This window comes from Rhineura floridana, chromosome 7 (genome assembly GCF_030035675.1).
Source record: "Rhineura floridana isolate rRhiFlo1 chromosome 7, rRhiFlo1.hap2, whole genome shotgun sequence".
NCBI lineage: Eukaryota > Metazoa > Chordata > Lepidosauria > Squamata > Rhineuridae > Rhineura > Rhineura floridana.
In genome coordinates, this window is record NC_084486.1 from 98699568 (window position 1) to 98833812 (window position 134245).

At 43.0% G+C, this 134245-nt stretch overlaps 2 protein-coding genes and 2 pseudogenes across 13 annotated transcripts; 2 read left to right on the plus strand and 2 right to left on the minus strand.

The window, feature by feature from the left end:
• The first annotated feature begins 548 nt into the window (after nucleotides 1-548).
• On the plus strand, nucleotides 549-14319 carry MTERF4 (mitochondrial transcription termination factor 4). Of its 3 annotated transcripts, none has more exons than XM_061636694.1 (4): nucleotides 549-970; nucleotides 5464-5974; nucleotides 8232-8416; nucleotides 13258-14319. In XM_061636694.1, the coding sequence occupies exons 1-4, from the start codon at nucleotides 935-937 to the stop codon at nucleotides 13264-13266; spliced, it is 741 nt and encodes a 246-aa protein (XP_061492678.1). In that variant the 5' UTR covers nucleotides 549-934; the 3' UTR covers nucleotides 13267-14319. The 3 variants fall into 3 exon arrangements, with proteins under 3 accessions (XP_061492678.1, XP_061492675.1, XP_061492676.1); XM_061636691.1 differs by lacking the exon at nucleotides 13258-14319 and adding an exon at nucleotides 9789-10348; XM_061636692.1 differs by lacking the exon at nucleotides 13258-14319 and adding an exon at nucleotides 9789-10348 and having other exon boundaries at nucleotides 8235-8416.
• On the minus strand, nucleotides 11095-111574 carry SNED1 (sushi, nidogen and EGF like domains 1). 10 transcript variants are annotated; one of them, XM_061636687.1, is made up of 33 exons: nucleotides 111106-111574; nucleotides 69892-70179; nucleotides 69116-69256; nucleotides 67115-67277; nucleotides 63111-63236; nucleotides 61207-61320; nucleotides 59798-59911; nucleotides 59273-59386; nucleotides 58943-59059; nucleotides 58202-58327; nucleotides 55666-55770; nucleotides 53609-53722; nucleotides 52483-52602; nucleotides 50991-51107; nucleotides 50767-50883; nucleotides 48369-48482; nucleotides 47488-47661; nucleotides 43879-43992; nucleotides 39564-39677; nucleotides 36950-37063; nucleotides 36634-36747; nucleotides 31589-31885; nucleotides 28135-28318; nucleotides 27396-27508; nucleotides 25569-25847; nucleotides 24624-24768; nucleotides 24404-24486; nucleotides 24205-24306; nucleotides 22058-22174; nucleotides 18846-18933; nucleotides 15107-15190; nucleotides 14721-14751; nucleotides 11095-13427 (listed from the first exon to the last, which is right to left on the minus strand). In XM_061636687.1, the coding sequence occupies exons 1-32, from the start codon at nucleotides 111313-111315 to the stop codon at nucleotides 14730-14732; spliced, it is 4344 nt and encodes a 1447-aa protein (XP_061492671.1). In that variant the 5' UTR covers nucleotides 111316-111574; the 3' UTR covers nucleotides 11095-13427; nucleotides 14721-14729. The 10 variants fall into 10 exon arrangements, with proteins under 10 accessions (XP_061492671.1, XP_061492665.1, XP_061492666.1 ...); XM_061636681.1 differs by having other exon boundaries at nucleotides 18846-18986; XM_061636682.1 differs by having other exon boundaries at nucleotides 24624-24801.
• Nucleotides 111575-112869: 1295 nt separating this feature from the next.
• Nucleotides 112870-112988, minus strand: LOC133389920 (5S ribosomal RNA; annotated as a pseudogene).
• Nucleotides 112989-118749: 5761 nt separating this feature from the next.
• LOC133389923 (5S ribosomal RNA) lies at nucleotides 118750-118868 on the plus strand (annotated as a pseudogene).
• Nucleotides 118869-134245: the final 15377 nt, after the last annotated feature.

Genomic DNA, 134245 nt, shown 5'->3' on the forward strand with positions numbered 1-134245 from the left:
TTCATCACGTACGTGAATGTATAAAACAAGGGCTCATCACATTAACATATTGCGATACCAATGCCATGTTAGCCGATGTGCTAACAAAGCCTCTGCCAGAGGATAAGCACAAACAGCTCATTACTGCATTAGGAGTATACTGAGGATGATGATGATGAATGGACTAAACAAGATTATGAAATGTGGTTTAAAATGTTGGAAGGGGATAGAGGCTGGATGGAACAGCAGGATGCTCTAGTACTGGTCTAAGAATGTAACAGATAAAATGAAGAAAACAATGTGTGTATCATATGTAACATGTAAGAAAAAAAAAGTATGCAACTATGTATGTACACTGTATACCCTGCATCTCTCAGAAATCAACAAGAAATACAAGGGTGGGGGAATGTTACAGTCAGAATGACTTGCATTTTTTGTGATCCCCAAGGATGGCAGGTATTACAGGGGAGGAAAGGGTTAACAGAAAGAGTAATCAGGGCTCCAGTTGCAACAGCTACACAGCTGCAGGAATTCAGCTCATTTACGAAAGGCCCATAAAAGAAGGAGGGAGGCTGCAGCTGGTGTGGGGGTTTAGGAGTAGTAGGAGAGAAGGTGTTATTGTGTATATCTGTATTTCTGTCTATAACAAGAACTTTATTTGTACGCTGCAAGTAAAGCTTCTTCCTAACAAAAGCTGTGGCATTTAGCTGGCATCTTATTTTGCTTGTCAGGGTTACTGGCTTTCTCACAACTGCTGCCAACACATTGATCGCTCTTTCTCATTAGAAGCGGTCAGCTTTACTGTACTGGGTCATGCCCGTCAAGTCCGAGGCAGTTCAACGGTCCTCAGTTGCACAGCGGAACTCTCATTCAAGATTCCGTTTCAGAGGGGGAAAGTGTTTGCGTGAACACTCTCTTATTCCCTCACGCAGGAAAGGAGAGGAAATTTTGCGAGATGCGGGCCATGAAGTTGGGACTCTTCTGCAGGCAGGTAGGTGGGTGAGTTTCCCAGCGCTGACTGGTCCGCTGCGACGACGGGCTCCAAGCGCCAACTGCCTTTTGGGGTAGCAGCCCGACGCGAAAGGCATGCAGGTTCTTGTGCTTGCAGCAGCCCTGCTCCTTCCTGCTGCTTCCGAGGCATCTGGAAACGGCTTTTATTGGAGTGTGTAGTTCTTTGTCTCTCTTCACTTTCTTGCACCCCTCCTACCCCCGTTTTATTCAGAGCTGCTGCATACAAAAGATCACACACTTATAACCATGTTTGGCATTTATGCGCCGCTTTCAAGTATTCGCATACACCTTTTGTGAGGAACCTATCGCCCTCCAGATAATGTTGGACTACAACTTCCATCAGTCCCAGCCAGCGTGGCCATTGGCCAGAGATGATGGGGGCTGTAGTCCAGTAACATGTAGAGGACCCCGGTTCCCTACCCCTGACGTCAATGATAGTGCAGTAATCCTTGCAAGAATTCTGTACAGTTGGTCAGTATTGTCATACCCATATTGCCGGGTTGAGTGTGTGTATGTATGTGGACAGAGGGAACAGTTTGTCTGAAGATCAGATTCCAGCTATGGGCTTTCGGTTCGTTTTCTGGTTTTGTGTTTTGTTTTTGCTGGTGTTGTTTGAAATATGATAATGTTTATGTTATGAGGTTAAGCTTTCTTGAGTTCTCATGGTGAAAAAAATGGGAGATACAGCTTTTAAATGGATAAGTAATAGATTAATCCTCACCATTTCTTCTTGTGGTATGCTCAGTGTTATGTGAAAGGCAATCCTAAACTTTTTTTTTGGCCAGAAGTAAATTCTGTCTAATAAAATGGGACTGAATCCCAGGTATTGTATATGTTCATAGGACTGCAGCCTTAATCTGAAATAATCACTATTCCTTTAACAATAGTTAATATAATTCAGAATGTCCACTCTATCCATAAGCATGGTTTAAAAAAAAAGATTTTATGTACCTTAATCATAAATACAACTAGGGCACAAAAGTTTCCTATCTCTTCAGTTGCTGTTGTAAATGGTGGAGGACTGGATTAAAATATCCTTTTTAGAGCGCAGCAAATGTTTATACTCCCTACGGACATGTATATAGGAGTTAAAGTTTTCCAAAGAGTCCACTTTCCTTAATTTCCTGATAGCTCTTGATAGGATATGTTTGTGAGCAGCACACTGCCCATCAAACCAACCCTGATTTGGCTGTCTAGTTGAGTGGTAGCTAACCACAATAGGCCTAATTTCTTTCACTATTTTGTTAAAAATTTCCAAGGGATCTGAGAACAAAAGTTGATCCCTTAAAATTAATATCCTAGGGGATGTTAAAAATAGATTTATTCCTTCTTGGACCTTTCCATTCCAGCAGACCCTTTTGTCACCTTGAACTATCAGGTTCTCAGGGAGAGCTGAAGGGATAAATCTGACTGGAAAGGAAAAAAGAGATTGAATTGGCCTATGGTCACTCGCGGGCCTTGCAAGAACTTTAAAGGTGTCAAAGTAAGAAACAAGTGACTGAGAGAGGATCATATAATCTATAACACTCTTTCCCCTTGGTCCAATATATGTATGTAACTCTGATAATGGGCTTCTATCTGTCCCATTACATATATATAGATGGAACTTAAGACAAGAGCAAAAAGAGAATGGCCAGCTGTGTTGATAATTAGGTCTTTTGAGTTCCTAATGGGGAAAGGAGTCAAATCTTCCAGTGTCAGTCCCAATTTCCCCCCTATTTTAAAATGATTTGATCCTATCCTGGCATTCATGTCGCCCGACATTAAAATTAAAGGATCAAGGTTTGACTCATAATCATAAAGGGGAGAGAACCTGATCTAGATCAGTCTAAACTGAGATATCCTCACACTTTGAAAACTGAGGAGAGCAATACACATTTATCAGGAAGATTTTTAAACCTGAAGGCCAGACAATTTGGATAGTTAAGATATTAGTACTAGAGCCCAGGTCCATCTGTGTAATATTTGCATTATGATCAACCGAAATTATAGTTGCCAGACCATCCCGCAGCTGTCCTCTACTGTCTGATGTTATTGCTGGGAGGGTATAAACAGCATACCCAGGAAGGAAGGAGAAGGTTGTTGAAGCAACCCAAGTTTCTTGGATGAAAAGATATATATATTTAATATATTTAATTGCATTGTGATTTTGAGAGCATACTACTTCATGAGATGATGAAAGCCGCTTTAAAGCAGTTGTTTTTAAGTGTTGCCACACAGATGCAGGATCTGAGATGCAGCAGAGCAGTGTCATCTGTATTGGGTGTAGAACAACAAAACCTTTAGAGATGTGTTGTGGAATAGCTCCAGAGTTTCCTGATTATTGGTATCTGATTCCCAACAGTGTAGACAGCATTATGGAAATACATTTTATTTTGTTGTTTAAGATTAAAAGAAACCTCAAAGTAAGAGTTTCTCTTCTTTCTTTCCCTGGGTTTTTTTTTGGGGGGGGGGCTTCTTAACCATCATACTCTTACAACACAGCTTTTGCAAAACTCATTGCTTTTTGTGACTTAGAGCCTGTAGCTGAACTGGTTATGTACATTGTAAGCCATATCCCCTTTTTATGATTAGATCATTAGCTCCTGCTCTTTAGGAATTTTATTTACAGTGCCTTGCAAAAGTAATCAAACCCCTGACCAATGCTCTCATATTACTGAATAACAAATGGTACATTGTAACTTTGTTCTGTTTGATATTTTATTTTGAAGCACTGAAACTCAAAATCAATTATTGTAAGGTGACATTGGTTTTATTTTGGGCAATGTCTGTAAGAAACATAAAAAACTGAAACATGTTGCTTGCATCAACTCCTGTGCTGCGGAAGCTCCCAGTTTTACACAGATGAAAGAAATTGCCCTATCGTGGACACAATTACCTTACCATTGCTCCACCTGTGAACCATTAAAGTTGCTGTCACATTGTCAGAATAAAAACACCACCGTTGAAGGATCATTGGTCAGGCTGCAGATCTGAAGGAAAATGAAGACTAAAGAGCAGTCTACAGAAGTGAGAGATCATGTAATACAAATGCATAGATTAGGAAAAGGGTACAAAATAATATCCAAGTGTTTGGATATCCCAGTGAGCACAGTTAGATCAATAATCAGGAAGTGGAAGCTGCATCACACCACGCAGGCACTGCCAAGAAAAGGCCATCCCTCAAAATTCAGCACTCTAACAAGAAGGAGCCCTGTGGGAGAAGCCACAGAGAGGCCAACAATCACATTGAAGGAGCTACAGAGTTCAGTGGCTGGGAGTGGAGTAATGGTGCACCAGTCAACCGTATTAAGAGCTCTGCATAAGACTGGCCTGTATGGGAGGGTGACAAGAAAGAAGCCATTACTCAAAAGTACCATCTGAAAGCACGTCTGGAGTCTGCCAGAAAGTGCCTCAGTTGAGATATGGGAAAGGGTTTTGTGGTCAGATGAGACGAAGATAGAGCTTTTTGGCTAAAACTCAAAGCTGTATGTGTGGCACAAACTTAACACTGCCCATGCCTCAAGACATCCCTACAGTGAAGTATGGTGGTGGCAGCATCATGCTGTGGGGATGCTTCTTATCAGCAGGGACTGGGCATCTTGTTAAAATTGAAGGAAGAATGGATGGAGCAAAATATAGGGAAATACTGCAAGAGAACCTGCTTCAGTCCACTAAAAAACTGAAGCTTGAGAGGAATTTCACTTTTCAGCAGGACAATGATCCCAAGCACAAGACCAAAGCAACACTGGAGCAGCTCAGGAACAAAAAAGTGAATGACCTACAGTGACCCAGTCAAAGTCCTGATCTCAGTCCCATTGAGAATCTGTGGCACTCTTTGAAAATTGTGGTCCATAAGTGACGTCCAACCAATCTGGAGCGAATCTGCCAGGAAGAATGGGCCAAAATCCCTCAGACACTATGTTCAAAGCTTGTATATACCTACCCCAAAAGCCTTAAAGCTGTTATTGCAGAGAAAGGTGGCTCTACCAAATAATGTGGGGGGAGGGGTTGAACACTTATGCAACCAACATGTTTCAATTTTTTATGCTTCTTAAACATTTCCCAGCATAAAGCCAATGTCACATTACAATTGATTTTGAGTTTCAGTATTTCAAAATAAATATAAAGAACGAAATTACAATGTAGCATTTGTAATTCAGTAATATATGAGCATTGGTCAGGGGTCTGATTACTTTTGCAAGGCACTGTATCTGCATGGTGCTTGTAGGCATCACGGTAAGGCAAATAAAAGTTTGTTTGCTTATTTATTAGATTTATATCCCACCCTTTCTCCTAGTAGGAGCCCAGGGTGGCAGGTTGACTGCATAACTAACCACCATGGAATCATACCAGTCTGAGGGCTTGAAAATAGGGATATGGTTTTATTTTTGAAAATAAAAAGACTCTTTGGTCTCTTAGTTCTTAATGCCTGATCCTCTCTGTACAACATAATTCTTTATAAGTTATGGTTTTTGTTGTCTCTTCCTGCAGGTCTTGCAGAGGCACAGTTTTGTTCCCCTTGTCTGTCACTGTATCCAGTTATCTTCTCTGAAAGCATCACCTGTTGCCTTTATAAGTACTCTTCAGCACCTGGGCTGCAGATTGACTGGTAACAGTTCTCCTGGACTAAGTGAAGCGAACTTCCGCCTTCGAAGCTCTAAAACAGACAGCAGTGAAGGCTCTCAGAAGCTCTTACAGACTCTTGCCATTTCCTCTGTAGAGCCAGAGAGACCAGCTGGTGCAGACCTCTTGAACTTGGGAAAGGTGGCAGATCCATTCTTAGACATGGGGCTCAGCCCGGCTCAAATAACACAATTGTTCAGCTTGCAGCCCAACCTTCCTCCTCAGACAAGGTTGACTGTAGTTTCAGAACTCCTCCTGCTAGGATTAAACACTGACTCCACCCTAAAAGTCCTACAGAAGAGCCCTGAACTGCTGAAAATGTCATTGAAACATCTGAGGGACCGTGCAGATCTGCTGAGGCGGCTCGGGTTTGAGGAAGGTAGTACTCTCTGTGCTAGGCAATTAGTGAAACATCAGTACTGAATTGTGTACCTTAGACCATTCTAGATTTTTGAGATCCAATTTGGATCCTTTGAGTATTGGGCTGGACCTGACACTAGCACACGGGTTCTTGTGCTAGCGGATGAATGAATTTTAATGTTGTGCAGCAGAGGAATCCAACACTACAGCTGATCTAGTGAAACTTGTTGTGCAACAGATCGCACAATCTATTGTACAACAAAGTTACCAGCAGCCTGTTTATGCATTCTCTTGTGTGGTGCAAAACATTTTGCCAGTGGAACAATTATACCATTAAGTGACTGACTTAGAGACACACTGGATACAGCCCATTATCTTTCATTCTTCTGGTGAAATATTTGGAATCAAAGACAGAAAATCTGATACCTGAGAAAGGGTGCAAATTAAGTTGGTGTTGTGCCCGAGATGAAGGGAGAGTTAGATCAGGGTGGGGAGTCAGATGAGGATGAGGCTCCTTGGGGAGCTGGAGGGAAACAAGTGGAGAGGGTTCTGGCAGCCCTCAAATTCCCATGCCCGGCACTTCCACTGAGGCAGCTCCTGCCCTGCCTGTGAGTCCAATGCCGGAGCAGTTGGGAAGTGACTCGCCATGCTATCTACTCCTATACAGGAATCCCCTCCAGACACTTCAAATGCTTCCCAGGCAATCAGCATCCCGCTTCCAGAGACCACACTGCCACCTAGTGAAGCCCCACTGTCGGATCGGTTGTCTGAGACTTGTCCCCCTTCACCCCGTGCGAGGAGGTGCAAGAAGAGAGACTTTCAAAGGGTGAAACACAGGCAGAGCTGCTGCTTATGTGCAAAACCCTTCCCTACTTAAGCAGGTGTCTCCCAAGCAGGGCTGTGGAGTCAGAGTTGTGGAGTCGGAGTCGGAAGCAATTTTGGGTGGAGTCGGAGTCGGCAGGAATGTTCTGACTCCGGCTTCAAAATAAATTCTGACTGACAAATTTTTTAAAATATAAATTCAAAATGTCAAAGAAGCTTCCCATGAAGTCAGCTGTAGTTGAGCATTTCACCATAACTCAAGATGGAAAACATTTTGTGTGTCAGTGTATGACACAGGACCCAGATGAAGACAAATGCTGTGATGCCAAGATCAGCGCATATTCAGGCAGCGATAAAAATGCTCCTATGAGAGCTTCCAATTTAAAAAGACATTTACAGCCCTTTCCAGGGCTGTGGAGTTGGAAGCAATTTTGGGTGGAGTCGGAGTCGGACAGTAGAAAAATAGAGTCGGAGTCGAAGGTTTGGCGTACCAACTCCACAGCCCTGCTCCCAAGGCACAAGTGCTGAGTCAACTCTCCCCAAATGCTGCAGAGACTGTTTAGCTAGGATAGTTAGGGAAAGTAGTGAGTCAGAGTAGACATGTATATGAAGCGCACTGCTTCGGATGTAACTAATAAAAAGGGGAAAAGACATCACCTTGCCTCAGTCTGAATCCTTCGCCTCTGGGCAGGACTGTTGGGCATACAATGACAGGAAGTACAGTTGCTTTACACTGATAGATATAGATGGTCTTTGAAAGGAGGATTAGATGGACCTGTGAAAATGTGGCCCACATTCTTAGGTGGAATGCCAAGGGCATATTTGTTTGCCTTCATAAGTGCTCTCTTGTTGCTACAAATGCATCAGAAAAGGGAAAGGTTGAGTAATTATTAAAATAGTTGAAACTCCTCCTCAGTATTCTCCTTATTCCTAAATTGTGCACTTGTAGTGCTTACACATGTGAGTGCATAAATAAGGGGCCACAAGTACACCACACTGAAGGACCAGGTGGCTGTTTTATGTGTGGGCTTTTAACTGTATGCCACAGATCTTTCTGCATTCACAACTGCAGCAATGAACAGGAATACTGAGGAGAAAATCAAAAAGAACATAAGTGTAGGACAAAGAAGGGGAACCTGTGATTCTCCAGATCTTTTTGGACTATAGGTCCTGTTATCCCTGGTCTTTGGTCTGGGTTTAGAGATGTGATGCCCCAGAGAAAAACTGGGAAAATTAGGAAAAACCCTGGCTTTTCCAATTTTTCAGGGAAAAAACTGGGGAAAAACTGGGAACAAGTGAAAAAATGTTTTCCCCCCAAATTGTTCTTTTTCCCCCCCTACACATCTCTAGCTGGGGCTGATGGGAGCTGGAGTTTGACACCACCTTGAGGGCCAAAGGTTCTTCATCCCTAGCCTAGTGTTTGATTGTTTTACCTCTTTCTCTTATTTTAATAGCAGGCATGAACCATGTAGCGATTCATTTTCCAAGTATTTTCACTTTGCCACAAAAGAAAATTGAGTCCCTAGAACGTCTCCTTAAGGAAAAATGCCTCTTCACAGTGCATCAGATATCAACAATTCTACAAATGTGCCCGAATATTCTGTTAGAGGAGCTAAATGATGTGGAATACAAATTCCAGGTAATGTATACTGTATTATATTTTCAGAAACACCCTTTGCTAATGATTTATAGACAGTTTCCATAGGGTCAGGCACATTCCTAGAGTGGATTCAGTGCCTGAGATTGCAGTGGACCCCACTCAGATCTTGCACAGATCAAAGATATGTTTTAAAAGAGAGTTTCCATATATATATATATCCAATTTTTTTAGAGCTTGATTGTGGTTTTAAATTTTGTTTTTTCTCCTCTTCCAAATACTGATACAGAATAGGAGCTAGAATAAGCTTGGCTTTTCTGCCTCCTTTCTATGTATTTGTTCTTAGAATCTGTCATTTGGACCCTGGTAACTGTACCCTTGGAATTCCTTCTGTCATCTAACGGACTTGCCTTTGAATTTGTTGTAAACACTGTGACTTTGTATCTTTTGGGTGACATTCAGTGATATCTGCCTGCTTGTGCAATGGAATTTCTAGTTTTCCCCTTTCAGTTCTGTGCACTCCCAAATCTGCTCCAGAGGGTCCCCCAGCCCACTCATGAAGTTTGGATGGTGATGCACTAGATAGCAGGGTGAAGAAGTCCTGTTGTGCAAGCAGATACCTCTTCATGTTACACTGGATGTCATCCTTTGTTGAGGATGGAATTTCTCTGGTTGGCTACTTTGTCTTTACCATTATTGCCACAACTGTTTCTCTTTTGTCTTAAGAACTTTAGATGCTTTCCCAGTTTAGGAGGGAAACACTGGCACTGGTGTTATGTGAGCTGGTGAGCTACTTGATTTGATTGTAAGTTTGTAAGGCAGAAAAAGAGGCACAGTAGAGAAGCACAGGTAAACATCTGAAGTTTAACTCAGCCAGATAATATACTCTCTCCAACCCTTGGCTCATAATCCAGTAGAGTGTTGAGGGCACCCATCCTTGGCACAAAACAGTAGTTCCCAAACTCTGTCCCCCTCCCCCCCGCAGATATTTATTTATTACATTTATATACTGTCCCATAGCCACTCTCTGATCAGCTGAAAATGGGCTTGGCAGACCACTTAATGGTTTTTTTGCTGTAGTAATTGTAATGTGCTGTGCTAGGTGCTGTATGATTTTGAATTTTATTTTTATTGCTTTTTCTTATATTGTATTTTATTGTATTACAATTTGCATTCCATTGAATTCAAATGATAATGGATTAAAATACAATATAGAAATAAAAGGCGCAATTAAAATACAGTTCAAAGTCAATATGAGTATTTAATGTGGACATGCTGCAGACCACCTGAATGAAGTTCACTGACCACAGTTTGGGAACCTCTGGCACAGATTATTGATAGTAGCTTATTTAAAGGCTTGATTCCTTCTACTCTACTTGACAGGCTGTATATTCAGAGCCCATCTTTTTCTCAGTTTGCCTATTTCAGGATGGGAGTTAAACACAGAGAAATAGTGCAGTCTGGTTTCTTCCAAGCATCACTGACTGAGATAAAGAACCGTTTGATCTTCTTGGAGCGGCTGGGCCTCTATCAGACTCCTGACAAGAAAGGACAGACTCAGGTTGTTAACCCCAAACTGAAAAGCATAATCAGATTTTCAGAAACTGACTTTGTGACTAAAATGGCCTGCTCCTCAGTGGAGGAGTACAAGATCTTTAAGAAACTGCTAGTCCGTGAAGAACGGAGATTGGAGGAGCAGGAGGCGGCAATGCAAAGTGATCTTTCAGATTTGGAGAGTGATGAGGAAGGGTCCTATACAGAATAAGGCAATAAAATTGAAAATAGTGGAAGTGTGGTACTGGTGTAATCTGTTCAAGTCTAGAATGGGTTTTGGGAGGGAATGAAAGTGTACCATTTCTGTACAGCAGAGACAGTAAATATTAGTTCCAAAGAGAAAACAGTCTGGAGTTCACACCTTGTTCTTCTCAACTCAGTGGCTGTATAAAAGCAATAAACCCCAAAACGTTTACCTGATCTTTTGTCATTACTTTGTCTTTTTCTCTGCTCATTTAGGACATTATGGAATAAACTTGAGGAGGGAGTTCTCATGATGTAATGATTTAAGGTTGTTTTAAAATGGTTGTAACCCGCCCTGGGACCTTTGGGTGAAAGGTGGATGATGATGATGATGATGATAATAATAATTAATAATAAAATACTGAGAAATTGCTCTAAATCAGGGCTGGAGAGCCTGTGGTCCTCTAGTTGCTATTGACTCCCAACGCCCCAACCAATAAGGCTAATGGTCAGGTTACCCATCAGTACTCTAAATGGTAGGACCTAACTTGGTTGTGAGAATTACAACTCTGTTTTTCTCCATGGGTCTTGAAATAATTGGCACTACTAAGGGCCTAGATGGATTGTCCAGGAAGATGAGATGCAGTCTGTGAGGTAAAAAAATAAACAACCTGATGCTGGGAAGCACAAATCAGATGGAGTGAGAAGTAGGTATTATGGATTTTGTGAAGTACAATATAGCTAAGGATATATGGGAGAGAAAATATGGACCTAGGTGCCATTTGTAAGCAGCAATCAATTCCATGATTGGGACACCAAATGGATTTTGAGGGTAAGTGGAGGCTGAGAACAGCTTAAATGTGGGTTAAAAAAAACCAGATTTTTGTAGCCAACTGGAATCCTCACATGGTCTTAAACAAAGCAGACTAGCTTTTAAATAAATTGTATTTTTAATCTAAAATGCAAAACAAAATAACTCTGACAGAATAAAATCTTTTTTAGTTTATTGCTGCATTATATATGCCTCAATCTGGCTATAGAATACTGGCTTGAGACAGACTGTTCTTTAGATTGTGCTGGGGAAAAACCAGTGTTGCTGTGCGACACAGAAGAAACTGGCTCTGAAGATCTCTCACTGTCTTTGTTAGCACATTGGGCTTGCTGATTACACAGTTAACCCTTCCTTCTCCCCATCCTTTTTTTGGTACCTTGTACAGCTTGGAAGCTATATGTGTAACAGTGAGATTGTCTTAACATTCCCCCCCCCAGGAGATTTAAACTTACTAAGCTGGTCTTATTTTCAAGCACTTAAATTCAGCAACAAAATGTTGTAGTGGAGAATGCTACTATTCATTTCATTTCTCCCCTCCCAACAGTCTGTCAGCACTGTATGGCCTCACTGTTGTTTTGGGGCTACCTGCCCCCCCTTTCCCCTAAAGAGTACTTTGTACATTTGCAAAGTTTTGGAGTTCCCCTAAAGCCTGCAGCTACCTTCCTTGTGTGGGTGGTGCTGTTTTGGCTACATAAGCTATTCACAGCCTGAAATAGAAATAGAGGGCACAATAAGCTCTTTCTACTGGCTAATGAGACATGAACATTTCCCCAGTGCCCAGGTTAATTGCAGCAGCAGATGATTGACTGTTCAGACAAATCAGCATTTAAAATGCCAGAAAAGTTTAAAACAAATTTTTAACACTACTCTGTCTAATGTAACCTGTGGCTCTTTGGTGTCATCCCCCCATTTATATAAGATGGTCTTTCTTAGAGCCCTTCTATTCTTATCCTGCTCCTGAGGAAGCTTCGCCTAAATGAGAAATACAGATTTCCATTTCTTTGCATAAACACAGGCCAAATTAAAGAACATCCTGATAAATGCTGTAATTAGTAATGGAGAGAAATAGGAGATCTAGTGTCCACCTTAAGTATATTGTTTCCTCTTATATCACATGAGTATTCTTTCCCAAGGCTTTTTAGAAGGCTTTTTAGCAATGAGAAATGTTGTACGGTTTTTATGAAGGGGGGGGGGAATCTTCAGCTGATACGTCTGCAAAACATATGTAAATAACTAGAATAAACTTTCAACATTCTTTCCAATTATCCCTACTCTTAAAGCCCACCATTTTGTGCTATATCTGGGAAGGGCATGGTGTTGCTCCTTTTCCTGCTAGGAATAGTCAGTGCTCTCACTTTCGGATGAAAGTATATTTACAACTCTCAAAGGCTACCACAATTAACTTTCTAGGGAACAAGGCTGCTTTTTCTGTAATAACCAAATGGGCTGCTAGAGATCTATCACCACTTATGGGAATAATAGGTAAACTATAACCGAACCTCTGGTTGTATTTATAAAATGTACAGTGGATGTATATTAAAGACAATCTTATATTTAGCTAGTCATACAAACTTACAAATCTAGGAACTATTAAGGCTCCTTGAGTAGCTGGCTGTCCTTAGGTATTGTAGCAAATAAACACCTGGGAAGAAGGAAGAAATGTAACACACTACTGTTTTCCTCCATTGGCACCACAATCCTGTCTTATAAAAGGAAACACAACTGCTTTACCCTTTGCAGAAAAAGAAGCAGGTTAGAAGAATTTAAAACATCTTTAGTTGTCAAGATATGGTGTCCTGTAGTCGTTTTATAGAACAGCATGTCCATAGGTAGAACAACTACAAGCCTGTTTGATCTGTTTTGGAAGATTTCCAGTTTCTACAGCCTTTTTTCTGCACTTACTGTTGAAATGGTAGCAATTTGTAAGCAAAAGAAAGGCAGAGCAGATCACTAGCTGTCAAATTTGTTGTTTTTCATTAACTTATCTTGCGAAGGGAGGAACAGGAAAAGAACCTAGAGTGTGTGTGTTTTTAAAGCCACTCTGTTTGCAAATGGGAATATTTTACACTTGTGATTGGCTTTGAACATCAAATTTCATGGCAGGGAAGTTCCCTTTTTGGTTATAATCTAGACCAACATTTGTTTCAGGGCTTGTTTTTCTTCTAAAGTTGTCCACTAACCGCAGATTATATCACCAGTATCTCCATCACTGATGAAAGTTTGAGCCCTGCTCTTGCTGCAAGTGGCCCACGATGGACTTCCGTCCTGAGAGACACTTTCCTAACATGTCATTCATCTTGTATAAAAAATTCAGGTGCTATGAAGAGAAGGCAAGCGGATCCTTATAATCCTGCCAAAGACAGAGGGATATGGCTATTTGGTGAATACCTCCAGAACAAGGCAAAGGAGAGAAGGTCCATAGAACTTGTTGGAGGGATCTCCCTTTTTATCTAATCCAGTTAGCAGAAATGATGGTTTTGGAACCTATGAAAAAAAAATAAAACATGAAGATAAGCATCTGGATTATGGGTGGATGTATAAACAATGGCACAAGGTACTTCTCAATTTTGCTCCTCACTGTTTGAATTTTGATTAAAAAGATACTCCCTATTCATATTTACAATGGAAATTTTTAGCAAACCATTGTAAAAAAAGTGCCAAAGTTTTTCTAGTGAGTAGATCTTTGATACTCTTAAGCAAAGACAATCCTGTTGAGGAATTCTATTGGTGTGGCTTTGGGAGCCTTTAATGGAAAAATTATGGAGAGGAGAGGGAAGCTCTGTCTCAGTGAAGGGGCTTTGACAGCAAAACTGCTTTCCATGAGCAGAATCAAAATACAATAAAGGCTGCTTCTGACATTTCATTTGTGGAAGGAAGCAGGCAGGAAATTGGTTGAAGACCATCTTTGTAATGATAGAAAGGTCAAACATAAGTATAAGATATGTATAAACACTCTGAAAGTATTTTCTCAAATTTTCTGAGATGGTTGTGTGGTCATGTCTAATCCTTCTGGTACTAGAGACCCCCAACATCTGGTTACAGTCAAAGATCAAGGCATTATTTTCTTATCTCACTAATTCCTCTCATAAAATCTGTGGTATTCAATGCATACTGCTACTTTTCTTTTACTAACAACTAGACCAGCTACCAGTATTTTGAAGTTTCCTCACAAGGGAAATGTAGTCGTTTTCTGCCAGGAAAAGACTTGGGCTCACCATGGATTGAGTGAGGTCCAGCCACTCAGGCCTGCTCACCTCAGAGATCCTCAGTGGACCTGAGGGGGTGGGGATCAAGGGGACAAAAAATGCTGCCTAAATAAACCTGGCACCAAGTTATTGGAGCCCAAGTTATTTTTTATTGTATGTGCAAAACTTTTGTAAGCCACATTGAGAGCCTCAGGGTATTTTGAATAAACAACTTATTCTAAATAAATAAATATTTTCTCTCCAATGATGCAGTTAGAAAACACCCACCATATCCTCAACTATGGGGAGTTTTCAAAAGGAACTCTCAACAAGTAGCAGAATATAGGACACTCCCCATCCAGGAAGCTTCTAGATAATGTATTCCTTACAAGGGCCCTAACTCTGTAGCACTGGGGAAGATATAGTACTCCAGATATTGTTAGACTTTGACTTCCTTCAACTCCAACCAGCATGACCTATGGTCAGAGATGATGGGAGTTGTAGCCCAACATCTGAAGAGCAACAGGTCACCCAGCCCTGCTCTGTGGTGTATCCAGTTAATGGAGCTCTACTTTTTTACAAGGATACTTACTGTATGGCTTCAGTGTCTGTTACTTTGTTTTCTGAAACAAGAGAACATTTAATATATGAAACGTATTCAAACATACTCTGCTTTTCCTGAATGTTACTTCACTTCAGCAATATGTTGGGCAACAACTGTAGAATTTAAGCAGTACTTAAAAGTTAGAATTAAAGTGGAATTAAAGAATAATATTCACTGAGGCCCTCAACAGCAGTCTTCAGTGATCACCGGTTCAAGCACCCAAACTGTGCAAACTCCCTAAAAGTTAACATCCACATTGGATGATTCCTGCTAACCTAAGCCACCAGTAACAGGAGAAATCAGGAGTTGATATTACAGTCCCAGGATTTTCCCCACAACCATGACTTCCCAAAAAGCCATCAATATTTCTTTACCTGCTGAGTGCCTTATTTGCAACAGTACTCTCACAGCTCTCCTTGTAGCAGACATCCTGGTGCACCTTGTAGACCCTCTTGTATCTGTCACAACAGCAAATGCATGTTAAGAATAGGCATGGTGGAAGGTCTGCTTGGCCATAGTTGAATTATACAGCCACAAGAGTGGCTGTATACTATAGCAAACATGGATTTTTCACATTCCGCAATGTTAAATTGAAAAGACCCCCCCCCAATGCCATTCTGGTGCTTCCCATAATCTCATTTCAAAACAACACCTTACAAATCGTATAGTCCTGAACTCAGAAAAGCTTGCTTAACAACTCTCTAAATCTTCATGGTGATACACAAAACAGTCAGAGAGAATCAAGAGTTCTAAGTGTAAAATGAGAAAAAAAATCCAGACCCTTGTTGGAATTTTTTGTCAGTGGTCTCATAATCTGTTGAAATTAATTAAAAATCAGCCATGTTCACATAGTACCTGTAATCCTATTACTGACCTTGCCCCATACTCTGACCTTCATCTGCTACAGTTTAAAAGTTTAAAAAATGCCTGGCTGATTTTTAATTAATTTAAGAAATTTAACACTGAAGTCAATGATAAGCACGCGTATGCTCAGTAAGAACCAACTGTCAACGTTCTAAAAGCCAGACTCGCAGAGGTTTGGCTTGGCTAATCATGTGGCCACACCCACGCCAGACCTTTATTTCACTTTAGACAGTCATGGCTTCCCCCAAAGAATCCTGGGAAGTGTAGGTTGTGAAGGGTGCTGAGAGTTGATAGGAGACTTCTATTCCTCTGACAGAGCTCCAGTGGCCAGAGTAGTTTAACAGTCAGGCCCTCTTCTGGGGACTGTAGCTCTGTGAGAGGAACAGGGCATCTACTAGCAGCTCTCAGCACCTTTCACAAACTACACTTCCCAGAATTCTTTGGGAGAAGCCATGACTGTCTAAAGTGAAATAAAGGGCTGGTGTGGATGTGGCCAGTGAAAGCTTTGGTTTAAATCTGGGTGGGAGACTCCCGTTGTAGAATAAAAAGGTGGAGGAAACCCTGAAAAACAGTGATACTGTACACAATGTTTTCCTGTTGGAAAGCAAAGGGGCTTTTCTTTTGTCCAGTGCCCACCCACCAATCTTGTCCCCTTCCTCTCCCCTGCTCATTCCTCCCTATCCCTCCTTCCACTCCTCTCTCCCCCTTCCCCTCCGTCCCCCTCCCTACCTGTTCCCCAGGTCAGTTTCACCTATCCTAAGCATGATTGTACAGGAGTAAATCCACTGAACTCAAAAGGCATGGAAATGATTAAACCTGCCCTCCCCTTCTCTTCCATCCCTTGCCTCCCCCCTCCTATCCCTTCCCCTCCCCCCTCCCCTCTCCCCCCTTCTCCTCCCATATGGTCAATTTTACCCATCCTAAGCATGATTGCATGGGAGTAAAGCCCACTCAACTCAATAAGCTCTACTTCTCCTTTTCATCTTCTTCAGGTGAGGCTGTTAATGTACTAAACCACTGCCTGGCCGCGATAATGGACTGGATGAGAGCTAATAAACTGAGACTCAATCCTGACAAGACTGAGATGCTGTTGGTGGGGGGGCTCTCTGCCCAGATGGTTGATGTCCGACCTGCCCTAGATGGGGTTACACTCCCCCTAAAGGAGCAGGTCCGTAGTTTGGGGGTCTTATTAGATCCGCTCCTGTCACTGGAGGCTCAAGTAGCCTCGGTGGCACGGAATGCGTTCTACCAGCTTCGGCTGGTAGCCCAACTACGACCCTATCTGGATAGGGAGAACCTTGCCACAGTTATCCATGCTCTGGTAACCTCTAGATTGGACTACTGTAATGCACTCTACGTAGGGTTACCTCTGAAGACGGTTCGGAAACTTCAGCTGGTGCAGAATGCTGCGGCCAGAGTTCTTACTGGGACAAAAAAAATTGATCATATAACACCTGTCCTGGCCCAGCTGCACTGGCTACCAATATGTTTCCGGGCCAGATTCAAAGTGTTGGTTCTTACCTATAAAGCCCTTAACGGCATCGGACCGCAATACCTGGCGGAACGTCTCTCCCGCTATGTACCTACCCGGTCGCTGCGCTCGACGTCGAAGGCCCTTCTCCGTGTCCCAACGCATAGGGAGGCACGGAGAACGATAACTAGAGCTAGGGCCTTCGTGGTGGCCCCCGAACTATGGAACGCCCTCCCTGATGAGATACGCCTGGCGCCTTCTTTGTTATCTTTTCGGCGCCAGGTAAAGACCTACCTCTTCGCCCAGGCATTTTAAAAATTTAAAAATTTGAATTTAAAATTGAAAATTTTTAATTATGTTTTATTGTGTATTGTATTTACATTGTATTTAATATATTTACTTGTATTTTAACCTGTTTTATTTTGCTGTACACCGCCCTGGGAGCTTATTGCTATAGGGCGGTCTAAAAATGTAATAAAATAAATAAATAAAATAAATAAATAAATAAGCATTCAAATATCAGACCTGCCTTTCCCCTCCTCCCCTCCCTTCCCCTCTTCCTCCCTTCTTCCTGCTGCCCTGCCTACTCCAGCCTTTCCTCTATGCTTTGCATGATTGCAGAGGAGTAAATCCCATTGAACTCAATAAGTTTGCAAATGATCGATCCATTCTCAGAAAACTTGCACAGGATTGCATTTCTTACCTTCTGGATTTAAAAGCAGAGAATAACTTAGCTGTGTCTTGGTTGTGAACCACTCTTACACAGCTTGAACCCCCCTGATCTCCACTAGCATTCCTACTTTGAAAGAAACGTCCAGCACAAATTGGACATCATATCCTCAAGTTCCTTATTTTCCTAAACACCTGCTCATCCAAAACCACTGACAGCCAAGTCAGAGTTCCTCACCATTCCCTACAAAGCCTTTGCCTCATTCATTACCTGTCACATTTTGGAAACTGCACAGCAATCTCAGTCTGTAACCATTTGTCTATGCTACAAACTTCAATTAGCTTACTAGTTGTAATTGACTTGAAGGCACACAACAACAAACTGTCTGTCTCAATTTCTCCCTGTCCCCTTCTCTTTGGAATCCTGGAAACTTTTTGTGACAGAACAAAGGATATTTAATAACACATATTTACAGATTTCCTTGGAAGAACCTATAACAGACTAGCTGTCTTCTAAGAAATATTATGCTATACAGGGATTGATGTCATATCCTGTAAGAGAGCCAGTGACAGAAGATAATGTATTTTCAGTAGCTCATAATAAAATGAAACCAAGGATGAGTGCTATGCTAGTAAAAGCCATTTTAGCCTCGATTAATGTACAAGCACCCACTTAAAATATCACTACTAGCACAGAGATGATGAGATACTACAAGAGCTCCTACACTTTGAAGAGCAAATTCTGACAGGTGCAAGTTGTTATCCCTTAATGCTGTGGGGTGAGAAAAGATGCCAAAATTCCATCTTCTAAACAGCTGTTAAAGGTACCAGAGCCTTATTCTTGTTTTGCACCTGGTCTCTCTAGATAGACAATGGATTTAAACCTAGAACTAACTCCCTGCGCTTGTTACAGAGTTTCTGAAGAAAAGTTTTGTTACAGCCATAGTCTCTTATTATGTAAAGCAATTCAGTAAGTTTGAATGTGGCTAGATAGGGCAATAGGTCTATTACTGTTAAAGGCCAGCTTGGAATACAAGGCAACTGTCTACCCAGATGGCACTGAAAGCAAGTTTGGTCTCTGTTGAAACGTTCTGCAAGACAGTACTTACAGATAATGGCAGACACCTCCTTCCCAGACTGGGAAGGATTTGGTTTCTGAGTAAAGCCGAGTACAAGGCTGAGGCATCTTCTTGCAGGCTGAAGAGAGAAATTGGGGAGGTAGGGGACGGGGGTGGGAGAGAGAGAGAAGTCTGTAGTAAACAGAGAGAGAGAGAGAGAGATCTTTCAACCTCAGTTTCATAGCATTATTAAATGGTCCTATTATTCAAAGACATATTGACCTCGAGCCAGTGCTTTCTAAATATGCTCCTGCCCCAAGGAACTTAAAATGGCATTTGTGTTGGTGAGTGTGGGTAAAAACAGAGACCACTCAAACCAATGGTTTTGAAGAAGGGAGTACACTGGGCCCAAACAGCAGATTGCACATAACACAATTTATACTGAGTCTGTCCAGCTTGCTCTCAGGCAATAAAACATGATTAGGCCTGAAAGAAAATTGGGTATTAAAATGTCAGGGCTCTTAGGCCCTTTAACAGGCAGCAACACAACTGCAAAGCACCCTAGCATAGCCTGTTTCTCAAGGCTCACCCTCTGAACTTTAGTAATAGTTTTAACTCTTATTTTAAATCTCAGAAATTTATTATTCTATTTTTTTATTTCTATTTTTTATTATTGTATTTTATTGATTTGTTGTAATCTGCCTTGGGAGTTTATACCCTACAAGGCAAGCTAGATAGCCATTAAATAATAACAACAATGAGCCTGGAACACAGTCACTGTTAGTTCAATATGTCATGTAGAATCTTTGTGCTGTTTCCATCATGGCATAGAACCTGTCCTAGGACACAGGAGGAGCAGTTTCAGCCTCTGTTTCCAGTTGTGGCACTGCCCACTGGTATGCAGCAGAGAAATTCTGTAACTGCTTTATTCCTGTCATGCAGGAAGCCTCCCTATTCCCACAAGCACTATTTTTACATAGCTGTTCCTCTCCACCAGTCCTGCAGTCATTCAAAACTTGCTCATGTTTTATCTTTATTTCTATATTACTTTAAATGTGGAAACCAGCAGCCATAAAAGGCTGCCTTTTTTTAGAATAAGGCTTACGTACAGCTCCAAAATGTGAGGAAGAACTTCTTGCTATGAAGTAGAACTAGCCAGAAAAGGCATCAGAAAAAGAACACTTGCATGGCAAACCTTCACATTTTCTTCCCTAATACCTGAGCCTTAATGTCACTGTGGATCATCATTTATGCATATTATACCTCACTATAATATAAAATTAGTCTCCAGATTACTCTTGGGGTAGAACTTGTTGCATAAGCATATGTGGCAGAAACCCAGAGAAAAAAGTAGATGAATAAAATTAGGGAATTCAGTGTGTGTATGTGTTAGCTTCACCTTGTCACCACCTACTGCTTCACCTTTTCAAATCTCCACTCCCCAAGCTAATAGTCCCTCTGCGAGGTCAATAATGTGAATTTGTAGAGGCAAACATGGAACCCCACAGGGGAAATGTGGCTTGAGAAAGGTATGCCATTTGCACTAGAGAAATGGTAGGCATGGAAAGCACACATACCCTTCAGCTTCTCTGCTCCAAATCCACCTTCCAAAGCTGCTTTCTTAAGCCACTGAACTTTTATCACATGCATTTGTCTGTGTGCAATGTTTTCAATTAGGTCCTTAGTGCATGTTCCTGCAGGCAGTTTACCCCAACAAACAGTGGCTCATGAGAAGTTTACTCATGTGAGCAGCATAACATCAGAGAACCAGACTCCTCCAACACTGCAGCTCTTCTTCCATTAACTTACCATTTTTCTGTTCTTGGAAAGAAAGGGGTGATCTCTTATAACTTTGATCTTCCAACATTACACTGCAGTTAGACCACCCATGTGAACAGTAATTTTCAGGGGTTGATCAGGCTGCCTTACCAGATACACTGAATCTGAGACCCAGAAACACATTACTTTTGTCCTGGGGATGTGATCAAAAACAGGCTTTCTTCATGCCAGAAAGGAGGTCTATATAAATCTATTCCTACTTAGCCAGGGACCCAGGCTTCCTAGTTTCCATTATATAGATTTATGAATAAATTTTGAGGGATATTCATATCAGCATGTGGAGAGATTTCTAAGCAGCTCCCATCATGTGCTTCAATGCAGCAGCTGAATTCTATTTCTGCTTGCCCAATCTTTCATCTGTACTAATCTGATCTGTTTGTGTTGTATTCTCTATTTGTTTGATTGGTGTAATTTTATTGTTGATTTTATGTTTTTAATGTTGGCAATATAGATATTTTTGCAAATATATACATAAATGCTACACTGTTTTCTCTCTTAGGCTGCTTCCACAGTGGGCATTTGCTGTGGGATAGTCACACTTTGTTCATTCACTTTTTAAGAGGCATCTGCATGGCATCATGAACAAAACATCCCTTCATGTCTTCCCTGTTCAGCTCCTGTTCCCCACCCCCAAGAGCTCAGGAAACTTAAAAAAAACTCTCAGTGGAACAACTGCACATTTTCCACTGGTGTAAATGGCCTATGGTGCAGCTATTCTGGCTTGAATTATCCATCTATCCATCCAATTGCCACAACCAAAGAAGTCTTCAAGCAACTTGCAAAATATGATACATAGAAAACACATCTATTAATACTACTACACATTAAAATTGTTCATTCACAATCAATTATAAAACAAGAATAGCCTCCCTCACACAACAAGATGAAAACCAAAAACAATCTCCAAACCAGAACCATTACAGTCTGTCTCTCCAGGGATTAACTCTGTCACTTTAACTCTTCACTTTACAAAATGTATTGCCTTTATATTGGTTTACAGTATTTTCTCCCCCCCCCCCCCATTGAATTACAGCTGGGGCAGTAGGGCAGAAATCATTATTGGAGGTGTAGTGAGGGAAGAAGTTTTTAAACCCCTCCCCCCTCTCTCTCTCTCTCACACACAGAGGTCCCAATCAAAATCACTCATCCCAATATTTGGGGGTGGGGAAAAGGGGTCTAACCACTGGACTACATAGTATAAAGCAGAACAGCAGTGACTGGGTGCTATTAATGTTTTTACATGTTTTTAGATGCATTATTTTATCATTTATTTTGTCACCTTGGTGTTTGCCACTCCCGGCTCCTTTGGGAGGAAGGACAGGAAATCAATTTAAGAAATAAACAACATAACATAAATCATCCACATTTGGATAGCATCACACAGTTGGGAGAGTTCAGACAAGCAGGCATGCTTCTTAACTTACCTAGTTCACATTGCCTGCCCTTAAATCCAGGATTACAATCGCAATGGTAAGACTCTGCACTAGCAACACAGGTCCCCCCATTTTTGCAGATGTTTATGGAACAGTTCTGCTTGTCACCTGGTGATGAAAAGGATGAAGAGAGATATCCTGGCCTTTGTACTCACTGCATTTAAAAACATGTATCAAGAGACCTCCTCCGACAAATAGGTAGGATACTGAGGCATACTCATGTTAGAAGGAGAGATGGGAGATAATGTCCACACTTTGAAGTAAGTGAATCAAAGGCAATTTCCTTAGTTTCTTCACAGGTACTTGCAAGTATGTCTGTCTTGTGGATAGGAATGAGCCCATGGGATCCTGCAGTGAACCTCACTTTAAGGCTCATTGCCATGTGAAATTTAGGCAGGGGTGGGGAATTGTCAACTGCATTCGTTTACTGCTCTGACAGCGTAAGCGACTATGTTGCAACCATGAGTTAGTCTACTGAGGCAAAGAACAACCTTATACACAGGTAGTTAAAATGGCAATTTGAAAAAGGCAGGAGACAAGACAATATTTGAGAAAGTTAAAAGTTGTTTGTGCACAGACAACTTCTGTGTTTTTTGTAACAATACAAAAGCTTACACTTACAAAATCTATTTGCCAGGGGTGAAAAGTGCAATGTATTTACACATTACAAGCAGCAATCCCTCTTTCAAATTGCATTCAACTTTTTGGAAAAAATGACTGCCTTGCTCTACCTATACTTTTGGCTTTCTGTGAAGTGCCCCTGACAATTCTCTTGCAGAAAAAACAGTATACAAAAAGTGCACATGCATGTACTTTGTTACATGTGTATCTATTAAAATAGAAGCTTATTACAATGTTAGTGAGCTATGCAGAGAATTCTCTTTCTGGTCCTCTGCATCCTTGTGAACTTCACTACAGATCAGACAGGGCCTGTCAATTTGTTAGGCCTATAACTGGTCTATAGTCCACATCCCATCAGAGTACTACAGAAACCATTAACAATCACTGGTTATCATTCAGGTCTAAACCTAGAGCAGCAAGACATCCTCCTTTAACCTCCTTGGTGTTATGCCTATGAAAACATATTAGGACTATATATATATACTAAGGGTAGGTATCAGTTAAAACCATGGTCCACTGGCCAATTTCTAGTGGACCATCTAGTGCTTGCTCATTGCTGAGATCCTGTCAAACACCACCAGACTAGGCAGGCTGATTTCAAAACAATGTGGTTTAAGTACCAATGAAGTATGACACACACAAAAACTTCAATAAAAAGGAGAGAAGAGATTCCACCATTGTAGCTGTTTTCAGTGAGAGCTCATTCTGCAATTCCTAATTCTCTAGACAAGGGTAACAATGCTAACAATTATGGCAACAAGGCACTTCTTTCTGAAAGCCAAAAGTGTATAGTCCTCGAGGTGCCCCTCTGATCTGATGAAAGGTAGATGGCAACTAAAGAGAGCCTTTTTAGTGGTGGCAACGCATTTGTGGAATTCCCTCCCCTGAGAGGTTTGCCTGGTGCAAACATTCTTCTGGTGCCAGGCAAAGATGTTCTTCCAGGCTTTTTAATATATTTTCATTTTTAGCATGCCATTATATTTTACTTATGCATTTTAACTTGTTTCGCTAAGCCATCCTAGAAGAACTGAGGAAGGATCTATCTATCTATCTATCTATCTATCTATCTATCTATCTATCTATCTATCTATCTATCTATCTATCTATCTATCTATCTATCTATCTATCTATCTATCTATCTATCTATCTATATAAATAAATAAAAATACTCAGCACAAATTAGTGATCCTGTAACTGCTCTTAGAACTAGAGCATGCACTTTTGCTTTGTATACAAGGCTACCAAGACTGGTGCCACCCCACCCTTGGTATACACTGTATAACCAGGGTGGCTAGATTCAACGGAGAAGAGAAAAGCCGCACCTTCTGAAATATTCTCTTCTACAGGCTTGTCGTGTATCTGATTGCTCTTAATGTAGTTGTGAATCCTGTTTTGGATTCTCATGATAATCCACCTCAAAGCAAAGGCTGTTTAAGACTGGAGGGGCCAGGGGTGGTCTTATACCATCTTTGGCTTCTGGATTATCCCACAGATACTCCTCTTCTCTTTAGACTTACTTTCTCTCTTGCTACTCTCAGGGTCTGACAGCTGCAGTGCCAAGTTGACTTGTTTGGTTGATTCCTCCACATTTTCTTCCACTTTCGTGGGAGCCTCAGGTTCTAGAAGAAGCAGCAGCAACCAACAATACCTTAGCCTGAAGATTAATGTTGTGTTAGGAGACAAATGACACAAATGGGGGAGATGAAGACCACATACGTGTTCTCACTGTGACAGATCTACTTGGCAAGCCGCTGAATTTAGTGGTGATCCTCCCTCTGCCATCCACTAGCTCTGTAAACCTTTAAAAAGAAAAATACTAGAACAATCCCATTTGTAATGCATTGTCAGCTGAACTGACATGCTCTGATTTCAGCACTGCATAAACTGTTTTGCAATCTATGTTTATTCTGCATGGTAACTGATCCCCATTCTTTACCTGGGTGCTTGTGAGGGTTCCTCAGGAGTGTTGTGATCAGCAAGCAGACGCAGTTCTGGCAGGAATGCTGGGGGGACCCGGTTTCTCAGCACGTGAGGATGCCCTGTTTGGCTCCAGCGCCTTTCTGGGGTGCCATCCTTCTGCACTGCAGACCGGAGATAATTATGTTTCAATGGAACTGGATGAATGGGAAAAAATCACACCAACTTTATCATAATGACACCAACTCCTGGCCCACTTCCAGGCACAATTTAAAGTGCTTGTATTGACCTATAAAACCCTAGATAGCTTAGGTACCTCAGGGATTGCCTCTTCCCACTTGAACTTGACCATGTAATAAGATCTGCCTTGGAGACCCTTCTCCAGTTGGATCTTCCACTGTCATTTAAAAATAAATCTTTAACAGGGGTGGGGGACTATGATTGGGCTGTGGTGCAGTGGTATTCTATTTCCCAGTGACCCCTCCTGAAATAACAGATTCAGCAGGGATGACAGTGCTGTGGGAATGGCTTAACTCCCCTGAAGGCCACAATTCCAACTGGATTCAGTCCTCTCCCTTGGCTGATTTTGTTGTTGTTGAAAAAACACAGTCGTGTTGCACTCTTAACATCTGCAAGGATTATTTCACCTTAAATACAAAATAATGAGCAAGGTAGCTGGGGGGGGAGTAGAGGGCCTTTCCAGTTTTATAACTGCTTGTTTCTTGCTCATTCACATATCCTGGGCAGCAGGATGCTATTAGGCATTCTCTGGTCTTGCTAAGAAAATTCCTCATCACCGAGAATAGCTATAGGCCAATATTCTCTTTAGATGTAGATAGATTTCTTGCTCTTTCATAATACATTGAATATACAACCTAAGGGGCCCTGCCTCATGTCATGCCAGATTACAAAAGAAACAGGCTTGCAGGAAGCTATGAACAAACAGAATGGGGGCTAGACTTACAGGCTGTAATGTAGAGATGGGCAGGTTCACTAGTTACTTGTCCTTGATCTGTATTTTGAACAGCCATCACTGATAAGTGATATCTTTGACCTGGGTTCAGGTCACGCACTGTGTAAGAAGACAGCTTTCCATTGGGCACATAGCGACTCTTCACATTTTGACTAGTGGTGACATTGATTATGTAACCTTCCCCTGAGCCAACTAGGGGCTGTTCCCAGATCATCTGAACAGAGGTGGCTGTGACTCTGGATGCAGTGAGGTTTCTAGGAGGAAGAGGTCCTGTTCAGGGAGAAGGATAAAATTCAGTGTGGAATTCCTTTCAAACTGCTCTCTACTCCTCTCATCAACTGGATACTTGAAACAGGGGGAAAACCTTAAGGGTGAAACTGTTCTCTCTTCACTATGCTTTCTGAAATGCAGGAGTGGGAAACTTTTTTGGCCTAGCAGCCCAGCTCTTTATCTCCCCGCACCATCATATGCCAACTTTGAAAGGGCCATCCATCTGTCAATCATCTAAAGTAATGACGACTTCAAGTGGCTGATAGATGGGCTGTTAAACCTGTTACAATTGACCTCTGGGGGTAGGGTCTGCTTTGCCAGCACATTCATTGCAGCCCCTAGCAGGATTGGACCCCACCCATCAGCTGATGTCACCCAGTGGCATCAACTGGTGGACACTGGGTGTTAGGGTTGCCAGGTTCAGAACCTGAGACTGCTCCTGTATCTTTAGGAGAAGAGAAAGTCAGCCAAGTGCAGATGTTCTTGCAACACTGTAATGGGAAAAACCACAAGGTGGAATTCTCCCTTCCCCCTGCACAACATTTAAAGATACAGAAGACCTCTTGGAGGCTGGGCCTGGCAACCAAGAGGTCTTGTTGACTGTATTTGTATTATATTGTATTTTATATTGTTGTACGTTGCCCAGAATGTCCGTTAATTCGGACAGATGGGCGACTAATAAATAAAATTTTATTATTATTATAATATTCTGTATCTTTAAAAGTTGTGCAGGGGGAAGGGAGAATTCCACCTTGTGGTTTTTCCCATTACAGTGTTGCAAGAACACCTGTACTTGGCTGACTTTCTCTTCTCCTAAAGATACAGGATCACTCTCAGGCCTTGAACCTGGCAACCCTACTGGGTGTGGTTTGGAAAACATGGGTTCATAGGCCAAGATGGGCCCCAGGGCTGTAGGTTCCCCACTCCTGCTCAAACAGGTAAACAAAGGTACCCTCTTACCTTGCAGCAAACCTCTGGGCTTGCTCAATTGTTATTTGGCTACTAGGATTCTACAGGGAAACCAACACAGCATTCATGGAGAGGAAAGGGTAACTGTTCAGAGACATGGGGACAAAGGGGAAACTGTCACGGGCACTATGAAATGGGTGCCTTTAAAAGCTCTACAAGAAACATATCAACCTCTACCACAGGAGTGCCGGCTGCATGTTTGAGAAGAAGGTTCAGAATTTAGTAGGTACTTCTTAAAGCACCACTTCAACCTGGAAAAAATGTTTACCAGTTGCAATTATGCAATATAAAATGGGCATATACACACAGGAAGAGAGCTTTTCCATGATTCTGAATGTATATTGATGAAAAGTAGTATCGTAGTCCTAAAGAAGTTTGTTGTTATATAGGACTCTAGTACCCGACACCTACAGATGTCTCTCTCTTCAGCATCACAACCTAGTTTGGGGTGCCAACACTGAATCAAATGCTCAGTCCAAGCATTGTATTATATACTGCAGGAAAAATGCTGCCGTTTTTAATTAGTTTATAGGCAATAATGGTGGGGAAGCTAGGAGGAAAATTTTCTGTCAAACTCACGTGTCCACACGTAGAAAGGTGCTGTAGCAAAGCTCTCAGTGGGATGGTCTTCTGCACTGAAGCCACTCAGGGTCCACATGTGAATAAGATACTTCTGCCCCGGCTGAAGGTCCCTGTTGGAAGATTAGATACGCTGAGTAAACCTCAGACAGATGCAATGTTTTGGAGTAAAGAACAAGCTGTTCCTTATTGACTGCTACTGAGTGAGAGACTTGCATAAACTACCCACTCAGAGAGAAATATGAACAAATATCTACTGCACACAGAGAGCTGTTGAATACATGAGGCAAATACCTGAAAGCCATGTCAGCTTCAAATTCCTTTCTGACTCATCTGAGCCTCAGTTTCTTTCTAATTTGAGGAGTCTCATTTTTAATAGAAATTGGGGAAGAAGGATTTAGACATGACAGGGGTGTCTATTTAAAGCTTCTTGAAACTGTTTGCTGCCTAATTTCACTCTCCAGCTTTTCCTTCAGGTGTTGACTCCCCACGCAAGGACTCTGGAGCTCATTTTGGTTTAGTTTTAGATTGTAGTTCCTCAATAGAGGAAGAACAGGTGGGAGAATTGGAAGTACAACTGTCAGGCCTGGTGGGTCTCAACTTGGGCTATTCTCTGCTGCCGACTCAATCTCCCCCCAGCAATGTTGACCAGCTAAGCTACAAGCCACAATCTGTCCTATGTTTATTCACCATCACCTCCCTTCTGTCATTCCCAGCAAGTCTCTTGCTTCTTGCTCACCAGAATGTGTATTTGGTCATAGTATTGTTTAACTCCACAGCACGATCCTCTACATCATCCGGCTGCCGTATGGACACACGCACCTTGCTGACTGTGGCGTGCTTAAGCCTGTGGAGAGCCCATTGCACAGTAATGGTTGTGGCAGTCACATTGGCAATTTCAAATCCCTCCACTGAGTGAGGTCCTGGCAGGATGAGAGAGGGGAAATGCAGGAGGCGGTTATGACTCACCCCACTTGACAGTGACACACTCATTCAATTCTCTTGGGTGAGCACTGCCCCGCTGGAGGCCTCCTTCCCATCTTAGTAGCTTCCTACAGAAGAAAAATGTCAGTCTGGACTTTTGACAGGACTTCTGCAACAGAGTGGTCCCTCTCTCATTGGGAGTACAGGACATGGCATTTTGCATCCTCATGGGAACCTTTTGTAGTGTATTCTACAGTCAAGAGTCACCCATAAGATACTGCACAGCAGAGACACTTAGCAAAGACAGTGTGGTGTAGTGGTTAGAGTGTTGGACCAGAACCTGGAAAACCAGGGTTCAAATCCCCATTGAGCCATGAAGTTCACTAGGTGATTGTGGGCTAGCCATAGTCTCCTCTCAAGGTCACTGTAAGGATAAAATGAGGAACAGGAGAACCATGTATGGCACCTTGAGTTTCTTGGAGGAAAGTTGGGATAGAAGTGTAATAAATATACAGTAAACAAGCTCACTTCCATAGTTCACATGGATGGGGATGGTTAGTGCGTAGGAAGAGAAGAGTTATTCATGCTTCCCATTCAGCCGAGTCCAATACAGCTCTAATAATTCAAGGCTCCATACTAGCCTTTTAACTCCCTATCTAGAGGGCTTTAATGCCAAATCACAGAGAGGATTGGCATAGCTAGAATAAGCCCACAGTTTAAAGAAAGCCCCAGGCTTCAAGGTAGGCTCTCTCAGCAGACACTGCTACCATGCTGCTTCAAATCATGATTACTGCTATTTACTAGTTCCATACAACCTCTTAGCGGTGAGGGGCTGCTATGTATGAAACACGTACAATGTGGGGCATGTTCTTGACAAGTAACAGAAAGATGTTCCTGTGAATATGCAAAGTGATTTGTCAAAATTAGCATTACCAGCTAATCACCCAACAGCATATGCAAAAGCATGATGGATGTAAGCCTGTGAACTAAGCCTCCATCCAGATGGCAGCTTCCTCTGTGGTCAATTTAGTGTTTTAGAACAAAACAAGAAGTGACTGGGGAAGCACCTAAAGTAAAGGGTACTAACCAGCAGGGGACTTTGGTGTGACATAAACATGCAAATATTCCACAAGCTACAGGAATTGAAAGGCAGAGGGAGGCAGATGATAAATCTGCAGCACTGTCTCCTAACAATATCTATGCACCAGGATTTTTCAGTCAGTGCCACTCTGCCAATCCTGCTAGTTCCATCATGTGGATTACTACAATCCCCATCTTGTTAAAGTTGCTGAAGTGGCATAGCCAACACTTGGGGGGGGGATGAAATGCCTGCAATGGATTGATACAGGGTGAATTGATTGTGGATACAATACCTGACATCTCCAGGTACGGCTGGAAGAGCCCCTGCCTGAAATCCTGGAATGACACTGCTTCTTAATACAGATAATGCTGAACTAGATGGACCAATGGTCTGACTTGGTATAAGACAGCTTTCTATGATCCTATTAATTCCCATTGGATTCCAAACCAGTAGAGCTGTTTGTCTGATGGTGAATGATAGACCATGCTGCAGAATGATCATCTGCCTTGACCCTTAGGCTCCCAGCTCCTTCAACAGCTCACAGGATATATACATGCTCCTGCAAGAAGACTTTCAAGCATGACATGTGCTTGTTATTAAGACTTTCAATCTGAGCTGGTAGGCACAAAATACAGCACATCAGAAGATATCAGATCTGTGATCTATCTGGTTCGTTTTTAAATAGTGAACACTGCTAACAATTTCATAGCAAACTAGTAAGAATTATGCAATAAATCAACCATCCTTTCTGGCTTTGAGGAAGGGATAGTTTTCCATTTCTAGGAAAAAGTCTGTTGTTTACAATGTCCCTCAGAGCAGTCTCATTACCTAATACAAAAGCTCTGGTTCACTTCACCTTTTGGTTTTAATCATTATCCTGTTGCAAGTTATAAGAGTATAAAATCCTTTCATCAGGTTTCATCAGGGTCAAAGTGTCTTTAAGTTTTACTGAATGCTCCCTGCAAAGTGTGCTAAAGACTTTTAGGGGTGGGGGTAAGAGACAGCAGATTTATCATTTTGCTTGCATCTAATTTTCCCTATCCACCTAAAAAAGAAATTCAGTCATTATACTCTCCAATTAGACAGAATTTCCCTTGCCCACCAGGACTCCATTTTGAGCAAAAACACATTCCAAATGAACACCACTGTTAAAGGCAAGAATGTGGTTCCACTATATATTTGTATTCCTTTTCTAAGGCATTTAAAAAAAATTTTTTTTAAAAACAGCTGCTACACACAGTCCAGAGACCATTGCCGAGATGTCCACAATGATGCCTTAGGGCTTTTTAGTTAGGTGAAGCTAGGTGAAGCTAATTGAAGTCTGCTGTCAAGGAGCAAGCACTTGCTGGGGGCATTTCAAAACCCAAATACCCATCAACAATTGGTCTGAAAATCTGAATGCCCTTTTGACATTTGCACATATATCTTATAATTGACAATCTCATATGGATACCTATTAATGTATATGTTTAAATTAGGTTTGATGGATTATTATCTTTTTTAATGGACTGATGGGATATTGTTAATGGGAGCTGATGTTGTGCCTTTTCCCCTCCCCTGCCTTTCTTCCTTTCGTTATACTTGCAATATATACATAAGTATACATACACATATACATGTAAAAGCTAAAGGAAAACCCAAATAGATTAGCCTCATCTGGACTCTATTGCATCAATAGAGAATTAACAGATATAGAGAAACAAGATCTTCTCTTGCAAATGTTTCTCCAGTGACCATTCTATGGGATGTGGCAATTATTTTTCTTTTCTTTTAAAGTGGATGCAATTTCCACTACCTATTATTTACAACAACTTTTACTTCTATAGATGGCTGCTGCAAGAGAATGAAGACTGGGAAAACAAGAGGAAATTCATGCAGCCTTTCCCTTTAGGAGACTGTTGTTGTTTTTTGTCCTAATTGCATGGTGCATTTCCCACAGGTTAAAGGCCAAAGTGTTTGTGTTTTGCATATATAAGCTGAATTTGTTGTGTGACAGTAACAGCCTGGAGTGGCATGGAAGAAATTCTTCCTATAAACAAAATATGTGGTACTCCATTTTCTATATTAGCTTGAGAAACCTGCTGTATGCCTCTATGGCTCTGAGAGACACCTGCAAACATGGTGCCCTCATTGGTGCAACCAGGCATTTCTGTACCCACAACTCTATTCCCCTGAATGAGCTACTCACTAGTACGTGTGACAAGCATGACGGGCCTGCTGATATCATTCTTGTTGTTCGATTTGCGTTTGACTGAAAAGACAGAAATATTGTAGGCTTTGCCAGAGGCTAGCGCCCGCAAACGATGAACAGCACGGCTTCGGTCCACATAATCAGTCCAGCGGTAAGAGCCGTCGAAGGATATGTACGTCACGGCATAGCCATCAATCATCTGCTTGGCAGCCGGGTCCTTGGGAGGGCGCCAAGAGATTGAGAGCCCAGTCTCCTCCACCTTGTCCACCTTTAATGACGTTGGTGGCAGCAGCTCTTCAGGGTGTCAATGCAAACAAAAAGAAGGAAGTGTAACACGTTTTAAATGAAAGAATTCTGTCCCTCCCTCATTCCATTATTGTATCTTTCTTGCAAGAGGATGCAGGAAAAGGCAGCCTTCCCTAGTCTCAGGTCCCCGGATGCTACTGGATTACAATCCCCATCATCCCCGCCAATGGTCAGGGGTGTTGAGAATTGAAGTCCAATAAAAGCTGAGGACCCAAGGTTGGGGAACATACAGTTTAAGATGAATATAAAACCGGTGGGATGCTAGCATTAAACATGTCATGTTTCAAATACGAAAGAATGAATTGTATTGTTTTGCAGAGATACTGTGAATATGGAGACCTACAAAGAGCATCCACATCCCATGATGCATTATGAGCACAGTAGCTCATCCACTTCTTCACAATGGGAATAGGTTCGTCAGCTCACACAAGCATTAGTACAGGGACTTAGCTGTGCTACAGCAAGAATCTGTGGGTCCTCAACTCCAATTAATTTACTAATCTAGGCAACATGATAGAAATGAATACAATTATGCATGCTATGGAGAAAAGTGGATAGAGAAAACCTTTTTTTCTTCTCTCATAATACTAGAACTTCTGGACATCCAATAAAGCTGAATGTTGGAAGATTCAAGACAGACAAAATAAAGTACTTCACACGTAGTTGAACTATGGAGTAGAATTCACTAATAGGCAAAAAACCTTGTGGTTTAAGAATGTACCTATAGCTCACAGCTATTTCTATCAAACTTTAAAAAGCAGGGAAATTGGGCAGCTATAGTGAATGCACCAGGGGAGCAGGAGACCTGACCTCCTCTCTGAGATATTGGACTGCCCTATACATTTGTCAAAATGCAAACACAGTTTGTGTTGGTCTTTCACAGTCCAAAGCACTTCCTGTGTAGCTTGGAAGAATTTGGTAACATATACCTCTGAGCACATGGTGAGTGGTGGCAACACCTGCCATATCTAAAGATGGAGAATTACATTTTTGTATGTTTGTTGGTGTCCTTACTTTGCTTCTTTCCTATGTTACTACTGTTTCTATGAGAATCTAACCTAGAAAATTATATTTCTCTCATAATTCATCCTAGAAATCTGTGTCAAATTTATTTTTATTAATTTCAAAGCCTTTTTATTGGTCAGTGTCATATGATGATGAAGACAGCCTTTTGTGTTTCAAATTGGAGGTTATGCTCTATTTCTCTTTTGGGTGCATTAACAGTTGAATCTGAAACTGCAGTTTGATGTAAAATAAGACTGATTATGTTGCTACTTCAGGAGTGACTCTAGGTGTTGGAAAAAACAAATTTGGCCTACCCGAGATGCATGTTTTCAGCCTGCTATGCTTAAACTACTCCACTTAAGGAAAGGTGGGCATGGTCAATTAAAAACATAAAGCACACCTAGAATTTTGCTAGAATATATGTCACCTCCAACTGTTTTATCTTGTGCAAACTGAGACACTCCTCATGTCCATTGGAAATTATTCTGCAGAACAGTCAGTGCCATTATTCCACAATTGGTTTTGGAGCTTTTTTTAAGTGTTGCAAAGTGTTGCTGTAGTTCACATATTCACAGAAACAGAAGCATAAGAGAATGATTTACTATACGAAACAACACTAAGATTGCAAAGTAAATCAAACTTATTTAAGTGACTATATGAACTATATCAACTATTTTAATATTGTTGCTTCCTCCCTGCTAAAACAAGATCAGCACAGCAAATGTCTTGTTGCTGTTATTTGGGCTGATTGAAGGTGTTGCCACCACTCACCATATGCTCAGAGGCACATGTTACCAAATTCTTCCAAACTACACAGCAAGTGGATTGGACTGTGAAAGACCAACAAAAAGTGTGTTTGCATTTTGACAAATTTGTAGGGCAGTACAATATCTCAGAGAAGTCAGGTCTCCTGCTCCCCTGGTGTATTCATTATAGCTGCCCAATTTCCCTGCTTTTTAAAGTTTGATAGAAATATCTGTTGGCTATAGGTACGTTCGTAAACCGCAAGTTTTTTTTGCCTATTAGTGAATTTCTCTGCTTTTTAATCTGGGAGGTAAGAAATGGGATCCTGTGCAAGTTTGCTGAGAATGGATTGATCATTTGCATGCTTATTGAGTTCAGTGGGATTTACTCCTCTGCAATCGTGCTTAGAATAGGTGAAAATGACCAGAGGGGATGGGGAGGGGAGGAGGGGGAGGGATGCAGGCAGGAGGGGGATGAGCAGGGCAGGTTTGATAATTTGCATGTTTATTGAGTTCAGTGGGATTTACTTTTGTGCAATCATGCATAGGATAGGTAAAACTGACCGGGGAGGGAGGCGTGGAGTGGGGAGGGGAGGAGGAAAAAGGAAAAGGGGAGGAGAGGAAGAAGGGAAGAGGAAGGGAGAGGAGAGGGGAAGGAGGGGAAAGGCAGGTCTGATAATTTACATGCTTATTGAGTTCAGTGGGATTTATTCCCGTGCAATCATCGCTAGGATAGGTAAAACTGACCAGGGGGGAGGAGGAGGGGGAGGGAAGAGGAAAGGGAAGGGGGGAGAGGGGAACAGGAGGGGGAGGAGTGAAGCAAGGGGGAGGGAAGGGGCAAAAGGGAGGTGATGGGAGGGAGGAGGAGGGGAGGGCAGGATTGATAATTTGCATGCTTATTGAGTTAAATGGGATTTACTCCCATGCAATCATGCTTAGGATAGGAAAAACTAACCATGAGGGAGGGGGAGGGGGGGAGGAGGAGGAGGAGGGGAAAGGAGTGAATTGGAAGGAGATGGGGAGGGGAAGGGAGGGGTGAAGAAAGGAGGAGGGAAGGGGCAAGAGGGAAGGGATAGGAGGGAGGAGGAGGGGAGGGCAGGTTTGATCATTTGCATGCTTTTTGAGTTCAGTGGGATTTACCCCTGTGCAATCATGCTTAGGATAGGTGAAACTGCCCTGGGGGAGGGGCAGAGAGGGAGGGATGGGAGGGAGAGCAGGGGGAGGGGAGGAGATGTGATGGGTGGGAACTGGGCAGAGGGGAAGCCCCTTTTCTTTCCAAAAGGAAAACACTGTGAACAGTATCATTCATTTTCAGGGTTTCCTCCACCTTTTTATTCTACAGCAGGCACATGCAGCCTCCCACCCAAATTTAAACCAAAGCTGTCCCTGTCCACATCCACACCAGACCTTTATTTCACTTTACACAGTCATTGGCTTCTCCCAAAGAATCTTGGGAAGTGTGGTTAGTGAAGGGTGCTGAGAGTTGCTAGGAGATGCCCTGTTTCCCTCACAGAGCTTCAACCAGAGTGGCTGATTGTTAAACCACTCTGGCCACTGGAGCTCTCTCAGGGGAATAGAATTCTCCTCTCAGCACCCTTCACAAACTGCACTTCCCAGGATCCTTTGGGGGAAGCCATGACTGTCTCAAGTGAAATAAAGGTCTAGCTTGGGAGTGGCCCCCTGATTAGCCAAGCCAAGCAGCTGCAAGTCTGGCTTTCAGAACATTGACAGCTGGTTCTTACTGAGCATGCCCGGCCTTATCATGGAGCTCAATGCTAAATTTCTTAAATTAATTAAAAATCAGTGAGACTTTTTAAACTTTTAAACTGCAGAAGGTGAAGGTCAGAGTAGGTGGAGCAAGGTCAGTAATAGGATTACAGGTACTTGTGAACATGGCTGATTTTTAATGAATTTCAAGATTATGAGAACTCTGACAGAAAAAAGTCCAAAAGGGGTCTGGGTTTTCTCTCTCTCTTTTTACACTTTGAACTCTGGATTCTCTCTGACTGTTTTGTGTATCGCCATGAAAATTTAGGGGGTTGTTAAGTAAGCATTTCTGAGTTCATGACTATAACATTTGTAAAGTTTTGTTTTGAAATGAGCTTATGGGAAGCATCAGAATGGCATGGGGGGTATTCTCAATTTAACAGTGCAGAATGCAAAAAATCCATGCTGACTATAGTATACAGCCACTTTTGTGGCTGTATAATTCACTCTCACAAGAGGCAGTGATGGCCATCAGCTTGGATCCAGCAGGGTTGTTATATGTTCTTATCTGACTCTCAAAGATATAGCAGCCATTCCTTGAATCAGGCCCAGCACCAGCAGATGGCCAGGTTGGGCCCTGGCCAACTGCCCCTGAAGAGCCCCTTCTTAAACTGGGAGAGTGGAGCTCCCACTCTGTGATCTGTGCCATTGTCAGATTGCGCATCCCAGTAACCTGGTGCTGCCTTGAATAATGTTCTCTGCTGGATTCAGTCCAGCTCAACTGGGCAAGTATCACCATGTAACCCAACTTTCAACAAATATAAATACTTAATCTTCAACATACTATTATATAAGAGAGTTAGCTTGTTTTAATCTCTGTGTATGGAGTGAAGCAGATGGAAATCACGAACACATCTAAGACTGGGATAGCCACCTCATGTACAATCATGTCCTATAAAAAGGTGGGCCATTATTACAATAGAATGATCCACCCAATTAGTCAAGAATAATTTCATTAACATTTCCTGAGATTCTTCCTTCCAGCTATATATTCTTAGTTAGACACCTACTCCAGTGCACTGGAACTCATTAACCAGGTTCCATCCAACAACTGCGAGCCTATACTTTATATACTTCATAGCCTGAAAGAGATTTTACTGGTCAATGAGTCCCCTTTCCTAAAAAGTATTTTATTACACATCTACCATTTTCAGTAATTAGCATGGTTAACAGTAACTCTATTTTAGACAATTATGGGAGTGGCTTTTTTGTACTATTTACCTTTCTCACAGTTGTTGCCAGTATAGCCCACTTTGCAGGTGCAGATGTGAGATGTGTTACTGGGCAGACAGTAGCCTCTGCTCCCGCAAGGGTTGGAGAAGCAGGGGTCACTAGCTGGGGAAGAAGTGCACAATGAACAGTTCAGAACAGTGGTTCTTAAAAGCAATGCAGGTCTCTTTAGGTAAGCATATCAGGAGAGGATCAAATTCCTCCATTAAAATAGTGATGTATTTATTTACTGAATCTACCTTTCCTAAAAGGCTATGAAGAACCTTTGAAAGGCTTCTAAATGACTTCCCATTTTATCTCAGCTTACCTATTTCACAGTGGTAGCCAAAGAAGCCCTCTGGGCAGACACACAGGTAGGAACCACTGTAATTTTCACAATCTCCTCCATTCCGACAAGGGTTTGATTCACAGGCATCCACTTCTGGAGGGCATAAATATACTCACTCAGATATCTGTAGGAGGTGTCACATGGAATTAAGAGGATGACTCCCTTGTAAAGATGCCTGCTGTAATGCAGTGCATAAGCTCCAAGTGAACCCCCCCCCGGGGCCATCCACACAGTATATTTATCTCCCCAGTAAACATGAAAACAGTGGACGAAATTCAAGATAGATGGTGGCACACTTCCTTCAGCCTGTCTAATTGATGCTTACATGCTGCTTGCAGCATCCAAACCATTTGCCTCCAGGTTTCAGAATTCATTTTCAAGATTTCGGAGGGAAAAAAGAAAAAAAAGCATCTTCTCAGTCATCCCAGAGTGCAGGACTAATGGGCTCAAGTTGCAGGAAGCCAGATTTCGACTGAACATCAGGAAAAAGTTCCCAACTGTTAAGAGTGGTATGACAATGGAAACAATTACCTAGGGAGGTGGTGGGCTCTCTAGCACTGGAGGCATTCAAGAGGCAGCTGGACAGCCACCTGTTGGGTATGCTTTAATGTGGATTCCTGCACTGAGCAGGGGACTCGATGGCCTTATGGGCCCCTTCCAACTATCCTATGATTTTATGACTATGATTAATCTTTGTGCACTGCTTACTTGCCATATACATTCTTCAGTAATTAATGCATCTGAAATCACTTTTCCCTAATTCTGAAAAAAATGTGTGTAGTGAAATGCCAATGATACGGCTGCTGATGAGCATATTTCAATACCTAAATCATCATGTGTTGTTGCGCAAAGCTCCACAAGGAGTCCCTGCCATATACATTTCACACTAATGAGCATTCTGATGCTACAAAGATGTAAGTTGGTGGCCAGGTTTTTACGAACGTGAGTCAAGAAAAGTAAGCTAACAAACAAGCCATAGGACAGGGTGATGTGGCCATGAAGGAGCTTATCCTTCTGTAGCAGTATAGCTATCTGCAGTTGCTTTGGGGGAAATCTGATAATGTTGATGAATGTGAGGGCTATTTACAGAGGCTTCTGTTCCCTTTTTAGCTCTTCCTTCCATGCAAGACAAGCCTAATGGAAGGGATGATTACTATATGGTCCAAGTTACTCAGCAATTCCAAATTCATGGAAAACAAATCCAAATTCAACAACTGAAACAGATTGTTTAATTTAAACAGTTTTATTTATTTACAGTACAAATACAGTGAGGCTAGTGGTGAGTGAAGTGGTAGATGATCTGTTGGCTCATGGCGGCCAGGGCAGGAGGTGGACTTACCTCCCTTTTCTTTTTTTAAATTTTCTGGTGGGGTAAAACTAAGTATGTCAGCTCCCAGCTGGCAATGGCATAGATGGGGGTGGGGTGATACTGGGGCCTCCTTGCTGAATGAAGGGGCCTCAGATCCAGGAGGTCCAAGGTTGCCTATATCCCAGTGCTGCCTGCTCCTGGGACATGATATTTCAGGACCTAACACTGACTACCACCAGTGAAAAACCCACTAGGGGTATCTCTTCACTCACAGAGATATCCCTGTCCTTAGTGTGTGTGTGTGTGGGGGGGTGCGGCTCTGCAACAGTCCTGCCCTTCTGCTGGAGAAGCTCTTCTCCACCAGCAGATAGACAGCTCTGTTCAATCCTAACATCCTTCACCCAGTGGATCTGGAGGAGAAGTTTGCTCTACCCATCTAGAAACACTTTTGGAGGCATTTTCTACTCACAGACCCAAAAGGGAGGATGACAGAGGGAAGGAAAATGTTAGAATGCATATGTTGCAGGGTGGCTGGAAATGAAAATGAACCGGGGCACTATCAAACCAAAACAGCCATTTATAATCTCATTGTATGATAGATCAGGGGTAGGCAATGTGGTGTCCTCCAAATGTTGTGAACTATAACTTCAGTCAACCCAGCCAGCATGGCCAATGGTAAAGAATGATGGGAATTGTAGTCCACAATATCTTGAAGGCACCATATAGCTTACCCTTGTGATAATCATCCATGTGGGAATCTGACTGTCTGAAATGAATGGCCTCATGGTGTCAGGGCCTTCATTAATGTACATATACCTGGAGGTATTAAGAGTGCATTAAAGTTGGGTCACAGCACAGCCAGTCAGTACAGATGACCTGCTTCCACAGTGAGCTGGCTACTGCATGGCGCCATGTCATCTGAAACCTCCCTATAAAGAAACGTCTTTAAATAGCATTTTCTAGAACAGTGACAAAGTTTCAAACTACCACTGCTATGTCCACATGGGCTGTGAAGTTTATACAACCTATGACAGCTGAATTGGTTAAAGAAAATAAATCCTGCCTTCCAAAGTGACAGAGAATAACCCCATTCTATGGCTGTGCCTTTGACCTGTAATGGTCAGTAATATTCAGTAATTTACGCTAAAAGAAAAAGGGATCACCAGTGCCAGTGAGATGGATGGAATAGCTTAAGGATGTTTAGAAGATTCCAGTGATCTGTAATTGCTAGCAGGAAGTAGTATTGGAAGTCTCAAGAAGGGTCTTTGTCAGTTGGCTGTTTACCTGTTTCACACTGGGTTCCAATGAAGCCCTCCGGACAATGGCAGGTAAAGGATCCTGGTTGGTCTTTGCAGCTCCCACCATTTTTGCATGGATCAGACCGACATTCATCAATCTCTGCAGAGTTGCAAAAAGGGGAGGGGAGCACTACAGTCACTTCATCAGCACAACAACACTATTGTAGGTAGAAAAGCAGTAGTAATCAGGTAGAATATGAAGAACTGTATATTTTTCCTTTCTTGTCAATTAAACTATTATGGCAAAACAGTTTTACTTCTGCAAAAATAGTAGGAGAAAAAAGCAAAAATAGTAGGGGGGAAAAGCTACCTAACGATGCAAGTCAGTGTTGTTTACAATAATTCTTATTTATTTGTGCAAACAAAGGGTCTGCAGGGAGGTATAATGTTAAGCATTGTTATAGCAATTATTTCACTAAACTGCTTTCACTAAACAGTTTACAACTGTAGGTTACCTCATTAACAATTTGATTATATATATTTTCTTGCCCAACAGGAGATCAAAAGGTTCCTAATATCAGGATAAAAGGATACCTTATTGTTACTGGAAGAAACCCTAGGAAGATAGCAGCTCTGCACAAGCAGTTTTGTAGGTGGGGGTGGATAAAGAGGACACCTACAGCTCTTGGCACTCTATCCTAAGGAATGCATAGCCCTATTTAAGTGTACATTTGCACTGAGAAGTAACTGTAGGAACAGGATTTCCAGAGACTTGCATAGGACAAATATGGCCTAACTCGGCTAGAACAGGGTGCCACTTGTGACTGTGAAATAGGCAGTGAGTTGTTATACAGTCATACAATGGCCCAGTTTACATGTCACACTAAACCATAGTTCAAAAACAAACTATGGTTTGATGTGTACAAGCAGTGTACTAGCACTGGGGAACACTACTCATCCGCTCCTGCCATGCTGCGGACAAAACAAACCAGAATCTGGGTTGCATTGTCATCTGAACTTGTGGAGTGTTTCCAGCAAACAAACCATAATCCTAGTTTGGGACAGCACAAGCTAGATCTTTATTTCACCCATAGCATGGTAGGAGTAGAAGAGGAGCATCACAGGAACTTTTGAGCACTCTGTTTTAAACTATGATTTAATATGACATACGAACCAGGCTGATGAAGTAAATGACAGAGCAGGAGTCTCCCACAGCCAAGCTCAAGACTCCATGCACTGTACCATCAAGGTCCAGGCTGAGATATTTTTGCTGCCCTGAGAAGTTATACCACACTGTCCAAGAGGTGTGCCCCAGAATCCACACTGCAATCTGAGGAAACACCTCTCAGACTGCATGCTGCTTCAGTAGCACCTTGAGAGTATACTTGGATTGCTTCTGCAGTCAGGCTGGTTCTCTGCATCACATCACGTCTACTTGCATAATACAGCCAAGAAGAATCTACTGTATACATACGTGGCTGAGGCCATGGTAAAGCTGTCAAGGTAACCCCTACAATAACATGGAAGCAATGATGTAGCGGATAACATTTAGCTTTGATGTGGGAGACCCAAATCTATGCCCAGCTATGTAACTTGTATGGGTGGGTTTTTTTTACATAAATCACAATCTAAAGGAAGTCTGAAGGGAGAAAGTACAGTTTGACTGCTAAACACTAAGCAGGGGTGTCCATGAGCAGTGGGAAATATATTCAAGGTGCTTTGTGCTCTTTAAAGGAAGAAAGGGGTCCAAAGAGTAATAAACCTCTCATCTCACAGCCTGTTGTGAACACAAATGGGTTTGTGAATGTTTCATTTTGTAGTCTGCAAGTTAAAAAGTACTACAGAATAGGAATGTACTATTTTATAAAAATAAAAAATTAATAACTACTACCTTATAAAAGAACAGTCACTTTATTCAGTTAATCAGTTTGCTGCTTTTATACTGCGTCCCGCTCCCCTCATTAACAGACAATGGCATTACTTCAAGTCTGCATTACTCCATTCTTTAACAAGCAGGCAGCAGTGTTCCCTGCCGTTCCCCCCATTCCTCTCAGAAGGCAGGGCTTTCTATGTCAATTGTATTAAGGGCTTGGTTTCGTGTCTTCATTTCTCTTATCTGATAACAGAATTTTTCCTATCTGAAAATATGAATATAATGGGAAGTTACGCAGTCTTCCCCTGTTACTCAGTTCAGCAAGTTTAAAGAAAACACTCCCATGAAAGAAGATCACTGACCATCCAAAGCTTGCTTTTGCCAATTTCCCCTCCCAGTTATAAAGGCCTTCTGCAGAGAAACAAGGTCATGCTATTAAGCAATGCAACTCAAATATTGTTACATAATAAAGTTTACTTTTCATCCCTCCACCAGATTTTAAAGAGCGGTTACTTGGGGGATGGGATACCCCATACCATATCCCAGGAAGGTGATTTGGATATTTCGATGGCATCAATCAATCAATGTGACCTTTTTAAAAGCATCACTTTATTTTATTTTGTCCCTTTCCAATTTATCAGAAGATTGGAGATTGATGTGAAATGAGCTGCCCTCTGGTACTGCTTTGAATGTGTAAGATCAATGGGCACTTTCAGTGGCAGCAAGTGGAAGAATTTCCCCCTAATTCTCATTTTAAAACTGTCAGAAGTTGAGTCTTTGAAGCACTAAGTGAGATTCCTAGTGGGAGCACAGAGAAAACATGCCTGATTGGCACCCAGTTTATTTGAACTGCAGATGCCTGCTAAACCTTAGGTAGTTTCCTGGCACTCCAGACCCTCATGGCCCCCAGCATGACCAAGCCTTCTATAAACTCAGTTGGGCTGCTGCAACTCTTATTGGGGAAGGGCTGTAGCTCAGTGGTAGAACATCTGCTTTGCATGCAGAAAGTCCCTGGTTCAATCTTCGGCTTGTCCAGGTAGGGCTAGGAGAGATTCTGTCTGAAACCCTGGAGAGCAGATGCTAGTCAGTGCAGACAATACTGAGCTAGATGGACCAAGGGTCTGACTCAGTATAAGGCAGCTTCCTATGTTCCTATCATAGCTGCCTCAGCTGGCAACCCCACTTGCACTACCATCAACCCTTCCTCAGTACCTCCTGCATCCCCTCCCCTATACCCTGTCATGCACACCCATTCGTTCACATTACTCACAGAACTATCAAAGTCCCTCTCTCTCTCATGGGATGCTGCAACCAAGATTGTTATCTCTGGAACAGACCTCTATGAACTTACGGGCTCTATGGATACTACCACGTTTAACAGATTTGTTCCTATTTTTTTTCATGTTTCAGGCAACAAAATGGCAAGTGGGGAAGTTGGAACTCATCCTTTGGGATGTGATGTTTTCAGTATGCTGGTGTCACCCAACTCTACTTCTCCTTTTCCTCACATTCAGGTGAAACTGTGGAGTTGCTGAACCAATGCCTAACGCCAGTAATGGACTGGATGAGGGTCAATAAACTCACGTTCAATCCAGACAAGACAGAAGTACTCTAGGTGGGTTGACTTTCAAAATTAAAATTCCTTGGGACATGGAGTTACTTTTTGTATGCCTCATTACTCTGTAACAAAGTCCCAGGCTATGGTCTGAAGGCACATAAGGCCAGCTCCCTGCTGAAGGTAAGCAGGGTCAGGTCTGGTCAGTGCCAGGATGGGAGACCACATGGAAACCATATGTAAGCCGCCTTGGGTTTCTATCATGGAAAGAAAGGCGGGGTATAAATGTAATAAATAGATAAAATAAATAAATAATACATATTTATTTTATTTGTTTAGGAGTATTTATACTTTGCCTACTAACCAAAGCTCCTGAGGTGGCTTACAATGTATTTAAAATACATTAAACAGACAACAGAACAACAGTTACTTGGGTGTGGCTGTATATAAATCTCCCCTCCCCCAGTTCCCCAATGTTTCAACAAGTGTCACTCTGCAGCTGAATCTCCTGGCCTGGGACTGCCTGTTGAAGAAGCCAGATGTTAGTCCCTCATAGGGAACGACATCACCACTGGCCTTCTTCAGCTGCTGCTGCTGCTGCCTACTACAGCTTCTGGTGCTGGCAGCAGATGCAGGAAGTGCTGGGGGAGCAAAGGCATTAGAAGCCTTCCCCCAGTCCTCAGACGTTTCAGCTGCAGCTTTGCTACTGAATCTCTGGGCTACAGCAGGTCTCCTAAGAAATAATCCTAGTCCAGAAGTGGCTGCTGAAGCAGTTGGATGTTAAGTCCCTCACACGTGAGACCAGGGCTTCCTTGCTGGGCTGTCGCTGATTGTACCACCGCTGGTACGCTGACATAGCACTGATGGTGCTATATATTAACAAACAACAACATCATGCAACTTCCTGGCAGGTGTACTTGCACATTCTCTTACCCAACTCACAGTGGTGTCCTGTATAGCCAGCTTTGCACAAGCACAGGAAAGTGGCAATTTGATCTTTACACAAGCCTCCATTCAGACACGGCTGAGATCTACACTCGTCAATTTCTGTAAGAGATGGTAGAGAGACAACCATCTATTTGCAAAGGAAAGTCTGGAGTCTATGAAAGCCCTTAAAGTGTGTTTTCTCCTCACCCACCCACAAATCTTATGTACAGGGGCATGTAGATATATACAACCTATACATTAGAACTGGTGCATTTCAGAAGCAACCCCTCCCACCAGAGCATTCTGAGCAGACAAAAAACAAGAAATACAATTCTAACCCCATACTAGTGTCAGGGCCAAAGCGCACACTTCCTGGGGAAGGGTCGTAGCTCGGTGGTAGAGCACTTTTTTTTGCAAGCAAAAGTTCTGAGGTTCAGTCCTTGGCATCTCCAGATATGGCTGGGACAGACTGTAGTCTGAAACCCTAGAGATCAACTGCCAGCCAGTGTAGACAGTACTGAGCTAGAAGGTCTGCCTGTGTACAAGGAAGCACACTGTGTTTGTCCATGAGAGATCTGCAGTTGGATCTTCTGGTGTTTTCATCTTTCCTAAAGTCAGCTGGAGGGTCTCCAAATTTGATCAGAGCAATTGTGCTGGGGTGAAAGTGATTAACTCTTTCCTCCCTGTGCTTTTCCCCAATCAAAATCCCTCTCCCCAGCCTGCTGTTTTGGGGGAGGGGGAGGGATACAGATACCCACATTCCCTTCTCCAATTAAGCCAACCGCAGATTCATAGGAACTAAGGATCTGTCTTATACTGAATCAGACCAATGGATCATCTAGCTCAGTATTGTCTACACTGACAGGCAGCTGATCTCTAGGACTTCAGACTGGGATCTCTCCCAGCTTGGAGATGCTGGTGATTGAACCTGGGACCTTCTGCATGCAAAGCAGGTGCTCTACCATTGAGCTATGGCCCTTACCAATTCAGGTATGGATAAATGTGCATATATGCCATGGGAGGGCTTAACTCTAAAAAGGCAGACATTAAATCTTTTAAATAATTTTAAACTGGAAAAACAACATGGGGGGAAAGGATTAAACACACCCTCCCCCAGCATCACTACTCTCATCAAACTGGGAGAGCTTTCAGTTGATTTTAAGTGAAATACAAACAACAGGAGACCCAATCAGAGTTTTCCATAGTGTACTTGGGCCCACAGCAACACCATTTAACAGTTGACAGGAGATAAGAAATACTTATGGAAATGTGTTCAGGAACCAGAGGCACCAACGTTAATCTAGTCACACCATAAGTCCCACTAGTCAGGAGGCAACAAATTGCCCATTAGTTGTTGATAGGGATGGAGGGATCTATAAATTTCAGTCCTCTCAGTTTCTCATTTTTCCAGTCTTAAATCCAGTCCTCTGCATTTGTATAGCAATTTGTTTTTTAAAAAATCCTAATGAAAATTCTTCTGCAATTTAGTGCAAATGTCTCCTAACCCATTTTTGTATGCAGTTTTGATTAATATAAAATCTTTTGCAAGCAATTTCTCCTAATATTCATTTTTCTATGATGTTTTCACTCATTTTATGCATATTTCTCCATAATATATACATTGGCTAGAGAACTGCATCACAAAATTCATAGGCACAAATTTTGAAGGATGGCTGTGTTTCAGGGCTCATCTACATGGGAGCATTTCTTCATAGGAAATACACTTCTTTTACCTTCACTTTTCATTTGCAACATCCGCAAATGAAATAAAACGAAATAATTCCTGCTTAAAAGTTAGCTGCCAATGGCTTTTTCCCATTCACACAAGCAGGCATTCCTCTGTGGTGGATTGGTCTCACTTTTTCCTTGTGGTCCTGCCCTCTAATTATACATTTCCACTTCCTCTGGTTGCTAAGGTGACCAAGCATGCTCAGTCTGTTCTACCAGCTGCAGTAGGTTCCTTTAAAAAAAAACCCAGAAGTGTGAATATCTGTGTTTTCCCTGGTAAGATACAGCTGAAATACAAATCTTTGTTTGAGCAGTGTTATGCTTTTGTGCACATGTTGGGGGGGAAAGAAAATAAAGGCACCATTTGCAGCAACATAAAAAAGGCCAGCAGAATGACAGAGAGCAACCGGAAGTTGCTTGTCAGCCTACAGGAAATAAAATGAATGAAGAGAAGAGGAGGGAGTGGGGAACGATTGACACACCCACCTAAAAGCACTGGAGCAAAGTGTCTGCAAGCACTAGAGAAAGGGAGTGAAGATTTTTTTCCTTCCCTTTTCGTATTATCAGTGGATGGGGTTAGTACGGATTTACAGGAGGAAAACTGTATGATAGCTTCTGTTTGCCGGTAACATCATGTGAACCATGCAAATTTAAAGGAGATGTGAGTAGCACCAAACATACAGTAAACAACCATGTAGATGAGCCCTTGGTTCTCATATTGTTTCAGAAAGTGAAAATTTGATAGAAACGGCTTTAAATGCGAACTGAATCAAACTTCTGCCCCATCCATAGTTCCTGATCACAAGGGTTGCTTCTCTTTCACAGTATGGACTATTTCACCTTTTACACATAATGAGAAGACATGATTCACTAGAAAAGACCATAATGCTGGGAAAAACAGAAGGGAATAGAGAAAGAGAAAGGCCAAACAAAAGATGGATTGATTCCACAAAGGAAGCCACAGACCTGAACTTACAAGATCTGAACAGGGTGGTTTATAACAGATGCTATTGGAGGTCACTACTTCATAGGGTCGCCATAAGTTAAAATTGACTTGAAGGCACATAACAACAACAACATGGAGCTAAGTTAGCATTGCCTTGCTTGTACCTCCCATTCTTTTATTAAGGCTTATCTGCACAATCATTTTCTTGAGCTCAAAAAATGCTATGGTTTCCTGGACAAAATGCTGACAATCCAGACTATTAGCATTTTCAGATCTAAATTGCCTAGAACATCCTCTCCACCCAACAATGTGAAGACTGGCCTTCCAAATTTTATGCATACCTACAAAAAGGAGATATAAAATGGAGTGGGGGAGGGTTCCAGAGGCAAGACAAGTTCAAGACAATGGAAAAGTCTCACCTTTCCCTGCATCCATTTAGGGGTGGGGCACTGGCAAGAACACAAATTTCCCCAAGAGGATTTTCCCTTCCCATTTATCAATCACGCATGGCATACTTCCAAGATACACAAGAATGTTAGAACTCCAGAATAAACAAAGGAAGCAAAAGTGGGGTTGACTTGCTTCCACTCTGTCTGCCCCCCAATCATCATCATCATCATACATTTTATTTATTACCTGCCCTTCACCAGCAAGCCCCAAGGCAGGTTACAACAACTTAAAATTCAACATTAAAAACAGTCAAAACAAATTACAATCACTGGAATAGGGTGGGTCCTAAAAACACATAGCTCAGGTGTCAAAGGCCAGGGTAAAGAGGTGCTTCTTCAGCATAGGTTTCAGACATTATAGAGTACTATGGTTCTTCTGAAATCTGAAAGTCAACAGAAATGGTATCTTGAAGTTGAGATGGACCTGATTCCACCCTCTCTCCCTCCTGTGTGTGCACGCACAAACACACACACACAGATTAATCAAGTTACCATTACACTCTGGAGGGTCACTCCAGGAGCCTTGTGCTCTGCACACCCTGGGATTCTTCTGGGGACTCAGACTGTAACCAAGATCACACTGGTATTCTGCCAGAGAGCCCATCTTTGTGGAGTTAAATGCCACCTGAGCATGCTTGACCTCCTTGGGGATACCACAATCCACCTCTAGAAGGAAAAGAGAGAGAGGAGGAGAGGGAGGGAGGGAGGGGGAAGAAGTAGAGTTATAGAGCAAAGAATTCATTATAGAGTCTATGAGCTGCACAATGATGTAATTAAGGGCTCTGCATTGATAAGCCCACTGAGGAGGGTGGAGGCCTAGTTTTCCACATAGCACATGAAAGCACATTCACTTTTGTGCAAGCGACTTAGGGAATTATGTTAGAAACGTTCTCATGTTGCAGCCTGCCTTGATCAGAGAAACAAAAACTGCATTTCCAGTCCATAAAATTAATGTTTTAACTCTCAATGGTTAGCACAGTTTGTTTTAAGGAACATTATTCTTAGCTCTCAAATGCAGTCTGAGGCACTCCAAATCATTAACATGAATAAATTCTCAACTCCGCTGTTCTCTGAAGGAAAAGCAAATCCATTGCAAGGTTCTGAGCTGCAAGTTCCAGCCTGTTTCACACAGACTTTGGCGCAAGTTCCCAAATTACTGGGAAACTGAAATTTTCAGACAGAACTTCTTAGAACATGCTGAAGTAGTCTAGACCATTAGTTAAATTGTTTTGCTTTTCAAAACAAATTAAAAAAATGAAAATGAAGGCATTGCCCTCTGAACTAGGATGAATGACGTCTCACTGTCACTGTTCACCTTTCAGTGATAAGGAGAGCTCTGTTGGTTACGAGATATTTACTTCCATTGTTTTTACCTGACTGGCAGTGCCTTCCCCTGTAACCAGCTGGGCATGTGCAGAAATAGCTGTTGCCAAGATCTTCACAAGTCGCTCCATTTTCACATGGACGCAGAAGGCATGGAGAAGGTGCTGAGAAAACAGAGCCCATCCCACCAATACAAAACTGTTCCATTTACTAACCCAAACAGAGCCAAAGGTACCTTAAAAGCAGTGGCGGGTTTATGGTCTGTGGGGCCCTGCTCCCTTTAGGGGAGGGGCTTATTTGTTCACCTTTACTGTTATATTGTTAAACAGCCGCTACGCTTTAATTGGGGAGTGGGAGAAATGAAGAGTGGAAACAATGTAACAAACCAAAATACTAGAATTCATCAATGGCAATTCATTATTTGTAGTCACATTTCAAGGGTATCCTCTCAATTAACAATGTATATTAAAAACCCATAGGCCTCTCAGCTGCACAGGGCCCTATTTCTGTGCATACCTATAAATCCACCCCTGCTTAAAAGTTATAAAGAACACAGGATTGTAACACAAATGATTTCTAGCCCTAGTAATGCAATCAACTCTGCAGGCTATTTTACTTCACCAACTCTAAAGAGTTAGCTGCAGGTCACATTAATTGTGTGGCTTGCAGCAATGTTGGAATTTTAAAAATTTGATCGTAGTTGTAGGTCCCTCAGATTTCCACCAGCACCGCAGCATGTGGGGAGGGGAACTTTAATTCTTCCCTTTCCAATTGCTATCCCAGTGGAAACCACCCCCCTGCCCTGCTCTAGTTAGCAATAGGAAAAAGAGCTCCTGTTGGTATCCATGGGAGCTTTTCCCTCCCTCCTATCACTCACTGGAGCATGAGGAAGGGGGATTTTCATGGGGAACATAGCTGGGAAAGAAAGGATTAACCCCCCCTCCCCATGCACTGTGGTCTCAGTGGAAGTTTGCAATCTACTGTGTCTAGGATAAAAATTTTACAATTTCCTGACATGGCTGCAAACCATAAGCCCCCCAAGCAGCTATGCTCAGAGCATCCAGCTTTGGTTAAGCCTAGACCATTGATCAGTTCTTCTGGTTTCTGTCCAGAATAAATCCAGTTCTTAACTTCGTATTTCATATCATGCCTTCCATCAAGCTTATTTTTACCTCGGCAATGGAAAGCAACCAAATCTCCAACAGTATACACGATCTTAAGACTTTGCTCAAATCTGCAAAACAATGGATCTACATTTTGGGGGGGGAAATCCAGGTTGATTGTTTCTAAATAGGGATTTCAATAAATTATATCTCCTGAAGATTCAACAACCTGACCCTAATACAAAGCTCTAGTGCTGCAGAACGCTTTATAGAAGAAAATGAGCTGGAGACTAAAACATAATGCTTTTGAACTTCATCGTATATTCAGCAACTTATTGCATGGATACTGATCCATCATGTATGCTGCCATAAAACATACTAGTACACTTTTCCCCAACCTGGTACCCTCTACATGTTGTTGGATTGCAAACTGTATCACCCACGACCATTGGCCATGCCGGCTGGGGCTGATAGGAGTTGTAGTCCAAAACAACCAGAGGGAATCACTTTGGGGATGGCTGTAGCAGGGGCTGGATGCAACAATACATTGCCCAAGTAGCAACTTATTCTACTACCTCCCCACAGCCTCAGCCAATAGCTGAACTGAATATGTTAACAAAGGAATTTATTGCATGCAACAGATGGTAGCCTACTAACACTTTCCCCTGAGATCTGCACCTTTCAACTTTTTAATATATGAGACACAAAAGCTGGGGAGTCCTTTGAAAGTATCAATTTCATCCTCCTTCCAGTGTAAGCGCTAGTGCATTTATAAAGTGTACTATGGGTTAGGATGAAGTTCTTTTCAGATACTTGCTAGCTTTGTTTTTGAAAAAAAATCACAAAAGCAATAAACAGTTTTAAAAAAAACTTTCTGGGGGAATAGGTAGCAACTCCCTTTTGTTGCCAGAATGGAACCCCTCTGATGGCTTCATCCTCTGAGGGGAGAATCCATACCTGCTGCTTAATGACAACAAGTCTCTGGCTCAGTAAGTGCCCAAAGGTCTAGAGGCCAAACCTTTTGATTCATAGATGCTGCTCCAGTAAAAACGAACATTGGACAGAAGACCCCTCTGACTCCATGCCTACTTTGGAACTCCCTTCTATTATATATTAGACAAGCACCCTTCTCTATTTGAATTTATTGTATGCATGTGATGTTGTTGTTGTTTTAAACTGGTGTATATGTGTGTGTGTATGTTTTTTTTTGGAAAAATTATATATGTAACTGTTTTATATATGTTTTTATTATATTGCAAGTAGCTTCAGGATGCCTCTTGGGAAGAGATTCAAAAATGAAATTACTACTGCTAGTATGAAATCACAACAACAACAACAACAATACCTATCTCGCAGTGCCGTCCAGCATACCCTGGGAGGCAGTCACATTTGTACTTGCCAATGTAGTGGAAACAGGTGCCTCCATTCTGGCAAGGCCCTGAGGCACAGGGGTCAGGTTTGCCTATGAAAACAGAAGATGCAGGTTACATAGTAGACAATCCCAAAACTGCTCCTATTTTTTGCTCAGCTATGATTACTACAATGCATGCAGAGTGTGTGTGTGTGTACCTATCTCACAATGTTTTCCCGTGAAGCGGTAGGGGCAGGTGCAGTGGTATTCACCATCCGATTCCTTACACGTCCCTCCATTGCGGCAGGGTCCGGAACTGCACAGCTTTGGCCTTGCTGGGAAGAGAAGAGCATCCATACTTGTTAAAAGCCCTTTTAATAGACAGATGAGTTCCGTTAACCATTACTCTAGTCCTTTCACTGGATTAAACCGATTCACCAACCCTTTGCCAACCAATACAATGGATTGGCAACAAATCCAAGACAGACTGAAAGAAAAGTACTTCCACACAATGCATATTAAATTTATTGAATTTACTGCCAAACGACAGGGAGACTACCGCTAGTTTAGATGGCATTAAAAGGGAATTGGTCTGTGGCTACTATATGGCAGCTATATGGAATCTTCAGATACGAAAGTAGCATGCCACTGAATGCCAGTTGCTGGGGAGCTATAGCAGGAGAGGGCCATTGCATTCATGCCCTGGTTGTAGGCATCTTGGAAGCATCTGGCTAGCCAATGAGGGAAACAGAATGTTAGATTAGATGGACTGCTAATCTGATCCAGCAGAACTCTTCTTATGTAATCCACTTTTCAGCTTCAGCTAGCTATATACATATCCAGAGTTGTTCAGAAACATGTTTTTAGGCCATTTGGCCTGTAGCTCAATACCTACTATTAAATTAGACAAAATGGTCACGAATCCTGCTATAGTATACTGGAACTGCAAGGTTTGCTAACATTTTTACGCTCAGTAGGCCACTTCCTTCGAGTCATATTCCTGCTCTCTTTCTTCACACTGACTATCCCAGGTTTGAGACTGCACAGAGAAACATAAACATATGAAGCGAAAGCTGCAGCACACAGAGACATTCACCAGCAAGTTCAACAATTGCCGCCATATTGTCTGGAGCCACTGTAACTGTCAAAATAACTGATGAGTGTTCCCACGTGCTACTGCTTTACGCAATGCCGCCTTGAAATCTCCAATGAAAGGTGGCATATAAGTGTTGTTAAAACAAATAAACACATTTCCCCATGAAGTCATATCTCTGGCTATGCCTTGAGAATGACAACATAAGAGGAAAGAAGCCAACCCCCATTTTTCTGCCTTACCTGGTGTTTAGAAGCTGTTTTTTCTTAATATTTGGCAACTGGAAATGTTTGCTTGCATCAGGCTATTACGCTTTATTCACTTCTGTTATTATTGTGTTCAGAAGTTGTTTTTTTACATTGCCATTTTTGTGTAGAAGGATATTTTTGAGTAAAACCTGATTATTTTTTTGTCCTGACTTCTCATACTGTCTTTTTGATCAGAGAGGGAACCATGCCCTGGACCAGCCATGGAAGCGAAAAGCAGGGGGAGAACACTCGCTGCAGACAATTCTGTCACCACGCACTAGGGGTGAAAAAAAGAGTTTCTCCCATTTATAGCATTAAAGGGGGATTTGAATGGTAGCTTCTGTTCCTCCACCAAAGGCTGGCAAATACCTTTCTCACAGTGCCTGCCGATGAAGCCTCGGGTGCATTCGCAGATGTAGGAGTCATCTTGAGCTTCACATGATCCACCGTTCAGGCAAGGCTCCGAGTCACAAGGAGAGGGTGGCTCAGCTGCAAAAGCAGACATGGCCTCACATGGGCTGATGCTAAATAAAAACCCCACCTGCCCCATGGAAAGGAGCTCAATTAAATGAGATGGAAAAAAGGACACACATCTTTGAATTAATAAGCCCAGAAGTCCTCTAGCCCACAACTCTTCATTGCTCATATTATTTATTTATGGGAATCTCAATAGTGCATGTTGCAGACTACACAATTTCTGTAATAAAAGCCTTTTTACAGTGCTTTTCAGGATACATACTAAACTTGATGTTAAAGGAGCTTGAGCTTTTTAAAAACATAAATAGCACCAGCAGGGGTGCAGTTTATAATTATCAGGATTGCAAAAGGCATGGAGGGGGACTTTCATCCTGTTGCAGTCCTGAGGAATCTCTCTTCTCTGAAACCAATACTTACATTGGAAAGAAATCTCCAACTGACACTATTGGGGGATTTCTTACCAATGCAGATACCATATTCAAAGAAACAATTTTTCTTGGGACTCTGGCTGGGAGGTGGGGGGCATGGTTAATTCCCCATCCAACCCAGATGTGATACCCATAACTATCAGTCCCTGCACCCAATGAAATGACACATTTAATGTCATGTGTAGCTTGATTCAAACAGACTCCCCAGTCTTATCTCATTTACCAAGGAAAGCCTGATTTGCTCAGTGATTTCAATCTGGATCTTTCAGTGCTGATTTGCAGGTGACACATAAGAAGCAACAGAAGAATGCATGAGTTGCTCATACATGCCCTTCCCTGTCATATGCAATTTCATTGTTGCATTCAAACCTAACGTTCTATCAACTGCATCACACTTCCCCAGTCTGCAGTCCATTCAGTTGCTCCCTTTATACTCCAGGGGCTGGGAAGGGAAATTTGGGGCCCACCTAATCTTTACAAATCAGAGTGGATCTCTGGATTAGTTTTTCTGGTATGTAATATTGGGCACTTTCCCACGACCTCAGATTCAAAGCCCACTCTGATATTTCTGGACTCCCTATCCTACTTACTGTGGTTAGTGCCATAATCTGTATGGCACACACAAAGGTAGCTCCCGCCATACTCCATACAGTAACCTCCATCTGGGCACTGGGTGTTCATATTGCAAGGTGTAGCAGTCACTTCTGTAGGGGGGGGGAGGGAGGAAGCACATGGAAATTCCCTGTCATGCAGCTCAGTGCCATACAGGTGAGCTTTACACAGGTGAGCAAATGTTACCAGCTAGGTTAGCAGGGTCAATTTTCTAGCTGACAGTTTCTACACAGTAAGAAAGTATTAGAATGCATGGTAGAGCGGAAACAGTTACATGGGTTGCATGCTTTTTTGGGGGGGGGGAACAGCCTTCCTCCACTTGTCATATGCCATGATGAACTTTCATAACTGGCCAAAGTTGTATGCTACTTTCAGACAGTGGTGGGCAGTGTGGTGGGGATGCACCGCTCACCTGACCTCCCTCCACTTGAATCGCTGCTGTGTACTGGGATGGAGAGGGGCAGGGAGGCTGGCACAGTGCAAACACGCTGGCAGGAGTGCTGGATTGGCTCTGCTGGCACGTTTGCAGTGTGCTAACCTTGCCCGCGCTATTGCACAGCAGCAATTCAGGCGGAGGGAAGTCAGATGAACAGTGCAGTCCCATCCTTTCAGGATTAATACTTTAGCACGTGGACATATTTTCTGAAGCCGCTCACCAACAAAGTATTCTTCAATTCAGCAATGGGGGCTAATTCAAATATTTGTTAGATGTTTTACCATAGAGATCAGAGATGGAGAATCTGCAGCCCTCCAGATGTTGCTGTACCCCATCATCTCTAACCATTGATTATCTGGCTGGTGCTGATAGGAGTTGTTGTCCAGTAACATCTGGAGTCCTACAGGTTCCCCATCCCTTACTGCATGCACAGTTTAATACCATTATCGGGGCCAGCCAGGGATCTGGGATGTTAGCTTGGCTCCCAGTGCCTTCTATAATTGTATGGTACTGAGAGGTTAAGCAGGAATCACAATACTACAGCAATTGTACATATGCACTTGTCAAAACAAATCTTTCTGCCCAGGCTTTCCCTGATCCATAAGACTGGACCCCCGTATTACTGAATTCCTATTTTTATCTGTTTTCATAACACCATTTTACTGGTTTGTATGTTACATCTCTGTTTTTAGGAAATTGATTTTAATGTTATATTTTTTAATGCGGCTTAGAGATCTTTTACATATTAAACAGTTTAGAAAGGCTTTTAAATAAATTAAGTAAACAAATGGAAGAAAAAGAATATGCTATGTCCCTCCTTATTACAGAGCTATGAAAATTTCCTTTGGGTTAGCAGCTGACAATTTTATTTGGAAGTCTCCTGTAATTAATTAAACATATATCCCACCTTCCTTCCACCAGGGAATTCAAAAGAGGCATGCAAAAAGTTTCTACATGTTCTCCCATCCAGGCATTTGACCCAACTCAGATTTTCTTAACTATAGTGAGGTTACATCAATTGCCTTCAGACCACGCACGCCCTGGGATCAATGCAATTTATCAGGAGTTACAGGCTATTATTTAGAATTATTCTGAATGCTAACCTCCTAGTGCATCACACCATTATTAAGACAAATGCCCCACAAAGTGCAAAGTTTTCAGGGTTCCAGTCTAGGAAGCATATAGAAGCATTATGGCCATGATTCAACACTGCACCTTTGGCACCACCGAAGAGGGCTTGATTATTTGTCATGTTGTTTCAGATTGCTCAGATGCAAAACTCACTGACCATAAGCCAGGGATGGGGAACCTTTGGCCCTCCATATGCTGCTGGACTATAACTCCCATCATTCCTGACCATTGACTATGCTGGCTGGGGCTGATGGGGGATGGAGTCTAACAATGTCTGGACTACATCCCTGCCATAAGTCAAAGTAGGATGCAAACAAACACTACAAGCAGGGCTCTCATTTCAAATGGCCTTTAACTCTCTGAAAAAATGCTCATCTATCTCCCGACAAGAGTTGATCAGTAAAGTGCTTACTAAACTTTAGAAGGCAGACAGAATAGTCCATCAGTAGCTATTAACAACATTCCTACCAAATTCACAGAGGAGACCAAAATATCCTGGTGGGCACTGGCATACAGTGACGTTTCCATCCAGACACTTTCCCCCATTTCGACACTCGCAGTCCTCCGAGAGCTCTGCAAAAAGCCGGGGGGGGGGGAACTAATGAGACTCATCTTGCCAGCAAAAGCTCAGCTAGTGAGGCCTTTACAACCCCCATCAGTAACCAACCGGGTGTTGTTCAGGTTGCTGTGGGGAGGGATCTGGATTAGGTTTGGCTACAAGCATTGTGGTGACAGAACCTTTTACTCCCTTTCTTATGACCTCAGATATTTACCTTAATTAACACCCAAGAGACTTTAAATTACAAACCAGCTGCTGCTCCCCAATGGAGTCATCAAACTCCACCTATCAATGGCTCCCTTGTGGTCATATCTATGCTCTGTTCGGTTGCTCTAATGAGCCTTGTTGCTTCTTGTAACAGACGTACCTCACACTCAACCCATTTTCCCTCTCCTGGAGAATGACATGAGCCAGTGTTTCCCCACACCACTCAACCCTATTAGTCTTTTTGCAATCTTCCATTTGGAGGGTTGAGTGGTGTGGGAACAGAAAGAGTGTGAGATGCAGTGACAGAATGGAGAAAGTTGTACTCCCACAATAATGTATAGGGTAGAAGAACTTTAGCACAGGAGACTCTCCCTTAAACCAAGCACCACCTGGCATACTGGATGTATTAATGTGGCAAGCAGTCACAACAAAGAGAGGGAAGCTGGGATGTCAGTGGGCTAGCATTCTCTCTATAGGCTGAGAAAGGGCTGTTACAGGACCTGAATCATCAAATGATTATTACAGACATACATGTTTAAAAAGTATGAGAACCCTTGACCTAATTTAATACGAATGAAAACCACAGAACTGCCATCTTTTGGAGTACTGGTTGTTTTGGGGATACTGTCAAGATTGCAGGTCTCTTTGCCCCTAGAAAATTGTGAGGGGATAGTTTAAGCCAGGAGGTGGCTCAGTTATGATCCTGGTATACACTGAGGAATCATAGCACTAGTTACCATGCCATTTCTCTCTGGCAGATTGGGTGGGTGGGCACTGTGCAGAGGGAAAGCCCCTTTCCTTTCCAAAAGGAAAACATTGTGAACAGTATCATTGCTTTTCAGCCTTTCCCCCACCTTTTTATTCTACAGCAGGCACGTAGTCTCCCACCCAAATTTAAACCAAAGCTGTCACTGGCCACATCCACACCAGACCTTTATTCCGCTTTAGACAGAGTTGCTAGGAGATGCCCTATTCCCCTCACACTGCTTCAATCAGAGCGGGTGACTGTTAAACCACTCTGGCCACTGGAGCTCTGTCAGGGGAACAGGAGTTTCCTCTCAGCACCCTTCACAAACCACACCTCCCAGGATTCTTTGGGGGAAGCCATGACTGTGTCAAGTGAAATAAAGTTCTGGTATGGGTGTGGGCCCCTGATTAGCCAAGCCAAGCAGCTGTGAGTCTGGCTTTTAGAGCACTGACATTTGGTTCTTACTGAGCATGCCCCAACTTATGATTGACTTCAATGCTAAATTTCTTAAATTAATTAAAAATCAGCTAGACATTTTTAAAACTTTTAAATGGCAGAAGATGAAGGTCAGAGTATGGGGCAAGGTCAGTAATAGGATTACAGGTACTCTGTGAACATGGCTGATTTTTAATTAATTTCAACAGATTATGAGAAAAAAGTCCAAAAGAGGTCTGGTTTTTCTCTCTCTCTTTTTACATTTTGAACTCTCGATTCTCTCTTACTGTTTTGTGTATCAACATGAAAATTTAGAGGGTTGTTATGCAAGCATTTCTGAGTTCAGGACCATAGGTTTTGTAAGGTTTTGTTTTGAAATGAGCTTATGGGAAGCATCAGAATGGCACGGGGGTATTTTCAGTTCAACATTGTGGAATGCAAAAATTCCGTGCTGGCTATAGTATACAGCCACTCTCATGGCTGTATAACCACACATAATGCTCAGTTGTGCCAATATTGTACTTAAGGGTGTGTGTGGTGTGTGTGTTTTGGTCCCTCTCCACAAGCAGTTGTGGGAAGCAGAGTCTGAATTGAATGTTTGCACTGCAAGAAGTGGCACATCTTTTCCATGCAAGCCTTTTTCTTAGCAAACTGCCTCCTTTGGCAAAGCCATACTGGACTCCATCCCTATCTAAATGTAAAGGTATTTTATGAGCCCTCTGTAACTTGGAAGTGAGCAAAATCTATGAACAGTGACCCACTCCTCTCACACTTTCCCCTCCCACCACCATTTTGATTTTAGTGTTTTTTTTGTTATTGGCATGTGTGTGTGTACATATACATATAACAACACCTTCAAGGTACTTTTTGGCAGTGGAAGAAAAGCTGTAAGCAGAGCTAAAAGCAGCTCAGAGGGAACAATATTGGTAAGACAAAAGGCCCACAGAGGGAAACTATGATTCCCCTGCCCCATATGAACTTTCATTCCACACTGTAAAACCACAGAGAATGTGCAGTTCATGTGTAGTTTGACCCTTAGACACAGATGTACTTACTCTCTCTACAGTCAGTGCCTGTGTATCCCTCAGCACACTCACACACATAACCTTGGCTGCTTTCAAGGCAAGTGCCCTCATTCTGGCATGGATTGGAGATGCATGCGCTGGGCATTCTGGGCCCACCTACAAAATATTTGTGAAAGATCACTGACTGGAGGAAAGTGGGGAAATGCCAAGTTTATTTCGTACAAAGAAAGGAGACTGTGTGTGCTAGGTAAACAGTCTTCCAATACATGAAACATTGCTCTGAAGGTGGATGGGGTTCAGTTGTTCTCCATCTCTATTGTGGGCAAGATAATGGGTGCAAACTGCAGCCCAAAGGACTTTGGCTGGAATGAGGAAAAGCTTTCTAACAACATGGTTGCTAGAGTGTTTTGGAATTTTCAGTACTGGAAGCTTGTACAAAGATCTTTGATATATACATATTGGGATTAATGTGGGTAGACTTGATCCAAAAGTAGCGGAATGGTTTCATAAAACAAATCACAACCCTAAACTGAAAGGGACACCTTAACGGAAATGAGGGTGAATAGGTTTTTGCTATAGCTGGGATGGGGAACTTGAAGCCCTTCAGATGTTATTGAACTTCAGTTCCCATCAGCCCCAGCCTGCATGGCCAATGGTCAGAGGTGAGGGGAGTTGTAGTCCAACAATAACTGAAAGCCCACAGGTTCCTCATCCCTGATACAGAACAGACTCATTTATCTCTTTGAGGAGATGTGGGGTTATCCTGCTCACCATATTGACAGTTGTTCCCATAGTAGCCTGGAGAGCATGTACAGATGTAGCGCCCTGGGCGAATATAGTTGCACGTCTGTCGGTTCCTGCAGTTCCTACCCTCACAGGCTGAAAGATCTAGAGCGGAGAAGAGTAGGGAGCCTCAGTACAGCCCAATGCGGCTGAATAACTCAGCACAACAACAAGTACAGGGCTGGGCCTAAGGAGGAAATCTGAAAAGGAGCCTCAGAGCAGAGAAAGAGAGACCCAGAGCAAAGAGTCCGCCACTGGGAGAGCCTGGCTAGGTGGGGAGGAGGAGGGTGCCACCACGCAGTTATGAAATCAGGGCACCTGTTTCACAGCGCGGTCCTGTGAATGGCGCCACACACACACAGGTGTAATTGTCCACCAGGTCCATACATTGCCCACCATTCAGGCATGGGTTGGAATCGCATTCATTTATTTCTGTAAAGGAAACAACAACAACAACAACAACAATCAAAACCTGACTACTGACTGCAGGCCTAGCCATGTTTAAAATAACTATAGGTCTCTGCATATCTACATTTTAAGGGTCATCATTCATGAACACGGAGCTATGTGTTCAGAAGTAGAACTAGGAATCATTGTGGTGAAGCTTCCATGCAGCACGTGCTGATCTTTACCCTACTCAACAGAGAACAAAGAATTCCCTGTGTGGGCAGAAAAAGACACTTGCACTGGAGCCGCTGGATTGTGGGCACAAGTACATAGGCTCTTTGCCATCCAGCCTCCGACAGCAGGATCCCATTGACTGACCTTGGAACACCTTCCAAATTTCACTTTTTTGCCTGCTTGACTGGTGGCCTTTCCTACACATGCTCACTGTTAGCTCACCTGTCTCACAATCTTCTCCTGTATAACCTGGCTGGCAAAGGCACACAGCCGTTCTGTTTGCTGCTTGGCATTCCCCACCATTCTGGCATTCTTTGGCTTCACACGGAGACTTCTCTGTAATATTTTAGAATAAGAAAGGGAGATGAAATTAGGAGATAAATGTCATTCCACTCATGCATGGAGTTAATGCACGCATGCTGTGGGCTTCTCCCAAAGCTGCTGTATGGGTACTTCAGAAAAAATGGGTTTTTTGTCCCTTTCTCAGACTCCATACATGCACACTTCTCCAGCTGTCTAGGTAGTGACAAACTATGTAGGCTCTGGGAAATGGCAGAATATGGGAAATTGTATTCCCATCTAGTCCCGCCTAGTTCAAGGATTTTCTTTGGGTAGATGCTTCCATTTCAACCCTCTGCAGACTCTGCAAAAGAAAATGACACTACAAAAAGCCAGTTTGTGACTACCACTTCTTGGGAGTCTGTTGTACATCTTACAGTTTGTGGTCGACGGCTCTTGCACAGCTGGAAAAATGTAACAGAACTTCTGAAACCAAATACACTTGAATACTCTCAAAATATGGATAAGGATGGGAATAGCTGCAACAGCCACAGACCCCTTTTATTGGCCATTTACATGCCAAATTCATGTCCATCTTTCCCTCCCTCCCTCCCTCCCAAGTGAATAGCACACTGTGAAGTACATTGCATGGTTACTTTCTTAACAATCAACAGGCAAATGAATAAATTGCTTGACTTAATTTGCCTCCAGGGAATGCTCTGGTTAGGAAAGTGAAAACCAGACAGGAGCCCCTGAACAAGGCATTCTGTTTGGAGGTGTTGTCAGGGCAGTGGTTCAGGTATGCTGCACGGTTAATTCAGCCACAGGTATAGCTCTGCATGGGACACACATAAAAGTCTTTCATGTACAAAGTCTCCCCAAATCAGGTTTGACTCCTAAGTGAACTTAAGTAAGGTCACGGAAGTTCCTTGTCCCCTCGTCCCCTGAGCAGCCCCTCATGCCCTATCCAATCCATTATGAGCAAACCAATGTATTTTAAGGTGTTTTGGCAGAAAGTTACCTTTTACGCTTGTTAAGGAAAATATGAATTAGAAAACTAGAAACTTGATTTAGATTAATCACTTAGATTGGCTACTTTAGTTGGTGATTTAAATGATGATTCCAAACAGCCAATGTTTTCAACCAAGCCACCTTGGCTTTGTGCAATGTGTTCCAGAAAATATCATTGTTCGGGCAGGTAGTTTCCATACCATGTCCTGTCCCTGGACTAGAAGAATTGTAATAAAGAGGTTCTATTACAGGGATGCCTTTATAAACACTTTGTCCACCTAGACCTACCCATAAGCTGTTATCTGAATTCCCTGTGTTTACAATTACACAACATTTCTCACCAATTTCACATGCAGCTCCTTTAAATCCTGGGGGACACCAACAACTGAAGCTGTTGATGCCATCGATACAGGAGGCTTTGTTTTGACATGGATTGGAAATACACTCATCCACATCTGGAAGATAATAGGAAGGAAACTAAAAAGTAGGGTATTCTCATACATTCAACCCATCTTTTCACAGAAGGAGAAAAACACTTTGCATGCATCTGTAATTATCCAGGCATGTCTATTATGGACCCATCATTCCCAGAAGTGTGGATTGCATTCAAAGACAGAACAACCTTCCTTTGTATGTTTTTCATTATGCTAAGTCACTTTGGGTAATGTACCCTTTCCTATGGCAACAGTTTAGACGCCTCTGTGGAGAACTATATCGCTGAGAGGTTAGAAAGTGCTTCCCTAAGGTCAGGTCCACCTCTCCAACACTGGATTCCCCTACTATTAGTAGTAGAACTACTAGCACCACTGTGGCAATAATCACAAGGGGCACTTCCAGACTGTTGCTATTTTTGGGTGCGATTCACTTTCATACTTGCAAATTCCAGTACCACATTTATATTTTATTTGAAGGTCTTGTGCAGCAAACCTACTTCCCCGAAAGATTAGACTTCTTTTGATATGGAAAGTGACAGGGAAAGGCATTGAAAAGTGTGGGATAATGTTTGCTTTGATGCTATGTCATTTAACCTCCACACAAACAAATCAGAATGAATGTTCAATAAACAGGTTGTCTGGAAGTGCCTTGGGTCTCCAGTAAACAAAGACTTTAGTGTGCTCCCCGCTCTTCCTGACACATCTCAATATGCAAGTAACTGGGTAATTTAATAATGACAAGATGCCAAAGACAAGCATAAGTAAGTTCTCATGGATATTCTTCAAGAATGGGATCCTTACAGCTAAGAATGGGATAGCTACAGGTTGGCAGTAATAAGGAAGCAAGAGCAGATAGAGAAAAAAGAGTGAAAATGTGAGTATATGAAGAAGCCTTATATTGAGAGGACCACCTAGTCTAGTTGTTGACTAATCTGACTGGCAGTGGCTCTCATGGTCTCACATGGAGACTTTTCCCAGCTTTTAGCCATAATCCTTGTATGTGGAGATGTTAGGGACGAAACCTGGCACCTTCTGCATGCAATGCTCTACCAACATTGGTTGAAACGTTTAGAGTTTTTTTGTTTATAAGGAAAGGGACTGAAAATAAAACTGCCAATATTATAATACCATTTTATACAAATCTATGGTGTGATTCCACTTTGAATACTGTGCACAGTTCTGGTTGCATCACCTCAAAAAAGAATACTGTAGAACTGGAAAAGATTCAGAAAAAAGTAACCAAAACTCTTAAGGTTGGAGCAACACTCATATGAGGAAAGGTTACTGCATTAAGGGCTTTTCAGTTTAGAAAAAAAAAGGGGCAGACAAGAAGGGAACATGATAAGGGCATATGAAATCATGCTTGCTGTGGGGAAGTGAAGTTTTCTCTGTCTCTCAGGACCCAAGGTCACCCAAAGTAGCTGAATAGATTCAGGACAGACATATAGAAATACTTCTTCACACACTGCTGCGGAATACGCAGTACTATGGAACCAATGGCTAACATGAATGACTTTCAAAAGGATTAGACAAATTCACGGAGGATAAAGCTATCAAGGGTTACTAGTCACAATGGCTGTGTATTATCTTCAGTATCAGAGGCAGTACACCTTGGAATACCAGTTGCTGAAGAACAGGAGTGGGAGAATGCTATTGCTCTCATGTCCTCCATGCAGACTTCCCATAAGCATCTGCTTGACCACTGTGAGACCAGAATGTTGGACTAGATGGGTCTTTGATCTGATCCAGCAGGACTTCTTCATGAAGGGCCCTCCACATGAGACTCTGCGCAAGATCTGAGCAAGACTCACCAATATGGCATCGCTTTCCAGTAAAGCCAGCCAGACAAGAGCAGGTGTACGAGGGATTCCCTGTGATGCAGTCCTCAATACATTTCCCTCCATTCAGACAAGGGCGGAGTGTCAGGCACACCGAAGCTGCACGAAGAAGCAAACCCCCTATTCAGCAAATGTTGGCATGGCCAAAGAACAGTTAAAATGTGTTGCAGCAACAGTAACATTGGACTGACCCAATTTCCTTTGCTCTTGTGGCCTTCAGCCCCGTAATTTTGCTTGGTAATTAACAACCTGGGATCATGGATGGAAGTGCCACGTTTATTAAAAACCATACAAGTCAACTGAGCACATCCACATTTAAACTGGATTGACATTTTGTAGGAAATCAAAGTATGATCTTGAAATAGGTTTGAATATAAAAATTTGTTGCTATTTGTTGGCGTTTCTTTTGTGGTTTTTTGTTTTTTTGTTCTCTGCTGTTACATTAATGTTTTTCTTTCATCTGCCAAGAACTTGCATCATTTTGTCCATCAAATTTCAAATTAATGTTCATTTATGGACAAATAATCAGTATTTCCTGCTTATAAATTTTGAACAATGTTTACACAAACAACAGTTTAAGTCAACTCTGTGCCCAACTGCTCACCCTACGCTACAAGCATTCTGCAGAGGCATTGCTCTTTGCCTTTTGTTATGTTATAATATTGCAGTGACAAAACCAAGGATCAAGAATTGGGTAAATGCCAACAACATTCTATAATTGAACTCTTGGGCCAAAATCAAAGTGCACGTGTGTGTGTGCACTTAAAAATAGGCTTAGGTTTTCAAGAACAAAGGGTAAGCGGTGCCAACATGGTTTGGGGGACAATCAGCCAAGATGGGGAAAGTTCAGAAGAGAAAAAAAAATAAGTTCAGAGAGCTATAGGCCCAAGATAGGCACATGAGATCAAGTCTTGGTCTCAGAGCCAGAAGAGAACTCATCTAAGGAACCATGGATTTGGTAAAGTCTGGGTACATGTTTTTGTTTGGAAATATGTGCAGATTATGGGAAATAAACAGTTGCAAGAAGTTGGGCACTTTTGTTAATCTCACACTGCATATATATATAGCCAGTTGAGAAAAACTATTATACATGTAAGAGATACTGAATTTTGGCTCCTCACCAAAGCATGATCTCTATTAAACAGACTTCCAAGTGGCAGCATTTCTAGTAAGACCTAGTAGCATCTTCCTCCTGCAATTCCAATAATCACTTGGTGGGAGATTCACCTCTACTATGGTTCCACCAACTGCTCTCAGAGATGAAATATGGTATTTCACCATTACCCTTTGAGTTTAATCTGCATTTTAGAGTCTTGAAAATGACATAGTCTATATGCACTTGTTCCCACTTGGTAAGAATTCCCCATTCTTACAATATTAAATAGCATGTTGGCAAAACAACAGGTGCAACAGCTAGAAGGTACCCAGGCAATGGAGAAGTCCAGGATGCTTCCAACTGCTCTACGTGCTGTTTCCACACCACAAACTAGTAGGGAAAAAGAGGCTGACCCTGGAGCTTGACCTCTGGCTCCCAACTGCCATTGCTGAAGACACCAGAAGGACAGGAAGAGCAGTCAGGCACCCTCCACCATGGCTGGATAAAGCTCCAGCCTTCATGAACTGCCATCACTGAGGCCACCAGAATGAGAGGGAGCAGCAGCCCTTCCACTGTGCTTACATCCAGCTCCATCACTTGCTGATGTAATGGACTTTGTAACTAAGAAATAGTGCCTGGCTTTGCTTTTTTTATCTCCTCCCTCCCAGCCCCTTCTCCTTTTATGTTGAGTCTTTTTAGATTGTAAGCCCAAGGGCAGAGACCGCCTTATTTCTGACCTTTGTAAATCATTTTGGAAGCTTTTTTTCAGCTAAAGAGTAGAGTAAAAATGCTTCAAATAAAATAAAATAGGCTTTGTTCTTCTTATGAATGTTTGATCCTTATGCACAGCTCTCAATTGGGCCGTCTCCTAATTAAAGAAATCTTAATTAGGGTTGACTCCAACTGTGCCTTTCTACTTGCTGAAGGGTTTTTGATCCAGCAGACATCTCTTCTAATGGAAGAGGAGCGCAGGCAATTTTCAGCAATTCTCCCCTTCAATGACAAATATAAATATGTGCTCCAGAGGGTTGGGGGACTCTCCAGAACAGCATGGAAGGTTCCATGGGAAGCTGCAGGAGGAAGGGGGAAATTGGTTAAATTGCCCCCCTTATGTTAGTGGAGGGCTCTTTAGATCAAAGACTTCCATGAACCAAAGGACTCCTTTGTGGAAGGGCACAACTGGATACTTCTATACATTTTAGATTATTTATTTATATATTAGATTTATATTCCACACTTCCAGTAGGAGCCAATTAAGTTTGCATATGAGTAAAACAAACATTCTGAAGCTAAAAGCACACTTCCTTTGTCTTCAGATGATGGCTTAAGAAGAACCACTCCATCCTATGTGAGAGAGCCTCTTCTTTAACGATGGCTGGCATCCACAGTTTTTCTAGGCATTGATATTAAATATACACATTTGACCCAATTACTCAGGGCACATTTTTAACTAAATTTTTTAAAACAAAATTATCCATCCAACCAATGAAATTATTAAAGCTGAAGTCCTACTTGTGAGAAGGAGTTTTTAAAACCCCAGGCAGTTCCCAATGCCTTTACAAGCCACCTCCTTATTAACCTGTGGCAGGGATGAGAGAGGAAGGGAGGGATCCAGGATCCCAATGTCCTCATCCTATCAGACTACAGAGTATAAAGCAGAAGTGGGAAAATTTTGCTCCTCCAGATGTTACTGGTGCAATCCCCCATCATCCCTGACCACTGGCCACAGTGGCTGGGTCTGATGGGTGTTGGAGTCCAACATGCGGGGGGCGTGGGTTTCCCACCCCTGGACTAAAGGATGGCAGGGTTGATGGTCTCTGCCTAAGCCATGGTAGTGCATGCAATAAGTGAACCCTCAAAATGACCGTTTCCAATTATTACTGAAGAATTTCTAACCCCACCTTCCAGAACACATTGCCCTCACAAGGCAGTTTACAGAAAGAAATGTAGTGTGTTAACATTGTAAAAAAAAAACAAAAAAGCTTAACCTCTTGAGAAAAGGCGAGGTTTGAGTACAGTCTATAGGTTAAATATTTTAATTGGTTAACAATCTGATGACTGAGTAGTTGACTATTTAAATAAATCTGCATATTATTATCAATAAAGATTCATTTTTGAGATAGTGAAGAAAGTGGGAGATACAATTTAAATTCCAGTTAGTGTTAAAAGAAAATGCCATATTTCACATTTTCTTTTTCACCCCATGTTATGGTAATGCACCAGAACCAGAACAGCTGAAAACCAACAAGCATGACCTTGTCTCAATTCAGTTTAAAATTTACCATCATCAATTAAACTAGGGCTGCAATCCTATACACAGTTACCTGGGAGTAAGTCCCACTGAACTTGGTGGGACTTACTTCTGAGTAGATATGTATAGGTTTGCACTGTTGTTCTTTATGACCAATCAACTCCATGATCAATCATTTAGTGGATATCTACTGTTTAAAGTTTGCTGTCCTAGGCCTGAAGGTCCCTTTTACAAATAGGTAGTCCTGAGTCCCATTCATTTCAAAGTGTTCCACTGACATGTTATCTCCCTTTGTTTCATTCTAAACTTTAATTGGCAGTGGCAGAAAAGATCACAGCTCACCAGCAGCCAGAGAGGCACCCTGACTTTTATGCAGCAGTACAGCCATGCTTCCCATATTGGTAGCTTGCACATGACTCCTGGACCAATGCATCCCATGTCCTGCTGCCCTTATTTATTTCATTGCATTCAGATACAGAGGAACAAGGGCTTCAAAGTTTCATTCGCCACACCCAAACTACCCTGACTGCATAGCTGCTGCCTTTTATAAGCCATGGGATTTTCACAGGGACAAAGAGAAGGGCTGGAAGAATTGGTTTGGTTAAATAAACCTAACTGCTGTCCTCTTACTTGTGTTGTTGCAGCCCCCCACTTGCACCTGGGCATCATCGATTCTGAACACCCAGCGCCCGGGGATACCCACATTTGTCGTCATCTCCACGTCGACAATGTCATCAGTGCGGGATCCGGGGATGTTAAAATACCGTTTTCCATCACCGGCATTGAAACCTGCCTAGGAAGACAAGGGCAGAGAGTGAAACCTCTCGCTGGGGAAAGCAGGGCATCTGTGGGGAAAGGCAAGGGGCGTCTCTCTTCCACCACGACCCCAGTGCCCTGCAGAGGAATGGACTGCAAGAACATAAGGAAGGGAAGCATCCAATTTCTCTACATGTTGCTTAGCGCTAATCGTACAACCACTTCCCATCTGAAAATCTCCTGCTTTGGATAGGGTACAGTGTAGTCCCCATCACTATCCCAACAGGTATTTTGCAGGACAGAGGCTAAGGTGGCCCCACTTTGCCATTCTGGATCTTTCCCCATTCCTTCCATATCATGCAGGCTCTATGGCTATAGTATGAAGACACATGATGCAGCAAACCTGCATGCCTGGATCTGGCCACTGAGTGCAGGGAGAACCCTATGTATACTGCCTTGATTTCCATAGAAAAAAAGCTGGGATATAAATATGATAAATGCATTCATAATGCAATTTCATTGAGCAGCCTTGTAAACAGTCATTTGCCTAGTGGTCACCTGTGATAGGTATAATTTCTTTCTGACCACCATGCGAGGAAGCTTTACAGAAGCTACCTCTTTATTTCTTTTAGGCTATAAATGATGAAGGGTGGCTGGCAGCAAGTGCACATTTTTGTAGGCGACTAACTTTCCTAAGGCGTATTTGCAAGGCTGCTTTGAGGTGAATATTCTTTGCCCAGGACATCCATCCCGATGGAACTTAGATTTCAGCTGCTTCAGTTGCACAAGCGAGCGGTCTAGGATCCTTGAAGGCATCCTGGACTGTTCTGCATGTCAGTTATGATGAAAGACCTTGGCTACAACACATACAGAACTGTCAGCATTAAAAGAAAAAAAGTGGGGGGACAGCGAGAGAGATCTGATGATCTACTTATTGCAGCCCTTCTCCCAAATGGCTCTTGGCACCATAAAACTTCAGCAATCCCCACACATCCATGACTCACTTGCTGGAAAGCACACAGAATGCTGAGCCTATTTTCATCCCCATTCATCTGCACAGAGTGAATCCAAGAGAATCTTGGACACTCTCGCTCCCTTCCGTGAAACGAGCACAGCTTTGCTAGCTCAAGCCAAGCAGAAGCCTTTGCCATGCTGAGACACGAGGTGCTCGTGCCGAGGCACTCTATTGCCTTCCGGACTTGGTCCCAAGACGATGGCTGGTGAAAAACTTTTCAACTTCCTCTCTCTCCCTCTTTGGCTGGACTGGGGCAGGGTGTTCCTGAAGTGCTGTACAGTATCCAAAGCATGTGGTTACTGCTCTCTTTACCGCCATAAAAGTCTGCACTGCTGAATTTCTGGGACTGAAAATGGGTCTATTTCCTTTACACCTGCAATTTCCTGCTTTCTGGAGATGCTCAGATGAGAGTGGGCAGCCAGCCAAGCACCCATCAATTAGTGGTAAATTCACACATCCAAACAGCCACCAGTTAAAGGAAGAAAACGGTACACCAGAATGAAATAAAAATACTGAGGAAAGGCTGTACTTGCTGCAGCCTCTGCTGGATGGCTCTTTTAAAAATCTGAGGCAGTGAAGGGAAGGAACTATGAGGCACTGGCCAACGTAAAGAGCTGTGGCTTCTCTATAACAAACCCCCCTATATCGCTTTGGAGAGAGAGACAGAGAGAGAGACAGAGAGAGAGAGAGAGAGAGAGAGAGAGAGGAAATACAGGACCATTATTTAAGGAAACTGGGTCTGAGGGAGGATCACCTTGCTATTTTGAAATGACAAAACAAAACAAAGACTATTGTCTGGACAAATGCACGCTGCGTATTAGAAAGAAGACTTGCTTGCAAGGTGTGACCATGGAGTCTACCTGGGCCGCAATGCCTCCCAGGCCTGCTGAGTCTCCTCCGCTGCTAGCATGCATGCCGGTGGTCCAGGTGATGGACTTGTAGTTGAAGATAGTGAAGGAAAGCATGCCATCAGTGATGAGGACTATTTGGAAAGTGTTCACCTGAAAGAAAAGGAAACAACAACATGAACAGAAAGAATGTCACAATGAACTGCAGCACTGGTGATCAGAGCAAAACTGTTTCTCTGGAAGGTCAGTGGCAAGGCTCCTTAATCCCTTCTCAGAACACAGGATCGACATTGTGCAGAGTTCAGCTACAGGAAGATGCTGAAATCAGAGTCAGAATTTTCAGCAAGGGCATCCAGGCTTTTAATAGTTAAGCCATCTTGCCAGTTTCTGATGTGTTTTCTATTTGGGCTTCTATTTTCTTTTTATTTTATGGTTTTCAATTTTTAAACTTTGTTTTGAATATATGCCTTTTTCCCCCTAAGTCTGATTTGCTACAAAATGGAAAGGTGGAATATAAAAATTGGAAATAAATAAAATATTAACTGCTTTATTACGTTTTGAGCCTGTGCTAACTCAGCCACAAAACATTATATGCAATATACATCAGAGACAGCCAACATGGCACCATCCAGATATTGTTGGATTCCAGCTCCCATCAGTCCCAGCCAACATGACCAATGATCAGGGATGATGGGGATTGTAGTTCAACCATATTGGTTAACCCTGATATATGCTAACAACCCTCTTATCCAGTACCCAACACCAACACACACATCCCAAACTCTTACCGGAGAAAGTGAGCTTCCTCCAAAGAATGTGACACGGTACCAAGTGGCCACAAATACCCACTGGGCAGAGAACTCTGGGAATTCTGGGAAATATTGCCAGATGTCCTTAGTGGCCCTCTGCAAGATCACTCGGTCTTTCGTTTCCCGGTAATATATTTGCCCTGCACGGCGGTTATCGACATCTGCCCAGAAAGCAGCAACTACACGTCGGTCTTTGGAGATGGGGAAAGCCACTGGTGTAAACTGAGAAACTTCTTTCAAAAAGGAGATGATGCCATTGTTGTTGACCTAGACAGAAGAAAAAGTTAGACATGGTGAAAAATAAAGACGGTCAATCAACAATCAGGGGATTTGAATTAAACCCGTTGGCAAAACATTGCTATGTCCAAAGGCTATTCTCTTGCATGCTCTCCATTGATGATTAAAAAGGATACACAGAAAAATTCAAGAAGGATCTATTATTTATTTATTAAACTTTTATCCCACCCTTCTTCCCAGAAGGAACCCAGGACGGTAAACAAAGGACAAAACATTAAAAACATCTTAAAATATCTCAAAAACGTTTTAAAATAAACATCTTAAAAGCATCTTTTAAAAAAATATTCAAAAACCTTTTAAAATGATGGATCTACCCCACAAGACAGGTCTCAAACTTATTTTAGAAAGTTTTTTTTTAAAAAAATCAAAGTATGTATTCCCTTTCCCAGCCTTTGAAATGCAGGCATGCCACCTTTCTAGCCTGTAGATGAAAAACTGTGTGCCAAAGAACTGCCTCTCCTTTCAGACATCTCCCTTCCTACTCTCTCCATTCCTGCCACTTGCTTGCTGCATATGAGGGCTAGAGAGCCATGGCCCAGGGGTCTGGGAATGAAAGCAGAACAAACCATGCCCTGTTCTCCTGCCGGAGAGGAACAGCTGAGAAAACTGCAGCAGCCACAGTGATTTGAATAAACAGGGTGCAGTTCATTTGGGTCACTCTTACCTCACAAGCCAGCAGGAGTTACCATTCATTTCCTCATTTTAAAGAGGTAGAAGGATTTGTTCTGAAGGGCTACCAGATGGAGAAGGCTTTTAATGGTTTCTTTGGTCAAAGCAAAGTCACTGAAGTATACACATGAGTAGCTCTGTTGGAGCAGGAGGCAAACTACCTCCCTCTCCTTTAGAAGTAAAACCCTTTCAAGTAGAGACGTTTCTACTTTGCCACACTATTTCATTCCTTACTTCTCTAGACAGTTTTACCCCATTTACACAGCCGTGTTGATTAATATCATACCCTGGGCTGACAACTCTGTTGTGTGACTGCCACAGGAAGTAGGGTAATAATGCGGTATCTCAAATAGAATTTCCCACAAAGAAAGAATCAGGAGCAATCTGCAATTCAGAGAACACAGCCCTCATTTGACTCTACAGCTCAGAATGCAAGTGTGGGCTGCGTCTTTGAATGTTCAAAAACTGCCTGAAGGTAGCACGTCAGGGACAAGACTGGAACGGAATCATATTCCTTAACCTGCTAAGCTTTCGATGGGCAAGGAGTATCTGATGTGAGTATGCATTTAATCATGCAGTCTCTCCCCTACATTCTGAACTGGTGCAGTTCGAGGGGGAAGATAACATGTGTTGTTTCCCTGGGCCGACAGGCCGGCTCACAGTGGATGGATTTTGCCTATGTCCCAGGTCTGAATACCATAACTGGATGTGGGAGACATTTTCCACAGTCATATTGAGAAGGTTTCCTACTCCATTCTCGCCAATATTAACTCTGACTGCATCATCCAGAGCAGGGATAGGAAAGCTATGGCACTCCAGATGTTGGACTCCATGTCCCATCAGCTTCAGCTGGCATGGCCAATGGACAGGTATGATGGCAGCTGTAGTCCAGCAACATCTGGAAGGCCACAGCTTACCCACCCCTGATCTAGAGCTATTTGCTTTGCAAATGCTGTCATGCAAGGCACTTATCTTTAACTGTAGCCGTTGCAATCTTGATAGCGTGGGTTGATTTGTGCAACCTGGTCCCAAAGCAGGTCTGGAGAGGATAACCTTAATTCTGGAATCTAACATAAACCAAGTTGTTGCTGGTTTAAATTTGCTTTTATTAGTATCTTTCACATTGTTGGTTTGGTTAATCACCTAGTAATTTAAGCATATTATGGTTTCTGTAGTGTGTACGTCTGATAAAGTAGTTTGACTCCAAAGTTGGCAAGGACAATTCTAAGACAAGGAACAAGTGGGTTCCTAAGTTAAACCTCAAGTTCCATTGAGTTTGGCTATGCTATGCTGCAAAACATTTGTCAACAGGTCTTTCTCTACTGTAGCATTTTCCAAAGCAGGCAGGGAAATTTGTAATAATGAGCCCCCATGTCTGGCATGCCAACATTTTTGCTAGCTGTGCCTTGTTTACCACCAAAAGGAGCATTTCACAAAAGAAACCCAGCACAAGTTAGTCCTTTGCCCCCCAGGAAACCCCCTCTGACTCGGTGATTCCTTCGTGTTCCATATGCACACAAAGACCACTCACTTCTCTGGAATGAGAAGAAACCACAAACTTTCTGAACTCTGGCCTGTACAGAAAGGAGCAGGAAAATTCTGCTGGGGAAAGAAGCTGAGGCCTTGTTTGTGGATGGAATGTAGTCTGAAATGCAGGTGTGACATGGGGGGGGGGAGATAGGAGGTTGTTTCACCCTGGTGAGCAAACTCAGAACTCAAATAATGCTTTGTGTATGTGCGCGTGAGTGGCTAGTCATGGGCTTGGGATCTAAGTAGAGCCTGTGAATCATCGCATCATTGTGCAGCTCAGCACAGCAAAGTGAAGGCAGGGTCCAGTGCCTCTGTGGATGTAAAACAGATTAAAGGCAGATTAACTGCAGGCAACATAAAACGTGGATGCATTCTGCTTTGGAACAGGTACAGTCTAAAGAGCATTTGTTGGTCAACAGAAGGTGCTACAATAAGGGCTAGCTCCAACCAACCAACATTACATTCCTCTTAGGGCTATCATCTAATTAAACACATTCTAGTGTTGGATCGAGGCATAGTCATGCTTAGAACAGCCCCATTGAAATCAAAGGGTCATATTTAAGCATGGCTAAATCTGGATCCAACACTTAGTCAATTAATCATAGGTATTTTAGTCAATTAATCTATTTATTAAATTTGCACATCGGTAAAAATAATCAAGAAGCATTGTTTTTAGATGATGAGCACATATAGCAGGCATCATCTTAGCAGAGGCATCCCCTCCTATGTGAGAAGAAAGAGGGATGCCTTTTTTAAAAGATGATTTATTATTATTTATTATTTATTTACCAGGGGCTCTGCCCCGCACGCTTCACACACCAATCCCAGACTGTCAAGGGAACTTTCCCCCTCCCCCAATTGCCCACACACCTATCCCCTAGGTTGCCAATGCACCTCTCCCCCAGGCCACTGAGGGATCTTTCATCCTCCCCCTTCCCCAGATCACTAAGGCACTTCTTCCCCTCCCTCAGGTTGCCAAGACCTTCTCCCTTTGTGAGGAAGGGGGGGTGGCGGCAGCAGCAAACCAAGACACTTGCTGAGGGGCTGCCCTGGCCTGTTGCTCTGTGGCTCACCCATGCCATTATCCATCGTCACCTGCTCTACCACTCTACAGTCACTTGCTTGGTCTCCTGCTCTCTGGCTGGTGTTGCCTCCTTAGCTGCCCGTCCTCACCTTCCCCCCTCCTTCCTCCCACCTCATGGCCTGGAGGAAAGGGAGGCCTCGTGGCAGCAAAGCCAAGGCCTCCCAGAGCTTCCCCAGCTTGCTGCTCCGCAGTTTGCCCAGGCTGCCACCCACCACTGCCCTCTGGCTCTCTGGCTCTCCACCCACTCGCTTGCCCTCCACTGTGGGAGGCCAGGTCATCACCCTGTAGTGCGCAGCGCACCTGTCTGGGGTGAAGCGAACTGCAGAGTGATCCTTTGAAGTTTACATTTTTATGTATATAAGATTTAGGCTATTCCTATTGCTCTTAATATACATATGAAAATATATGTAAGTGGTGTACAGAAGGGGAAAAGCAACCAGAAATGTTATAGAAATATACAAAAAAACTCTGTAATACAAATACATGCATAATCCATAATACAAATTAATCAATGCGAAAACATTTCCCTCGCACTTCACTCAACATCTCTGAATCCCCTGGCTCTCACCCAGGACTCTCACCCTGGTGCTTGACATTACAGGTAATCTTAGACTCTGGACTTAATGGCTTTATTGGGGATGGGAAGCTTTAGACAGCCATGTGTATATTGCTATAGTTGTGAAACACACAATAAACATTTCTATTATCTCCCAAACCCACCACCTCCATTCCATGCTCTACAACCACTTCCATATTTTCAATACATTACAGCAAAAAGTAACGAAAGAGCAGTTTATCAGCCCCAATTAAAAAAAGAAATACTCCGAGAGTGTGCAGTTTCACATTTTAAATTCATTTAAATCATAGCATCATCATGAATGTAGGAATAAAACAGGGTTTGCTTCTGCTGCCCTATAGCTAAACATATTTACTTGTGTTTAAACAACATTTTATTGTAGAAAAGAATAATATATTTTATAAGTAAATTAAAATGAACATCTGTGACCGTGCACATGCCTGGCCAGCAATTCCCTGGCTATAAGAACTTTTTAAAAATAAGAAAGGATGCTGTGCTGACCAGTGTCAGCTTTGGCACAGCTTGGCATGCCCATGCCAGCCTAGGTGCTGACACACAGGGCCTGTTTGCCTTCATCATCTACCACTCCTTGGGTGGTCATTGTGACTGCATGGTCCTGAACTTCAGCTCTGAGGTTTAGCCCTAGTTGCACCCCTGTTGACATCTGCAGTTTTTGTAAGTACTTGTATTTAAACTTGTTTAAAAAAAAATCTGCTGTTGGAGCAGCTTTTTAGGTGATTACAATTTTTTTGGAAAAATTAATCTAATCAATTAATCAGTTGGTCAAGGCTGCAATCCTAGGCACGCTTACCTGGGAGTAAGCCCCATGGAACTCAGCGGAAATTACTTCTGAGCTGGGAGGGGGGAGAAAATTGATTCAGTTCACATTTAGAGCTGAATGCATCAAATTCTCACTTTCCAAAACAACATGAGAACCAAAACACAACCATCCTTCAAAATTCACACATCCAATTTTTGCTATGCAGTTTTCCAACCAAACCATGCTTACAAAAATGCATATGTTGGGGTAAATGTGTATAAAACTGAATATCTTAGTGAAAATAACATACAAAATGCATTATATCAGAAGAAATCGCTTGCAAAAATGTGTACATTAGTCAAAACTGCTAACAAAAATGCATTTACTAGGAGAAACTCACACAAAAATCCCAAGGTATGGTCTGACAGCACTTGAAGCTGCCACCTTGCTAAAGGTAAGCAGGTCTGGGTCTGGTCAGTATCTGGATGAGAGACCACTTGGGAACCACACGTATGCTACCCTGGGTTCCTTCATGAAAGAAAGGTAGAATATAAATGTAAGAATTTTCATGACGATTTTTTTTTTTAAGATCACAAACTGCCACAGAACTGCATGTAAGACAGGAAAAGTGAGGAACTGAGAGAACTGGACTTAACAGGTCTTTCCATCCCTCCTTCTGCATAGGGATGCATAGTATACCGCTGTAAACACTGCAATCCTAATTTCTGTACTTGTGTCATAAGGCTTTTGATATTAGATGAGACTACAGGAACCACTGATAATACAAAATGGAAAATGGAAATGGTCTGCCTTCAAGTCGATCCGACTTATGGCGACCCTATGAATAGGGTTTTCATGGTAAGCAGTATTCAGAGGAGGTTTACCACTGCCTTCCTCTGAGGCTGAGAGGCAGTGACTGGCTGAGAGGGAGTGCGCTTCATGGCTGTGTGGGGATTCAAACCCTGGTCTCCCAGGTCGTAGTCCAACACCTTAACCACTACACCACACTGGCTCTCTGCTGATAATACAGTACATGGCCAAATTGGATTATTGCAGTGTGCTCTACATGAAGCTACCTTTGAAAGTCTTTGGAATCTTCAGCTGGTCCAGAATGCAGCTGCAAAGATATAGGTGGGCATGCACCCATGGGATCATGCAACACCAATTCTGCAAGAGCTGCACTGGTTACAAATCTGTTTCCAGGCCCAATTCAAAGTGTTGGTGTTTACCAGTCCTAAATGGCTGAGGACCAGGAGACCTTAGGGACTGTCTCCTCCCATATCATCCTGTCCACTCCCTAAGATCAGCATGAGAGCCCCTTCTTGGTGTCCCAAGATGAGGCCACCTAGATTATGGAACACTTTGTTCTGTGAAATATGGAGGGGCCCCTCTCTCAACATTTTTTGTCAGTCACAAAAGACCCATTTTGTTCCAGCGGGCTTCTATTTTATATGGCAGATCATGTTTTTATGCTTGGTTTTAACGGATCATCCTGTCTCCTGCAAAGTCAACCTTTCGTTATTTTGACTTGGTTCTGAACTTCTTGCTATACGCAAACAAAAACACAAACTAAATACTTATCAGTCTTATTCAGGCGTTCAGACAACTTTTATGTACAGAAAAACAAAAGGGGGAGCAGGGGAGCGCATTGCCAGGTCCAGCCCTCTGGCATATCACCTTCCTAGAGTTTACAGTACTCCATGAATTTGAGGGTGAAGATCTGAAGTAGCAAGTTTCCTCTACTTGTGGAGACTCTGCACATGATCTATAATCCTGCATCATCCCACAAAGAGCCTTCCCTCCTTCCTCAAACTCATGGAGGGATGAAATATTATGAAGGTGATGCACCAGAGGTTGTGGGGCTTGGAAATGGACTCTCCCCACCCTCTTATGCATTTCCTTACAGGTATGGAAATAGTCTGAATGCCTGAACAGGGCTATCCACAGTGTGCCACACCTGCAGCATGGACTTGATCTGGCAGACAGAACAATGAGGTCACATCAAAACATGCAATTGCATCTTTACAATCATGAAAGTCATGCTAGATTTTATAAAATGTAAGGAAGAAACCAATTAAAACCCAAAGAAACAGAACTGGCATAGGCAAAAGATGAAAGTGCCAATGTCACTTCTGGCACAGTTCATGAACATTATTAATTGGACACATTTAAGATAACATCTTATGACTAAAAACAAAAGTAGAATCCTATTGAGATTAGTTCATCAGACTCGCTTTGTCAAATTTATAATTGTAACAAAATCATGCAAGGTACTGACATACAGTGAGCCTTTGTTGTTTTTTGGGTTTCATATTAGAGAGATAGAATTCATGGTGGGTATAAGGGTGGAGGGTGAACACTGGGCAAGAATGTAGCTGAAAGAAGGAGATCCATTTACAAGGAAAACAGAGGCTTTCAAACCTTATTATTTCATATATCAATAGTCTGTTTAAATGACCCCACAATGCCCTAACACTGCCTGTTTTTTCACTCCAAAAGGATTACTACCCTCACCAGGTATGCATCTCCACATCTTGCAAGCAAAACAAGGTAGCTTCACTTATGGATGTATCTGCGAACACAGCAGTTTAACAACAAAAGAAGAGCAAATTCTAACAAATTAATACTTGGCTATTTGATAATATTTGCCACTCAATTGACCAAGGCTTTTTTAATGGTCAGATATCAACCCTACATTGATGAAGCATGTTTTCATGGAGAACAAGGCTATCAAGGACTACTAGCCATGACGGCTGTGCTTTGCCATCATAGTCAGAGGCAGTATGCTTCTGAAAACCAGTTGCTGGAAGCCACAGGAGAGGAGAGTGCTCTTGCACTCAGGTCCTGCTTGCGGACTTCCCATGGGCATCTGTTGGCCACTGTGAGAACAGGATGCTGGACTAGATGGGCCACTGACCTGATCCAGCAGGCTTTTCTTATGTTCTTAAGCATTTTAAGCAAATATTATTTTATTCGTTATTTATTTATTAAATTTATATCCCACCCTTCCTCCCAGTAGGAACTCAGGATTTTGGGGTGGTGAGGACAGTCACGAGAAGAGATGGTTTTGTACAATTCACCAAATGACCTGGGGATGCATCTGAAATATGTTGACAGTCAGAAATTTGGATGAGCAAAGTTGATTTATACTGGGTCACTCTGAAGAAAGGTTGGATGGAAAGGATGCACACATGTGATAGCCTACTCACATGATTGTTTGGTCACATCCACACCATACATTTAAAGCACTCTTAGATCACTTTAACTGTTATGATTTCTCCCAAAGAATCCTGCTAACTGAAGGGTCCCAGCACCCTTAACAAACTACAGTTCCCAGGATTCTCCATGACTGTTAAAGTGGCGTAAGACACCTTTAAATATATATTGTGGATGTGACTCTTTGAGCCCAGAGTAGCTCTAGCTTTGCTAACTGAAAACCACAACTGCCAAATGTTAATGGGTCCTGAATTTAGATAGCTAAACAAGTTTTTAATAATCTCACCAACAGGTAACAGAGGTTCTATTTTATATCACTCAGACAAAACTCTGAGAGAGAGGGATTGCAAGATCACCTCAAAAGTTAAAAAAATCATACTGCTTGCAACCCTTTTTGACATTCTTACTTAAACTGATATATATACACTTTTCCTGACAAAGGTTGTATGCCCAATGAATTTTTCACACATTGCAGTTCACTATTGCTTTGTTTTTCAGCCTGGGAAAACAACAAAACAAACAGAACCCCTGGATATTGTGGATGTTAGGGCTATGGCTTACCCGAACATAATGCTGAAGAATTTGGTATAGCAACCCCTCAGGTCAGCATTTTGTATGAGGCAAACCCTTCTGTGTAAACACATGTTGAGTTATTGCCATGACTAAGGGGAATAAGATTACTGTTTCATAAATTCTTAGTAACCGTTTAATGTCCACATGGGAACATTCTTCCTATTATTAAAGCAATATGGGATGAAGTAGAAGCCAAGATTTTCAGAAAGAGCTGCCTAAAGCTAGTTGAGATTTTCAAAGCAACCCAGTTTATTTAGATGCCAAGAGCATATCCACAGAAAGAAATAAAAAACTAGGAGGTCATAGCAAACAGCCACTGCAGGCCTAAGCATATTTACATGGAAGTAAGTGCTGCTGATTTCAATGGAATTTACTTTCAAAGGAGTGCACTTGGGTTTGAGATTTTAGTTTGTCATTTAAGAGATACTTGCTTTGCATGTCATGAGTTATTAGAATGTTCACAAAAATCTCTGAATAAAATAGATGACACATGGAACAGCTTTATTTGCCACTGCATAGCCTGGAATGCAGTAATGCCAATGCATCCACAAAATACTTGTGCATTTTCCATCAGTAGTCATGTGCAGAAATCATTTTTGTATATATACACAGGGGAAATGGAGAAAGCACCCTTATGATATAATGTCAAAATGTGAAAGGGATATCAGTTCAGAGGGAAGGGTCATAGGTCAGTGGTAGAGCATCTGCTCTGCATGCAGAAGATCCCTGGTTCAATATCCAGGTAGCGTTGGGAATGTTTCCTGTCTGAAACCCTGGAGAGCCGCTGTCATTCCCGGTAGACAACACTGAGCTTGTTGTACCAATGGTCAGATGTGGTATAAAGCAGCTTCCTATATATCTCTCCATTCTTCAACTAAGACAACTAACAGCTCAATCTTAAGTAAGCTTCCTTGAAAATAAATGCTAGCAGCATGTATTTCCATACAGATATGGCTTAGGAATGTGGCTGCAAAAAAGGCAAATGCTATTTTAGGCTGCATTAACGGAAGCATAGTTTCCAAATCGTGTGAAGTACTAGTTCTCCTGTATTCAGCACTGGGTAGGCCTCATCTTGAGTACTGCACAGTTCTGGACATGGCACTTTAAGAAGGATGCAGATGAACTAGAACAGGCTCAGAGGAGGGCAACGAGGATGATTAGGGGACTGGAAACAAAGCCGTATGAGGAGAGACTGAAAGAACTGGGCATGTTTAGCCTGCAGAAGAGAAGACTGAGGGGAGATATGATAGTACTCTTCAAGTACTTGAAAGGTTGTCACACAGAAGAGGGCCAGGATCTCTTCTTGATCGTCCCAATGACAGAATGACAATGGAACCAATTCCCTAGGGAGGTGGTGGGCTCCCTAACACTGGAGGCCTTCAAGAGGCAGCTGGACAGCAACCTGTCCGGTATGCTTTAAGTTGGATTCCTGCATTGAGCAGGAGGTTGGACTCTACAATTTTATGATTCTATGTAATCTAATCCCACTCACCTAGAGATAGTTGTGAACTATGATCCTAGACTATGAGCTTCTGCACACTTATTCAATCTGACTATTCACCCATGTAGTCTAACAGCTTCTATTTTCCATGGCGAGAAAATAATTCCCATGAGTTTAAGATGGTGCTGAGGAACTTCACATGCAAATACTGTATGGCAATACTAAAGAACTCCTCTTGATTGTTCCAAACTTGCCTGGTATATACCTTTCTTGAAGGGATAAAATCTGCATTCCCCTGTGAGCCAGCAATGTACACATTCTAGGCCTACATATAGTCCAGTATAGAGTGAGCTTATCTGGAGATGCTCCTCTCATTTATATTTTGTACAGTAGGCTGTACACCCATCTACATTTTTTTTAAAAAAAGTCTTTAAGATGTGGCTTCCAGTTTATAAATAACTTATTTTTGAAAACCACCGCATCCAGATTCTGTTTGAAAATGCACATTTCTAAATTAAGTGCAGATGCATTCCATGTATGTACAAAGTAGAGGTATATGATTCGCAAGATCCACACTTAACAAATATTCCAGGAAGCCACATCAGGAAGGGGTTCACAGGTTTTCCCAGAGAGTGCCCCATTTCTAATTGTTGCCATTTGTCAGAGCTCCAGAGAGCCACCTGCTGAATACATGTGTCATAGATGATGCATTCACGCAGAAACTGCTTTTGGAATCTATAAAAGAAACTGAGCAGAAAAATGATAAACACAACATATGAAAGCACAACAATTAGGAAAAAATCTAAATTAAACCCAGAAACATCATGGAGGAAAAAAAAGAAGCTCCTAAGCCAAATAAAACCTAACCCCCAGAGAAGGCATCCAACAAGTAACACACACACCCCAATCTGGACACCACCCACGGATCTCATGCGAGAAACATAATCCATTTTAGCAAAAATGGCAGTTGGTGGTCTTACACAGCAATGGACCTCTCCCATTTACAGTTCAAAATTTTCCCTTTATCTGGAAAAGTCACAGCCCCACAACTGAACAAACTGCTTTACTTATTCCAAATGAGCTTTTGTCACATCCCAGCCAATGTCTTTCAAGATAAAAATAGAACATTTCCAAGCTTCATACAATGGTGCAAAGAACAGCACAATATTCTGGGTGAACCCTGCAGCTTATTAACACTCATGGGGGAGGGGGAGGCAGGGTGGGTGGGAAGGACAAGAGAAACAAAAAGTAAACAACAGTTTAACATACTAGGAAACACATGGCACCTTCTCTAGTCAATGACATTTAAGAAAGCACAAAAACAGAGTTCTTCAATAGCTCAAACAACTGGCAATACATGATCCATTTGAAAACTGCACAGGCCTCCCCCTGCTCCTGCCAAGGTTACACTGATTTTCTGTTAGTGGGAAAAAAAAAAAAAAGCAAGTGCTGCTTAGGCATGTTCTGAATGTGACATCTTAAAGACTAACAAATGTATTACAATCAGCTTTTGTGGGGCAAAGAGGGCACTTTGTCAGAGGCATCAGCTACAGATTTGTTGAAGTGTCACAGGCCTGTGGTGTTTGTTTGTTTTTGATGCAGGCGTTAACACAGCTACTTTCCTGCACTCTTATAGTACAACCACATGCATGGCTACTCAGAAGTAAGTCCCACTGAATTCAGTTGGTGTTGCTCTCAAGTCAACGTGTAGAGGACTGCAGCCTTACTGCAGATCAGACACTAAAACCAAGGACCAACAACTTTGAACTCTTGTCCTGCCCAGAGTGCGAGACACCAGACGGAGGTGAGAATGGAATTAATTCCTGTTTTATTAGAGTAACGGTTACTTCAAAGGCAGTGCGTTTCATAGACTTAGCTATGCTAACTCACTACAGTCCCTAACTAAGCTACCTGGGCGTACTATGCAGCATGTGAAGAAAGTTGACTCAGCAACCGAGTCAGGGGGGTGACGCCTTAAGTAGGGAAGGTCTCCGCTCATAATCTCTGACTCCTGCGAAATCTCACCTTCTCGCCGACCCACTTCTCACGGCGTCTCTTGCGGGGTGAAGGGGGGCGAGCCTCCGCTGGCTCATCTGACAGTAGAGTACATTTTTTTTAAAAAAAAGTGTTTTTAAATTTGCATATTTGTATATTTGTTTTTAATGTATTTAATTGTTGTAAACCGCCCAGAGAGCTTTGGCTATGGGGCGGTATACAAATGTAAACAATAACAACAACAACAACAACAACAATACAGGCTCAATAGGTGCCAGCTCGGCTTCAGGAGGCGGGAAAGTGTTTGAAGTGCCAGGTGAAGAGTCCTGGGGGGGGTGGAGTTGGCATGCACGCCAGGTCATCCTCCAACGTCTCTGTTGGGGCGTCTGTAGGTGGAGCGAGGTCTGCTTCGGCAGGAGAACTGTCCATGGGAACTGGCAGACTGTCAACTATACCCCCTCCCTCATTGTCCTCAAAAGCCTCATCTACCTTTGATTCCTCCCCCTGCTCTGTCTGAGGAGGCTGGGGCTCGACTGACTCCCCTCCCTAATCCTCCTGGGAGAGCTGGGGCTCAACATTATCCCCTCCCTCCATGCACCATTCCCCTCCACCCCCGAGGTCTGGGCTTGCTCGGGTAGGCTTCATGGAATTCTCTAACCAAGTTCGGTGCATGAATGTCTTTAGCTGTTTCCCGAGAATGTTCTGACAGATCATACCCCTTCTAGTGTATTAGATACTGGAGTCGACCCCAGCGCTTCCGCGAGACTAGGATATGTTCCACTTTGTACTCCTCCTGCCCATTCACTGTGAGAGCGGGAGTCGGCTCCACTGGTGCGCGGTGAGGGTCGGGGGAATGTTCCAATGTCAGCAGGGATCGGTGAAACATTGGGTGTATTCTGAAGGCAGGGGGCAGCTTCAAGCAGAAGGCCACTGGGTTGATTTGCACCTCCACTTCGAAGGGTCCCACTCTCTGATCCTCCAACCAGTGGCAGTGACCCTCCGTAGGCAAGTAGCGTGTAGACAGCCACACTCTGTCTCCCACTTGAATGGAGGGATCCTCCTGGAGATGCTGGTCTGCTGCCCTTTTGTAATCCTCCTTGGCCCGATCCAACTCCTCTTTCAGCAGCTGTTGCATTGCTTGAAGCTCTTGTACAAACTCTGCTGCCGCTGGGACAGAAGGGTTAGCTCGAGGGGCAGCAAAAGCTCTAGGGTGATATCTGAGGTTGACGAAGAAAGGAGTCTGTTGCATGTGAGTGTGCACGGCATTGTTATAAGTGAACTCCACCAGGGGCAGGAAAGACACCCAGTTGTCCTGCTGGTAGTTAACGTTAACAGCGCAGGTATTGCTCTAATGTGGCATTAACCCTCTCCGTCTGCCCATCTGTCTGCGGATGATGGGAAGAGAAGAGTCACAGTTCACTTTGCACAATGTGCCACATTGCCCACTAAAAACGGGCTGTGAATTGTGTTCCTCGGTCGGAGACCAGGCTGTCCGGGAGCCCGTGCAAGTGGTACACATGATGCACATAGAGTTGGGCCGTTTCTTTAGCATTTGGAAGTCCTGAGCACAGAATGAAGTATGCCATTTTCGTAAAGGCATCCACCACTACCAACACCGTGGTCTTGCCCTGTGAGGAAGGCAGATCTGTGACAAAGTCCATGGTGACCATTCACCAGGGACCTTGGGGAGTCGGAAGAGGTTCTAGAAGCCCCACAGGCTGCCCTGTAGCATGCTTGGCCCAGGCACAAGTGGGGCAGGATTGGACGTAGTGTTCCACTTCTCATTTCATCCTAGGCCACCAGAAAACCCTGGTGACGGCTTGTAGAGTTTTGTAGACTCCAAAATGCCCCACTGTGGGGGAGTCGTGACACTGACGCAGCACCTTGGCTCTTACTTCCCCAGGCAGCACATACATGGCCTCATGCCGATATAGCACCCTGTCTCTCAGTGGGACCCTTCGCTACTCTTAGCGGCCTGTGTTGCCAGCTCGGAGCACTTCTCTTTGGCAAAGGCATCCTGCTGTTGCGCCGCTTGCAGCTCTGTTACCCAGGATTCTTGACATGTCCCCACCAATATCTTTTTTGGGGGGATGATCAGTTGAAGGAGTTTTGGGAGCGGGCTCTCTAGGTATTCTGGCTTGTGGGACAATGCATCTGTTCGTTTGTTCTGCGCTTGTGGAATGTAGTGGATTTTGAAATGGAAGCGAGCGAAGAACTGTGCCCAGCACACCTGCCTCTGGTTTAGTTTGCGAGTGGTCTGCAAACTCTCCAAATTCCAATAGTGTGTACCTCAATCTCGTGCTGCGCTTCCTCTAGATGCTGCTGCCAAGTTTCAAAGGCATCCCAGATGGCCAACAACTCCTTTTCCCACACAGTGTAGTTTTGCTCAGAACTGGTCAACTTCTGCGAGAAATAGGCACAAGGTCTCAGACCTCCCCCTTTTTGTGCTGGTTGTAAAAACCACTCTGATGGCGACGTCCGATGAGTCTGTCTCCACCACAAAGGGATGCGTGGGGTCCACGTGCTGTAGAATGGGCTCCGAAGCAAATCGCCCCTTCAACTCTTCAAAGGCTTGCTGCATGGCTTCTGTCCAGCGAAAAGGACCTGGACACTTTAGGCAGTCCATGAGAGGCGCCGTTTTGTCAGAGTAGTTTGCGATAAACCAGGGGTAGTAATTGGCAAACCCCATGAAGCGGTGTAAATCCTTCTTGGTGCGAGGAGGTTGCCACGTGAGAATGCAATGGACCTTGCCTGGGTCCATCTCTATCCCACCTGGTGAGATATGGTACCCTAAGAAGTCCAATGTGGTCACATTGAACCCGCACTTCTCCAACTTAGCATAGAGTTGATGTTCTCGGAGATGCTGCAACACTGCTTTCACATGTTCTTTGTGCTCCTCAGGGGAGTTCGAAAATATTAGGACATCATCCAAATACACAGTCATGAATTGGTCCAAATAGTCTCTAAAGATGTCGTTCATGAAATTTTGGAAGACCTCTGGTGCCCCAAACAATCCAAAGGGCATCACTAGATATTCAAACTGTCCATAATGGGTCTTAAAGGCAGTCTTCCACTCGTCTCCCTCCTTTATTTACACCAGTTTGCAAGCCCCTCTCAGATCAAGCTTGGTATAGACCTTGGCTGAGAGCAATAGTTCCAGCATTTCTGTGATGAGAGGCAGGGGATAGCTGTTGGGGATGGTGATCTGATTTAGCGCTCTGTAGTTATTATATGGACGTAGCTCTCCATTCTTCTTCTTAACAACCAACAGAGGTGCCACAGCCAGGGACTGAGAGGGTCGGATTAAACCTCTCTTCAGGTTCGTGTCCAGAAACTCCCTCGGTGCTGCCAACTCTGGCTCTGGCAGGGAATAAATGCGCCCAGACGGGATGGGCGCTCCCGGCATCAAGTTGATAGCGCAATCATATGGTCGGGGGGGGCAGTTGGTCGGCTTCTCCCTTGTCAAACACATCCCGGTATTCCATATATTTCTCGGGTAGAGAAACTTCCTCTTGCTACATCACGCTGGCTACTACCTCTGGGCCGGGCTTGCCCTGGGACTGACAGTGTTGTTGGCAGTACTTCGAGGTGAATGCCACCACGGCCTCATCCCAGAAAATGGTCAGGTTATGCTGGACCAACCAAGGCATCCTTAACACCACTGGGAAGCGAGGCAAAGAAGCCACATAGAATGACAGCTCCTCCATGTGTTCCGGGATCTCCATTCCCAGCAACTCAGTCGCTCTAGTCACAGTTCCTGACTTTAGAGGTCGCCCATCAATGGTCTCGACGCACAAAGGTTGCTCCAGCATCTGAATGGGAACACCATGCTTGCAGGCGAAATTGCAGTCTATGAAACTTGATGATGCCCCGCTGTCAATCATGGCTTTGACTTGGAAACTCCATCCCGTGGGCAGTTTCAGTCGGACCGGCATGAGCAGGGTGGGTTGCGATGGCACGGGCTGTTGATGAGACTGCTTCATTGACTTGGCTCCCAACTCTTGGGCCTCTACGAGAGCTGGGATTTGGAGTTTTCCGGCACTGAAGTCTCCTTGGCCTTGGAGGGGCACCCGCGGGCTAGATGTCCTCCCTTCCTGCAGTACAAGCATAACCCCTCCCTCCTGCACTTCTCTTTTTCCTCCTCTGACAAGCGTGGTTGGGCCCGCCAATTTGCATGGGCTCCTCCCCTGACGAGGTCAAGGTTCCCATGCTAGGCGGGTGACGAATGCGGGGGAGAGGTAGAGGTGCCTGGGAACAGATTGGCTCTGCTCTGCGCTCCAACCGACGGCCTTTGAGCTGACTGTCTATCTGCAGACACAACTGGATTAGATGGGCTAAGGTGCCTAGTGGGGTGGCACGCGCCAGTTCATCCAACACCTTGGGGTTCAAACCACTTCGATAGAAGTACATCGAGGCCGGGTTGTTGTATTCAGTCTCTTGGGCCAAGACACAGAAGGTGTTAGTATAGACCCCCATGGATCCCCTCCCTTGCTTCAGGGTTCCTACTTGGCTGGCTACTGTCTCCTCCCATTGTGGATCTCGAAACATCTCTTCCATGGCTGCGATGAAAACATTGTATTGACCCAGGGCAGGGTCATTTCGGATCAGATATGGGGTAGCCCACTTGGTGGCATCCCCTTCTAGCAGACTGATGAGGAACACCACCTTCGAGTCCTCTGTTGGAAACTCAGCTTCCCTTACACACACGTATAATTCACATTGGGCACGGAACATGGAGAACTGGTCACTCTGGCCACCATAGTGGGTGGGCATCCCTACGGGAGACTTGATTCTGGATGGCGCTGGGGGCGCCGGCACAGCACCACCCTGGGCAATCAAGGCACAGCGATTCTGGTTCTCTAACTGGAGGTTCTGGGTCATGTCTCAGAGGTCCTGGAGCTAGGCGTACAAGGTCTCGAGTGACTGGGATTCCCCCTTCAGCACTGCTGCTAGCCTCCATGTTCTCGGTCATGGAGTCGTTGGAGAAGAGGGATCGTGGCTGAGTCAAGCTGTCCTGCCCAGATTGCGAGACATGAGATGGAGGCGAGACTGGAATTGATTCCTATTTTATTAGAGTAACGGTTACTTCAAAGGCAGTGCGTTTCATAGACTTAGTTATGCTAACTCACTACAGTCCCTAACTAAGCTACCTAGGCGTACTCTGCAGCGTGTGAAGAAAGTTGACTCAGCAACCGAGTCAGGGCACCAGCTTAAGTAGGGAAAGTCTTCACTCGTAATCTCTGACACCTGCGAAGTCCCACCTTCTCGCCGACCTGCTTCTCGCAGTGTCTCGCGCGGGGCGAAGGGGGGCGAGCCTCCGCGAGCTCATCTGACAGTACAGGCTCAATAGGTGCCAGCTCAGCTTCAGGAGGCAGGAAAGCATTTGAAGTGCCAGGCGAGGAGTCCTGGGGGGGTGGAGTTGGCGTGCGTGCCAGGTCATCCTCCAACGTTTCTGTTGGGGCGTCTGTAGGTGGAGCAAGGTCTGCTTTGGCGGGAAAACTGTCCATGGGAACTGGCAGACTGTCAACTACACCCCCTCCTTCAACACTGGCAATAGGTCAGTGGCCCGCTTCACATGTAGCACTAAGCCATGGCTTAATTTGACCATCCAGACCCAACCAAGCATCTCAACCATGGGTTTACAAACAAAGCATGCTCATAAGCTGTGGTTTGTTGTTGGCTTATAAACCTTGGCTTACATTAACCATGGCTTACTGATATATATAAACTAGCGATGGGCTCTGTTTCTGCAGTAATTAGATTTGCCATCAGATTAATTATTATTTCTGATATTCTCTATGCGGAGAGAATTTTGAAGTAGCAACTCTCTGCCCTGGTTCCCAATTCATTTTTCTTTTTTTTACAATTATTTTTTTTTAAATTGCTTTGAAATAATCAGTAGTATGAGTGATACTTTTATCGATCTACTTTCTACGTGATCTCTTCAAATGTGCATTTCACTGATGTCAATGAAGTCTTGATTGTAACTGACAGACAGAAAGCAGCAGGGGTGATTGAGGTGTTAATGTAAGCAGCAGGGGGGAAGACACTGACTTGATTATCTGCCTTAATCTGTGTGCTCTGCAGTGCACTTGAAAAGAAATGTAAACAGGCAATCATTACAGAGTTCAGAATAAAGACTCATGAATAAATAGTGATTATAATATTGATAATTCTCTGAAAAGCATATATATATATATATATATATATATATATACACACACACACACACACACACACACACACACACACACACACACACATATATATATATATATATATACATACACACACCACCAGGGGGCCACACTTAAAAATGAAGCGTAAAAAAGGAGAGGATTCCATCCCTAGTATAAACCCAGCCAGTGTCTTCCACCTTATTCAGGAGCAATAGACTAGCTTAAAGGTTGCAGGTAGGCCTTCTGGCACACACAGATCAGTCTCTCAACAGCTCATTCCTACTCTGTATCATCCAGCATCTGTTGCCTAAGGCAGCTGCCTCACTGTTATCTACTAGGAGGGCCAGCCCTGCCAAGCCTACAGAATACTGCTGTGTAGAGCGGTGTGTTCATAACTATATGCATCATGGGGTGGGGGGAGAAGGCATATCAGGAAGGATTTTTAAAAATCGTACTCTCAGAGAACATTACACATTGTAGCATGGAATAAAAGCAGCAAACCTTTGAGGGAATTGACTTGCTCATTCTGCATTATTTGCCATGGAGCACTATTGCAGTAGTGTCAATTCTACCACCTAGATAAGCTAGGCAAAATTCCCTGCACATTCACATCTGATGCTTGCAAGGAAAGGAAGCATTAGCCACAATGTAGGCCTTTCACGTAGCCTTTTCCACCACAACCAGCAGTAGAAAACAGAGTTCAGTATGTTAATGAGGGAAAACCTCTTTTAAACTCCCCCCCTTCCCAAAGGACCCATGCATCAAGCTATTTCATTTTAGTGCGTTCTGGTTCCCTTGAGTCCTCTCCATGTGCTTGTTGCCAAATAAAACATTGCTAAGGAGAACATATGCAACACAGGCTGCAGGGGTCAGCTCTGAAAATCACACACTAATGGAAACTGAAGCTTAAACCTTCTTCTGTTAATACCTGTGAAAATGGGAGAAGTACATTCATCTCCTGCAGCAAGAGGAGTTGCTGCATTATTCAGTACCTCATATTTCTGCAATCTGCCACTTTGCTGTTTAATCCAATATTCAGGATAAAATTCTTAGATACAGGTAACAACAGACAGAGTTATGCAAGCGCAGCTTCTTAAATACTCTTTTAAAAAGTTTGCATTGTTTTCCACTGACCTGTACAGGTTTTTTTCTTGGAGCTTTGTCACACAATACCAAAGACATGCTTACCAAAAGAGTCTTCTTGAATGCTTTGGAAATCCATTGCTACTAACGCTTTTATTAACCCAATAGCAAAAGAATCAAGAAATTCCCATGATAAGCAAGATGATAAATACCAACATTGCACATGGTTTATTGCATTTTTGCTTTATCCTTCTTAAAAGACAAAAGGAGCAGATGGCATTTGCTATATATCTGGAAATCTAAGTTTATTTCCTCTCCTCCCCACTGCCCAAAATGGAAACCTATTAGAATTCCTCACAAGATAGAACTAGAAATAGTTAGAGATAAAAACTGTTCATTTGAACTCCGCAACCATCACCACAGTCTGTGCTTATTTACAGTTGCACAAAAGCCCACACATGCGTCGTCCTGGTCAGAAGCAGGCGCTGAAGAATGCCAGCAGGGGGCAAAAAGCTATCTTGATGGAATGTGTGAGAGTGTGGGAGATGGAAGCTGGGCCTGACAAGATCAGTGAGCCAATGCAGGGCTGGAAGATTCTGAAACACAGAAAGCTGCCTTATATTAAGAGACTATTTGCCCATCGAAGCCAGTATCATCTACTCTGAACAGCACCAGCTCTGATCTTTCCTATCAGCCGGTACCAATCCTGGGACCTTCTGCGTGCAAAGTATATACGCAACCGCTCTCTATGGCCCTCTCATAGTGAAAGTCAAAACATAGGAATCAATTTTAAAATATTTTGCCTATGGTGGTGATAAAATGCCTGAGACCTGGGAAATATTTGAATGTAGAGCATCAACTCATGCCCTCCACCACTTCCAAGCACCATGTTGAAGAGGAGCCCCTTTCCTCACTTCATATTGGAAGAGGGCAGAAGGGAGGCAGACTAGAATGCCAAGTGGGCATGTGTGATGGTACCAAAGGATTTGTTCAATTACCTCCTTGTGTGAAAGAGGGCAACTGCTAGCATTTCCAGTGATGGGGACCAGCTGTGTGACCTGTGAAGCTAGGTACAGGACATACACACAGAGAGACACATATATTTTCAAACAGGATTTTTTTGGGGGGGCGGCGGAAAAATTCTAGCCTCTCTGACAGCCCTTTTCATGTTTAAGAGGGAAAAAGCCTTTATTACATCAGGAAATATATCTACTGAAGACTTTCTCAGCCTAACACATCTTTGCCTTACATTTACTGTTGCCTTTTACAGCACCATCAAAGGCAACCCACAAAAAGCCTGGCTCTATTACAAGATAGGAGCATTTTACAGCCATTCTGTAGAAACTGGAGTTGAGCCAATGTGATCTCGATATGGGCGACAAATGCAAGAGAGATGTGTGATTTTATTAATTAAAAAAATAAAAGACCCCTCACCAACAACAAGCAAAGGAAAATAATACATAAGTAATGTATGTTCTCCAAAACCATACTCTTGGCAGGATCTCAGGTGGATTATAAAATTATTACATAATACTATTACAAGCTACAAAACTATACCCCAACACAGCAGGATAACAAAGGGAAAGATTAAACTGGCAAAGCAAAGATGAGAGAAGTGAGGAGGTGGGATACATTTTAGCATTTAAAAATTGAAGAGTTTTCAAGTATAGATTCTACCAAAGTCAGGAACATTTGGAGAGCGGGGGGGGGTTTCCTTTTCACTTGGTACTACTGTGAGCGTGCAAAATCCTTCTTCAGTGACTAAAATGCGGGGAAAGCAGAAAGGAAAGCAGGGAAGGAATAAGCTGAAGCTGAACCCTGACAAAACCGAGGTACTGTTTGTGGGAGACAAGGGAAGGCTGGGAGATGTGGACCTGGTGCTCAATGGGGTACGATTGCCCCTGAAAGACCAGGTCCGCAGCCTGGGGGTCATTCTTGACTCCCAGCTGTCCATGGAGGCTCAAGTCTCTGCTGTGAGCCGGGCGGCGCTGTATCAACTCCATCTGATACGGAGGCTGCGCCCCTACCTTCCCAACCATCTGCTCCCACCGGTGGTACATGCCCTGGTCACCTCTCGCCTAGACTACTGTAATGCGCTTTACGTGGGGTTACCTTTGAAAATGGTCTGGAAGCGGCAACTGGTACAGAATGCGGCGGCTCATCTGATTAAAGGCAGCCGCCGGCAAGATCACATCACTCCAGTGCTGAAGGAGTTGCACTGGCTACCGATTGTTTACCGGGCCCAATTCAAGGTGTTGGTTTTGACCTTTAAAACCCTACACGGTTTTAGCCCAGTCTATCTGAAGGAGCGCCTCCAGCATCGTCAGGGATGCCACTCAACAAGATCAGCCTCAGAAGACCTTCTCTCGATCCCACCGGTTAAAACAGCTAGACTGGTGAGGACTAGAGAGAGGGCTTTTTCAATAGTGGCCCCCACCCTGTGGAACTCTCTCCCAAATGATCTCCGCCATGCCCCTTCTATGATGAGCTTCCGCCGGGCCTTGAAGACCTGGCTCTTCAGGCAGGCTTTTGGGGTGGGTTAGGTTTTTACTGTTATGGTTTTAAATTTTAACGTTTTAATGTATTGTTTTTTATCTTGTACATCGCCCAGAGTGGCTGGACAACCAGCCAGATGGACGACTAATAAATTTAATAAATAAGTAAATAAATAAATAAACAGCCACTCCTTGCAGCTCAAGGCTGAATTTTGAGAACTGCATGTCAAACAAATCTGATTTGAGTTTGGTTTTTAAAATAAGTGAGTTTGCTTTTTAAGAAGAAGCTTCTCAACCTGTCTTAGTGTTATTAGTCCAACTACAATAAGGCAGAAAGGTTTTATTTATTTGTTTTTATGTTCTTGCTGGTATTGTATGGACAGACAAACTGTAATTTTGGGTAGCAACAAAAGTCACAGGGACAGCCATCTTTAAGCAGGCAGCACAGTCAACTTAATATTCAGGTTTATTTATTATATTTAGTATTGGGCATCCTACTACATCAGCCACTACTAATGGATGTTTACTTACTGCAGAATGAGCAACCTGTTTTTCAAAATGGACATGGCATATCTCCATCTCACCAGGATCTCAGAAACTGTTACTAGCAATGGCTGTTTCACTCAGTTTTGCCAAGATTTGCAGCAGCTCATGTAAGGTGCCCTTCCCGCTATTGCTTTTAATCCAGCACACATTGCCATGCTTCTCTATACTGGTCCAGTCCCTGACAAATATGCACCTGATATCAGGAGTTTATGACTCTAACCAGATTCATTTGCTTTTTGTGTCACTCATTATCAATAAGGGCTGGGCCCTGCAGCTGGGTACAGTAGTTTGCTGGGTGTGCTTTTCTATCCCTTTACAAAACAGAAATGTTGCAAAAGATGAGCGAAATCCTGGACTCATCTCAGATAACCTGTCATCTGCTTCAGGTGGTTGTTTAACATTTTATGATGCAAGCTGCCATGAGGTTTTTTTACTAAAATGTGGAAAAAGTGTGCATGTAAATGTGAACTAGAGAGAGAGAGAGAGAGTTAGTACTTCATGTTTATCTAGCATTGAAAAGGTTGTTAGGCACCAAGAATAGGAAACTGACATGATTCCTCTCCAAGGGGTTTATAATCCAAGATAAAAAGGGAAGAGATGGTTTGATAAAAGCAGCACAGACAGGGGATTGAGGAGCCCAGCCAGAAAGCTGTGTTGCAGAGGAATACTTTTTGAGAAGGAGATGAAGCATGACAGGCCGAGTCTGCCTGCCTCCTCCCCGTACCTTTCTCTCATTCTTGTGACCTACAAGGGGTCAGTTAAGAATCTACACATCTGCCAAAAGACCAGATTTGGCCCGAGCAGCCAGTTGCTGATCCCTATGGTAAAGAGAAGGTAAGCAAACCCCAGATGATATAACACAGATAGCGTAAGTCAGGTCCTAGTACCATAACAAAAAAATTATCAGAAAAATATAGCAGTCCAGCATGCTGAACTATTTTCCTCATTTGCCCTCTTCTATTTGAGAATCCACGGACTCTCAAAAAAGGTTTTTTCCTCCCTCTTTTCTACATCTTACCTTAAAATTCCTACCAGCCATTCTAGGAAGCAAACAACTCATAACATTTTAGAAACCCATAAAAGCAACACAAAGATACAAAATTAGAAACTACCATCAGACTGTAATAATTATAGTGTTGGAGTAGGACCTGGGAGACCTGGATTCAAATCCCCACTAAGCCATAAAGTTCACTGGGGGATCTTGGGCCAGTAACTCTATCTCAGACCAACCTACCTCAAAGTGTTGTTGTGAGGATTAAAAACACACACGAGGGGATGAACTATCTATGTAACCTTGACCTCCTTGGGGGAACGGCAGGATATAAATGTAGTTAGTAAATAAATAAAGATCCCACTTACATTGTGTCATCCCTCTTTATCTGAGTGAGTGTCAGATTCCAGAAAGAAAAAACCACCGGTGTTACCACCTTCATTGGGTTATGAGCAGCACTACATTTTTATCCTGATCTCTTTTGGATTATGCTTGCATGTGGCAATATTTTGTTTATTTAAATAATTTCTATGTGCTTTTCAACAGCAATGCAGTCTACCAGGCAGCTGTAACATCTTGAATAAAAGCCTGCTTATGGTAAAAAGTTTTATTAAACACAATGATATTTAAATACACCAAGGAATATACTAAACTGGCAGGACAAAACACTTGCCAGAATCTGAAACTTGTCTGGTATAAAAAAGCTGAGCTGCACGCAAATTATGAAAGGAGTGAGGCAACCACCTCACGCAGCTGATCTGGGGTGTCACGAAAACACAGCAAACTGTCAGTTGTTCAAGTTATTGCTGCAACATTTTTACTGTCAAGAGGGGGAAATGTGTTTATGGGATTTTCTGCCTCACGTGTCAAAATAACTTGGCCAGCCTTTGATGCTATGCACCCTGACTCTGTGTGTGTGTTTGTCTCACCAAAGCGACCCAAAGCAACTTACATTAACAAGTTAAAAACAACAGAGTCAATAAAACGTAAAAACATTTCCACAATTAAAAACCAATGAAGACAAACCTCCACATAGTACCACTGCTGTGATCAAAATTGGGGTGCTCCTCGGCTGCGATTTAGCAAAACCAAGAACGTTAGGTGATCCGATCATAGATCTCCAGTGTCACATTTGGGGTTTGTGCCCACATATGTGGCTCTTTGTCTTTCACTACTGAAGAACTGCCATGAATCGTTATACTACTAGTGTTAGGGCAGGGATGGGGAATCTTCAACCTTCCAGGTATTGTTGGACTCCATTTCCCATCAGCCCCAGCTATCATAGCCAATGGTCAGGGATGATGGGAGCTGGAGTCCAGCATCAGGTGGAGGATGATAGGTTCCCCAGCACTGGATTATGGACAGGACTTCCTGATGAGGCTAAGCGCTTAAGAACCTTTCATTTTAGAAATTAAGCACTGAAAAAATATAACCCTATTTCCAGCTTGTATATTCTGATGCTCCCACATGAGTATCAAAGGATTCTCTCCCTCTCCAAACTCTCACACACAAACAAAATCGTGCAGTATCATGAACATTTCAACAACCTAGGCATTGTATCCAATTTTTTTAAGGGCAGGTTAAATGTAAATGTATTGCCTTCAAGTCGATTCCGACTTATGGAAACCCTATGAATAGGTTTTTCATGAGGCTGAGAGGCAGTGACTGGCCCAAGGTCACCCAGTGTGCTTCATGGCTGTGTGGGGATTTGAACCATGGTCTCCCAGGTTGTAGTCCAGCACCTTAACCACTACACCACACTGGCTCTCACAAGGGCAGGTTAGAGCATAGTTTTTATTTCTGTACCTGCTATGCCAAAACCCTGTTTTGCTATTTTAGAGAAACTGTTTGCTAAGTTAGGGTTCCCTGATGTGTGATCACAAATATTTAAAAACATATGCATGTTGTCCACTCATGTTTGCTGTGGTATATATCAATACCCCCAACAATGGGTTTGCCACATAAAATGGGGAGCTGTTGAAAGGGTCTGGCTGCATGGATACCTCCACCACTTTGATTCCAGTGGTGTATACTTAATATATGTGACAAGCTTTTGGGAAGTGCCTCCCAAAATCCATTATTTTGGGTCAACAATAAAATTTACGGAAGTTCAAATTTTGTAGACTCTCTGTGCATTCAGTACATAGCTGTCATGTCTGTGGTCTAACATTCACGAAGAGCTGCAAGTACATATTGCTTGGGAACCTTATGGCAGTCAGAACATGGATGCCAGCATGCAGCTGAATAGGGGATCTAAATAACTGATTATGATTGGTAAGATATAAAGCAAAGCATAACAGAAGACTTTGATGATCTCAGAAGCCAAATGTAAACGAAGATGAAAGATTGTCAGTAGAAGAATTGTGAATGGGAAGTTCAAAGCTGCTCAGACATATTGTACAGTGTGGCAACAGCTAAATAGACAACACAGATATCGTGGCGTAAACAGTTATTGAACCTGGAAGTGACAAAGGGATGATGGCTGAAGAAAAACACAAAGAGGAGATATTTGGCTAGATCTTTAGAATGGGATGCATATGGGAGGAATAAATAATGTGCAGCACAGTAACTATTGGCTCACAATAGCACAAACCAAGCCAGCGATTAGCTAGGGAGGGAAAAGACCATGGGCAGTCACAGGAGCAAGTATAAGGTTGTAGCAAGCCTGGCAGATAAACATTCTGTATGGTGTTCAGTTAGAACATAAGCATTATTTCAAAGTAATACAACTCTTATGTGCAATATCTTAAAGTCACAATTGTTGTTCATACACACCACTTATTTTGTCATAAATACTATAGGCTATTTCCTGAAATGTTTGCTTGGTCCTAAATAAAATTCACAGAATACAATCAAAGATTCCAAAAATATATTGTGAGTCTATATATTTACAAATTTATATTTGATTTTCAGACTCTGTAGTTAAAATGCATCAACTTTATTAGAAATAATGCTTATTTCCAGTAGTCCTTAACCTTTCCCACCCCCACTCCACATTTCAGGACAGGACCACAGTGGACATGAAGACAAAGGGAAACAAACATGGGAAATGGAAGAGGCCACTGTATGGGGGGGCTGTTAAGTTTTGACAAGCTCTGTGCAGTATATAGAAATATGGTCTTGGCTATGGGAGTCTGTTCATAATTGAAGAGCTAACTTGGCTCAGTGATACCGGATGCTCTGCATATGTAAAAGATCCCAAGTTCAACCCTTGGTATCTTCAGTACTGGGAAAGACAGCACATTTCTACCTCTGCTTTCTGAAACTAGGAGCACACAACGTTAGCCAAACTCCACCCCTTTTTACTCCAAATCCTGGGAAATTGGAGATCGAGTGAGTTTTACCTTGAAGTCAGTTTTGCACACTTTAAAACTGATTTGCCATCAACCCCATTGCCACTCTGAGGAGCGTCCAATGGAAATGCTTTGCTGTAGGCTCAGGCGGAGACAGTGATTGGCCCAACACTTTGGTGTGGGCAGTCCTAAAAGGAATGACATCAGCAGTGGGGAAGGGAGACATGTCCAGCCATGGGCAAATATGTTTCAAACCGCAGCCAGACAAACTGGTCTCTCTGCTTTTGAAACAACTACTGTGCATGTAGCCCTAAACATAGTAGACGATACTGGGCTAGATGGATCAATGGCCTTCTTGAGGATTTCATTACAAACAGATTATAAATATTTTAAATAAATAAGTACAAGTTGTAATCAACTTGAAGGCACATAACAACAAATGAGGAATTCATACATTGTAGGCAGGTGATGTTTTCAGATGTAATACATTGCCTTTTACTATAGGGTAATATTAGATATTCTGGAGAATACAGCATGCAGTTTTATCCTTAGTACTGTAGATTGCAGTACTAAACATACTTTAAAGTACATACATTTATTTCAATGGGGCATTTATTTTAATGAGATTTCCTTCAGAGTAAGCATGCATGAGATCAGGTTGCATGTGAGATAACCAGAGTTAAAACTGGTTGCAAAATATTAATGCATAGGGACCTGTGGATTTTGGAATACAAGTACCATGTCACCATGCTGATCTGTGAATGCTTATTTATTTATTAAAATATTTATAAGCCATACTTTTCATAAAAGTATTTCAAGACTGCAAGTATAGCAAGTCTATTTGAGCCCAGTGTTCCAATGCTTTTGACAGCATGTTATTTTGTATCTGTAGCTGGGGTCCTGAGGAAGGTGTGCAGGGCAAAACCATGCTGGAAACTAGAGTGGTCAGGGTTTGGAAAGGGAAAAAGAAATAAGCAGCCATTCTACATCCCCGAAGGAGGTATAAACCAACAGCAGGGAAGAGGTTAGGAGCAGAAGACCCACATGCTCAAATTGCACAGAGGACACCTAAAGATGTAGCAGAGAGGAAACCATCTCCCTCCAGGAGCCTCAGATGACAGAAATGTACCATCGGTGGAAGGGACAAATGGAGGTAGTTGTGAAGACTTAATAGGCTCGGTGGTGGAGAGTCTCAGGTCTGGGGATATGTAATTAATCTGTGCAAGTTGGGCATTTCACAGCATACACTAACAACTTGCAAGCGGTGACTGCTAGGGATTTCTGGTGGGATAATATGAATGTTCACACAGATTGTGTAAAGTTCCTAAGAAATTGGCTAAGGATTTAACCCTTTATTTGCAACAAGTGTTGCTCAGAATAGTCAAAACAGAAAATTTATCCCTTTTTGATATAGTACTAGAGAGAGATTTTCAGGCCACTTTTCTACACATGCTTACCTGGGGATAAGCTTCACTGACAACACTTGATGTGGTCGAATTGTAAACATACATAGGAGCATGCTGCACTTCTTATTTTTCCCCATAATCAGAACAATCAAATTGGTCTTAATGAACATATTTTCCTGTTTCAAAGCAGCAACATTTCTTCTGAAGAACTGTCACATATTAAAAAATAAAATAAAGACTGACTGGCTTCACTTCTTAGTAAAAGCAAATGCTTTTGTGATCAGTAAACCCTTGGCTTTTCATCTTGTTTAAATGTACAGGGAAGAAACGGAAATTCAAAGAGGTTAGAGTGAAACACTCTTTTTAACATTTCTATCCCACCGTATCTCAAAAATAAGTCAAAGCAATTAACAACATGTTTCACTATCAAGGTACAAGCAGCAAAAACAAAAACACTAATTTCAGTAGAAACTTGAAAGTTAGCAATAGCCAACAGAACACCGCAGGGAGGAAAGAGTGGGTGATGGATTGTGGACAGAATCTGCCTGTGGTTTCTGTTTCATCCTAGCACCCTCCTCAGCAGCTCCTCACAGAACAGTGTGATTTACTGTGCAGAAGGAACAGACAAGAAGATTCCCTGCTCAAAGAAAGCTAGATGTCAAAGTGTATGGTTCAAGCCTAGCTTTCTCCTTGACATGCTCCTCTATATTCAAGGAAGCATTTTACATTATTTAAATCAGGGGTGGCTAGCCTTTTTTGGCCCAGGGGCTGCTTTCACTCTTAGCTAAGCCTCTAAGGGCCTCATGTCAGTGAGGGTGTGGCACTCCACACTGTTACACATGCATGCACCTGTACACATACTGTATGCAGATCACTGCTCATTAAATGGTCCATGAGATGGCTGGGGAGGGGACAATTTGCATCGCATCAGAGTGCTGGGGTTTAAACCTCTTTCCCCACTCCAGCACTGTGTACTTTTTTTTAAAAAAAATGCAGCCATTGCCAAATTCAGTAGGGTCCAGGGGTGGGGGGGAAAGAGAAAACTGCTTGGAGGGCAGCATCAGGGCCCCCCAAACAGGTTAGCCACCACTTATTTAAATGGAGAAGTGCTCATATCATGTGAGCCCTGCAGTCTAAAGTGCTACAATCCAGAAATGTTTATGGCTTCTGCTGCATGTGAGAACTAGCCCCAAGTGTGAGTGAAAACAGAGTAATCCTAGTAGTTCCACTAGCTCAGCCTTTGTTCCTACAACAGCCAGTGCAGCATGAGGGCTACAGGAAAGGGGTCGGTCGTGGGAAATATAGGCTCAATTCCCACCTGGCCACAAAGCTTACCGTTTGGTCTTGAACACACTGTAGAGTCCTAGCTTAACCTACCTCAGAGTTGCTACAGGAATAAAAATGAGGCCCTTATGTGCACCCCTGTGGGCCTTTGAGGGGGAAAGTGTGGGATACAAACATGACAAAAGAATAATATGAAGCATCCGCATCAGATGCCTGGCCTGCTTCTTCTTGAGGTCTCCTAGAAAGAAGATTCCAAAATCTTTGTAACATTTAACCATAATCTGTCTTTGCATAAAGTAAGTTGTGTCTCTTGCCTTTTCAGACAGATTCCACTTCCTGGGACACGTTTTGCATTTGAAAATCTTCTCTGTCCCACCCCATTTGACCTCCTTTACTATAGGAGAAGCACACTCCCCTCCTCTGGCTTTTCCTCATGTCTTCCTGTAGATTCATCATTACTGATCTTTTCCAAATTCTTTTGAACTTGGCAATTTCTTTCAAGGCATCAGAACGCAGGAACTGAACACCATATTCCAGATGAAGTCTTACCAATGCTGAGTTGCTCATTAATTATATTCAAATGTGCAAATTAAACACAGCCCTTGCTAATTACATATTCATAGTGTAGCCTTTTGTAACTAATAAGTTGCTTGCCCTGGGTGTAATGAATTATCCAGTGTTCTATCCACATACAGAATTTTCAGCAATGAACCCTTTCTTGTACTGTTACAGCAAGCTAACAGCATTTCTGTGAAGACCCTGCAACTAACATCCTCTTAAGCCTTCTGCTTTTTTTTTCTTGCAAGTAATTTGTACTGTCCTGGCTTGACCTTTTCTCTCCCACGTCCATTTTTTAATGCAATCACTATAGTTTGTAAGGCAGTTTCCTAGATGAAGTGTACAGACAGGAAGACCAAAACCAGAGCTTTTTGTAAAGCCATTTGCCCAATTTTGACTCTGGTGAGCTAGGTTCTTGTTTCATGTATAGGACCTTCAAACAAACAATGAGGGACAACCATTTGTAAGCAGAAAGGGCGCTCCCTCCCTTTATCTCCAAGCAGCCAGGACTGTGCTGACACCTTAATTCAAGGGTCACCAATCTGTTACCTATGGGCACCATGGCATTCAGTGGCACCCTCAGAAGGTAGCCCAGAATCTGAGCATTTAGTTTTTTAAAAGGTAAGTCTCTAGCCCTCCTAGAAGCAAAGTTATGCAGCAGAATGTGCAGGGACCCTTCTAAGAGATTTCTACCTGGCTACTCCTGCCTGTCATGTTATTAGCCAATGAGTGAAGAGGGTGCTGCAATTGACAAATTAGTTGTTTGGACACCAGGCAATAGTGTCCCAAAGAGTTCCTAACGAGTTGCTATTTTGCACTCCCTTTTAGTGCACTTTTCCTGCTTCTGTCATTTTTTTCTAATCCTTGGAATCTCCACAGTTAGTGCTTCCTTTTTCCCTAGCAACCAGGATGCATCTTTCCTGTGCTGGGTTCACAAGATCAGGTAGTGCCTAGAAATTATTTTCTGCATATACTACTATAGAATAAGTGTGGGTGAATGTTACAGAATGCTCCCTCTCCCCCCCTCCCCCCAAAAACACAAATATGAAAACTTTACAAAGAGGCTTAGGCATGTCTTCTCCTTTGCAGTAGCTAAAGACCAGAGACTCATTAAGAATTGTTAACTTACAGTCCAATGGTATACATGTCAGTTCAGAAGTAGTCTCTTTGTGTTTAATGGGGCTTGCTTCCAGGTAAGTGGGTAAAGGATGGCAGTCTAGATTTTGGTTTAGGGTTGGCATTGGGGAAAAATAGGGTTGTTGTGCCTTTAATATCTGTATGTCAGACAGAAATCCAACAAGTCTAGCCTTTTCTATTATGGAAATACAACCTTGGGAAAAGCTTCATTATGCTTACTCTTTGATTTGCCACACCTCCATGGCAGCCATTTTGTGACTGATGCCCCCAGCACTCTCTCAAAATTTAAAATGTGCCCTCTGGTCCAAAGAGTGTGGTGACCCCTGCCTTAACTGTATCCAGCATTTGGGAATGGAACATTTTATTACTAATTCTATTTGTATCCTATCTTCTGTCCAAAGCAGCATAGATGCGCCCTGCCCCGCCCCTGCATTTCATCCTCACAACAATCCTGTGATATAAGATAGCACACAGAGAGAGATTATCCCAAAGTCTTCCAGTGAGCTTCATAGCTGAATGGGGATTTAATATTGGGTCTTCCCAATCCTACTCCAACACCATGTTTTTCCTGAAAGTTGCTCGGGGTAGCATCTGGGAAGGGGGTCCAGCTTCTTCACACACTCACACTCTCTCTCTCTCTCACACACACACACGGTAGATCAAGTTTGAGCTATGGTCATCATGGTGTGCTGAACATTTCAGCTCAGGGTTTTTTCAGATCCAAATCTGACACAAGGGCACAACAATCCTAACCCCAGCCATGGCAGCCAGCCAGAGCTTTAAAGTGGTGTCATTGCATAGGCAGAGGCCAGCAGAACTGTTTTGGGCTGGACAGAAAGAGATCTCTGCCCCATTCAAACTGTCTCCCCCAACATGGCAGATTAGAGGTTTAGACTGCAATTTAACCTCTACACTGGCACTCCCCATTTGGAGTTATTAAAATATAAGGTTAAAGTACAGACAGCCCAGCTGCAGTACATTTTACTGGAAGCAGCTGTACTCTGAGTTTGTTTTGCTGGCTTCCTTTCAAAGACTATTTCTCATCATTCACAAGTAGGGATGAAATCATCTGTCAATTTTGGTTCTCTCGGTTTCTCATTTTTCTAATTCAGTTCTCCACTTTTCTGCAGCAATTTGTGATTTTTTTAAAAAAAATCTACATTTTAGGGCAAGTTTCTAATAAATAATTTTGTACGCAGTTTTGAGCAATGTACTCATTTTTTGCAAGCAATTTATCCTAACCCAATGTATTTTTGTATGTTGTTTTCACCAATATATTCATTTTTGTGCATATTTTCCCCTAATATATGCATTTTTCAAAACATTGCTTGGCTGGAGAACTGTATCACAAAATTTGGATAAGTGTGAATTTCAAAGGTTGGCTGTGCTTCTGTTCTCATATTGTTTTGGAAAGTGCAAATTTGATAAATTCAGCTTTAAATGTGAACTGAACTGAACTTCTCACCCATCCCTACTCAGAATAGGATGGGCTTTCTTTCTACTGCATAAGGATTATGATGGGCCACACTTCTAGCAGTGTGGAAGATTTAAAAATGCACAATAGGCTGCTCATGCTTCGCTTGAGGAACAGAATGAATAGGCTTCTTATAACTCAGGAAAATTTAGCTATGGGAAATATGCCGCTAATCTTACTGTACACCTTTAAAGACTCCCTCCATGAATCGCCTATATAGCTGACTCTACACAAGAAGCAGAATTAGGAAGGAACAAATAGGACTTGCAATGAAATGTTGCAGCGTTTTTAAAAATAATTTTTATTAAAATTGTCAATGTAATCCAATAAAAATACAGATAAACTTCCCCAATCCCACCCCCCTGAAATGTTGCAGTGTTGAATGTCAGCCATGCCCTTCTCCACAATAACCCATTTCAGTCTTCCTCCCACTTAGTTTTCCCTTTTCCTCCAACTAGTCACTCAGGATCCCATGGCCATTGAGAATGCTCAGTCTTCATTTGGGCTGTTTTGTGGTTCTCCCCTGTTTCAGGGTTTTTTTCCCACCCTCAAGATTTTTTGCACTTTTGCAAAGCTTTCCCCAAGCTGGTCAATATCTTCCCTCTTGTAGATGGATGGTGCTGTTTTGGGTACATAAAGGACTGGCAGTCACCTCTGTACTTCAAATGTATTTAATAGAAATCAAGTAATAAACACATAGGTTGTAGAATGGACTGTGCCACTTCACACTGTAGATGGGGTGATACAACTTTTGAACACTTCCCCTCATAAAAAAAATCCAGATACAACCAGGAACTAGCATAACAAGAAAATAAATTTGCCTGCTGCACTTGTTTTCCATTGGCAGTTGAGTTTAAGGATTAAAAAACACTTTTTAAAAATGCAAGCAGCCTGCTCTACTACAAAATGTTACCACCACATTCTGCGACATGGTTTGATCATGACTGGGACACAGGATGGGGTGGGAGAGAACTAGTATGCTTCTTGTGCTTCATCTCCCCTTCCTTCTGGGACTCCTGCAAGTGGGTCAAGCAAAATAAACCATTCCTGACAGAAAATTATGTCCCACTCTCTCCCTGTAGAATTTTAAAAGTTACCATGGTTGTCCTGGATAACCCCATCCTTATTTCCACCTATCAGTTCAAAAGGGCTTGCACTGCTCTCTTTAGAAACTTTATGGGGCTCATTGAGAAGTAATCGTTACTTTTCACAAACATTTTCAGCGGTGTGAAAAGAGACCACTTTTGGTAACAGCTTCAAGGGTGTTTAGATAACAATTTCCAGAGGGGTAGGCGTGTTAGACTGTCTCAGCAAACACAAGAGCATGTTTTGGAACATTAAAGAATAGCAGTTTCCGTAGCATAACCTTTGTGGACTTACAGTCCACTTAATCAGATGCATGAATGAGTATTTTCAGTTGACAGGTGTATACATAGCCGCCAACCAAAGACTTAACACTTCATGCATCTGATTAAGCAGGCTGTAAGTCCACAAAAGCTAATGCTACAATAAATCTGCTCTTCTTTAAAAGTGCTGCAAAGCTCTTTGTCTTTTTCACCTTACTTTGAATAGACTTTGCCCTCAGCAACGCTGATATGTAGCCAAATCTGAATGTCATCACGTAGACAGGTTGACCTGGTTCATATGCCACAATAAGCCAAACTATGGCTTACCAGGACTGTGCCAGCTCCTGTAGAGGAGCTCGCAGATACTTTATACCTCCCTGGTGTCTTTTACTCCTGTACGTTGCTGAGCTAAGCCAAGGTCTGGCATACTGTATCGTCCAAACCCAGGCTTGTGGTGAAGCACTCTATTCCTCACTAACCAGAAGCTGCAGTCTAGGTTGGTTCTTAGCTACAAACATCCCTGGGATGAAATAGGAAGTTGTCCTATACAGAGTCAAACCATTGGCCCACCTAGCTTATTGTCTATACTGATCGGCATCAGTTCCCCAGGGTTTTATACAGGAGTCTTTCCCAGACCATACAGGAGATGCCACGTTGAACCAGGAAGCTCTTGCATACTAAACCACCCCTGCTCTATGCAGAGGGTTCAAACCATCTGACTTGCCCTACCCCCTCATTATAGCGAGCAGTCAGCTCGACAGGCAATCCGAAGGCTTCCTCTCAACACTGGAGCTCCAGGTGGGGAAGGATAATCCCTGCCCATTCTCAGCCCCAAACATAGCTGGAAGATTGTCTCAGTGCCTGCTGGGTGGTTTGAGCATCAGCTGCTGGCAGGTACAGAGGAAGCCAGCAAGCCTCCACTGTCCCTTGCTGGCTCTGAGCTGAATGGGAAGGAGATAGTGAGGCAGTTGGACTCCATCCACACCATAGGCCCCAAAAGCCAGCTGGAAGAAAATTGCGGAGGTGCTTCAGTTTGTCTCTGACCCTGTGCTGCATTTCAAAGATGCATCACAAGGTCAGGGACAAGAGCATGTCCTAGTAGTCACACAGTCTTGCCACCAAGGCCACCCAAAATGTTTTGACCCCAGCCACACAAAAGTGTACTAACTATTTCCAAGTCAATTGTGTAGTACGCGTATACCTCAAGCCCCAAAGTGTTACCATGTTCCAAGAAGTAGAGCTTGCAATAAGGGACAGGAAAGGAAGATCAGTGAAGAGCTCCCACTTGCATGCAGGTAGAAAATATCTTCAAAAAAAACAACTCCTCACAAGCAGATATGTCTTTAAAAGAAATGCCAGCTAACAGATAAGCTGTACTGGCCTGGAGATAGCTAAAGTTTCTCATTTTAGAACACTAGTATCTTAAATACAGCATCACACAAGATGAGGATATGGACTTCCTTGTAAGAGAATGCATGTACCATGCATGGATGCTGTCACACAATGATATTTTGCTGTGTGGGAAGCACTGATTAGTAACTATTTCCTGGTGTTTGTGCATGGAACAAAACAGACCCATTTGTTTGTCATTCATCATGATGGTGCATACAGTTGGAAGAAACACCAAAGTAATATCTATCCTGGAAATGTCCTGCATACTTAAAGCACCAAGATTAATTGCCACTCAAGAGGTGAAGCTTCAGGTTGGCTCAGCCATGAGAATCTCCTTCACTGACTTTTTCGTAGGCAAAGAAGGAGACATCTCTTAAGGCAACTGGATTGTGTGCTGCAGTAACAGATTCTACAGAGGTAATGTCAACATCTATGACTCTGTCCAGGAAATTAGATTTTGCTTGGTAATCACTGTAAGCAATTTCCTGTCTCCTATCATGGCAGGCAAGGGAAAGGTTTTACAGTCACCTAGTTTTTACACTTACTCTTCGGGAATGTGCTTAGTTCTCATTGTGAGTTTCATGCAGCAAAACCAGTATTCCTGTACTGGCAGTGACAACCCTAAGATGCAACTCTGGAGGACAAATTATGTTCAGAGTGCTAACACAATCTTTAGAGTTACATCAGCTCATGGATCTAGGTAGTGGAAGCACCTAAGACATTCAGAGATTTTCCTTGAACCCAGAATTTTTAGGTTTTTATACCGCCTTGGCTGCAGCATGTAATTGCCTAATGCAGCAAAGACTTCAATTCTCAACATCCTGTTACAGCTTTGATGCCTTAAATTAAATTAGACTGTTGACTGTCCCCAAGTACATCCAGATGGCTTTGGAACAATTTGAAGTGACTTAAATAAAATAAGGAAAAAAATGCATAAAGCAGCCAGATATAGAGTCATTTGTTTCTAGCATGGGACAATACAGGCTGCCCATTTGCTACCGGGTCAAGTTCAAGGTTCTAGTTTTGGCATACAAAGCCCTATACAGCTCGGGACCAGGATAACTGAAAGACCGTCTTACCCCTTATATGCCCAGTCGATCACTGCACTCTGCAGGTGAGGGCCTCCTGCAGATACCATCTTATCAGGAGGTTCGTTCTGCACAATATAGGAAACGGACCTTTAGTGTGGCGGCACCTACCCTGTGGAATTCCCTCCCTTTTAATATTAGGCAGGCGCCATCTCTGCTATCTTTTCGGCACCTTTTGAAGACTTTCCTCTTTCAACAAGCCTTTTAAGTTGAGACCTATCCCAGTCTGCATCTGTGTCAGAATTGTTTAATATGTTTTTAATAATATTTTTAACCCTTTTTAAGGTTCTTTTAAAAAATGTTTTTAATGCTGTTTTGTTTTAATGTATTTTAAGATCTGTTTTTATGACGTTTTAAAGTGTTTTAGTGCTTTGTTTGCCGCCCTGGGCTCCTGCTGGGAGGAAGGGCGGGATACAATTAAATAAATAAATAAATAGATACAGTACTTACAGGACTTGGGAAGGAGGGCAGGGGAGGGCTCCTCTTGCCTTCCAGAGATGTCAGTTGCATTGTAGAAAACAAGACCAGTACTTGGTACTATATGAACCATAAGTCTAAAGACTGAGAATCAATGGTTGCTAGAGACATTGCCTTCAATCATAAAATAGAAACATTAATGAAGAGAGCTTCCTGTCCCCTTCCTCCCCCTATGATGCTGGAAAAGGCTTTCTGGAGGCCTCAGGAGTTACTCCAACCTGGCTGTGCTGGCTACGAGTTGGAAGGGACTAGGCAGGGGAAGGCTAGATTAACTTGTTTCAGAATCCAAGTGACTGAGGTTTAGGCACAAGTTTTTATTTTAACCGTGATCAAGAGAGAAAGATGAATCAGGGCGTCCCTGCTTCAAGTCTAACTTTTGCAATGAATTCACCAGGTGGCATATTAATCTCTCACCCTCATTCCTTCTACCTTCCATCTGCATTACAGGCAGAGTTTGGAAGTAATTCGTCACAAGTAACGAATTACTTGTAATTCATTACTTTTTTTGAGGAACGAGTGGGTAATTCCTTTACATTTTGATTGTAATAGAACTAGGAATAATTGTATTACTTTTGTGGAGTAATTGTAATGTTTCCAGCATTACTTTTGGGCATTACTTGGGGGGGGAAGCAGGGGAAGTCTTCCGCTCCTCTAATTTGTGAATGAAAATCATTTGCCTCAAACTGGGCTTTTGTGCAGCGTTGCTCTTCCCTCATGCTCTGTGGATGGGTAGGCAGTGATAAGGGAGGCGGTGGAGAATGAGACAGGGTGGAGTGGAGAAAACAATTGTTTAAAAAAATGGATGGTGGTGGTAAAGAATGGAGGGGAGGAGAAAAGGAGCCGGAGGGCAAGAACATGGATAAAGGAGAAGGAGACAGCAGCAGAATGGAGATAAAGAACTGTGGAGGTAAAAGATGACAACGTGTGTGTGTGCATGTGCGCGTACCGTGTTTGCACTTGGCACACAAAGTGGCCTCCACCATCCTCTCTGCCTACTGTGCTGCATTTGCAGTATTTTAACTTTTCTGCATCTCAGAGGAAAATGTTTGCTTGGGTGAGTGTCCCTTAGTTGGTGGCAGGGCCAGGCCAGGGAGGTGGTTAAATGAGAGAGATTATGCTTGCTGGCTGAGGGGGGGACGTGCGAAGATCTGAGTAGTGGCCTCTGCCTCCCTCCCCACCTCCCTTACCAGCAGAGAGACCACCATTGGTACCTTATGGATAAAAAGAATTATTCTACTACCCCTGTATGTGTCTGTTTATTTTTAATGTTGTTTTAGGCTACTTAAATGTGCAGCAGCCAAGGCCAGCACCTTGTAGGCGTTTTTTTAAAAAAGTAACTGAAATGTAATTGTAGTGATTACGTTTGAGAAAAAGTAATCAGTTACTTTCAGAGCAATTGTAATTGTAACAGTAATTACTGCTTGTTTGAACCATGTAATTGTAACTGTAATTTATTACTTTTTAAAAGTAATCTTCCAAGCTCTGATTACAGGGATACTACTATTGTACCTTAGAGAGTTGTTGTAAGACTCATGCAAAGAACTTCAAATATTTGGAAGTACTATATAAATACTAACATTGTTTTTGCTACCACCAGGCTGGATTAGATCACAAATCACCTATTATAGCATTTTTTCTTCCGACCATGATCAGTACTAAATAATTCAGGAGACATCTTTTAGAATCAATATACTTACAGGTCTGATTCGCACATAATGCTTAGCTGTGGTTTGTTTAGCTTAACTATGGTGTGTTTGAACAGATGAACTCAGCCCCAAAGATTAACCATAGTTTGTTTCCTGGCAACATACTACAATGTAAGCCCATGGTTTGTTTCCGGCTTGCAAACCTTAGCTTGTTTTAATGATGGTTTGGTGTTACAGCCAACTCCAACAGCCTTGCCAAACCATAGTTTGTTTGGCCATCCAACCCCCAATGCTTGCCAAGCCATAAAGGCACAAGGCAAGAGCAGCTGGAAAGCAAACCAAACTTTAAAGCCAACCTAAGTACAAGGTTATGTTATCTAACTATCTTGGCTAACAGAAATTGGTTGTGGTTACAGACATCTGGTTTGCAGATTATGTGGTTGCTGAGGCAGTTATATTTACTGTCATTAGGATCTTGAATTATCTGCTTTTGGGGATGGGAAGAAGAGGAATTAAAGTTTGTTTTAATTATCATGACTGCAGAGTTGGGAAAAGCTTAAGAACCGGGCAATATGTTTGAAAGGCCCAGAAGACAGATGGCAAGCAATTACCTTTTGAGATCCCAGGTTCTGAATCCACCATGTGAATTTTTTTGGAATCATCATGATAGGTAACATCTTAAGTCTTTGGTCACTCTATTTGGCTGGGAGACTCAGGTGGCTAGAAGCCAGCCCTTAACAGCAAAGGGAGAAGCAAGTCCCAAGTTGGTGCTTGCAAGTTTCAACTTATCCTGTATGTGTTTGGACCAGTGGTCTTCCTCAGGGACAGAGTGTCTTTGGGTGCTTCCAGATGAGGGTTGATTGTGGGATGATGGCTCCTCATTCTTGCAGTTTTGTGCAGCATCCACTTGACATCAAATTCCCAGATCATTCCCCGCACCCCACTTAATCTGCATTTACCCTTTCCAGGAAAAATCTGAAAAGTTTTTTTTACAAACCTGTTGCAAACAACCCCTTTACATTACTAAGCCTCCTGTCTGGAAGCATCCTTCATGTGTCTTTTTCTGGTATACCAGCTGAAACTCATTTATCTATTATAAGATTTCTTACCTGACCTTCACCATAGGTAGGATACAACACAATATACAATTATAAACACAGATAAAACCATTATAATTCTAAAACAAGTAAAGCTATTCCAAACGGAACAGAACAGGAATATATATGCTTCAAGATGGCATGCAAAAATAAGACACATTAAAATCCTTTTGCCTCCAGACTGACCACTGGTCCAACCAATCTCAAAACACTTGCCTGAGGCCCCTTTCGCTTCTTCATCAGATTTGGGGTGCCTCTCTACTTCTTGCCACCACTGACAAATCAGCCCTGCCATGCTATCCCATTATGTGGAATTTACCATATTATCTCATAGGAAGAATTGCCATATGAAGTACAAGCACTAAGGAAAAATTGGTTTGCTGGATAAACTTTGTGGACCTCACCCATAAATTACTTACCTTATTTTTGTGTGGTATACTCCAGAAGTCTATTTTGAGTACAGATTTGCAGACAGGCAGCAAGTAAATGTCAAGAGATAAATAAAAACACATATGGGTTTGGAGTGATGCGTAAGTAACCCAGTTCTTTATGTGGCAGATGTTTCATCCGCGTAGGTTGCACAAGCCACCACACACATAAGATTTAAATCAGATGTGGTTCATCTATATTGGTCACCCATGAGCACCAAAGAGCAGGTATGGGGGACCTGTGACCTTTCAGATGTTGTTGGACTACAGTTCCCATCAGCCCCAGGAAGCATGACTAATAGTCTGGGATGACAAGAATTTTAGCACATGAGGAGACTTGTCCTTCATCCCTGCCATACATTAATGAATATTAGAAGTCTGTTGAATGGAGTAACCGTTCATTCACCTTTCAGAAGACCTCATCACCTTTCCCTAGCTTCAGTGCAAGGCAGAAGCTTTACTCATCACCCACCTCTAGGCATGTGAAAACCAATGAAAGTTCTAAGCTTGCCTTTCACCCAGTTCAGATCCTCTACGCTTTAGAGCAGGGTTGGCTGCCTAACCTGTGGCCCTCCAGATGCTTTTGCGCTGCTCAAACTCCCTTCAGTCCCAGGCAGAATGGTCAGTGGTCAGGGATGAAAGGAGTTGCAGTCCAAGAACATCGGAAGGGCCACAGCTTAGCCAGCCCTGCCGTAGGGTCTAAGGCTGCCATCCTGAGCCGGATTGTTGGGCACAGACAGATCCATCCGCCTTCAGTGGGATCTGCTTCAGAAGCAGCATGCCAGGCATGCGTTGCAAAGCTCAGCCCAGAGCATCCCCGTGAGAGCGTGCCGTACCGGAGGGCGTGCAGCCGTCTGACCCGCCGGTGCAACCAGTTTGGCCGGCGCCGCTTTGTGGCAGCAATTCACGCGAGCCCGGCAGGTAAACAAACAAACAAACAAACAAACAAACAAAAAGCTCTCCCTTTCACTCCTATAATCGGGACCAAACTATGTTTTAAAGGTATTTGTTAGGGAGCTTCAAATATTACGCTCAGAGCTTTCCAGGGTCAGTCCTCCGCGTTAGGCAACCTCGGGGCTGAGCGAAGCCCTCCGCAGAGGTGCCTGCGCTTTCCTTAGCCCGACTACTCACGTAGAGCGCCATGTGAGCTGCGCCGAAGAAGGGGAACTTCACGGCGATGGGCCGGAGTCCGGAGCCGCCGTCGTCTTGTTGCGGGGTGGCCGCGTCCCCCTGCGCCGGCCCGAAGGGGTAGAAGTCAGCCAGGGGCATGGCGCCCTTCGCCCGCAGCCGCAGCCAAGTGCCGAGCACCAGGAGCACCATCCAGCCGGACAGGCCCCGCATCTCCCCGGCGAGCGCCGAACCACGGGGCAGGCGAGGGACGACGGGGCTGACACACGGGCTGCAAGAGCGAGCGCTGAGACGGCGCGGGCCGGAGAGCGGCGCTCCCTGCGGGAAGGAGACCCTGGCACCAAAAGAACACGGCGCTCCCGCTGGCTCCACGGCAGAACAACGCCGGCTCCCGGGACGCGAGAAGGATCCTGGCGAGAGCCGGCGGCCAAGGAACCCGCGCGCACACTGAGCCTTTCTGTGCGCGGCTAGGGAGGGGACAGCGGCTCATTCACACAGGTCAGGGTATACATATTCATAACCTGGTCAGCCAATTAGGACGGGACCTGAAGGAGGCGGCCGTGGAGGTTAGGGGCGGGGTTAGAAGGATCAGTCTTCTCTTAAAGCGCTAAGAAGACCGGAGGGAGAAAGCGCTGCGGACAGATCGGGCTTGCGAGGGAGCATCGCGAAGTGCGTGGCAGGCAGGCGAGCGAGCCCAGCGCGCCTCAGCCTGCGGCACTAAGCACGTTTGATGAGGAGTTTGCTGTACTGAAGTCGTTGGAGGACGGCAGTGGGGACGTCAGGGCAGATATGGGACAGAAGGAGCAGAAAGGTCCCAAGCACAGCGTCGCTGGTTTAGCACAGTTTGATGAAGTGGGACTGTGCTAAAGGTGTGCTAAGGGTATCATAGAAGCTAAGACCAGAGTCTAAAATTACCCAAACGCACTCACTGGGAGACAGAGTTACTTCTGAGTAAACACGCGTTACTTCTGAGTAAACACGCATGGGATCGGATGGCAAGCCACTTCGCATTCTTTCCTCCCGAGTTAAGGCTGCAATTCCAACCCCACTTTCTTGGGAGTAAGCCCCATTGAATTCACTTGTTAGAAGACATGGTCAGGGTTGCAGCCTCAGTGACTGGCCGTAGCCATCATTCTCTACTCGCTTTGGCCCGTTGCCTCTGTCCCGGTTGTGTGCATGCCTGGTTGAGGGGATTCACAGAGTTGCAAGGTACAGGTGCTGTGTGTGTAGACAAAGATGCCCTCTTCCTTATCAGTGCTTCTTTATGAGGGTTACATCTGTTTCCTCTGGGAAAGATCCGAAGATCGGTCTTCCCATCTGAAGCCCCGGAGAGCTGCTGCCAGCCAGTGTAGACAGCACTGAGCTAGATGGACTAAGGCGGCTGCCCTAATTCCTAGTAAAGATTGTGGATATGAACCGAACTGATATGAGAGTGATGGCGAAACAACAACATTGAGTGGAAGGTATCACAGAAGCATATGGGAGCCCCTACAAAATAATAATAATAAAAAATGAACCCCTCCCTTTTGTCACTGCTTCATTATTATTTCCTGCATCAGCAATGGGTTAGACTAAATAAAACGGAAGTCTCTTACATATTTTATAGGGGATTCCAGATGGGGACCTTGTATCACAAACAGGTCGTGTGTGTTATATGCCTTCAAGTCGATTACAACTTATGGTGACCCTATGAATCTGTTCTGGATATATCCATAGGGTTTTCATAGTAAGAGGTATTCAGTGGTGGTTTACCATTGCCTTCCTCTAAGCCTACAGCACCCAGAATTCCCAGGCGATCTCCCATCGAAGTACTAACCAGGCCTGACCCTGCTTAGCTTCTGAGATCAGATGAGATCGGATGTGTTTAGGGTAGCATGGCTGTAGGCAGATGTACAAACACGTCATAAAGATCTGAAATTTCTGTGTGCAGGTTTGGCACATCACCTTTCCACATTCCCATTTTTTCCAGCCATGAATATTAATTGCAATTCCACTGCTTGTTATCTGCACCAGTGGGTGGAACTTGACAGAATGTATCTGGGCTACCATTTGTTTTGCCCTTCCCCTCAGTCACTTCCCTCTCACCCTCTTGCCCTCTTTTCTCATTCTAGGGCACGCATGTAGGTGTTTCTTTACCTGTGTGTGTGCACCCTTTTGAAAAGCTCAGGAAGTGTTCAAACACAAGAAAAAACATTACCAGCCTTAAGTTATTGTTTTACAATGGGCAAAACTGGAGGCTTGTATTTTTTTTTTAGTGTGTGTGTGTGTGTGACAATATTTATTTCCATTTTTTAAAAATACTGAGGTCTTGCACAGGATAATTTATATAAGGCTTGTGCGAGACTGATAAAGAGGTCTTGCTCAATAATTGCATATTTAAAAATAAAAAATAAGAACAAGTCTGATGCATATACTGTGATTACAGCCTCCAGAGTAATCCCTCACATCATATACTGTCTGGAGACAGTTCCTTCAAACCGGGTTGTTGAAATTGGGATGCATGTGGCAGTCAGTGGAAATAGGCACACTGATGGGCTGTCAGAAACAAAATGCCTAGATTGTGCTCAGGTGAGGAGCAAGGTGAGAAATAGGGGTGAGGGGTTAGGGGCCACCTACCGACACATCACCACACATGTGACAACCGCCTCCCCAATGTGCAGTAATTAGCTTCCACACCAGCAATGACTGTGGATGTATAATGGATTATTTTTACTTATTGGATTTTTAACATTGAAATAAAATCCAAATTAAATGTAAAAACATGTAGGTTGGCATTTTGATGCTACTGACATTGTGTGGATACTGTGAAAAATAGGTGTACTTGAGAAGCACTGATTCCACAATAAATTCCCGTCTAGAAACAGCTTGTGATCCTGTAGCCCTGTTCAGATATTCACCAACTACAAGTGATGCCCATGATGTGAGGGAGAGTAGGTGGGCCCCACTACGCTGGACACATCACTTTAGCCTTGTTTTCAGCTCTGCACAAGATCAAGGGCAAATTTCAGAATTGGAGAATCTCCTATGACTGTGGAAGCTCCCTGTGTGAGGAGTAGAAGAGGCTCTCTGCTTCAGAAATTGGCTCTTCAGCTCATGGAAAGTTCTAATGCTAAGCTGATGGGCCCCGGGGGTATGGAGCCTGATAATATGCCCCTGTTCTCCCTCATGTGATTTGCATTGCGCAAAGCCAGCAAAAACCCAAAGGGAGCGTGTGATCCCACAAAAGCTAGTACTCCTAGAGTTCAAATCTGGTAAAAACATGTGTCTTTTTTACATACAAACTCTTCCAATGCTGCCAAAAAATTGCAGGTCCACTATATTGGTCCATCAGAGTAATTAACAAACAAACAAATAAAACATAACATAAAAGTAGGATAATATTTACTAACCAGAGAGTGATGAAGAAGTAAGCAAACTTTTGAGGTCATCAAAACTCTTCTGCAGTTTGGATGTTAAGCAAAGAACAACCAAATGTCATAACATTTAGAAGAACCCCGCTGGATCAGACCAAAGGCCCATCTAGACGTCCTCACAGTGGCCAGCCAGATGCCTATGGAAGCCCACAAGCAGGTCCTGTCCTGTGGAGTCTGCATGCTTCCATTAGATTGCTGACCGGATGCATGGAAAGCAGCTGCACAGACATGCCCTTGACTGCCACAGGTTCTTAAACCATTCCCAGGCGCTGTCACTGGAAACCCTGAAATAAAATTAAGAAATGAAGATGACTTTCCTAGGGTTCTAGCTGTGACAATGGCCTGGCACACAAAACTAGTAGGGGCTGGGTATTTTATGTTGCCTTGGATAAAGCACAAACAATAACATGGGTGGGTTTTATTCAAGCAATCATTTAGCAGCAAATTAGTCCAATAGGACAATCTAGAGCAGATCACAGAGAGTGAGGCAGACCAACTTGCTTCTCCACTCTCACTTATTCCTTACCTGTCCCCAGACTTGAAAGCTCTAGAAGCAAAACTCCATTAATAGGAAGCTGATCATTTACACAGTGTTGTCTACACTGATTGACAATGCACTCCAGGATTTCAGAGAGGAGCCATGCCCAGCCCTGTGTGGAGATGTCAGGAATTAAACATGGGACCTTTTGCATGCAAAGCATGCACTCCATCACTGAGCTACAGGCCTTTCCCTCCTGATAAAGTAGTGGTGATTATAGGAAATGTGAGTGGTACTTTCAGTTTCAGACTATTTTTCCCTTCCAATTAAACATATACTGTCCCAAGTCTCTCCTTAGGGGTATAAATTATACAGCTGCGAGAGTGGCTGTATACTTTAGCCAGCATGGATTTTTCGTATTCCGCAGTTTTAAATTGAAAATATTCCTCCTTGCTATTCTGCTGCTTCCCATAAGCTTATTTCAAAACAAAACCTTACAACACTTATAGTCCTGAACTCAGAAACACTTGCTTAACAACCCTCTAAGCTTTCATGGTGATACACACAACAGTAAGAGAGAATCAAGCGTTCAAAGTGTAAAACAAGAGAGAAAAAATCCAGACCCCTGTGGGACTTTTTTCTGTTAGTGGTTTAATAATTTATTGAAATTAATTAAAAATCAGCCATGTTAACAGAGTACCTGTAATCCTATTACTGACCTTGCCCTATACTCCGGCCTTCATCTTCTGCAGTTTAAAAGTTTTTAAAAAAATGCATGGCTGATTTTTAATTAATTTAAGAACTTTAACATTGAGTCAATGATAAGCACGGGCATGCTCAGTAAGAACTGTCAGAGTTCTAAAAGCCAGACTCACAGCTGTTTGGCTTGGCTAATCAAGTAGTGACACCCACACCAGACCTTTATTTAACTTTAGACAGTCATGGCTTCCCCCAAAGAATCCTGGAAAGTGTAGTTTGTGAAGGGTGTTGAGAACTGTTGGGAGACTCCTATTCTACTAAAAAAATTCCAGTGGGCCAGAGTGGTTTAACAGTCAGCCCCTCTTCTGGGGATTGTAGCTCTGTGAGGGGAATAGGGCCTCTCCTAGCAACACCTTTCACAAACTACACTTCCCAGGATTCTTCGAGGGAAGCCATGACTGTCTAAAGTGAAATAAAGGTCTGGTGTGGATGTGGCCAGTAAATCTGGGTGGGAGACTCCATGTGCCTGCTGTAGAATAAAAAGGTGGGGGAAAGCCTGAAAAACAATGATACTGTTCACAATGTTTTCTTTTTGGAAAGGAAAGGAGCTTTCCCTCTGCCCAGTGCCCACCCACCCAATCTCCTCCCCTCCCCCTCCTTCCCTCCACCGTCCTCCCTCCCCCTCCCCTTTCTCCCTTTCTCCCTTTCTCCCCTTCCCTCCCCCTTTGCCCATCGCCCTCTTACACCCCACAGGTCAGTTTCACCTTTCCTAAGCATGATTGTACAGGAGTAAATCCCATTGAACTCAAAAAGCATGCAAATGATCAAACCTGCCCTCCTCTCCCCCTCCCTCCCCTCCCCTCCCTTTTGCCCCTTCCCTCCCCCTTCTTTTGCCCCATCCCCTTCCCCTTCCAATCCCCTTCCCCTTCCTTCTGCTCCCTTCCTTCTTCCCTCTCCTGTGCCCTCCCTCCCCCTCCTCCTCCTCCTCCATTGTCAGTTTTACCTATTCGAAGCATGATTGCATGGGAGTAAATCTCTGTGAACTCAATAAGCATGCAAATGATCAGATCTGCCTTTCCCCCCCTCCCCTCCCCTCCCCTTTCCTTCCTTCTCTCTCCTTCCCCTCCTTCCCCTCTCCTATCCCTCCTCCTTTCTTCCTCCCCTCCCCTCCCTTCCCCTCCCCTCTTCCTTCTTCCTCTTCCCCTGCCCACTCCAGCCCTCCCTCCTTCCCTCTTCTCCTCCCCCCCCATGGTCAGTTTCACCTATCTTAAGCATGATTGCGTGAGAGTAAATCCCACTGAACTCTATCAGCATGCAAATGATCAAACCTGCCCTCCTCCTCCCCTCCCCCTCCCCCCTGATCCCCTTCCTCCTCCCCGTCTCCCTCCCCCTGTGGTCAGTTTTACCTATTCTAAGCAAGACTGCAGGGGAGTAAATCCCATTGAACTCAATAAGCAAGTAAATGATCAATCCATTCTCAGCAAACTTGCACAGGAACCCATTTCTTACTTCCCAGATTAAAAAGCAGAGAAATTCACTAATAGGCAAAAAAACCCTTGCGGTTTAACAACATGCCTATAGCCCACAGATATTTCTATCAAATTTTAAAAAGCAGGGAAATTGGGCAGCTACAGTGAATGCATCAGGGGAGCAGGAGACCTGACCTTCTCTCTGAGATATTGTACTACCCTACACAGGGCCGGCCCCAGGCATGCTGGGGCTCTTGGGTACCAGCCTGCCCCGGGCCCCTCTGCTCCCCTTCCGTGATCCGCGGAAGCATCCGCGGACCACAAGACAGGAGCTTCCGCGCTGCCCACCATCCCCCTGCTATCTCCATGCTTCACCTACCTTTCCGTTGTTTTTTTCTGCGCATGCAGGTTTGGAATCAATCAAGATGGCGGCCGAGGTTTCCCTAAGGGGCTGAAGCCTCTGCCACCATCTTGGTTGATGGCAGCAATGCGCATGTGTAGCACACATGCATGCCATCAGCCAAGATGGCGGCAGAGGCTTCAGCCCCTTAAGGAAACCTACAGCCTTCTCCAACCTGGTGCCCTCCAGACACCAGGTTTTGGACTACAACTCCCATCAGCCTCAGCCGGCAAAACCAAGTTTGACTTTATCCTCAAGTCTCTAGGTGGTGTAATCTGAATGCTACAATGAGAAATCAATGTTAGTTAAAACAATGCTAGTTAAGTGAGTTCAGGCCTGTTTGGGAGTGAAAAGGTCACAGAGATTCAATCTAATTTTGGGAGCAGAACTAGAACATATTCTTAAAAATTTACACCAGCTGCTTGTTGGAAGTGCTACATGTGGAAACCTCTAAAGGCCTTTTTAGCAGAACATATCTGGGAGAGCGCCAGAAAACAACAGTGATAGTGTTACTTATGGCCAAATTCAGTAAACGCACAAAGCAAAAATAGTAGCTGAGCTGACCTTTGTAGCTCTCTCTTATTCTTCTGTCTTAGCATTCTTATCTTTTGGTGTGTGAGCGTGTGTGCGTGTACACACGCACTGCACATTAATTCATTGGCGTGAACACCCCTCCCATGGCACCATGCATGTATACAAATGTGACAGAATTTTGTCAGTAGGAAAATGCTAGGCAAATTGCCCTATGGAAAATGTATTCTTTGTATGTGTAAATGTGTATGCGCTTAATGTGATTGTTCACCTCCTCAGCTCTTGTTGAGGAGCTATGCTGTTCTCGTGGTTGGTTGTTCCTCTTCCCACATTCCTCATGATGCCCTTTGTGTACACTGAAATCAGTATCAATGCAAGTTGCCCATCACTGTGTATCCCATAAACTTTAAGGCTTAAAGTTTACAGTTAAATAAAATCCAGTGTCTCTCTGATGCTGCCTGTTGATTTACCATATTCATGAAAAAAGCAGAGCAAAAACTGCTGGACAGTTGGGGTCATAGGGACTTGTGGCACTGAACTGAAATTGCACATTTTAGAAATAATTATCTATTTCGTTATGGGAACCACTGATTAATTACAAATACAGTCTATTTGTCTTACCAGCAAATTCAATTTTCTATCAGTATATTCTGCATAGCCTATGGTCATACTACCCTGAACATGCCCAATCTCGTCTGATCTCAGAAGGTAAGCAGGGTCAGGCCTGGTTAGTACTTGGATGGGAGACTGCCTGGGAATACCGGGTGCCATAGGCTTCGAGAAAGGCAATGGTAAACCACCTCTGAATACCTCTTACCAACCCTATGAATATATCCAAAAAAGACTCATAGGGTCGCCATAAGTTGTAATTGTCCTGAAGGCATATAACAACAACAAATATTCTGCATATTGCTATTGATTCCTAGACTAATTAATACAGATAGTAAAACCAAGGAGAAACACATCTGGAGACTTTTTAGTCCAAACAGAATATAAATCCACCTGGCTTGGGATAAAAGGATAGGAAGAATGCTTAAGGCTACAATCCTATATCCACGTACCTGGGAGTAAGTTCCACTTAACTCAGAGGAATTTAGTTCTGACTAAGCATGCATAGGATTGCATTGTTACTCTTTGATTGCAAAGAGATGCTAATTAACTAGTAAAATGGTATTTATTTTCACTTCACAGATGTGTTCCCTGACTATTCTCTGGGTTGCTTTCAGTCTGATTTGAAGAATGCTCCTAGACTTCAGTCTCCAGCTGGGATTTTGACACTTTCCTGAGTACAAACTGATAAGGTAAGTAAAGTGTACCGGTCTATTATGTCTGACAATGTGATCCAGCTAGGAGTATTCATGTTCTGTTCTCTTAAAAAAACAAAACATTATGCTATGTCTTTATTGGTTCTTCCATTTTCCAATAAATATTTATTGCTTGTAGCCATAGACCATTGCAACCTTCCATTTTAAAGAAGAAATTGGCTGAGTTTATCGTGTTTTGCTTTGATAATTTATTTCTTACACATATATCCCAACTTTTCTCCAAGGAGCTCAAGGTGGGGTACATGCACTTTGTAATTTGTATTTTTCAAAACAATAAAAATATACATTAAAAAGGTGGTGTATATGCTTCTCCCCTCCCCATTTTATTCTCACCTCAACCCTGAGAGGCAGTGACTGGCCCAAGGCCTGCCAGTGAGTTTTATGACTGAGTGGGGATTTGCACCTGTTCTCCAAGGTCGTAGCCCAACACAATTACACCACACTGACTCTCTTTTCAAGAAACTGTATCTGCCTTTCAATAGAGAATGCCCTACCAGCCTTATTTCACACGTAAGGGCAGCTGGGCACTCTAAGCTAAAAAGGACCTATACACACCTCCAGGCTATGTTAGTTTTATACCAGTTTATGTCTCATGCTTCCTTCAAAGTATTCTGGGAATTATATTTTTGTGAAACTTTTGTTAGAGAGGCATGGTCTCATACACAAAATCTTATGAGAGAAAAAATGTTAAGGGTGCTTCTAGGCAGGTGTCTATTGTGGGATGGGGCTTCTCATACATGCAAGTGTTTTGCAACATCCACACAATATCATTGGTATCAAAATGCCAGCCCATATTTCCCCCACATTTAATCCAGGTGTCACTTTTCTGGGGAAAATCTAATAAGTAAAAAACCCCAAACCTGTTCCCAGTGGACCCCTTTGCAGTATTTCAATGACCCATTTATTTATTTTATTTTACTTATATCCCGCCCTTCCTCCCAGCAGGAGCCCAGGGCAGCAAACAAAAACACTAAAAACACTTTAAAATATCATAAAAACAGACCTTAAAATACATTAAAACAAAACAACTTTAAAAACATTTTTTAAAAAAAACTTAAAAAACATCTTAAATAAAAAGGGTTAAAAACATATTGTTTAGGGGGGGAAAGCTTAAAAAAATATATTAAAAAGCAGTTCCAACACAGACGCAGACTGGGATAGGTCTCAACTTAAAAGGCTTGTTGAAAGAGGAAAGTCTTCAATAGGTGCCAAAAAGATAACAGAGATGGTGCCTGTCTAATATTTAAGGGGAGGGAATTCCACAGGGTAGGTGCTGCCACACTAAAGGTCTGTTTCCTATGTTGTGCAGAACGGACCTCCTGATAAGATGGTATCTGCAGGAGACCCTCACCTGCAGAGCGCAGTGATCAACTGGGTATATAAAGGGTAAGACCGTCTTTCAGTTATCCTGGTCTCAAGCTGTATAGGGCTTTGTACACCAAAACTAGAACATTGAACTTGGCCTGGTAGCAAATTTACAGTATTAAGTCCCTGGCTAGAAGTATCCTAAGTTTGGAAACTACATTATCTGTTGGCTTAAGGAAGTCCTACCAACTGCATATCATCATAGCTGTGGCTTGGAAAAATAAATTATCTGGTCTGGCCACTAGGTAGATAGGAGATCACTGGAGAACCCCATGTACACCTCCCAAAGACAGGCAATCAGAACTCTCCTAGGAATTACTGAATATTTTTCTGCCAGCAAGCCTATGACAAGTTTAGACATCAGAAATACCCCTAGAAGAAGTGTCCACTCCACACAGCCTTTACTGTCACCTGGACATCTAGTACCTGTGTGTGTGTTTACAATATTGTTGTTGCCAAGTCTGGGTAGTTAGTAATTTAATAGCAACCCACACTGTAATTTTGTTTCTTTTTTATTATTTTTTAAAAATCATCTTACAGGCAGGAAAGTTGTTTTCTTTCTTCTTTTCTTCAAGGTGCTAAAAATACAACCAGGAAATTCTATTTAGCAATGTGATATTTTCAGTTACATGTCAAACTCAAGTAGCCCTTTGTCTCGGCTCTGGAAAAAATGCAACATTTATATTAAGCAAATAATTTTATCAAGCAGATTTGAGTTACTCTTGCAAAGGCAGCACAAAACTCCCTCACAGAGTTGTGAAAGCCCCATGGCACTTTCAATTATAATGCAAATAAATTTAAATTCAAGTTCAGTTTAGATCTCACACAGAGCAGCACTTTTTTGCTTAATCCCCCCCCCCCCGCACGAGTATTAAAATACAGATTGCAGGGTAGAAGGCTGCAGCAGATTTAAGATGCTAAGGCAGAATTTATACATCAGGATTTTATAAAATCAAATTTCAGGACTCTGTACTATACTTGCCATAATCCATTTTATTTTTATTTTTTATTTAAAAAAAACTATTTCTACTTAAGTGCCCAAACCTGGGAAAGCCTATTTAAATAAAAGAATAGGCATAAAAGTATTTGCCAGGCTGTGGCTGGTCTTATAAATAATCACTTCCCCCCAAGGATTTTATTTATTTATCTATTACATTTAATAATGGAACATAGTATTCTGTACAGAGGGTTCCTAGGCAGTCTCCTATCCAGGCAATTACATGACCCCGACCTGCTTAGCTTAGTAAGGTTCCTGCACCATTCTCTCCCATGCTCTGGGAGTTGTGGGTGAGGAATGGGTGTTCACATGCAGAGATACCCTGACTGCCAAGCTGGGGGAAGAACTGGGCTGGAGGAATTCCCTAAAGATGAAATTGATACCTAAGGTATGCCAGGAAATCCTGCATTTTTTAAAAAAAATCCCTCCCCAAGTCCACCAGAAGCAGCCTCTGACATACTGCCAATTGTGGCCCATAATCTTGTTTTCCACAATGACCAACCAAACACCTCTGGGTAGCGTTCAAGCAGGACATGAAGGAGATAGCTTTTTTCCATCCCCCAGCAGTTAGTACTCAGGAGTTGAACCTGGAGCCATCCTGTCTAGTAGCCATTGATACAATTACACTCCATGAATTTGTCTAATTCCCCTTTAAAACCAACTACCTTGGTTGCCATTACCACATCTTGTGATAGTGAACTCCATAGTATAACTATACGCAGTATGGAAAAAAGTACTTCCTATCTTGAATATCCCCCCATTCATCTTCATTAGATGACCTCAGATTCAAGTATTATGGGAGAGGGAGACAATCTTCTCTGTACTCACTTTCTCCATAGTATATTGTATTGTGTACATTTATCAGTTCCTCCAGCCCTTACTCAACTCCAGCTAAAAAGCTGTTTCTTGTTGGGCAATTGCTCCAGCTCTTGATCATTTTGGGCGCCTTTTCTCACCTTTTCCAGTTCTACAATATTCTTTTTGGGTTGCAACAACCAGAACTGTACATGGTATTCCAAGTGTGGTCCCACCATATATTTATATAAAGACATTCCAGTTCATAATATTGTGAACAACTGACCTCAGAGATAGCATATCATCTAATGTACATTGTCCAGAATAGCTCATTCTTTAATAGAGCACGTTATTTGCATGCAAAAAGTCCCAGGGCCAATCCATAGTATCTCCAGGTAGGGCTGGGAAAAACTCCTATCTGAAACTCTGGAGAGCCACAACCAGTCAGTGTAGGCAGTCTTGAGCTAGATACACCAATGGTCTGATTCAGCATAGGGCAGCTTCATATGTTCCTATGACCCTTGGGGTAGCTGCTTTACTAAACTATACCACATACAGACACACACATCACTAGCAGTGCTCAGGATTCTTGAAAGGACAATGCTACAATAAAATGAAACCACATTTTAAAAGTTGAATTTATTACAGTAGGAAGGGAAGACATCCTTTGTTAGGTGGATTGATGAGAAACTGTGAGGCCTGTATAAAGTCACTGTAAGTCCCTAGTGCTCTGCTGTTTAAAGGAATCTAAACCCCATAGTGTGGCCCTCTGGGCTTCTAATTGCTTGAAGAACAGGGCAGTGTGTAATACTGTGGTTGGGGTATGATTATTATTTCCTTGATGAGAAACTGGTGTGACTGAGCCAGTATAGAAGAAACAGCAGCAGCGTCCTAGCCGAAATCAAACAAAGACAGAGCAGCATGGATACATCTCTGGGCCCATCCATACCTCCTTTTAATCTGTGATCAAACTCCTTTGTATATCCATTAATTCACCGGCGTCCCATATGACGTTCCCTGCCATTTCGGATATTCTCCTAGTTAAATCTGCACTGCCCCTACCCTGCTATAAACCAATTATTTTTTCTGTCCCAATTATTGACCACTCTAACCTCTGTAGTGAGGACATCTTTCTCTGCTTTTTTTTATTATGGGCGGATGACTGGGTTAGACCCCACCCTCTGTCCATACCACTACCTCCTTGCTTACAGTTTATTCCTGCTTTTGGTACTGAACCGGGGCACTTTCAGTTTCTGGCATCTGTAGCTGTATCATGTTGCTTTTTTTAAAAAAATACTGTTTTGCAATCAAATGAAAAATCAAATGTTTAATGAATCACCTTTCCACTTAAAAGCTATTTTGTGATATTATTTAAACAACGGCCAATAGACTTCATTGAAAACAAGGCAAACCTGTGCATGTGTGTTAATTCAAAAAGTCAGATATACCTTTTCCCACTCTTCTGAAAAGCATGGGAAAAGCAAAGTACTGTTTTGGATCAATCACTGTAAAGGGGTGGACTTATGAGTAAGACTAATGCAGAAGTGAATTAGCCCCAAAAAAGTTAACGCCCGTGCATATGGATGTGAACATCTGAGTTGTAAAAAATAAATCTGAGCATAAGCAGAACATGTATGGATCTCGAGACCACCAACCAAGTATGGAAAATGGGGGTTTTGAGGTTAAGTTTTTAGTTGAGCAGCCTCCAGGGATCAAAGAAGTGACCCAGAAGCCCAGCCCCAAAGTTCCCCATCAGGAATTCTGTAGCTGAGGAGATCCGTGCATGTATGAGCAGCTAATGAGATTTGACTCTGCAGAATTGCCCTTCGTAGATGAGAATCAAGAGGGCTTGTTTAACCTGGAGCCTGCTAACAAAGTGAGAGTGAATAGACAGGAATATTGCAGGAGGAAATACAAGACTGGCAGCCCAAGTTGTGGTGAGCGAGCCAGAAAGAGCCCAACTGCAGCCTGGATGCCATCAGTGAAGAACAACCCTTTACAGTATTTTTTTTGCCCATGTACCCTTTGGAGGTTTTAATGGAAGGGCCTAGGCTATTCCCTACAGTGGGAATGATCCCATAGGTAAAACAGACTGGGAGGCCTATCTGCCTCAGTTTCAGATCATTCCCAGCTGAATTGTGAACAACATAAATCAGCCATGCATTAGGTATACTGTAAAACAGATGGAACAACAGGCCCAGGGCCTCCAAGCCTCACCGGCCCTCAGGACTCTTTCCAGGCCACACACCCTTCCCAGACACTCTCCCCTCCTGGCCCTGCTTTACATCCTCCTTGTGTTTTAGCCTGGCTGGAATTTGTCCTTGACCTCTGATATGGCCTCTTGCTCCCCTGGATGAAGGATAAAGTGGGGCACATGAGTTGCGTAATGTATAGAATCTAGCCTACTGTGCAAAGGTAAAATTTACATTCATCACTGGCCCCACCCACCTCTGGCATGTGGTCCATGGAAAGTTGCCCAGAAGGGAATATAGTCCTTGGGATGAAAAAGCTTCCCCACCCCCAATATAGAAACACAGGATTTTGCAGTGCAGAGATGGCCTTTGTCTTTGGACCAATGGGTGTAAGCCAAGAGCAGCTTCTCAAATACTGCAGGCTAGCTGGGTTGCCCAGCTTCCTGTGGATGTTCTCAGGGGAAGCGCCCCAGCCAGCTGGTAGTACTCTCCTTTTTCCTTGTTGACAGCGGTGATGGAGTCTACCTTTGGCAATTCGCATGCAGTTCTTTCTCGTGGAAGGGCGAGCAAAGCACCTCCATATACACAGTGAGGAGCTTTGGCTGTGGAGAGACTTTACATACACAAATTCTTTTCATTAGTAATTTGGAATCTAGTTGACCGAAGCCATGTACCCACTTTCAAACATATGGTACTGTTAACGTGAACACTGCAATGCAAGTCCTGGTATTCCCTTTTGTGGGTTCATTCCCTTGGGAAAGTGGTAGTACAAGCAGAGTGTGAGATCACCAGACTTCCCATGAATATGTATTCCAGTACACTACTCTGGCATCATGTGACTGTACCATTTTTTTGAAAAAGGCATTGAACAGTTTAAACTAAATATGTCTGCTTGCTTCTCTTTGAATCACAGCTGAGTCCATAGATGTCATTCAGACATGTGAATATTAATGTGAAGGGAGTCTCCTGAGTATTCAGTCCCAGTTTTAAATAGATAAATATTTTGGAATATATACAAAAATCTCTCATTAACATGCACTCATGCAATTTTCCACTTGGGGGTGGGGAATCTATAACAGTGGTCTTCAACTGGTTGAGACCTGAGACCTGCTTCTGACTCCCATCACAGGACCAGCTTCACATTTGAGTTATACTTAATAGTGCTAATAAATAACATTACTAATTCTAAATGGCAATTTAGGGAGCAATATATAGCATTACCTTGGTATTATTACTAAATAAAAACCAATGATATTTACACTTGCTCTTAGCCAAAGGCTGAGAACTGACTGAAAACCAATGATTCCCCCCCACACACACACACAATTTCAGTGGAACACTTGGGCATGTTTGTTCTTCCAGATTTTGTTCCAGTGAGGAGAAAAAATAGAAGGGCTAATTTGCAACTCATTTCCTATGGCTAAACTGTTTTTGTTTTAGAGTCACCATTGTTGAGAAGCCTTGATCACAGAGATAAGTGGTACCAAATGGCAGCAAATGGATGATAGCTTGCCAATCCTGGATATTTCAGAAATCCAAAACTTTGGTAATGTTAGTTGCTGAAATTGCACTTTTAAGTTTGTGCCACAAGAGAGCTCAAGGAATTGTTTCTGCAACTCATATCTTAATTCTAGTGACTGGGTCTCAGTGCATAGCGATAGTATCCACTGTAATACCCCCACACAAATTTTGGAGGAGTGAATTGTTCCTTTGATAGAAACAACAGCTTTGATGGCTTCAAACTTTGATTTGCTAGCATCTCACCAGGTTTTACATTCAGAGGAATTGGCAAACGGTTTTTTTCAACGCATGTGAATCCATATTTCATGTACTGTTGTTCAAACGTTTGGACTCTTTTAATAGTTGTGTCCACTTTCTCCTTTCCGGAGTTTTTCTCTTCAGTGAAGTCTGTCTGTGATGCTGAGCAAGAGGGCAAGTCCTTATGATTGTGTTTTCTTACAAAAACAAAAAACATCCATGGCATCCAAAAGGATTCAACTCTTCCTCATCTTCTGTCTCTCCTCTCCCTTTCTATTCTTTTTACCACCACCTCCTTTCTTTCTCTGCCACCTCTCTCCCTACCTTCTTGAACTTGTTGCCCTGTCACCTGTCTCGCCTTTATTCTTCTCACCCCCTGCCTTCTCTTTGCCTCCTTCTTGCACTTTCTCAATTACCACTCTGTCCCTTGTCTCACCTTCTTTCACTAATCCTCTCTCACTAGCTGTTTGCCTGTGGCCTTTTCCTCTCCGCCAACTTCTTCTTCCACCTTCTCTTTACCTACTCACATATTACAATCCTTTCTTTCTCTCTCCTGCCGTTGTTGCCTTTTCTGTAGGTATTCATAGCCATTCCATCACATTTGGATGTACAGAACAGAAACAGCTACAATTCCCTCTCCACATTCCTCCATGCACTAAATTCTACTCCAACACACACACACACACACACACAGAGAGAGAGAGAGAGAGAGAGAGAGAGAATGCTCAGCACAATGTTCTTCCCCTGTAGCTCAGCAGAACATGAGCTAACAAGCGAAGTGCTGTTGGGCAGTTAGTTGAAGTGGGTATGCAGCCTGAACAGATATCCTGAAATGGGAGGAGGAAGTATGTGAAGCAGCAAGGAAAGAAAGGGAAGCAGGGCCATCTAAGGCATTAGGAACTTGGTGCTGCAACCTGTAAACCTTTGTCCCAGCAAGCAGTCTTTCCTTGAGCACACCTTATTTCAGGTAGCAGGGAGCGGGGGTGAGGACGATGTGGCATCCCTGCTCCCTCCAGCTCTTGCCTCCTGCAGCCACCAGACTCCTGCTGTTCCTTCCTGGGCCCCCAGCTGCTGCCATGATGGCAACTGAGCTATCCCACCGCAGCTGACACTTATGTACTCTAGTCCACACCATCCATCCACTCCTGGAGAAGTATAGAAAGCCACAGAAGTGAACAGAGTGCCCCTACTCCATATAGAGCTCACTCCCTACTGGCATAGCTATAGAAAGGTGGAGCATATAGTTGGCTAGAAACATGTATCTTATTGAAAAAGGTTCATGCTTTGCTCCTACCACATTGCATTCCTGGAAATTGATAAAATGAGCATCTCATCAGAAAAATGCATCCTAGCCCATGTAGTGCTTGTTTGGTCTGGTCAACCTTAGCTGGAGTTCAACATGGTGATAACAACTTTGCTGCGAGCCGCCTAGTCTCAACCTACCGGTTGAAGACCTATGGTCTAGAAAATAATTAGAAAAGTTACATTAGAATGAGCCATGAGAACAGTGCACTGAGCCTTTAAGTACATGCTTTGCTTCTGGAAAGTGAACTGATACCAAATCCTAATCCCTTTAGTCATCTAGCATTCCTCCCCTTTTTTGTATCTTTTGTAATTCTGTTCTTTTTCCCATTCCTTATAACTGCAAACCACATTTTAGCTACCCAGGTCCATAATTCTTGCTATCTATTGGTTGGCCCTGTCATTAGGCAATGAGGCAGCCACCTCAGGTGGCAACTCCTGAGGGGCAGCATTGGCAGCCCTCTGGCTGTTGCTCCTGTGCTCCCTGTGATGTTCCTGCTTGTAGGGTAAATATGGTAAGTGCTGTTTATATAGAAGACATATGGTAAGTGGAGTGAAAGAGGAGGGGGGAGTACATGAGCAGTAGAATGCTGGATGATTGGCTGAGCGTTTGAATGGCTGGGAGTATAAATGGAAGAATGACAGTTGAATCTGGGTGGATGTTAGTAGGGTGGAGAAGAAGGTGTTTGGTGGTGGATGATGGGAGTGTGGAGAAAGAGGTGTTTGAGGGTGGAGGTCAGGAGTGTAGAGAAAGAGGGAGTTGGAGTTCTGATTAATAATAAGTCAAGTACAAAACAGGAATAGATGAAACCATACGCTTGTGAAACATTCTAAAACTAATCTTGTTATTTCTGATATTTAATAAATACTTATTTGGTTTACCAAAGGCCTGATCCTTGGCTGGGGGATATACATACCAGAAGGGAGGGCAAGGTAATTACCAAGGCTGAACAGAAACAGTATCTAATGGTGGCAGCAGTGAAGGGAGGAATAATAACAATTCAAGTATCCAGAGCAACCCAGAGTTGTATGTGTTATCTATACAGATACAAGGGGGTTGGGAACAGCATAAGCCCGCAGTCACAAAAGTAACCAGCTACAGAGAGACTCAGGCAAAGTCTCTGGGAGTATTGGTTATAGGACGTGACTGGTGGTGCTGCCTAGCAGGGGGATCTAGTGAGATCTGTGCTAGAGCAGAGTGAGAAACCATAAAAAGGACGGTCCGGACTGGTGGTATCCCTGGTGGTGCCTAGTGAAAGGCAGTAGCCACAAGCAGGTGGGAACCTGACAGGGAGAACCAGGGAAGGGCGTCACACTCCCCCCAACCCCTCAGCCATTCCTTGTGTGGGAAGACAGAGCTATGTATGCCCCACAGTCTATCCTGGGGTCCTAATCTAGCCTGCTGACTCAACACTGTGGAGGATGCTATCCCATCGCCAATGTTGGAAGAACAATTCAGTTCTCAGTCAGGTTGGCTTCTGTATGTAGAATGGGGAGGGGGTGCCATCTTATCCTTTGGCCCAGGAAGCAAAATCTCTTGGGATAGCCTTGGTTACCCTGTACAGCAAGTGGGAAAAGATGCTTCGTGGATATAATTGGAACACCCTCACTTGTAGTATTTTGCTGGTGGATACCAACTGTGGGTTGGGCTAGCAGATGGGATAAGGGGATCAGTGTGGATTTATAATGAATTCAACAGGTGGCAAAGCAGTCCATATAATAATTAGTGTACCATGCTTTTAAGTACTGTGACTTGCTTGGTCCCAGATTAGAAGGTGTGGTGGGGATATTCAGGGTTGTAGTCAGTTAAATCCTACTCAGAGTAGACCCATTAAAATTAATAAACTTAAGTAAGGCTGCAATCCAGTACACACTTAATCCACTGAACCTAATGGAGTTTACTTCTGAGAAGATAAGCATTGGATTGCAGCCTTAGACATGTCTATTAACTTCAGTGTGTTTACTCTGCATAGGACTAGCACTGAATACCAGCCTTACATTTGCAATGTAACTGAAAGTTTATGAACTGGTGCCACAGTGAGTGTGGGCTGGGCTGGCCCAGGCCATCCTAGTCACAACCCTCATTTTTCAACCTGTCGATATGGTTCTGTGAACTAGCCCTTATCCTCCATTTATTAAGCATATATGGAATAATCTAACAAAAGTTAGTATAATTAAGTTCCATTGAAGCCATAAATCATGATGACTAAAGCTACAATCTTATGCCCACCTACCTAGAAATAAGCCCCACTGAAATCAGAAGGATTTATTTCTGAATAAAAGTGAATAGGATTGGGCTGCATGCCCCATTCTGTTGCCTTCAACAGAGCATCCAGACCATCCCTAGGCATGTTCACCCAAAAGGTCCTGTGCACTGATTGGGACCTATTCCCAAGTGAGAAGGTATAAGACAATGAGTTGGATTCAGACAAAGTTAGTTGAACTTCATTTATATTGAAATCAACATGACTATTTATTTTATTTATTTGGTCACTTTTCTTCACAAACGTAAACTTACAATCAATAAAAATATTAAATACCATTTAAAAATTAAAATAAATAAAAAGTTAAAAAAACACAGTACGTGAATATAAAAGGAGGTGGAACACTCCACTCCCTAAAGGATGCTACAACATCAAAAGTCTTCCAAAAGCCCTCCAAAATTAGGAGCTAAATCCTAAGAGAAATGTTTATGCCTGGTGCCTAGATAATTATGGTGCCAGGCATGCCTCCCTGGGGAGAGTATTCCATAAACAGGGGGCCACCACTGAGAAGGCCTGCTTTCATGTTACCATCCTCTGCACCTCGCTCGAAGGGGCCACATGAAGAAGGGCTTCAGATGCTGAATGCTGGGTCTGGGTTGATTCATAGGGGGAGAAGTGGTCCTTGAGGTATTGGGGTCCTGCACCGTATAAGGCTTTATAGGTCAAAACCAGGAATTTGAATGGAGTCTGGAAGCTAATCTGTAGCCAGTGCAGTTAGTTATGACTTATGTCCCATTGATTTAAATGGGAATGAAGTTCAGCTCAAAGGCACTGCAATCCAAAACAACTTTGCACTGAGCTGGGAGGGCAACCCTGCCAACCTGTGATGGTCTCCATCCACAGAATGATGCCAGTAGCACATGGCACAGAGCTTGCCATTCTGCCCACCAAACGTTCAGGCAGATGGAGCTCATGGAAAGCCCCCAAACAGGGCTTTCTGGGAGGCAGGAAGGGGCTGAGCTTGAGGCTGGCACAGTGATTTGCTGGCCCCCTCCCTCCCCAGCTAGCATGAGCAACAGGGCTAGAGCAGATGCTGCAGTGGCTCTGCCTCTCCAGAAACCCCTGTTGCTCCCCAGGCAGAATTAGATTTGAGACCGAGTCTGGATCTAACTAAGTTTCCATAGTTTTAACTAAGTTTTTCAGGTTTTGTACCCAGTACATCGAAATAAGTCCCACTGGTTTTTTTTGGGGGGGGGGGACTTTCTGTACTTTAATGTAATGCATGTATGAACCCTGTTCAAGGCTCCAGATTGTCAGCTTCAGTGCTACAAGCCTGAGCTCTAAATTCTTTTACAAAGCTTGTGATCTAGAGGGGTGAGTAGTGGCATAACAAAGCCAACATATTTAATCTCATTGCACAATTGCAACTGCTATGATACATTTAGTATTTATAACAAAAAGAAGTCCTAGCGGTTTGTTGGTAGCTGCAACTGAGTGTTTAACTTCCAGTGTTCTGAAGATAAAACTCTTTCCCACTGGGAACATGCTTTGAAACTGTTCTTGTATTCAATGAAAAAAAGCATTAGAAATATCTGCCGTAGTAATTGTTGCAAGGTCTGTTTCAATGCTGAACTGAGGCCAAGGAACAGATTCTTGTGAAATAACTGAAACTGAGCAGAAAAGAACAGCGGGGCTAAGAAGGAACAGCAGCAGATTAGCTAAATTTCCCCATGGAAAGTTTCCCTCATTGAAGGCGGATTGTGCCAGCCATGCATTGACATTTTCTGGGATTCCCACCTCTTTGCCTGTGGACAGCTCAAAACCTGGTGGTGGAAATTGGGCAGCATTCACCTTCTCTTAATATGTATGGCAACTAGGCCTGGCACAGCATCCCACTTGCTATATGGCACATAAGGCTCTAGGCCAGCAGTTCTTAATTTTTTTTTCATAGATCACTTGAAAACTGCTGCGGATCTCAGTGGACCCCTCAATAAACTATTTCTCCCTTCAGCACCAGCATTGCTGGAACCAGTGCCATATTTTAAAAGTTATGGATCCTAGGCCAGGCCATTGAGAAGGGCCACTTTAACTGGCATTTAGGCAAAGATCAGTAGATTGCACCAGTGGCATATTATGAAAATCATTTGCCCTAGGCCAGGGCCTTCTTAGCTTGTTCAATAAATCTGGCCCTGGTCAAAATGACCTCAGTCTTTGTTGTCAGAAAAAAATAAATCAAGTGCAGGACCACATACAGATGTTCCTAATGGTTCTGTAACCTTTCTGTGGACCACATGAATGGAGCTCACAGAGCAACAGTGATCCACAGACCAGTTTGAGAATCTTTGCTCTAGATATCAAAAGGTTAAAAAGCCACCTGCTATTGCAGGTTTACACAAGACAGGGCAGACACTACTCAATGGGGTACAGCTAGATTCACCCTAATTTACATGAGTTTAAATAAACAAACAGCAGCTTTTTGGTGCATGTGTGTTTGTGTTTCCCAGCAAAAGTGAACAGTAGTGTGGTTTGACACCAACTTAGAAGCAGGCCTAGTCCTAAGGAACTAGCACCTTGTTCTAGGAATTGAGTCAAGGTAACTTGCAACAGATGCATATATATCTGACTGAAATAGCTGCCAACATAACTGGGCACCAAATATGCACACTCGTCATATACAGCTAAATAGACACTATTGCAGATACATGCACTCTAATGTAAGCCAATCTGTAGTAGCTTTCAGCTGTATAAGGGTTCCTCCAAAGAACCTGAGGAACATAGTTTTATGACTCCTGAGAGTTCTCAGCAATCCTTAGCCCCCAGAATTACAGTTCCCCAGGTTCCTTGGTTGGGAACCAGGATGGTTAAACAGGCTTGTAACTTATTCAAATTTGTAGTATAGGGCATGCCCTGAGTTACATTACTTTGATTCACATTCAGGCAGTGGGTCTTTATGCTTCATTGAACCAAGAAGGGGAAGAAGCAGTCATGGAATAAGAGGAGAGGTCCTCTTGTGGATAAAGAATTGGTTAAGAAGCAGAAAGCAGAGAGTAGGAATAAATGGACAGTTCTCCCAATGGAGGGCTGTAGAAAGTGGAGTCCCTCAAGGATCAGTATTGGGACCTGTACTTTTCAACTTGTTCATTAATGACCTAGAATTAGGAGTGAGCAGTGAAGTGGCCAAGTTTGCTAACAACACTAAATTGTTCAGGGTTGTTAAAACAAAAAGGGATTGCGAAGAGCTCCAAAAAGACCTCTCCAAACTGAGTGAATGGGCGGAAAAATGGCAAATGCAATTCAATATAAACAAGTGTAAAATTATGCATATTGGAGCAAAAAATCTTAATTTCACATATACGCTCATGGGGTCTGAACTGGCGGTGACCAACCAGGAGAGAGACCTCGGGGTTGTAGTGGACAGCACGATGAAAATGTCGACCCAGTGTGTGGCAGCTGTGAAAAAGGCAAATTCCATGCTAGGGATAATTAGGAAAGGTATTGAAAATAAAACAGCCGATATCATAATGCCGTTGTATAAATCTATGGTGCGGCCGTATTTGGAATACTGTGTACAGTTCTGGTCGCCTCATCTCAAAAAGGATATTATAGAGTTAGAAAAGGTTCAGAAGAGGGCAACCAGAATGATCAAGGGGATGGAGCGACTCCCTTACGAGGAAAGGTTGCAGCATTTGGGGCTTTTTAGTTCAGAGAAAAGGCGGGTCAGAGGAGACATGATAGAAGTGTATAAAATTATGCATGGCATTGAGAAAGTGGATAAAGAAAAGTTTTTCTCCCTCTCTCATAATACTAGAACTCGTGGGCATTCAAAGAAGCTGAATGTTGGAAGATTCAGGACAGACAAAAGGAAGTACTTCTTTACTCAGCGCATAGTTAAACTATGGAATTTGCTCCCACAAGATGCAGTAAAGGCCACCAGCTTGGATGGCTTTAAAAGAAGATTAGACAAATTCATGGAGGACAGGGCTATCAATGGCTACTAGCCATGATGGCTGTGCTCTGCCAACTGAGTGAGAGGCAGCATGCTTCTGAAAACCAGTTGCCGGAAGCCTCAGGAGGGGAGAGTGTTCTTGCACTCAGGTCCTGTTTGCGGGTTTCCCCCAGGCACCTGGTTGGCCACTGTGAGAACAGGATGCTGGACTAGATGGGCCACTGGCCTGATCCAGCAGGCTCTTCTTATGTTCTTATAATGATTTCATA

Bases quoted from the DNA above. Each gene is read 5' to 3' on its own strand.
- MTERF4 (XM_061636691.1), top strand. From the start codon at position 935: ATGCGGGCCATGAAGTTGGGACTCTTCTGCAGGCAG. The intron at 5,975-8,231 runs GTAGTACTCTCT...TTATTTTAATAG, and splicing joins GCGGCTCGGGTTTGAGGAAG to CAGGCATGAACCATGTAGCG. The intron at 8,417-9,788 runs GTAATGTATACT...TCTTTTTCTCAG, and splicing joins ATGTGGAATACAAATTCCAG to TTTGCCTATTTCAGGATGGG.
- SNED1 (XM_061636680.1), bottom strand. From the start codon at position 111,315: ATGCGGGGCCTGTCCGGCTGGATGGTGCTCCTGGTGCTCGGCACTTGG. The intron at 59,912-61,206 runs GTGAGAAATGTT...AAAATATTACAG, and splicing joins AGGAGCTGCATGTGAAATTG to AGAAGTCTCCGTGTGAAGCC. The intron at 47,662-48,368 runs GTAAAAACAATG...TTTTCCTTCTAG, and splicing joins GGGAAGGCACTGCCAGTCAG to AGGTGGATTGTGGTATCCCC.